At 39.2% G+C, this 144,179-nt stretch overlaps 7 protein-coding genes and 1 long non-coding RNA gene across 9 annotated transcripts; 4 read left to right on the top strand and 4 right to left on the bottom strand.

The window, feature by feature from the left end:
• Positions 1-23,764: 23,764 nt before the first annotated feature.
• On the top strand, positions 23,765-72,745 carry LOC108004773 (uncharacterized). 2 transcript variants are annotated; one of them, XM_017067821.4, is made up of 9 exons: positions 23,765-23,884; positions 24,590-24,718; positions 67,468-67,769; positions 67,947-68,220; positions 69,053-69,271; positions 69,335-69,562; positions 69,625-69,924; positions 69,983-72,488; positions 72,578-72,745. In XM_017067821.4, the coding sequence occupies exons 3-8, from the start codon at positions 67,509-67,511 to the stop codon at positions 72,484-72,486; spliced, it is 3,786 nt and encodes a 1,261-aa protein (XP_016923310.2). In that variant the 5' UTR covers positions 23,765-23,884; positions 24,590-24,718; positions 67,468-67,508; the 3' UTR covers positions 72,487-72,488; positions 72,578-72,745. The 2 variants fall into 2 exon arrangements, with proteins under 2 accessions (XP_016923310.2, XP_016923309.2); XM_017067820.4 differs by having other exon boundaries at positions 69,983-72,492.
• LOC108004774 (uncharacterized) lies at positions 37,273-39,268 on the top strand. Its single transcript, XM_017067823.4, has one exon. It carries the CDS (start codon positions 37,372-37,374, stop codon positions 38,365-38,367), a length of 996 nt encoding a protein of 331 aa, XP_016923312.2. The 5' UTR covers positions 37,273-37,371; the 3' UTR covers positions 38,368-39,268.
• On the bottom strand, positions 47,797-48,290 carry LOC108004775 (uncharacterized). Its single transcript, XM_017067824.3, has one exon. It carries the CDS (start codon positions 48,232-48,234, stop codon positions 47,887-47,889), a length of 348 nt encoding a protein of 115 aa, XP_016923313.2. The 5' UTR covers positions 48,235-48,290; the 3' UTR covers positions 47,797-47,886.
• Positions 72,746-86,915: 14,170 nt separating the features above from the next.
• Positions 86,916-87,841, bottom strand: LOC108004624 (uncharacterized). The gene is made up of 3 exons (XR_001767249.4): positions 87,515-87,841; positions 87,205-87,450; positions 86,916-87,140 (listed from the first exon to the last, which is right to left on the bottom strand). It is a non-coding gene; the product is annotated as an uncharacterized lncRNA (long non-coding RNA).
• A 1,940-nt stretch (positions 87,842-89,781) lies between these two features.
• LOC108004608 (probable serine/threonine-protein kinase kinX) lies at positions 89,782-95,281 on the top strand. The gene is made up of 3 exons (XM_017067548.4): positions 89,782-89,929; positions 93,691-93,866; positions 93,920-95,281. The coding sequence occupies exons 1-3, from the start codon at positions 89,899-89,901 to the stop codon at positions 94,958-94,960; spliced, it is 1,248 nt and encodes a 415-aa protein (XP_016923037.3). The 5' UTR covers positions 89,782-89,898; the 3' UTR covers positions 94,961-95,281.
• A 40,291-nt stretch (positions 95,282-135,572) lies between these two features.
• Positions 135,573-136,634, bottom strand: LOC108021803 (uncharacterized). Its single transcript, XM_036821210.3, has 3 exons — positions 136,528-136,634; positions 136,114-136,469; positions 135,573-136,052 (listed from the first exon to the last, which is right to left on the bottom strand). Exons 2-3 carry the CDS (start codon positions 136,378-136,380, stop codon positions 135,774-135,776), a joined length of 546 nt encoding a protein of 181 aa, XP_036677105.1. The 5' UTR covers positions 136,381-136,469; positions 136,528-136,634; the 3' UTR covers positions 135,573-135,773.
• Positions 136,635-138,440: 1,806 nt separating this feature from the next.
• On the top strand, positions 138,441-139,149 carry LOC108004611 (uncharacterized). The gene is made up of 3 exons (XM_017067551.4): positions 138,441-138,698; positions 138,758-138,893; positions 138,953-139,149. Exons 1-3 carry the CDS (start codon positions 138,480-138,482, stop codon positions 139,075-139,077), a joined length of 480 nt encoding a protein of 159 aa, XP_016923040.2. The 5' UTR covers positions 138,441-138,479; the 3' UTR covers positions 139,078-139,149.
• A 128-nt stretch (positions 139,150-139,277) lies between these two features.
• Positions 139,278-139,760, bottom strand: LOC108004612 (uncharacterized). The gene is made up of 2 exons (XM_017067552.3): positions 139,605-139,760; positions 139,278-139,545 (listed from the first exon to the last, which is right to left on the bottom strand). The coding sequence occupies exons 1-2, from the start codon at positions 139,665-139,667 to the stop codon at positions 139,417-139,419; spliced, it is 192 nt and encodes a 63-aa protein (XP_016923041.2). The 5' UTR covers positions 139,668-139,760; the 3' UTR covers positions 139,278-139,416.
• Positions 139,761-144,179: the final 4,419 nt, after the last annotated feature.

Raw genomic sequence — 144,179 nt, 5'->3', positions numbered from 1 at the left:
CGGGTGGCTGTTGGCCATATAGATTGGCGTTGTTTGGTTTGCTCGCATCGTGTAATGTGTGTGGTAAATAGCGGCAATTGGCACAACTCCTCACCTGAGTGTAAATATATGTATGGTGGTATTGAGGGAAAAGTAGGGGATCTTAAGGGTGGTGCCCTGATTTCTGGGGCATTGACTGATTGAATGGGTCGTCTAGAGGGGCTTTCCGCCTTTGTAAGCCCTTGCAGGTTGTAAAAAATATGGCTTAAGTTTTCCTTTGAATTAAAAACTGTTTTAAGTACATTGAAATAGGTTAAAGTCTGAATTTTTATATTAACCTTATACATTCTCAAAATTGTAATGCAACCAATTGAATACATTTAAATATTTCATTATTTTACTGTTCCGTTCTGTTTTAATTATTCCTTAAATTCTCTTTAGACCCTTTAGACCCATCTTATCCCAAATCGGCTTGGTAACGGTTCGTTATATCATTGTAAGCCCTGTTACTACGCAATGCCAATTTCTCATGGCGAACTCAATGCAAATCACCTCATTGCCCAACGGTGAGACGGAAATGAAGAGCAGTTCAGCTACTCCATTAATTAAAACCACTAAATATTACCAACTAAACCAAACCAAACCGAACCGAAGCCAAAAAATGGAAATTAAGTGCCAGGCTTTAGACAAAGTTCAGAAAAGCACAAAAGCCAAAGCCGTGACTCAGTTAACCAGTGGATACAAATAAAAATGGGGGTAATGCGGGGCCAAAGGGGTCTATAAGCGTAATCAGCGCATTGGCCGACTGATTTTTGCATAATAAAACACTTAATTTCCATGAGCATTTCCAAAAAAGAAAAAAAAAAAGCAGCGAAACTAAAATAATAGAAAACCCCAAACATCTTCGTATGTAATTTCAAATGGGAAATTTATACAGCGAGTTTGTAGAAAATCATTAAACAAATCGCACTTTAATAGGCAACAGCCAGACGAGGCCTACGGAAATTTACGACCCGCAGACTCCCCCCAAAAAACGGAAAACCAAAACCCCAGCCAAACCGAACGAGAAGTCCAACTTGAACCGAGCTTTGAGCCAAGTTGAACTGAACTGAGCGGAGCATCCAAGCGGTGCAAAATTGAAGTGAAGTGAAGTGCAAAAGACAAACAACAATAGCTGCCGAGTTCAAAATGAGACTCTTCAAATAGGGTAAAAAAACCCAAAACCCCAGACGCAAAGGCATAAAAACCAACAGCAGCAGCAACTTCGAAGCACCTGCGCCTGCGCGCAGCCAAAAGCGCAGTCGAAGGCGCTTGCGCATGTGTGGGCGGTGAAAAAGGGAGGGAACTTCAAGGGGGAGGGTGCAAAGTACACCTAGAGAAATTCTAGCTACAATTTGGTAAAATCTGGAAACTATAAACTCAGAGAAAAGTCTGAACAACATTTTATAAAAGGACTCTACAAAGAAGTAACATTTTTTTTATAATTAAAATGTTTTCTCTATTATATTACATTATAAAAATCCTACAATTTTATATATGATACATTTTACTAACAAAAATTTAACAAACATTTACTTAAAAACATTTTATAAATTTAATTTTTTTCTATTACAATAAACCTACAATTTTAATTATGATACATTTTACTAACAAATATTTCCATGCCACAGATAATATTAAATATAATATTTTTATTTGGAATATAACCATTAAATGTTATATATCATCTTAGTCAATAAATAGTATTTGTTTGTTAAAGAAATAAAATGAAGTTCATAAAAGGTTATTATCCAATTTTTATTTCATTAACAGTACAAATATTTAGTACTTTAATGGTCTAAAGGTTTATTATCAGATTGCTTTAGGTATACCCAACTGATCTATAAATATTTCTAACAGCAGGATGACTTTTTTTCCTTTGATTTTTTTCTATATTTTTTTTAATGGTCTAAAGATTTAATATCAGATTGCTTTAAATATACTTAACTGATCGATAAATATTTATTACAGCAGGAACTATATTTTTTACTATTCTTTGATTTTATCCCCTTTATTTTTCCCAGTGCACCGAGTGCAAGGTGTTTCTCATGCGTTTTTGGCTGCCTGACTAGTGAGAGCTACGCATCTCAGTCGCCGCCGTCGCAAGAAGTCGAGTCGCCCATTACGTTTCAGTGCGCCAGCCAACCAAGCAGCAAACCCCAAAAAAAATATAAAAAAAAACACTGAGGAGAAAAATATACATACATCCACGGCAATAAAGAAGCAACGGAGGCCGATATGTATGCGATTTTTATGTGTGAACGTAGACAAGTTCGGTAGTTAAATAGATGCACAAATACACGGTCGTCGAGTCACACAAAAGGCACTAACAATAACAACAACAACAACACCACCATTCCGTCAGTTAGTTAGACGAACGGACGGACAACAATAAAAACAAGCCAAAGAAAAACCCCAAAGTTAACCAACATTAACATTTAATCGAACCTCATGTTCAGTAGAGCATGTCTCCTGTTACATACGAGTTATCATCCAAAAGAGGGAGGGTGCCTGCCGTGGGTTAAGCCAGTGGCGGTGTCGGGGAGGGGGTTTTCGGCTACCCGGGGGTTAAGAGGGAGGGGCGGAGGAGGTTGGTGGGGGTGGGAGCGAGGCAGCGGGAACTACTGAAGCTCTGCAAAAAGACTTTGCCACACTTGAGCTCCAGTTAAGGGCTACACCGCTAAAATGGGTTCAAAACATTAAAAAAAATAAAAAAAAAATTATTTAGAAATTTAGAATCCTTGTTTAGCATTAATAAATGTGTGCAGCTCTGAAATCCTTAGGACTAGAATGAAAAACAACAAAATTTGAAACAATATTTTTTGAATTTCGAATTTTTTTTATTTTTGAGAAAAAATATATAAAAAAAATTTTGGAAAATATACAATATACCTATAGTTTATAATAAATTTATAGGATTTCTGAATTATATGTTCTATATTAATTGTTTAATATACGATTAATCATTGAAATAATGACCCAAACATAACATATTTTATTTTTTGTTTTATTAACATAAAACCCATATCGCATAGAATTTTTTTCAGTGCCCATATCCGTACATATGTATCGGTTCTATGTACTTGTGCTGCCTGTTGCCACTGATGATCGCTCAACGTCGTCGTCATCGTCGTTAACGTTGTCGTCTTTTGTTTTCGCATGCGATCGCTGCCTTTTCCACGCCAACCGATTTCCATTTCCATTTCCACCATTTTGCAGCAGCGTTTTAATTTAATTTTCGTTCGCATTTCATTTGTTTTGGGGTTGCGGCCCACCGTTCGCAATTCGCGATTCGCGATCATCATCGACTCGGGTGTGTAAAAAATCACATAAAACCTGCCCTCGATGGCGCCTTTTAGGGGCCCCCCGAGTTTATAGGGTCAGCATAGATCGGTAACCGATAGGCAAAGTAGCTCGCAAGATCTTCAGGCTTGAGAGGCCACCGAGATCTGATTTGGGGGGTTTTTTGGACTTCGGAAGGAGTTTACTGTGATCAGTGATCACAGTTTATGGTAGGTGCGTAGACATGAATTTTGGGGGTCTTTTAGTGATCATATCATGTATATTTTATATGTGGGATCTTCAAAAAGGGTACGTTCGGGAGAACTCATGATAATCATATTCATTCAATACTATAATTACAGGGATCATATTTATGATCACTTTGATGACTAAATATATAGCATTTTGGGGGTCTTATGGTGATTCACAGGTGATCATATCATATATCTTGGCTATTTGGGGTCTTCAAAAGGGTAACCTTCGGTAGAACCTGTGATAATAATTTTTTCAATACTATAATTACAGGGACCATATTTGTGATCACTAATTATTTGATTTCACGACTAATTATTTTATTATTTCCCTAATCAATAGCATAAGTTAAAACTATGTTTTCCCCTATTTTGCTTTCTAATTTTGGCAGTCTCAGTTCTAAGATCACTTCCAAAGTCACAGGTTATAAGTATTATCATGCGTTATAATATCTAGCTCTCAAATAGAAATTAGCAACAGAACTAAATAGACTACAAGGCGGTCCAACTAGCGGCAAAAGCAAGGCGATCTTTGAACCAACCAAAATTAAACCCAACCCCAAGAAATAAAACAAGACCGGTGGCAGTCATTATAAAGCTATGCTAAGCGATCCAACACTTGACCAAAGAAGATCACAGCTGCAAAACGCGGAAAAGACGAAGACAATTTAGGTAAACGAATATATAGATATGAGCATGTGGAGTATGGAATATGTATGCCGATATGGAGGAATGTCGGGCAATCACGATGGGATCTGCGGTTTGCGAATGCGGCTTCCGAAATGAGCCGGCCATGATCCCATGATCCCTTTGTGGGTCCATGGATCCAAAGATACACAGATCCCCGGCTCCACCTTAACCCATTAAAGGCGAACGTGCCACAATTATGTGTGCGTTGGCAAATTGCTCAATTGCCTGCCTGACCACCGAACCACCAACTGAAAAACCAAAAATAAAAGAATCTTAAAGCTTCAACTGAACCACTGGACCACCGCAAATGCGAGCACAAATATTTGCATTTCGCCTGGCACCGCTTATACAATTTATTTGCAATTTTCAATCAAGTCGTGGCCAGAACAAACATACAACGGAAAAATGCTGCATAAAAAGGAAACCAAAATTGATTACTTTGCAGCATTGCGGTTACAGAAACTTAGTGCTAAGATACAGTGGGGTTCAGTATGGTAAGGTCATTAAAAAATTGGTTAAAAAAGTATAAAACTAAAGAATGATATCAGAAAATAAATGTACTATTAGATGTAAATATTCTTTAAGGCACCTTTACTAATACTTAAATCTTATTGCTTCTAAAATTTAAAAATTAATATTTTTATAAAACATATACCCTATGAAACGCACTGTAAATCGCACTGGGGTGGCCCACACCGATTCGATCACGTTTCAATATTTTGAGGTTTTCCTTTATGCATTTGTCGGCCATAATTTATAGCGAAAATTTGATCAATTTCGATGGCGCTTAACTCACGGGTGGCATTCGAGTACTTGCATTACGAGTTTATATCCCCGTCTTTCCCAATGTTTCGTATCTCAGCTCTTTCTCCAGAGATCTCCAACTCTCGATACGTTTTCACGCATCAACTAAAATTGAACCCATGAAATGCAGGAAGCGCAACGTATTTTGAAGATCTTTGTGTCGGCTTTTAACAAATCTTTACGATATGTCATTAAAAAAAACACACACACACATACGAAAGAGAAATATATCTAGGTATATTGTATATATATAGATAGAGGCACATACAAGTGAAGTCGGGCGGCGTTTATCGCTGTCGGCAAATCGGAAGTTTAATGGGTTAATGATGGGCACACCGAGCACAGAGTGCGAAAGAGAGCGACCGATATCCATATACCATATCCCATATCCCATATCCCATAGATCCCCTCCTCAAGTTGGACTAAAACTAAGCATGGCAACAAATAAACATATAAAAATGAAAAAAGAGAAACAATCATAAAAAATTGCAGCCGACACGACCGCGTTGCACCACCCGGTGGTGCTGGTGGCAGCCGCTTGGACCACCTTGGTGGCCAAACCCATTCCAACCATCCCATCCACGAAATCCATCGAAACTTTGTATCTCTAGGGAGTTGGGGGCGGTTGCCCAAACACAATGATCTTTAGCGCCACACGGCTGATCTTTATTAGCGATCCCATGAACCTATCACAATCTAATGATATGATATGTGGCCTGACCTCACTTGATCTGAACTTACTCTAGATAAATTATCTTGGCCATAAAACGAAATGTTCTTAACTCTGAGATTTTTGATTGCCTTCTATGATCAGACGTTGAAATCTTGAGCTTTGAACATGATAATAAACTTGTCCAATTATTGCTAATCTAATCAAAAATATTATTATTTTGATGATCCTATGAACTTACTAGACATAAATTTTACTGGTTGAGACAATTTTTATTATTCCTGTGATTATATGAATATATCATCTTTTATATATCATAAGTTTACTAAAAGTTCTTATAAAAATATCCGATTAAAACTTCAAAAGTGTTCTTCTATAAAAACTCAATACAATTTATCTTAGACATCCGATCTCTAAAAAATAAATTTGATAAAATAAAACCCACATCTTTTAATCTGGACAATCGGAGCTATCCGTTTTGTGGGCCTCCATCAAACCTATCTAATCTAATTAACCGAAGATCATTGCTGTTGTCTTTCCGCCACACTAATTGATCCTCATGGCATAATCAAATATTCAGCATCCGCATGCGTATATATCCAAAGTGATCAAGTGATCACTTAACAAGTTGAACATGCCTCCTCTCGCCTCCTGTCGCCTAACGGAAACTCTCAAAGTGAATAAAAAAAAGCGAGAAACATTTTCAATTAAGTTAAATTTCTCCACACTCAATTGAATTGAAGCATTCACACGCCCTTTTGCCACACGATCGGCGATCCAACACGATCGCATTGACAAGAGAAATAAAAAAAAAATGTAAAAAAAAGGGAAAAAATTAAAACAGAGAAAAAAAGAACTGAACGCCAAGTTGAGATGCTGATGAGCTGCCGTTGATCATATTAACACCAGGCGGAGTGCGGAACGATCATCATTGGCATTAATGATCGGCGAGGAGATGAGATACTCATATTCATATTCATACTCATAAGCATAGTGCCCATACAGACTGCACTGGCGGCTTACCAATTTATTGAAATGTCACTTTCAATTAAAACTAACTGCTGAGCAAACATAATTCATGCGTCGATCACTGCGCCCTCGCCAGATCTTTGCATTAATTGATGATATCAAACTGAAGTGTCCGCATTGGCACATTATCGTTTTGTCTGCACTGGGAGAAATGATTATAAATAATATTAAATCTGAAATTGATATTTAAAAGATTTCTCAATGTCATGTTAAGGTTCAAGAGCTCTTGCTGTCAGAGAAGCAACACTAAGCTAATAGTAAATTGTTTAATGTGCCGATATTAAATAAAAGACTTAAAGCATAGATGTAACTATAACAAAATCAATATTTTTTAAATTCCATTATTTTCTTTCAGTGCCCAGCAGCTGCATCTTGACCCCGAAGACAATGCCCATCTCGGCACTCATTAAGCAAAGACCCGTGCCCAGTTCATCCCGCTCCTCGGCTCTCCTCTGTCTGATATTGACTTATGGCATTTTTATTACCAGTACCCCTTCTTTTTTTTCTCTTTTCCTTTTTTTTTGTTAAGCTTGCAGCAGCATTCCGGGAATTTTTCAGGCTTATACTCGTATTGCATCGCTTGGTGTGGGCCGCAAGGAGCCACCAAGGACATCATTATCATCATCAATAAAGCATAATTCCTGGCAAACAATTCTATTGAACAACAACAAGAACGAGGCACCGTCGTCGTCGTCGTTGGCCCACCAAAAGTGCCATTAAAAAAGCGAGACCCAGCTTCTGGCTCGTGTTACAACCGCTGGCCAAGAATCCCCTGGACTTCCCAGCTTCCCAGTTCCAAGTTCCAGGTCTATGATCAGCGATCGCTGGATTGCAGCTCGGTGGCGCGGCTACACAATAGGGGTCACAATGAATGGCAATTTTTTCAAACTGTCAAAAATTTATAGTTCGAGCTGACTGTCTGCCAGGCCAAGCACAAGTCGAAAATCAGGAGCGGTTCAGTTGGCTAAAAGTTTTACTAAATATTATTACCAGGTCTTACCCAAAAACTAGATAAATATATCCTTAAAAGCTCGATTAAAAAAAAATTATTTAATGTTTATTTAAAACCAATAATCACACATATCTAAGTTAATGTTTTATATTATTTTAATAAATATTATTAAAAACTGATGAGTAATGACTGAATTGTATTATTTTTACTTAATTTAAAATCTGGTTTTACTTGGATGTGAAATCCAGAATGCATTATAGGCCCGAAAACGTATTTGGAGAATCAGGTGCCCCACGTTGGGCGCCAAATGTTTTGGCCACCGCCTCTTTTCTTTATGCCCGTCCCGATCAGAGAGTGGCCATCAGTAGTCGCCCACCTACTGAGGGCGTTCCTCGCATAGCACAACCGAATCTGAATGTGAATCCGCATTCGCATCCGAATCCGAATCCGAACCCGAGCCCCAACCGATGGATCCCCACCCACAGTTCCACGAGAAGAGCACACTCCCACCACCTTTTCCTTGGACCGACCGGGCAATAGACAAATAGTTCCCGGGCGAGAGGCGCGCGCTGGTCGATTTATAAAGGTGGCTTATTATTGCAATTTAGCCACTGGTTTTGATTTTGCCAGGCATAAAAACACAGCGAGAGGTCCGCGAAAGAAAGAAGAGTGTGTGTGTGAGACGAGACAAATGTCATTTGGCAGCATTCGAGCGACTATATAGGCTGTCATGATCATTATCGCAATATATATTCCCCTACCGAGAAACGGCAAACGGCACGCACAGTCGATGTCTAGAGGTGCCTCAAGCTGCTGTGTAATCCCAGCTCATCTCGCCCAGATCGCTGTGGTTGGTCCCTCGAATCCGAATCGGAATCGGAATCAGAATCGGAATCCCTCTCTATGGATGAATTGTTGAGGCGAAAGTGAGTTATGCCTTCGGCGCGTGCACTGGGCCAATGTCCTGCTGCGTGTGACACCATGGCTTCGGATTTTGGATGGCTTCGATTCGATTCGAACGATCCGATTCGAACCAAGACGAGCCGAACCCAAACCAACCCATCCGATTTGATACTTCACCTGCCCTTGGACTTGGGGACCTCTTCCTGGGCCACTCATTTGTAATTTATACCCTCCAGCCAAGCAGTCAATAAATGTCATGTTTGTGTTGTTGATTGTCCACACCACACTATGCCAGCCAGAAAGCCAGAGAGAGACCCGTTTTTCCTTTGGAGGTGCTGCTCCAGTATTCGAAATCGCAGGCATTCCTCTTGCCACGGGCTCCACTGCTCTGCGATTTGCATACACAAGATCAATTGCAGGTGATTTGTTTAGCTGTCGAAATCGTCGTCTTATCGTAACTCATTACGAGATTTATTTTGTTCAACAAATGCAGAAGGTGTGATTTGTCTTTGTACCGATCACAGTCCTGCTCGCTCTCTTTCTTACCCTTCCTTCCGTCTTTTTTTTTTACCCATTTCGATTCCCCTGGCCTGACGATCTTGGCATTTATTTTTTATTGAGTGAATCATGCATCAGGAGGCAGTTCGATGCACAGAGAAAAATAGTTGACTAAGTAATACAATGTTTGTTTATAATGAATGGTAAATTCCCTGATGCTAGTATAAGTAACGCACTCATTTTAATTTCATAATTTTAAAATTTATTTAACAAAACAAAAATTTTATAAAAATATTTTTAAAAATTAAAATCAAGTATTTTTTTATAACTATAGAGTTGCAAGTAAATTTGTTTTTGATAAAATAAAAAAAAAGTTTTGGATTATGGGGTTTTTAAAAATTCTCATAGATTTTAAAAATTATCTTAGAAATCACAAAAAAAATTCCCCAATCGATAAATAATTTTTGTCCGTGGAACTTCGGTTCTGGCTTTTGGCTGGTGTCGGCTGAATGGACTTTTAGGCAATGGTTCAATAAATTCTCCTCGCTCCCAACGCACTTGGCAGCATCATTAACCGTCCGCGGACACAAGCACGGACACAAACGGACACGGACACGGACAAACGGACAGGCGGACAAACGGACAGGGACAGTGGGCCGCCCACAAAGGCCGCCCGGCCGCATGATGAGCAGCTTCTAAATGCGACCGCATCCAGTTGGTCCACAAGCGAAGCGATAATGTGATTTATGCCGTCCATTAATCTGGTAATTCATTTAAGCGCAGGAAACTGAGCCGCTATCCCAGCTAGTCAGTTCAGTTCAGTGCAGTTCAGTTCAGTTCAGTTCAGACCAAGTCCACAGTCGGTTTGGCATGCAAACGAGGAGGAGGAGTCGGATTCGAATCCAGAGTCGCCCGGTGAACATATTTTATGGCATTGTGCATATGAATCTCTTGGTCGGTTGCCGCTGCCTCACCGCATCGATTGCAATTCGACTGCTGTTCATCTTTGCCGGGCAGCAACAGGTGAGGAGCGGATTGAGGAGGATTATGGTGGAGTTGGAGTTGGGCCAGAGGACCAGGATCAGGACCAGGCCCCTTGCTGTCTCCCAGCGGAGGGCCAATGGAGTCCAAGTCGAAGCTGGCAGCGATCGCTTGTCGCTTGTATTAATAAAACATTAATTACACACTTGATACTCGCTCAAGTTGCTGGCTTCGATGTGGCAATGCACTGGGCGAAAGATAAAAATAATAATAATAATAACACAAAAATATGTATACAAGTTAGAAGAACCATTAGAAAATATACACAATATTAGTAATTCATAAGATCCTACATATCTTAGTTTTCATATTGTAAACAATTCGAAATACTTAAAAATAAAAAATTAAATTTTTGATATAAAGATAAAGATATACAAATAAATATTAATCAAATATATAATAAAGTATAACCCCATAATAATTAGTCTTAGTTTTGCTAACTTTAATATCGTTTTTAATAAGTAAGCATACCAACATGATTGTATTAATTCATTATTATACACTCAAAAAAAAAATCACCATAAATATTAGAAAATCGCCCGTGATTTCAAAACGCCATTGAATTAAGAAATATTTTCTTGATTATAGAAAAAATGCCTACAATTTAAGGAATTCGCCATAATTTCTTTTTTTTTTGTAATGAAGAAGAGGAAGAATCCCATTTTTTCCTTCAATTAATGGCGAATTTTTCTTGATTTTTTTTCTTGAAATAATGGTAAATTCTTACTTAAATTTAGGAAAGAAATACCCATATTTTAAGAGAAAGTGACTTTTTTTTATACATTTTGATGGTGGTCTAGCTGGTAAAGACGTCCGGTCAATAAACAATCGAACAAAAGTACCTGGCTCGAGCCCACGCCACGGCAAGTGTACCCTTTGATTATTTATTTTTCTTTTTTTTTTTAATTTATGTAATTTTTATTCTTATTAGTTTCACTTTTCTATTTACCAAATTGTTTAAACGGTTGTTAAAAAGGTTTAGATTAGAATAAACGTTATTGGTATGCGTAAAGCTGGACCAAAAGCACCTTAGCCCTCTTTAGTCATTGTATGACAAGAAGCACGCGTGGCCGAATGGTTAAGACGTCTGGCTATGGTGTGTGAGCAGTGGCGGGTTCGAGTTCACGCCGGGGTTGTCTGAGGTAAGGATTTTTTCCATTTGTTATATTTATTTATATGTTTATAAGAAGTATTTATATAAAATAAATCTTTAATAAATTCAGGTAAATATAAAAATTTTCAGACTGTAGTGTATTCCCATGTAATAATTGCCATTAAAATTAGAAACGGTTATATCCATTTAAAATTCAACATTGGTATACAAAACCAACCAAATTCCTCAAATGTAAGGTGTAAAATGTAAAATGATGTAATCTTACATCATAAATATTTTTTTTCTTATTTTAAAAAATTTTTCCTTAATTTTAAGGTTTTTTACCATACATTTAAGAAAAATTTGTCATTATTTCCAGAAATGGCAAACCATAAATTCAAGAAAATTACTTATTTAAAATAAAGGTGAGTCGCCGTTGGATGAAAATCATAGGCGATTTTCTTGATTTAAAGGCGAATTTCTTGATTTAAGGGCGATTTTTTTTTTGGGTGTAGATCAATTTCAAATTGTACGAATATAATAGGATCTGTTTCTAGAATAGATATATTATATTTTGGATTACGATAGTATTTAATTGGATACAATTCTATGTAGGCAATGTTGAGATTCTATGGGTTCTATTTCTATAAATTGATTTATTTTATAAATAAATTTCAAAAATTCCAAAATATTGGATAATATAAAGTATGTACTTATACCTCTCTTCTTTTTTTTAACCATCCCTTTTTGGTCTCTGTGTGCCGCCGTGCTTCAATGCTTTTCTGCTTTGGTGCTTTCTGCTGCGATGCCACGATGCTTCGATGCTGCGATGCTTCGATGGTCTATGAGGTGTCGTTGTAGGTGTTGCATGGGCTTGGCTGGTGGTCCACACGTTAGACGCGCCTGCTGATGCCGATGATGATGCGCAAAATTGATGGGCACACGGCCACCGAATGCTGTCAGTTCGTAGTTGTTGCTTTGGCTGATTTTTGGTCAAGGGGTTGGGGTCACCAGAGTGTGGTTTTCATTCACCTTTTGCAGGGAGTTCAGCTTTGGTTAAGTTGAGTTGAGGTGCCGATTGATGGGGGTCACCCGAGGTTGAGTGTTCCAAAGGGAGATACTTCAGCGAGCTGTGTGAAATTGGGTTCTACCTTGGGGTCACCAAAAGGGAAAAATACGATACAGGTTTTTAAGAGAGAATGATTAAGGTTAAAGATGTGAGACTGTGGGTCAATTGGCTTCACGCATTTATCAAATAACTTATATCCTTACAGATTATTTGCATTAATAAATATTCTATGATTTGTTTTCCGCCCAAGACTACCTGATTTTCTATAATTAATGCCCAATTTCACTAGCAAACCAATCAATTGCCATACCTGGCAATCGTCCAGGTTTATGAGCCAAACAAATTGATGGCCATGTCGTCATGCTAATTGTACGTGTGATTATTTTGACAGCGACGGCGAAGGAAGCCTTCAACTTCCGTCGATGTGGATGAGGATGGGGATGTGGATGTCGATGTTGTCGCTGTCAAATTGAAAATGCAATCATGCGTCCAAACGTCAAATTAAACAGCTCGGAACTGATTTCAGGCGGCAGATCGCACCGAAAAACGACGGTCCACGGCCGAAATCGTATGAGCGAACACCCACTTAACTAATCGCATGATTAATGATGTCAAACTGACACTTGAGGCGAACTCGGCTCGGTTCCCTGGCTGTTCCATCCACATCCACAGTCCTCCATCCTCGGTCCCCAGTTCTTAGCTGGCAGTTCCCAGTCACCAGTTGATATACCAATCCCATGGCGATTCCCCTTCCGATTTCCAGTAGGTGCATGTTGGGCCTGCCAATCGCAGCTGCGACGCTTGAATGACAGGTGCTGACAGGTGATAGATTATTGCTGGCGTGCTGCCGATGTTTCTGCCTCAGCCTTTGGACCTTGCGTGATTTATCCCAAAAAAAGAGGGAAAAAAAGAAAAAAATCAAGACGTTCAGGAGGCGAAAACACTCGCGCACACATTAAATTATATGTTCCTGATTATGCGCCACACGGGGAAAAAATTATGGTAGTTCGTATACCAATACCATCTAAAAATTTGTTAGGAGAAGTTTTTACGAGTTTGACCAAAAAAATACATTTTCTAATATTTTCTCTTTCGAGATACTTAAATAGAATACGCCTTTGTAGGTTAAAAGTCAAATTAACCAATAACTCTAAGTATCCAAGGGAACGATCGGAAAATAAAAGCTTTGCCTTTATAAGCACATGGGACATTTATATAGTAAGGACAAATCACAGTAGTCTTTTAAAAATAACTCAAAAGTATTCACAATTTTCTTTAAATTTTAAAGTTCATCTTCTCTATTACTCGAGAGTACCCGTTCTTGATATCAAGACGCTACTACTCTCAAGTTTATTTTTCTCTGTATTAAGCACAAACCTAATATACTCTTTCTTAATTTAAAATGGTCTAAGATTTTGCAGGACCAAGTACTGCGTGTGGACCCCTTTGCTTTTTGATAAATTGAAACTTTCATTGAAACTGATCCGCTTTTTCTCCCAGTGCATTGCATCATCGCCGCATAAAAGTATCGAAGCATCAAAGTATCGGGCAGACAGCCAAGGAGTCGGCGGGTAATTGATCTGTTCAATCCACCGATCGGCCACGCCAGAATGGGACTCCCCAGTCAGATTGCCCGGGTGGGTGAAAACCGGGGGAATCTGGGGAATCGGAATTGGAAGCGGAATTACTTGCCAGCACTTTGAGCGTTATTAATGATGGCAACGTGTCCGCTGGGTTTGCTGCCCTATTAGCCGATAACTCAATTCATTTCGACTAATTGAACGATGGAAAAACAGGACGAAAGGATTACGCCCCGGCACTTTTACTTCCGTTCCGGTTGACATTGGACAATGAAAGGGATAAACATTGCTGCGGGTTGAGTACTTAATGATTCTGCTTAGAGTTCTGAGGGGAGCTAAAAGGGTCAAAGGTCATTGATTGGCTTGCACTGAAGGCGGTTACTTTAGACTTTATTTTTTTTTTTGGTTACCATGTTGGATTATTTAAATATTTTAAGGCAACCATTAAAATAATCTTAAGAATTTATGTTGGAATTTTGCTTTTCTTGGGAGATAAAATTCCAAAAGCCCACATTTTTAGAACTGACCAAAAGCCATTAATGGCAGATTCAAATGCAATCCATGCCCCATCCATTCAAGCGATCTGAACCGATCCGATCCCACGTAGCGACCGCAGGCGCTGACAATTGATTTGTCATCACAATTGGACGTGGCCCGGCGATCTTGGCCAGAAATTTGCCATAGTCGAATCAATCAAAGGCCCCAACCATTATGAAACCCAGTGATTTGGCTCGAGGTTAGGGCAAATCAAATCGCACGGGCAAAGCAAATATAAGAGAGTACCAGTGATCGTGTCACGTACATGGAATTGGGTTGGCATCGGTTTTGGTTTTATTTTTTTTATTTTGAGTTCTGGTACCAGTTCTCCAACTCCAACTGCAACTCCATCTCCATTTCCATTTCCATCACCATCTACATCCAGGTCCAAGTCCGAAGTCTTTGGGGGCTTTGGCATGGCAAGGTGCCGTCGAAGCCGTTTACTAGAACGAATTTCGTTAATTTTTATTCTGATTTCCTAGAACCGAACGACAGTCAAAGTCTTTGGCCTGGTAAATCACGAAAAAGTGTCGGCGGACACGCGCCTCTAAAAGCCCAGCGAGCGTTCCAATCGAATCGAAATGCAAATTATGCAACGCCGCCAAATGAGGTGGACAGAAATCGGGGGAAAAGCGGGGCAACGAGGAGTGCTCTGCAGTTAATTTTTAACGACGCCAGATTTGTGCATTCAGGCGCTACAAATTGTTTATTGTGGGTGCCCCAAACCCGAACCCCATCCATTTTTTTTTACAGAGCAAAAGCGACTTGTCGTCCCAGAGTTTTTCCATCACCAAATCAAATTCGCTGTGGTCAGTCTGCTCTTCGTCGTCTTTTATCTTTTCCTGGAACATTCAATCACGTGTTTCGCGGCTGGACGGTCGAAATTCAGTTGGTGGTGACAGCTCTTTTGAAATTATTTTAATGACCACTCATAAGAACTCTTTAAGTTGAAACTGAGATGAAATGATTTTACTCTCAACCACTTTTAATATGATCCATGAAATAAATTCAAATAAATAAAAAATCTATAACTTAGAACTGGATAATCTTTTCGATATTTTAATAATTGCTCGGCACTTGATTATGATTATGTTCATGAACAGCATTATGCCTTTAAACATTATATTTTAAATAAGAATGTATGTTTATAAATTAAAGGTCATTAATGATTTTATACCCTTGGGGTCTAGTAGCTTATGAAATAGACCTTCTAGGTTTCTGACAAGCGAATCTGTCGCATCGCCTTTTGTTCGGTTAGGAACCTTCTTCTGGCCACTCCTTGGCCACAGCCCCCTCAGTCTTTTTAAGACCCCCTCTCGAGGTTCCAAGACCCCACCCCTTAAGGAGCATAACCAGCTTGTTTCAGTCGGCTGTTTAAGCATGCAAATCACGGTCTCAGCCAGCAGTCGTCGTCTCGTGTTGAAGAACGCGCGTCAGCATCATAAAAATGTCATTCCGTAAGAGGCCCTGTATCCCCGATGATTTCGGCCTAAACGGAGACCGATTTAAGCGGCCTTTTTACGGGCGAAAATCAGCGATTCGCTCCACTGTGCCCGGAGTGAAGATCGCCGAAGAAGCGGCAGGCAGAATGAACGATTTGTGTGTTTTAGATTGAAATCAAAATAAAGCTCAAAGAGCCAGCCGACAAGCGAGCAATATAGCCCCTTAACTCCCTGAACCCCCCTTCGAAATCCCCCCTTTCTGGGGACTACCTTTTTGTGGCAGTCACCTCTTACAATGGCCGCATGTGTGTGTGATTTGTCAAAACTGTTACGATCGCCAAATTGCAGATAAGTCCCAGGGCCCCCGCTCTCCAAATCCCCGAGAATACCCATTTGGAGACGCAGACGGCGGCAGGCCGTCTTTAATAATTATATTTTGTTGTTTCACTTTGTTCGGTGTCATAAACTTATTGAATATCTTGATATCGCCGAGGTTCTTCGACTCCCCGCTTTCCGTTTCGTGTGAATATGAATTAACTGGTCTTCGGCTAATTGGCAAGGGCACAAAGGATCCCCTCTCCAGGTTCCCATTGAAAGACCTACTTTGAAAACATTTAGTCGCTTGATCAACAACACCCAAATATGATATATTTCTTGAAAAGTTTTCTAACGTAAAAAACGCGTTTTGAAAGAATGTTTTAATTTTCGGAAAATATCGATGGGTTTTAGTTATGGTATTCCAGAAAATGATATTCTTCCTTCAAAGATAAGTTAGGTGTTTTGGTAGGAAAAAATATAAAGTAAGTATGTTTCAAGCAATTTTTGTGTATTTATCGAATTAATCGATATTTTTTATTTAAACGATAAGAAAAAGGTAGGCCTATGTGGTTAATAAAACTAATTCATGTGACTATTAAAAACATTCGACTAAACCTAGACCAAATTCTTAATGATAAATTTGTAAGTATCGAAAAAATCGACTCTTTGTTAATCGATTTTTAATTCCTTGTGATAAGAGTGCCCATATAATTTGGTGCACTTCATATTTTTCCCCACAACCACTTGGCTTGACTCGTGTGTCAATAATGTCAAACGGAATGTCAACAGGCCCATGGCCACGCGTCAGTCGCAGTTCATATCAGACATCGCGACCCGTCCGCGACCCCGACCCCGCCCCCTCTACCATTGGCCGCCCCCTTTGCGACCCGCCCCGCCGCCCACTTTTCCGACAAACGATCCGACCGACGGTTCGACTCTCATTAACATAACAAGTAAAGTCAACAATGGAAATTGTTGTCTAAACAAGACGCGAGCGGTCGCAACGTTTCAATAAACGATGCCGGTCTTCGGTCGTCTTTCTTTTTTTTTTTCCTCTTCTTTTTTTTGGGCGCTTTGCTGCAGAATTTATTGAGGCTGTGGTAAATATTCGGGGCTCGTTCAAAAGAAATCAAACAAGTAATTTGTTTATTTGGCCAGGGCAATAAAATGAGTAAGCGGCAGGAGAAAGCAACAATCAAAGGGAGAACGCTCGGGAGAATCGAGAGAAAGAGCCGGAGAATTGTGGGGGAGGATCGTTAAAAATTGGGAGCGACAAATGCGGGTAATCATCGTGGTCGTTATCATCCCAATAATATGACAAGATCACTCGGCTGAAAATCAGATAGTGCTTGCAAATACTTGCATAAATTAAAAGACTGCAGAAACGAACTTTCGAAAGAGAAATTTGGAAGAGAAGAAGAACAGGGGAACTCTTTTTTTGCATGAAAAACATCTTCTTGATGATATAAGCTCTAACTATTGGAACTAGCTCCCTCCTAACTCTTTTGACGATTATAATTTAAATGATCTTATTAATGCTAACCCTTTTTCGACCCTCTGGTAAATCAATTAACGAGATCCCATCGCAAGATCATTAATCCCCACTGGCCTTGCACTGTGGCGATCGTCAAAAAAAGTTTGCCCAACAACCGATCGACGATGTGTGTAGATTGCAGATTTCTGATTGATTTATGGCGATTACCAAACTAATTGCTTGTTCACGATCACTTTATTGCTTGCTTGGCCCGGTGATCACGAACCGAAACCGATTCTCAGACTCAAACTCAAATCGTATTACGGATGACAAACGATTCATTTCATATGCACATGTGTGTAGGAACCAATGCTGAAAGATCAGGCCCTGAGATTTATCTCCCGTTTTGTTTCTTTTTTTTGTTTTTAGATATTTTGGGGGGCAGTTCGGGGGGATAGGGATGGATCACGTCTGCAACGGAAACTTATTAGGAGAACTCTGGGCTGTTTCATAGAATTCGTATGGATGCACCAAAGATGGATGGAGATAGGCCATGTCCGATGCTGACAAATCACCTGTAATAAGTCAAAATGTTTTGCTACTCTCTGGGTCGATCGTTCCTTATTTTCCTGCCTCGCCGATCCTAAACTCTGTTTGTTCTTATTGATGGCCTTGCCTGCCTACCTTCTCCTTTGGGCGGCACTTTCACTTTTACCCGAGCATTTCTCCTTTCTAATGAGCATCCTTTACCTGTGCATCAGCACACTGGAAAAACAACATGTATTCTATAAGATAATATGAGTGTATTATAAACGAAAATTATATTTATTAACCTTTGAGATATAGCAAGTTATATTAATAAATATTTTTTACTTAATATTATTATTTATAAACTAGTACGAAAAAGAATTCTCGGATACAACTTTATATACATAAGAATTTTATTATATAATCGCTGCGATTCGATAACTTTTTTCCAAGTGTAAGACAAGACAAATTATTGGGAAATCTCAGGCAAATCGATTTGATATCGATGGCTAGCGGTTTGAGATTTGTTCGCTCTTCAAATCGGCCTAGTGGCTATGTTTTTGGTCCAACAAATGAGTTACGGGCTCGGAAATCGATCTAGGTTTTTGTGCTACCTAGCCACTAAATGTACCATACACGCTTATATCTTCCTGCCCCGAATTGTGGTCTCTCTTGTTTATCTGACGCTGGTGGTCCCCAGGTTTCGGTGTTTTGGCTGCATCAAATTTTGATTTATCTCATGGATGCACCTTTTTTTTGTCCGCATTGTTGGTTCTAAATTTAGACCGATGCTGCTGTGGTTGTTGGTGTTCACACCTTCTGGCCAACAGCAAAATAACTGGGCAAATGGACAGCGACAAATTCGTTACAAGTACCAGGGGAGGGGTAAAGTGTTGGATTCCCGAAGGAGGATCGGGACAAGTCCTCAAGGATGGCCACTTGTGGTGGCTTTGTTTAACAGCAAAATGCAATAATTGTAGGAGCGACTAGGCAACATTGCGGCTGCACCCACAGGTGCACTTAAAAAAAATTACATAGCTCATTGAATTTGAGATTTTAGGAAGGTAAACAAATTTTTTTTAGTTTTCAGAGATCCTAAATAAATGATATAGCCTTAAACAGGTTAAGAAAGTCACCCAATATCTTTAATAAATTGCATAACTAAGTTATGATTTTTTGTCTTTACATCTTTATAAATAGAATTTGGTACCTTTTAAGAATTATTTACTTATACAAATATTCTTAAATATATATTTTTAGTATCTTGTAGCTCATATTGAATATTTTTACCTGTGTATAAACACCTTTGCGACTGTTCCTTTTCACCTGACTAAGTTTAGGTGTTTTGTAAGCATTAATTTTGTTACATGATCAACAGAAGAAATCGAAGAAAAAGTATTATTTTATAGGTGCTATAGCTTCCCTTTCCAACTGACCTGTTCCATTCCCCCCGATTCGATACGATGTGAATTTCTTGGCATTTTCGGTGGTGACTCTGGGCTGCTTTTCCCAGGACATGGACCAATCCTTTGGGGGGTGGCGAAGCAAAAAAAACCCAATCCGAATGCTTTACGCTCCATATGCCACGTGCAGCGCACCAAAGTCGTTTTAAAATTTAAGAAGACAGCCAACGGAAAGAAGCCAAGTCAAATTCCTGGTATAAAATTCATTGAAAAATTTTATGCAACATAAATTTTGCGTGCAGGATTTGCCTGTCCATCGCCCAACAAAAAATCAGGGGGAAAAAGTGCGGGGGCGGAAAACTCAATCACAAGTGCAAGTGGACCGGCTGCGGGTGAGTGTGTGTGTATCATTTCAATTTTAAAACCAAACGAGCGACGACCCAGCGACCCTGACCCCCGCCCAACCACCCACCTCCTCCTCAAGGCAGTTGAGAAAAAGAAAACATAAGAACCAGCAGCCCAAAGGGATTTCGAACATGAATTTTGAAATACCCTGACCAAATTATTTTATAAAAACACCTCAATGTACCTGTAAAAAACTATATTTATTGACTCTTTTTTATTAATAATATTAACATAAATTTTTTATAAAAGCACCTCAATATACCTGTAAAAAACTATATTTATTGACTCTTTTTTATTAATAATATTAATATAAATATTATATTATATATTATGAATATAATGAATAAAGGTAGGGTAAGCAATATTAGTTATAGTATTGATAATATGTTTAATAATCGAGTATTAAGAATAGTATTATACTATTATTTTAATTTTATTATATTTGATATGATAAGTTCTTGGTGAATAACTTTTCTTTTAGGTAAAAAAGTTCATAAATAAAATGTTCTAAACACAAAACTATTATATTACTTTGGAAAATGTATTAAAATTGTAGTAGTTCTAGAACAAAGAATTTAAATAATCTAAAATATATAGCTCGACCTTGCCAACCTTCCCTTAAAGTGACAAAACTTTCTGGTGAGGGTAGTCGAAAACCGCCCTTGAAAACCGCTTAAGGAGCAAGGACTTCGACACACGGCAGGACGACAAAACGGGACACTCGCCTGGTCCGTTTTTGGTTTTTGGGTTCTACTTTCTTGTTTTTTTTTGTGTCGGTTTTGGTCGTTTGTCGGTTTTTATGGCTTTTTGATTTGCCATTTCTGGTAGCAAATGATCAAAAATTGAATGAAATTGTTATTTTCAAGTGGAACATGTCCTTTTTAACAACCCAGGAGAAAAGAGAGAGCCTTTCAAGATTGAGGGCTTCGACATGCCAGTTTTGTTGCGGGTTGTTAGCCTTAATAAGAGGCATCATCTGTCGGTGGGTGGACTTTTTTGATACCGCCGCTTCACTCCCTTACTTTTTACTTTTTCTTCTGCTTTCTTTTTTTTTCTTTTTTTTTTTGCCAGCAGAAAAGCCTGCATTTAAATCTTCATTTCCATATCCATAGTCGTTTCATTTGGAAATTGAAAAATTTCCAAGCGATAAAATTTTACCATGCCCATTGCCAAGACGCCCGAAAAGTCGTCAGCGATTCACATGTGAGCACTTTCAGGTGCCGTCTCTACGGCAATGACAATGAAATGCCCCGGGACCGAAAACAATTAAAATATTTGCTTAAATTACATTTACACATTTGTGTCCTTGCCTTTTTTGGGGCGGGTGGAATGGGTTAAATGGCAGGCTTAGTCTTTTGCGGATTCTAGGTTTTTCTTGGAGGATTGTCGAGACACATGTGTGTGTTTTGTGTGAGCTCTCCATGTTCCTAGCGAATACAATATTAATTATGAATTTATGATCCAATATTTATTAGCCATAAAGCCCAGCAGGCGCCCCGAAAATCAAGAACCACCCCCGCACCGGATGTGGTTTTTCCACTGGCGTAAGTAAGTAGTGTCCACTGCTTAACCCACTGAGGCGGCGCTAATGAACTTTTGTCATCGCCAGCACACATGGCCAACATGTGGGTTAATTCGCCTTGAGAGGGGATAGTGGAAAAGTAATGCTCTCGATACTAATGAAAATCAATTGGGAATCTGCACTGAAGAGGGGGTCTTTAATCGAACTTTATGATTAAACTTAATAAAAGACAAGTAGAGCTATGCTTGAAAATGATTTTGAGACTTAAAGGATTTATAAAATCATAAAACCTACAAAATTTTTAAGATAAATATTTAAAATGTAATCGACCTTTATGACTAATTTTTAAAGAAGATAAATGGAGCTCAGCATCAAAATAATATTACGTTTTTTAGGAATTTGTAAAATATAAATTATAAAAACTGTTGGTACTACAGGGTCCAGAAAATATAAAATATACATTAAATCTTTATTAATATTTTATGAATTTATTTTTTTATTCTCTTGTTCTGATTGCGTTAAAAAAATAAGTAAGCTTCTTGTTTTCAGGAACGATGCAGCACATTTTTAAGAACTTTCGTTCTAAATATGTTCGTTCCAATTTTTCTGGGTGTATAAGTACTAATATTTTAAATATATAACTTATAGGCAGTTCAAAAAAGGTCAATCGGAGAAAACTTTTAATTGCTGTGTTTGAGTGTTTGGCTTTTTATTATATTTTATTTTTTATGGCATTCCGGTCGCTTCGACTGTCATTCCGTCAGTCAGTCCATTTGTCCGCTCCTCCGTTTGTCCGGTCTTGTTTGGCCATGTTTTATGTGTTTCGTTTCCATTGAAAACCCCAAAGAGCCGAAAAAACGAGCAGCCACAAAAATTATTTGTAAACGGCGGCTGTGACAATTTTTTTTATTTCACTTCTTTTTTTTTTTGGTTCATCCCATTCCGTGGAAGTTGCTTGGCCACTAAAACAAACCAAAAAACAAGCCGGTGAAAAAATTAATTGGAAATTTTTATGTCTCAAACATGTTGTAAGCGCTGAGCGGCAGCGGCGGCAACAGCAAGTTCGAGGTTAATTGTTTGATTTTCTAACAAAAAATATAAATAATTTTTAAGGCCAATCTCATGAGAGCGCTACCTGAGACGACGAGACCACAGGAAATGTTTGGATTGTTTTCTGTTGATTTTTCGGTCTTTGTCCCGGGCCTGTTACAAATTTCTCGGACCGCGTTTCCGGAGAGTGTAAGTAAACAACAGCAAACATCGGCATGCAAATCACTGGAAAAAGGTTTGACCCGGGCCTGAAAAGGTGACCCAAAACGGATGGTGACCCCCGGCCATCTTCGGGGAATTATGCGAAGAATATATGGCCCCCAATTAGGTGTTGAGTAAGGGTTAATTGATCGCCTGGCTTTAATTTAATTTCGGTTATAACTCACATTCATCACAAACGTGTCTTACTTATTTTAACATTATATTCGGGACACCTGATATTATCTAAAATGTAGCAACAATATTCGCAATATGTTTAATTATTGCAATAATAATGGTTTGCCAAAATCACGCTTTCGACCATGAATTGAATTGTTTTATTAGGCAACTATGTTTAATACCTTACCTTTAAAATATTATATACGAATTATCCATTAGTTATCAATAAACAAATAAAACATAAAGGGGGCTTGCAAAATTTGACCTCATATGGGCATGGTTTGATTTTTTCATGTTTCTGGTATTTTTCAAAATGACCTAAAACGGAAGTTTAAGAACCTACAGAATGAGCATTTGTTGTCCGATTCCGAAGCGGTATGCAGCTAAAAGCTCGTGTTTTAAATATCTAAAAATCTGCGTACCAATTAAAAATTCAATTTTTTTTAAAAAATGTGTTCCATTTTTGACGACCTTTAAAAAAGTTAAGAAAAATGGATCAAAAAATGTGTATTTAGATATGAATACCATGTAAAAGTACTCACCAAGCTGAGAAGTGGAAGGTATAACATTCCTTAATCCGACTATTTTTGGCCAAGTTATGAAGTACCAAAGATGGGCATTGGTGACCCCAAATCATCAGAGTTGACCACGACCTTCTCTTATTGTAAATCAAAAATCGATAAATCAGTTTATCCAACTGAAAGCTTACTTACCGCTTTTCCAGTACGCAGCCCTGGCTGTCAATTGATAATAATATCGATAGTGCTCGATCAATCGGAAGTCGATTCCACCTTAGAGTTCAGTAAACTATATTCAGGCCCCATCAGCTGGAAGCTTTCATCAGTCGATGTTTGGATTCAACTAGAACAGCAAGTGTCCCATTTAAAATCGCGAATAGGAAACCGGAGTGCAAGTGTTTACAGCAAGTGCTCCAAAAACGATCCCTGGTGGGTGCCTGATAGACGCGCCACCGAAATCCGATACGATCAGGTCTCCTAGTGCAAAAATTCCAGTGAAAACTGTCGCCTAGGCAATCGGTTTCCAAGTGTTCAATTGGGTCGCAGCCCCACGATTCGGAGTTGGGGTGTTAGAAATGCCATCTATAAGATGGCGCCACAAGTGACACACACTCGTTTCTGTCTGAGATTTTGAGGCTCCTGCTCCTGGTTTTTCTGGTCCTGCAACAAGATCTTCCCTGAGTTCCCCAACTTCCCTGGCTTGTCCATTGTCAGTTTTTCAGACGCCACGTGCTTTGTTACTTGGTTTGTTTTTTTGGTGGGGATGGGAGAGGAAATTGTAAGGATAATGGGTTTGGAGAAGGCGTCTACGATTTCCTGTCCCTGGGGAATTGTTTTCCCCTCAAAAAAAAAGAGGCGACGAATACTCGATAGTTGAACAGGCCGATCAAACAGATTTATCTACTTTGCATAATGCCCAAGAACTACGCAGGCTTTTGAAGGCTATATGAGTTCATTAAAAATATATTTTATTTTAATTATAATAATTAATTATATAGATAAATATTACAGTGTAAGAAGTCGAGTAGTGAATTTTATTAAAAGCTTATAATAAATATATTTCCATCAATTTTAGGCGTTTTTATTATAAATATGAAGTTATAAAAAGTATCTAATTTATTTCAATATTTACAGATTCAAGGAGGAACTTCTACTCAACCGAAGTTGAAGCTATAATAAATATATCAAACATCCCAAGTAACTTAAGAAACTTAAAGTTTTTGCTGTTCCGATAAAATACCTTTAAGGCATTGCATTTTTAAGGTGAGTAAAATGTAAGACCCGAAAACCTAGTGCGTAGCGCATTAATTCCCCTGCAGCAGCTTCTTTTGTGAATGACTCTCGGTTAAATTTCGGTTTTGGTCAGCCAGCTTGCAAGTCCTCCAGCAAGTTGGTTGTTTCGGAATTGTTTATTTAACTCGCAGCTCTTCCGGCTGCTACTGGCTGGGCTTTATGGTTATGGATACAGTAGCCCAGAGCTTCGGAGGTTCAGAGCACCAGAGCCTCTGAGTTCCAGAGTTTCGGGCAACTGCGATCGCAGGGAGCAACAGTAGCAATGAATTTGCATGTACTACATGAAAACCGTGATCTCCAATTTGTTGTTGCCGAGGAGCGAGGAGCGAGGATAGTGGAACGGGGGGTTCGAGGATCGGAGATCGGGATCGGGCTTTTGGGTCTGGCATGGCGTTGCTTCGAATTGGTTACAGGGCCGTACTTAGCTACATGCCAAAAAAAGTTTTGTAACATTATTTTAAGGTGCCGGCTTTGCGACTGCATTTGCTACCTTGCTTCTTTGATTCGCTGCTTTCCTGCTTGCAAGATTGCCAGCTAGCGACACTGAGAAAAAAATCATTGTAAATAAAAAATGGGTACTTTGTTTTTGCAAATAATAAGAATCAACAAAATTCTGTTACTGATGCAATACCTATTTGCAAAGAGAAAGTGAAAGTTGCCACCTAGCTAATTGTGCAGATCTTTCACTGTGTGGCAACCACAAGAAAGATATTTTTTTAGGTATATAAAAAAATGTTTGTGCAAAACTATATTTTTTGTAAATTTAATAACCCTTGATTACAAGTTTTCTATCCCTACAGCCTTAACGAGAAAAGTCAGCCCTAATTAAGAGTTGCCAGACTTTGAATTCTGGTTACCAGGGCGATCTGGTAGCCCCAAGTCAAACTTCATTCAAGCTAGAATAAAAATGAGAGGTTATGTTTTATATATTACAGCACACTTTTACTGAATAACTATAAAGTTAAACTATTTTTTTTTGTTCGGCAAGTATAGTATATTTCTTCTCTGTGCACTTTGGCTGGCTCGTTGCAAGTTGTCAAGCTTGCCATGGCAAATTTGCGATCAAGCGACAACAACAGTGACAACAAGAGCCGGTGACGGGACGCCCAATGTCCCAGTGTCCCGCTGTCTTCCCTCCCCCCTCGTTTTAACCCACCCCCGGTGCCTTCTTAACCCCCCCGAGTACCCAGAATCTTAACCATTTCCATATGCAACACACACAGTGTGATCTGTGAGCCAGGCTTCTTGGGTTTCAGCGCTGTACATCACGTCGCCTTGTTTGCCATCGCAGCTCCAGGCGGACAAAAACTTCTCTCTGGGGTCCCAAAAGCTAAGGAAAAACCCCCCAAGCCCCGCTATCAGTAAAGCCCCCCACCCCAGAAAAGGGGCCTGAACTTTATTGACCATATTGATTGCTGCTGTATTGATCGCTTGTTCCTGATAACAAACAAATGGCCAGGGGGCACAGTGGGATCCAAAACTTGCAGATGCGAGATGCAAAGGTTTGACACACCATGCGAGACACATTTTTTTGCGCTCACTGTTTGCTTTATGATGATGAGCTGCTGCTGACTAACGATTGGGTTTATGCATCAATTCTGGAAATATGAGGGATTTGTTTGGAAAATATGAAACTAGATAGCAGTTCCAGAAAACTTCTTCTTCTTGTAATTTCAATCAAATCAACTTGAGACCTTTATTTCTTGTAATTTGAATACTTTATGTCAACAAACATATTCCATTGTCCATCAAAGAATAGTGCTTAATGCTCTTAGTAATTTTATTAAATATTTTTAATGAAAATATCATCTTCAAAATGTCTTGATTTTTATTAAATCAATAATCCTATAATTAAGTTCCCGATTTCTATCTTCGCATAAACGTAGACGGTGTCTAGTGAGGGCTACCGACCTGGTAAAAAAGCCAGCGGGTGGTTCCTCCTCAGGATCCTCTGGGACTGGGAATCCACTGTCTGAATAACTTGGAAGCTGGGAGCTTGGCACTGAGAAAGATTCACTCCGGCACGTTGCATATTCATAATTTCCAGTTGGGGATTTATCAATTGCACATCTCAGTCATGAAAACGCATAAACATTTCAAAATGCCTGGCGCGGGTCAATAATTTGACATGAACGAAACAATATGCAGACACGTTCGCCAAAACCGGCGTGGATGGGTTAAGGAGGGGCCTGTTGGGGGAGAGGAACCAGGGGAGTGTTAAGGTCGCCTGGCAGATGGCAGACAATGAAATGTGGCCAAGAAACGCTTTCAGCCAAGTCAGCTCTCAGTATATATATATATGTATGTGGGCATATTCTGCTTACATATTTATGCTTGGCCCATTGATGATGTGTGAATAATTGAAAGCGGCAGCAGGTTGAATTTTCGATGGGTATGGGGGCTTCAAGGGGTTAAAGGGGGAAGCCCAGCGAAGAGGAAGCACGAGCTTTTCCCCTCTTAAGCTGCTGCCTTAACTTAACTTTCAAGCCTAGTGGCTGAGTTGTCTGCCAACAACAGGCTAGCAAACACTCCATAAAAAACCCTCAAGTGCCTGCAAGATCATCAGCAAAGGGGGGTTTTCACAGGGGGAAAGGGGGAAGAAAGCCTAACTGCCCCCTGGTTTTACTATCACTAAAGATAGGACTCTTGTCCAGGCAAAAAAAGTAATACCAACTATAAAGATACACCTTTAAAATTGCATTTCCTTAACTATTTACAATATAAATGTAAAACAAACATTAACTTAATATAGAAATAGTATCTTAAGCATTTAGAATTGTATTATAATAATATAGAAGCATAAAACAAAATCATATAGATCTTACTAAGTCCATTATATTTGTTCTCTGTGCAGAAATTGAATTCCTGGGTTGTGTTAAAGACCCGAGAAAAGGGAATGGAAGATTTGGGGGATTGGGAAGACAGTGCGGGGAAGACTGAGAGACGCCCACACACAAGTTGGCAGTTTTTCTGATTTTTCAGAGTTTTTCGAGTGCACACACACGCCCACCTTTTTTGCAATTCGCGTAGAGCCATGGCCATAAAATCTAGAAATCTCCGAATGCAATTCAGTTCATCTTCAGGGCTTTCTTTTCCATCTTTCTCCCCACACCCCTCACTCTTTGGCAATTTTGTAATTAATTTATTGCCCCGATGGCGCGACTTTGCGATGTGTCAAAACTATTTTTAATTGGTGTTGCTAGTCAGTCAGACTGGAGAGAGACGAGACCCGGAGACCCCTTTTCCGATCCCGATCCCTATCCCAATTCCGAACCGATCCGCGATTCCCCGAAGATCGTAAACCAGGCAAGATCAAAGCGGGGCTGGCTGCTGAAAAGAATTCACTTTCTATTTTCTGCGATTTAATTGATATTTCGCGGCGTTGTGTCTGTCGCATTTTGCCACAAGCCCCCCACCATTCCGCTCTGCCCACGGCCAGCCACGTGACTAATGTCCTGCTCAATAGACACTAAAGATGCATTACCCACTACCCAAGGAAGTGCACTGCGAGAAATTTCGACAATTTTGACAAAAAGTTAGGATTGGAAAATCTAGTTTAAGCCTTGAGGTTATATATTTATAAATATAATAAAGAATTTTAAAGAATTTGATTTAACCTGTAGTGCCAAAAATTAAAAAATTCTATTAGATTATTTTCATAATATTAAAGTATTTATATTTGTATGTTTATTATAATAATACTTATTTTCAACTTAACCTGTTCTTAAAAATGATTGTTTCAATATCTACAATATCTTATTAGATAAGATTAATACGTGTGTTATTTTAAAGATACCTATAGTGTGTTGGAAGTTTTGGTTATATGGAAATCCATTATAACGCTATATCTAGTTCCTTGTCCATCTCTAAAATACATTATCTGGATTTTTACATGTGATTTAGTATATACAAATAATGATATATATTCTCGAAATTTAATTTTGGCTGAATAAAATAGTTCTTTTTGGTGGACCATGTGTAATACCGTTTCTCGCGGTGTTCCCTACCGAACCAAACCAAACCGATCCGATCCAAATGCGAGACGAGAGACGCGTCGCGAGAGCTGCGTTCACAATTGCATTTTAATGCAAATTTGGTGTCAACGCAATATCGACCATGACAGACGCAGTCGCAGTCTCTCTGGGTCTTCCGATCCTCAAACCCCATCCTCCAGCAGTCTTCTGCATATATCTGCGTATATGCCCCGTCTCTTTCACCACGCTCACGCACTTTTGCGGCCATCTCTTTCTGCCACCCATAAGGCCGTCTCTTTCTCTTGCGACGGTGTGTAAGTGGCGGCTGCTGGGTGTTAAAGTGACTGATTAAGTTTGCCTTGCTGTTTTTGTTGCCGTGGCTGCCTTTTGACGCTAAACGAATTATACGCTTACGTAGGTGGCAGACACTCTGGCAAAAATCGGAGAAAGAAGCAGATTGCCGAGCCAAAGGGGTGGGGGGGGGGGCTCGGATCGGAACCCAAATGAATTGAGACGCGCCAGAAAAGTTATAAATATTGTCCCTAGAGGGGCGTCATCGCCGCCTTGTTGTTGGCTCTTTTGCGATTTTGGCCCGATGTTTTTGCGAATTCAAAAACGTACGCTGATCCTTGTGTGGGCGTTGCGAAAAAAGCATGTCTCTTCAGGGAGAAGTGAACAAGAAGTTGGCTAAGAGGGGGATAATTGCCTCGAGGGCATTATGATTTACTGTCATAACAGAATGTTACTTTGAAATCGAAATAGTCATTAAATGGTATTCGATAGGTGATCATTCTAACTGGTATATTTATATTATTAGTATTATTACCTTTATATTTTATTCCAAATCAAAAGAAGATCTTTTACCTTTAACTACTTGACTTTTATTGCCCCCGGTAGCCATTTTAATTCGATTTGACATCTAAATCAGATAGCACTTACATTCCCATCGATATCCGAGTAGGCGTTACCTCTTTCTTTTCCAATTTCCCAATTCCCCTCTGGCATTTTCCCTATCCCATCCCATATTTACCATGACATCTAATAAAGTCGTAAAATATCGCACGCACTCGTAAAAGTTCTTCGGATTTATGATCGCCAGGGTTCCTAGTTTCGAAATTCTTTTTATGGCGCCGCGGCTACTGTCTAAGGATCGGTCCTACTTTCAAATATATATAACCCGCTCTCTCGATGGATCGAAGTACTCGTGCACTTGCGTAATTGAAACCTTTCCCTGCCTTTCGGATCGGTTTATGGCGATCGTAAAGCGATGGGCTACCTGTTGCCCTTGTTGTCCATTGAGGGAAATGGACGCCCATTGATGTTTATCGGGCTATCGGTGAAAGTTTTATGGCTTGTTACGCTCGTAACTGTCCTAGCTACATAAATACTCCCATCGGTACTCCCAAGCGGTAGCGATCGGTCTTTATTGCCCCGAGATGTTATCTAATCTTTAGAGGGTTTTTTTCGCCACACTCACCTGCCAAGGTTAAGGTTTAATAGGTGTTTTTTTTTGTAACTAAGACATCGATTGGTATTTATATACTTTGAATGATTGAACAGAAATTATGCTATGTTTTTATATAAATTTTATATGTTTATTAAAAATTACTGGTATTAATCCCTTATAATGATTCCATATAAGAATAGCTTACTGAATTGCTGGTTTCTTATAAGCCTCAATCCATTGATTAGCATTCTCAATTGCTTTTGGGTCCATTGTTATCAAACATCCTCGACTGCTTCAAAGGAAATTTGGATGGCCAAAACGATTTTCAATACGGCGGGCTGTCATTTCCTATAGCTCAATTTTTTATTACTTCCTGTCGTGCTTTTCCAACTTCCTGGGATAACCTGCCTCCCTCCCCCGATATTTGGTTTCTTTCTTTTTTTGTGTTTGCTGCCTCGAATCGCATTTCAAAAGGCAACTTAATCGAGCAAAATAAACCGTTTTCATATGCTCGAATTGAGGCAAACACGTCGCATTACAAGGGGGGAGTATTGTCATTTGGTTTGGTTCTTCGGTTCTTTGGTGCTTTGGTTCTTTGGCTCTTTGGGGAATTTCCAAACGGGCCAAGGGGTTGCCTCTTCTCTCCATTTCTTTCTTTTTTTTTGCACGGATTTTCTTGTTCACTTCACGCGCCGTTCGAAATGCGCGAAATCTCTCAGGTTTTTAAAGGAAGGGAATCGCGATGATGGGGAGTGGCTGCCTTTGTCAAAGGATTATCACTTCCTTTTTGGGGGATATTGTAAAGGAGCGAAAAGTAGATAGAGTTACTCTGCTAATGAGCTGTGCCCGTAACCAACTCTCTTTTCTGTACACAAATAAAATATATAGGCAAATTTAAGTGAAACAATTTTTTTGGTAAGCATATATTTATTTTAAATCTACTTAAAAAGTATCTTAAAAGTATGTTTCATATATTCATCAACCCTTCTAAACACCTTTACTAATTACTTAAATCTCTAGAGGTTTTCAAAACCACTTAAAAAAGTATCTTAAAAGTATGCTCCATATATTCATCAGACCCTTGGGCTACAAAAACAACGTACCATACTTCTGAACACCTTTATTAGTGACTTTAATCTCTAGGGGTTTTAAACCACTTTAAAAAGTCTCTTAAAAGTATGCCTCTTTTTATTCAGTAGACCTCTGAATTACAATAAAAACGTAGCATACTTTCAGACACCTATCTTAGAGACTTTAAACCACTAGTTTGAAGATTAAACAGGAAAATAGTTACTAAAATATATTGATATTTTCCTTTAACAACAATTGGAACATTACAAACCACCTACGTATTCTCTCGGTGTAGTGGGCCCCCAATCCCCATCCCGTTTTTCTCAGTACATGTGCCAGAGATGTTGGATTGACAGTGTGCAATATGCGTTGATTTTTTATGGCCTTCAATTTGCCGTGGCTGTGGGGCCAAATGCCGAACTCCGAGTCGAAGTATAAGTCGATGCCGATGCTCCGGAGTCGCGCTGTGCCGATCTCGAAATGCAGATAATAATTATTTCAATATGTGTGACTGACTTGCTTGAATGACTGACTGCCAGACGGACGAACTGACGGAGGGATGGACGGACGGAGATCGCAGGGCAATGCCAATGCCAAAACGTCGTCCCAGATCGTCATCGTCATGATCTTCATTATCATTATGCGAGTGGATCAAAACCGCGACGCCGCCAACAACATTTCAGTATCTTCGCCTGCTTCTTTTTTTCGGAACTCACATGGGGTATTTCGAGTTTTAGCAGAAGCTTGGATTGTTCTGGAGAGAGATAAAATATATGTATAAATAATCCTAGGTCAATTTGAGTTAAGGTAGATATAATTATGGTATATATTTATAAGATCTTAACCTACCTTTGAAACTGTATCTTAAAGTATTTAAAAAAAAATATTTTATTCTCTGATTTTCATTCACATCCTAAAAAAGAAGATACGTTTTTAAAGATAAGATACAAATAAATATTGAAAATTCTACATATGTTATATGTTTTGATTTTAAGGATCTAGGGAATATCTAAGGAATTTTGGTAGAGTATTTGCAATTTCGATCTTAACCATGAATATTTAATTTTTGTTTTTATTGCTCTTCTGTTTGTGTTTTTGTTTTTGCATGTGCTCTGTTCTTGTTGTTTTTGTTTTGGTTTTGGTTATTGTTCTTGTTGTTGGATTTCACTTAATCACTTGTTGAGAGCGAGACGGCAAGTGTTGGGTTTTTAAGTTGAAAATTGAATTTCTAAGAATTACAAAACAGCAACAAGAGAGCAACAATGTGCCGTTGGCGTCTCGCGGCCCCCAAAACCAAAACCGAAACCAAACTGAATCAACCCCAATCCGAATCGGAATCCCCCGTCGAATGTGTTGCATGCGATACGATACCATCTCACCACCATCTTATTCCGATCTGGCATTGCCTCAAGTCCCATATCAACCATATAAACCATGTCCCATATCCCATATCCCTTTTTTCTCCCCCACACTTTCCATATCCCGTATCATCGCGGCGGGCTTCGTTTCATTGCATTGCATTAATTTTGCCAATTAAAAAGTAAATAGAGCCTGCATCCTTTAGCTGGATATCTACCCAATTTCCCCCCACTACCTCTCATCAGAGAAAGAGAGGGGTATATTGCGGGTGAAAGAGATGGGGCATCTTTTTCGGTTGTGGGCGCGCAAAAGTTTTCAATACAATTTAATCCAATCTGCACACATATACATACCTATATGGTTTGAAGGATGCTGTACATATATATCTTTATATCTCAACTGATGAATTCCACAAGCAGTGCCACGCCCCCTGCCCGCTCCCCGCCCCTGGATTCATTTTTGGATTGCCTCAAGTGCCTGGGCTCAATTCAATCACTTTTTTTCGGGGGAAGCCGCACAGTGGTTGGAGATTTGGCCATGGCAACCGCGGTATTTTGCCCACTGTAAGCCCGCACAAATAAAATCGCCAAAAGGCAATAAAGTTCTTTTCTACCTTTTGAGATTTAATAACAGCAATCATTTTATATTATTTAGTTTGAAGTCAACAAAGAGGCCATACTTCAATATAACTGGAAAATAAATTTTATTATATTGATCAATTTAAAATTATAATATTAAAAGCAGCTTAAAATAAGCACACCATTATATATACAAAATAGAACAAATATATTTAGTTAAATTATAGAAGAGTTATTCTTTTTCACATTTCTTTTTCCTGTCATATTATAATTTAAAAACACCTGCTTGGTTTTATTTTCATTAAAAATAATTCGTAATTTTCTGATTATTAATGCTTTTCTCTGTTGTTTTTTCTATTTTCTCCCAATCATTTTACTTTTTCCCTTTGGTGACAAGTTCAGCGAAGAGTCCAAATTGCTTAGCATATGTGTGTATTTAAGGTGCTTTTTTTGGGCGTTCTTATTTTTTTTTGGGGGCGGTGGTTCCCCAACGTCTTCTGGTTGCGACTCAAGAGTGGGGCAGGCAATCTTCTGGGGCATCCAGTCGCAACCGTTTTGTGGCGCAATTGTCTCAACCGTCGACGCGTCGCTTGCGTATCGCATATCGCACCTGATGGGCTGGTCCAAAACAGCCGGCTAAAACCGAACCGCTCCACCCTTTTGCTACACCCTCCTCACCTTTCCATCTTTTTCTTGGCCGGATTGCTGCTCTGCTCGGAGCCCAAGCCCAAGCCCAAGCCAAAGCCAAAGCCAAAGACCCGGGCCCAAGTGGCAGCAGCCAACCATTCGTATAATTGTCGATGCGTTAAGGTAATTGTACACCCAGCCAACTGGCTGCCAACTGAGGCAGCAGTTTAGACCTGGCCAAAAGCAGAGCGGAGCAAGGCCGACCCAGCCACAGCACTGCGAAAAATTAGTTAGCGCTTCTGGCATTTTAAACAAATTTTTCAAGCTGTAACCCTAAGTTTGAAAGCTTAATATATCATCCTAAATTTATTTGTTTATTTTTGTGGAAATTTATTTTTTTAACCCTAAGACTGAGGGCTTCAATAAAACATTTTATTAATCGAATTAAAATTTTTGGCATAATACTAGGCCCAGCTTTAAATGAAAATAAATACAAAATAGGCATTTCATGTTTTAAAAACTATTAATATTTTTAAGCTGAAATTACTTTTAGAAGCATTTTTGTAAAGCAATAATTTTATCAGCCCAATTTCCAGAAAATATTTTTAAAATATCTCAAATTTTATCAAATCTGAAGTATTTTAAAATTATTTTAATTCTTATCAATTTGGAAAGGTACTTTGTTTTGTTTATACATTTTTTTCCTAAAAATGTTTAATTAAAATTTTCGATGTTTGTAATTTCTTAGTCCTAAGATTTTAAATGTATCGCACAGTGCATATGTGTATCTGTATCTTGAAGCACACCGTTTCCGAGGGGGGTTTTTGGTGGGTGTAAGGCAGAGATGGTAGGGGAGGGGGGTGTCACTGGGATAGATAGCTGTGGCTTCTGTTCAATGCCGTCGCCGTAGTAGTTGCCATCGTCGATTCACTCAGTCGTTTCTAAGTTTGCGTTTGTCGTCGTTTGCCATATTGATGGCACGCTCCGCCGCCTAGCTTTTCCTCTGCCCCAGCCCCGGCCCCACCCACTTTTCCGACCACCACCCACTTTTGCCGCCCCTGGAGAGCATTTAAAATTTTAGTTTTCTGCTGACAACTAGCATTTTGCCATAGACAGACATCGGTCTTAGTTTGGTTTTTGGTGTTTGGTTTTGGTCTGATTTGCTAGATTTGATTTCAGGAAATCTCTACCGTCTCTCTCCATATATATACACCCCCTTCTATCCATCTTTATCCACCTGCCTGAATGCATTCGGTTTTGGATTCCGATTTGGACACCGATTTCCATTTGGATACGCATTTGTCAAGCCCTTTTGTTTGGCTCATTGTCTCCATTTGCCTTTTGTTGCAATTGAAAAATTATAGCAATTAAATGCCGGTGAAGACGAAGACCGAACTGAATCGACCAAGGTCCAGTTGGTTTGGCAATGCGAAATGGTATTAGATTCACTGCGGTTTACCCTCTTAAATGGCGCATCAATGAAGGTGGTCATTCGATACTGCTTACCTACTAGATGTTCTGCTCATTGCTTTTTTCGGTTGAGTTCCCTGTGGTTAAAAAAATAACATAAAAAAATTGTGTACTTTTGACCAAAATCTGAATCTTAAAAAGAACCCCCTTATGAAAAATTCGAAAATGGGTCAAAAAATAAATTTTCCTTAAAGTGATGGGGGTCGATAGCATTTGTAGCAAGCTGCTCAAAACAGTCGGTCTTTTAGCTGTACGCCTTGATTTGGCTAAACTACGACTGAAAAACCACTAAAAAATGAGTATTTTTGACCAAAATCTGAATCCCAAAAAAAACCAAGCTACCCCCTTACAAAAAATGAAAAAAATTTTCAAAAAATAAATCTTCCTTAAATTGATAGGGATCGATAGCAACTGAAGCAAGCTCCTCAAAACTGTCGATCTGTTAGCTGTACGCCTTGACTTGACTAAACTGCGACTGAAAACCCACTAAAAAATGAGTATTTTTGACCAAAGTCTGAATCCCAAAAATAACTAATGTACCCCCTTATAAAAATTGCGAAAATGGGTCAAAAAATAAAAGTTCTTTAAAGTGATGGGGATCGATAGCATTTGTAGGAAGCTGCTCAAAACAGTCGGCCTTTTAGCTGTTGGCTACACAACGATTGAAAAACTGCAAGTAAAGGGAGTATTTTTGACTAAAATCTGAATCCCATTTTTCCGCCCTGAAAAAGTCTATTATAAATAACAATATAAATTATATGTTTTCCAAGACAAGAAATTAATAATTTTTTTTTTACGGTATTCACTGTAAATGACGAATAGAATTCTTCGTAACCCTTATTAGCCCTAATAATTTGAAATCCTCCACATTTTCGATCGTCGATCAGACATTTATTGGCGCTTGTTTTTTGGGAATCTTTTGGAGGACTGTTTCCGAATTCCTCGACAAGGGTACCGCAGTCAGCTGCATCTGCACACATATATCACATATATCACAGTACATCCAAGGGTTTGTTCGCTGGCAGTTTCGTATAATTTTTATATGCAGTCATCAACAGCTCATATATATTTTTATTGCCAGCGCGAACAGCGATATGCATCTGAGGCATCAGAAACAAGAAAAAGATCGGGCGGCAGATGAAGATGCGGCTGAATCCGAATCCGAATACGAATACGAATACGAATCCCAATCCGAAGATCATTATGATGATGATGATGGTGAGGATGGGGATGGTATGGTATGGGATGGGATGATGACTATTTCTGCGTACAGATTTCCAATAAAAATTCTGTCGACTTGAGTTCGGTTTTCGGCCGAGTCTCCGTATTTCATTTGGTGTGTGAGCGAGATTTACACGCTGATACAAGACTATATACACAAAAGTAACAATAAAGGCTGACTGAGGAGATGTACGTTAGTCACTCCGATTCCGATTCCGATTCGTTGGCTGTCTCTTTCTGGCCCTCTGGGCGTTAAGATTTATTTCTTTATTTTGGCAGCCAGTGGCCAGTTGTCTCTCTGTTTTATTACCAGGAAATTTGTATTTAATACGTTTTTTCCGCGTTTTTGTAGCGGGTTTCGGGTGCGCGACATTGTCGCCCGCTTGAGCTTAACCCACTAACCGTAAGGTTCTCCAACTAACCGTCGGTTATCTAGGCCCTCGATCGACACGCTTACAATGGGTTTCAATGGGCTTACCCATGATCTAGTTGGCCCAAATGGTGTGGTCGGTAGCCAATTTTCAATGGAAGCCACACACAATCAATCGGTTCGCAGAAGAGCTTCTAGCTTATAGGGCCTATAGCTTCTTTATGATCTTATCGACGACTTGTTGGCTCGCTCTAATCGATTTCGAGGTATTAGTAGGGCCCTGTTTTTGGGGAAAAGGTCTTACAGAACATGGAAAATAGATAGAACAACTAGCGAAATAGTTAGTAGATTTTATAAAAACAAACAGTAAAGATGGCTAGAGAAAACTGTCAGTTGATAAGGCTGCAGAAGCCTATGTGAAAAGTTCATTCCGAATTGGAACTTCCAACATTAACAGTGTCTAAATCCAAACCTCAGAAGTATATATATTTCCAAGAACATTTATCATGGGTCGCAGTAAGATAAGAAGGAAGGTGCATTTGTATCGTCCTTTTATGAATCGAAGAAATACAGAGGACTACTATTTGACGCCCGAGCAGGTAAGGCGTATAGTCCAGCGATGGTATTTCATATGGAACCCTCTTTCGGAATCGGAATCGAAGTGCAGTTCCATTAAAAAAAGCCCCTTAAAGGAGCCAAGTGCCTATGGCGATTGGCATTTGCTAGGGGGGAAATACGATTTCGAGACGACTGGCCGGCAAATCCTGATGAATCTGAGCAACCATCCCGCTCCGGAGGTAATCTATCCGCCCGTCTCGTTGGCCTCCATAGTGCCCAACACCCTGCGGATTAACAGTCCACCCTATATTACCCATACGATCTTCGAGCATGTTATGGAGGACATATGTGAACGGGCCAAGGCCTATATGAAACCACCCGAATGTGAGGGAGCCGTGGGCTATGATCGACGGTACTACGACAGCCCCATTCTGATAAAAGCCCTTGGCAATCGACCCAGTCGTCGTGGTCCCTTACCCACCCGAAGAAATATGGATGGGGAATCCTGGATGGATGGCCGCTACTGTGCCAAATTATTTGTAGAACTCAATGAACCTCTGGTGGACTATGCGAAAATTCGTCAATGCCGCAGGCGTAAGAGGCCACCATCGAAGCGAAGTAAACTCTTGGCGGGATTGAAAAAGAAAACGGTTGCCAAGAGGAATACCAAATGGACGCGTCCACGGGCCAGGCTTGTATTCCATTCGGAACCAGAGCGGATTGACCAACAGTGGGAGATTTTCGAGGAGGAGCCACTGCCCTCGGATGATTATTATGTGGAGTATGTGAATGACGAAGTCGATCTGGAGCCAGAGCAATCCGGGCACTCCTCGGTGGACGACGATTTGATACCAAAGGAAACCCGATCCCAATCGGATCTTGCACTGGACTACTTGAGGGCCTGTCCAAGGCCAAGGCGCTGCCACAGCCTAGGAAGTCTTTAATATATGGATGTATTTTTCACTACCACTTGATGCAACATTTTAAAAATTCCAATGTGTCAATATTAAGAATTCAAAATTCCAATACGTGTATCATCACTTTTCGAAAAGCCCTATTTAAGCAACAATAATATATAAATACTTTCAATTTCGAGAAGTCCATTCAAGAAAGCCCCCTTCTCGAGACCCCCTATTCCGATTTCACGCAATTAAAAAGACCAGCAGTTAAACGAGGAAAAAGAGCGGCAATTGTAACAGGAGGCAAGCTCATCGATCAGTTGAAATTAATAAAATACTCAATAAATGCGCTCACAAAAACGTGTGCAAACAATCGATCAATCAGCGATTTGACAGGCCCGCAAATCGCTGGCTGAGTTGGATTCGGATTTGGAATTGGGACTGAGACTTGGACTTGGTCATGGAATGGCGATTGGGTCTGGGGTATGGAGGCCGAGTTGGCTGACAGCCAGTCTGCTACCAATCTGCGAGTCGAGACTTCAAAACAATTACACAGCAACATTTCCGAGGGCCAAGCATCTGCATCTGTGTATCTGTGAGATACTCGACTTTCTTAGGGGGCTGAATATCCGAATTGGAATCATGGAATCATAATCGGAATCGGACAACTGCCACCGTACAAATGCGACGACTGTTGGCCTGTTGATTCAAGCGATTAATCGATAACAAATAAAAACATTTCGACAACTACTTCCAAAGAACGCGCTCCCAGCAGCCGCAAAACAGCGGTGCCAACTCCAGAACAAAACAGACCATGGGCCCCAACTCCCTTTCGCTACAGTGAGAGAAATGACTGGCAAACCAATATCACAAAATTTAAAGTATTATAATCTTGACATATGTATTTATAACAAATGTTAAAAAGTTACTTGGGCGGATATAACAATTAAAGTCCCATAACTCCAAAACGACTGCGTAATGTATTTATTTAAAAACGATAAAATTAAAAAAAATTCTGGGAATATAGTTACATAATTTTACATTCCAAATTCCTTTTTTGATATTATAGACAATTTATTTTTGTATTGTTTGAAAAATATTAGAGCATTGGATACCAGGAACCGATTTTTATTTTCTAAGAATATTTACAAAAAAAGTTTCGCCTTAAGTTTTTTTTAAATAATCATTAAGTGCAGCTTTTGTGTAGGCTTTTATATATATAAGGAACTTCTAGTTTTGAGAATTTTTTCTGTATTTAAATTTTTGGAATTTGACAGAGATTTTTCGCAGTGCACCCCGCCCCCTGGGGCAACTCCATCGGAGGCTGTCAACAACTCGACATTGTGTGTATGAGTGGCGTGGTACGCATAAATGCCATGGAAATTTTCTTTTTAATCAATTATGAGTATTAAGCCAAGGGGCCAACCGTCCATATGGGGATCGCTGGATGTGTGATCGCTGGGAACGGGGTGCTCCGCGGAGGGATTCGGCGGATTCGGGTGATTCGGGGGACCTCTCTGTGTATCTTGTATCTGGTATATGGTATCTGGTATCTCCGATCACCGATCGTTGGGGTGAGAGAGAAAAGAGCTCGAACGCAAGGCGCGCGCGGCGGCCGCAAGATAAAAATCGCAAACATTCTTTATTGAATGCTGTAGATGCCAACGCCAGACATCTCCCTGAACACACATATCCATGTGTGTGCGTGTTTACCATACAAGTGTAATCCCTAAGACCAAGTGGAGTGGCACTTCGAGTACTTCTCCAGCTGAAGTGGTGGCCTACGGTAGGCAAACTGCCAGTGCTCTCCCCATAAACGAACTTGGAACAGATCTGCAGGATCTTCTGGGGAAGAATTTCAAGTTCTACACCAAAACATGAAGTTTGCAGATCAATAGAGTTCTTTAAAATGTATTTCAGTTCTGAGAAAGGACTGGAATGTAGATTGACCTTCTTTTAAAGGAGATTTGTGCCCCAAGCAAGGACACAAAAACATTTCAATCCATGTAGAACCTTCACTTCTAAATCCCCGAAATGCTTACATATTTTAGATAGAACCCACATGCCCGGCGTCTCAAGAAGAAGCGCACAACGTCAAACAAATCATAATCGGTGGCTGGTAGACAGTAGCTGCATACGCTTCAAACGGTCGACAGTTTGTCTGTCAAATTGACATTACACGCAGCGACGCAACTGCGACGCCGGCAGAGGGTAAGTCAAGTGTCGGCAGAGGCAGTGGCAGAGTCACCAACAAGTTGCATTTACGTGGCACAGGCTGAAGGCTCTGCTTTTGTACACTGAGCGAAAAGGTGTCAATTAAAATTTCGCCGAAATTAACAGCTAAACAAATTATGGTATAAAAAAACCATTAAAACCGGAAAAATCCAAAGATGTTGCCAAAGTTGAAGAAAATGAACTGAAATCACACAACAAAATAGAGGGGAAGTGGAAAAAAAATATCTAGCAACCTGAAACCATTTAAAAAGATCATGAAAAGTATGGTGTGAGAAGTATTTTTAAACCTTACGCACCTTCATGGAACATTTCAAATCTCATAGCATACTTTTAGACACCTCTATGCTTGTTTTTAAAGCTCTTCCCATTTTTGTTAGAACACCTCTACAGTATCTTAATTTTTAGACAATTTGATGGTATATTTTAAACCTCTAACGATTTGATTTATATTTGTAGCATACTTTTAGACACCTTTATGGTTATTTTTAAAATTCTAGGAATTTTGGGTAAAGCACCTGTAAATGTTTCAAACTTGTAACTTAATTAGTTGTTTGAAGCCTCTTCCGATTTGTTAATTATTCCTAACATGCTTTTGGACACCTTGATTGGAATTTTTATTAGAACACCATAGTTTTCCATGGGGTTTCCAAATGAAAGAACATATTTCTAATAGCCGTAGTATTTTTCCCAGTGCACCTGGACTTGGACTTGGTTCGGGACTTGGTCTTGGACTCGGATTTGGAATCAGGGACTGGGGACCTGGCCTGAGTTTCATTCCGGGCGTAGGCCGCTTGACTGACTGACGGACTTGGCTGTTGGCTTCTGTTTGCGGCGCTGACTCAGCTGAATCTGGACCCGAATCCCCGAGTTCGAGTTCGAGTCCAGGCCTCAACCTGAACCTGAACTTGCAGCTGAAGCTGAAGCTGAAGATGATGAAGCCGAGGCGAAGGCCTCCAGCTGAAGCCGATGATTTTCCGCTTGGCTTGGCTTCGCCTGGCAACCTGTTGGCAACTCATTAAATAATGCCGATGACTGGACAAATTCGTATTATGGGTCTTTTTTTTATTTATTTTTTATTATTTCGTTTTATTTTTATTTTTTTTTTTATTGTGGTGATTAAACAAGCCCAGCATAATCCTTGCTGTGCAGTGGAATTGCATTTGACTGGGAGACCGGAACGTTGGCGTTATAATTCTACCAGCCCACCTCCATTCGGGGCTTCTCCTTTATAACCCCTCCCCCGGTTGTCCCGAAACCCCGATCTCCTCCAGCTGACAGTTCTCCTCCTGGCGATGTTGCTTCTGGTTCCTTCTGTTCCTGTGTGTTTGTGTGCCAAAGTGACACTTGTACAGATTTTCTTAATGCGCCAAAGTGCCACTTGTCGTCTGTTGACGCTCCTCGTCCTCAGCTCCATCGTCCCCATCCCCGCCAGAAATCCCCCAGAATCCACAGAAATCCCAGAATGCCAGAGATCGAAGCCGTTTTGTACGTGTCTCTTGGCAGTGAAATTTTGTGAAATCAGCGCTAAAACGAAGACAAGTTGTCCGGGGAACATGGAGGATTCGAATCCTCAAAACTTGTCCGTCTCTCTCTCTTTGGCCCAGGCACAATTCTAATTGCTGGCCAACGCACAATTTGTCACATGCCAAATTAATAAACGACTTTGGCCAAGAGATGCACCTTCGTTTTTGGGTCCGCAAAACAGTAGCAGCTGATTTTGGCCTCAAGTTGGCAGAATCGGTCCTTTGATTGAGTGGATGAGTTGTCTTTAGAGCTGTGTGGGTTTTCCTCTAGTAGTTTTCCAGTGCAAAGCAACTTTAACACTTCAGATGTGTGAGGTCTTAAGGCAACTGCAGTCCATATATCATTCTTAAGGCGGCCACTTTAAAAAGTGGGGCTGTGAAACTGGTACAGGGGACCTTAAAGAGACATTATTTTTATTAAATAAAAACCATATGACAGATACAATTTAATTTATAAGTCTGAGAAATATTATTGTTCCGAATTTTATGGTTTTAAAGATATAAGGAAGCTTAAAAGCAATTATTCGAAGCTAAAATCCATTGAACTTTTTCTGACCACTCCATTTAGAGGGCAACCATTTATATATTTCACCTTTTGAGTCGCCATTATGAGTAATTACCTTCCTCCAATCACCGAACATTTAATAAATCTCAAAGGGGCGTTCTTAGGCTCCAGCAAACCAGCGACTTACTCTTAATTGCACCTAGTTGTTGTGATTATTATAGGTGTGTATCTGTATAAAATAGGGGCTGGGTATGCTCAACTAAGTAGTTCATATGTGAGGCTTCAAATTCAGTTCCAAGTGTTTCATACTTATGGTATTTAATATGTTTACAAGACCTCGTGCACTGATTGTGAGTATATCGATGTTGGTTTATCAACATATTATACCACTGGGAGCACTCAATAATATTGTGATTTATTTATGGAGCTGGAAATATTTAAGCTGATGGCTTGAAATATTTCCTTAATTAATAAAAAAGGTTTTAATATAAATGGAGGGGCTTTATAAATTATGGAAAATTCAATTTAATGTTCCAATTTTTTTTAAATAACTATGGTATCTCCCAGTCGAGTCTCTCAAGATTCCAAGGATAGCCACTTGTTGCCGCTGGCTGGATGATTTTGTTGTAATACTGGGCAGGGCCCCGGGGCAGTCTTTATTTTCTTGGTTTTTGCCTCGGCTTTTTTTCATACCCCTCTCTGGTTGAGGCTGCCACTTAATTTATTTGTCACCGAACCGAAGCGCAAATGAAGTTCGAAAAAACCAACCGACATGCAAAGGCATCCGAGAAAAGTCAACACACAGCGACCACGGAATCGTTTGAAATAATACGAGAGGGGAGGAAAACCGAAGGCAGCGGCAAAAAAGCTGAAGAAATAATTACAAATTAAAATGAAACACGGAATGGGACAGACAGACAGACGAATACATATACTCGTATGAGGAAGCCGGGCTTTGAGATGATATGGGGGGGTTTTGAGGGGCCAGAGTTTTACCAAGTTTATAAATAGCTGCGTTGACGACGCCGCTGGCCACGCATGCGCAAAGATTTGTCATAATTGATAAACGACAACAGCAACATTCGAGACTCCTCCATTCGACCAAACAAAAAAAAAACTAAACAGAAAAATGACAAGACTGCCATCGAAGTGGCGACTTTTTAGGGGTGGACCACGGCTATCTCAAGACCCCCGGTCACAGTTCCCATCCCGGTGACAGTGATCACGCCTCGACGAGCACATAAATCGAAGCTACTGCATGTTTAACCCTAATGATTAAGGGGAAGTTCCTGCCCATTAATATATTAAAAAGGGGAATTCATAAATTAAACAAAATATTTTAAGTATTTCAAAAAGATCTAAGCAATTCTAATGAATTTTACTAGATATCGATTTAGGATATGTTCTGCCAGATCTAATTATTTTTTTAGTTCCTTATAATTTGCTTAAGCTCAAGCCTAATCCTGAATTTAGAATAACAACTAGGGTTAATTTAAGGTTCGGTTAGAATTCTTTTATGCCTAAAATGAGATATCTTTATAGCTGATGTCTTTATAATAAATATCGTATTATTTACTTTATCTTGGTGTGTACCATGATTCTTTTTTTTTTTTAATTACATTATCGAAATTTTATAAAAGACAATTTCTTATTCGGAATTGATGAATTACTCTAAATAATTTAACAAGAAATACACCAAATCTTATGAAGTAATCTGGTTAAATGTAAATACCAAATATAATAATTTCTACAACATTATTAAACAAATGTCCCTGTTTTTAGGTATTGCTAAACATATTCGACATTTTTAATATTATATATATATTTTTTTTTATATACCATGAGAAATCCCCCTAACTATATGCACAAATTACTGTGTAAATCCCGAAATCCCAATCGATCTTGGCACAGATGCACCACCAGATTTCCAGATATCCAGATACTTTCAGCAGCTGCCAGACATAAAATCCGAAACGCAGACACAGGTGACGATGACAATGACAATGACAACTTCAGCAGCCGATTCAGCTGGAATCGCAATCGCGGCTTTAACTGCAACTTCAACTTTAAGTTGAACGATGACGCCAAATTGGCAACGCGTTTCTGTTCTGTTCTTTTTTCCCCGTTTTTCTGTTTTTTTTTGTTTTTGTGGCCCGAACGTGAGAACCAATTGCTATGTATGGTCATTACAAGCCGTCCAGTCCATCTGAAGGCCCATCGGTCCATTGGTCCATTGGCCAGAGCGAGAGATATAACCCATAAATATTTTAATGATGATTACATTTTAAAAACAACGAGCGCTGAAGCACTGGCATCACGAAATCGAATGGGAGAAATCACAGGGTGCTGTGGTATTGCGATCGGGATTGGAATCGGGAATCCAGGATCCCGGTATCCCAGTATCCCAGCAGCCCAGCGATGATGAGCTACTACCCCGCCACTGGGCGACACTGACGACATTTTTGGAATTACATTGACAGGCGGGGACGGGACTAAAAGCGATAATTATTGCCAACTTGCGGCGCTGTAAGTGTTGGCGATCGTGTTTCGCGGCAGCGTTTGTTGCAGCTGTTGCAGCTAGCCTTACTGCACAGATTCACCTCCCCAGGATCCCCTCTGGATCTCACAATTCCAACCCCTGGCATTCCCGCGTACACCCCGATATCCCCAACATGGCCCTCTGCCTGATCGACGGCGTCTTGCCAATGTAATTTCAATAATTTTATCTGCCGCCGCTCGCGTCTGCCGTGATTCGATTGGCGAGCGGTGACAGATCAAAGCCGCTGCCTCATACAGGCAGAGAAAAATCTACAAGAAAGTTAGAGAAATTTACAAAATCGAAAAGGAGGAAAAAAGTGTACTTTTTAAGCCCTTGAAATCCTTTTTACCATCTTTGAAGACATATGAAACAAATATTTTAATATATTGGCTTAAATATCTTTATTTCTTTTACTATTAAAAAAAATAGTATATTGATTAATATTAACTTAGAAATCGGTTTACCTTTCAGACCTTAAAAAGCCTTGTAATATCCTTGAGGACGTATGAAAGAATTGATTATTTCTTTTAGTCCTTGAAAAGCCATTGTAACATATTTAAGGGCATATCAAACAAATATATTTTAAAATCTGTAAGTCCTCAGGTGATAAGGTTTATGGAAAAACTTAAATTTTAAATGATGACTTAAAAAAATCTTAGATTAATAATAAAATGCAGATGTTACTTAGAAAAAAAATATTTTTATTGGGCTACCATATTATGTATGTAGAATCAGTATATCTTCGATCATTAGCCTCTATTAATTTGAGATACAAGTCTTATATTTGTGTGTGCAGCTGGAGGATCAGTTTCTCAGCCATAAAAAGTGATAAAAATACATTTATACTATTTAAATACATATTTTTCAGAGCCTTAGTTAGTTTTCGCCCAGTGTTTTCGCGGCGGCAAAGATCAGTGATCGGCGTTCGCAAGTCGGGCGATGGGTGGAGCTGCTCGATTCGACTGCTTTTGGAGCTGCCTGCTCCAGATGTTTAGCTGCACTTTGGCGGCTCGATGAGGAGTTCCTGCGATCGCAATCACATCCAGGTTCAGGTTCAGGTTCATGTTCAGGTTCGGGTTAAGATGAGGTCCCAGTCGCAAGTCCCCGTATTCCTGGCGATGCGCAATCATCAACATCAGAGCGAGCGTCATCAGCCGACCACTGCCAATTACTCGGCAGCATTGTTGACATGCCTTTAACCATTTGCATCGTTTTCGTATTGATTTGTTTAACTCTCTGCTCCGCACACAAACACGGCACAATTTTCGGCTTCCAAACCGAACAGATTCGATGGGGATCACCACTGCATTTTTCTCCCACGGCCCAAAAAGCGTGTGAATGGTCCAAAGGCAACGCGACCAGTTCAATGTGCCGATCAAAAATATGTCAAAAATCTATCGAAGAGCGACGATCGATCAGGGTTCCGATCTGCCCTGAAATCGGTTGCATTCCCGAACGTTCTGTAGGTCAGTTATCGACCCAGTTTACGTGATCATCGCAGGTATTCTTGGGCCTTTCAAATGGGCGAAAGGAAGGGGTTTCCTTTTTAAGTTATCTATAACCTTATAATTGATTTCTGCTCTGAGAAGAGTATTTTTTAAATACTATTTTTAATAAATGCATTGTTTTTAAATATACAAAATACTAAAGATAAAATTGTAACTAACATTGCAGATAAACGATCATACTGGTTAAAAAACATTTTTAAGCTTATCCTGCTGGCAAGCAGAATGACTTAAAATGAAATGCAATAGCTTAATAATATTCATAAATAAAGGATTTTTTAGGAATTTAAAATCAGAAGTATACTATTTTAATTTGATCCTAGAAATATACAAAAACCGTTTTTACTGATTCAAATTTAGTCCCTCTGTGATTTTTACCTTTAGCATTAACTTTTCTCCCAGGCAAAAATATAAAAAAAAAACCCAAAAAACCGAAGCAATCTCTCCCCGATCGGATAGATCCACTTTCGGACAATTAAAATTCGATTGAAATCGCCACGAGGTGAACATGTTAATGGAAGATCGCCACGCCTGTTACCACAGTCGCATTTTTCCCACACCAATTGGCCATCGAAGGGGGTTCCCGGGTGAAGGGGGTGCTTCCAAACCCCGATATATCGGGTTCCCGAGTTCCCCCTTATAAGCAATACATAAAAAAAGCGCAGTCGCATTTCATTTGGGATTCCGTGAACGTTTCGGTTCAAACATAAAATAAATAAAAATCAGTACAAGTCGAAGAGCTGTTGTCGCCTTTGAGCTTTTGCGACAATCACTCACGTTGCCATTTGGCGGTTCCGTCTCAGGTCCCCTTAGATCCCCTCCCAAAAAAAACTCCACCTTAACCCCCTTGTGCCAACCCTTTCCGCGAGCGTTCAATCATCGGCGATCGTCTTTGAGGCCCGATTCGTTCGTTAAACGTTCTGCGTATTGAAATGAAATTTGTGTCGCTCGACACGATGACTTATTCAATTATTCGATACGATACCACGTGATTGAATTATTGAAATAAGTTAGAGTTCGAATCAGGTGGCCGTTGCCCATGTGGTTTATTTTAAGCTTAAAGAGAGCAAAGAACCAGTCCTAAATTAATGCTATCAGAAATACCCATCAAATATATGAATAGATATCTTTGAACCCTTAGATAAAGATTAAGTTGTCCTTTTTTTAATATAGTTTTTAAGAAGAAAACATTTACAATCTTAAGGATTTAAGAATAATAATACAATAATTTAAAAGTAAGTACACTAAAGTCTTGTATTATATCCAAATTTGTTCGGCGTACTGGGATATTATATGGGATTTGCCGGAATTCTTTAAGTCCGACTGCCTTTGCCTGTTGATTTCCTGGATCGCTTTCTTTTCCTTCTTTCTGGTTTCGAGAGTAATATCCCCATCGCCCTGCTCTTTGTCGGCACCTCGCATGATTTTTAGGTAATCCTCCAGAGTGAGGGTCTTGAGATCCTGAACCGATCCCAAAGTGGTATCATTAATATTGAGACTCGCCAGGAATTCCGCAATTGTGGCATAATGAACGCCATTACGGCGACATCGACTATATTCCAAATTTCGATCACTACTGCTTCTCCGGATTTGATCTCCGTCCATTGGGGGATTTAAAATAATAAAAGAATTTAGTTGTGTGTTTTTTTAATTTTTTAGGTCTTTGATTGGGGTGTCTAACACAAATAATGTAAAGCAAAGGCAACTTTGCTTTATACAGGGGTTTCAAAAAATAATTATAGGTATTTCGAATTTTAGTATTCATTTCCTAGGTTTCAATTAATTTTAACAAAGTTTTATTTTAATTTAAATACACGAAAAAATGTGAATAGTCCACTTATTAAATTTTTTATCAGGAAAAGTGATATAATTTGACTGTAGTTCATGCAAAATTATGAGTATTCATACAATATATGATTTAATTGCAACTAAATATATGTTTTTTAGGGCTTTCTTTCTTTTCAAAAAACCTTTTTGGACTAGTTTGATAAAAATTAACTAAACACGACTTCGAACAAGTAATAAACATGTGGCTTTTCCTCTACGGAGAATAAATTCCATGGGGCAGGGGGAATAAAGACTCACTCGTTTGACAGCTCATTTTGCATAATTGTGCGGCGCGATAGGCAACGCATACAAATCGATTATTGAACCGAATTCCTGATATATATTTTTTATGGTTTGATTTATGATCGCCGTACTGTTGTCAGTCAGTCAGCCGAAGGGTAAGTGGAGTGGTTCTTTAACGAGTGAGCATCAAAAATGCTAATTGAGCTGTTTATCGATTTGTCAACAACAATAACCCGCTAACAAAGTCGAACAATGGCCACATCAGCGGCGAAAATGTCATTTCATTGTTGTTCAGTTTGATGGGGCTTTTGGGACCCCCTTCCCGAAAGGCGACCCCCCTTATGGGAACCCCCCTTTTCACGCTCTCCATTGAGTTTTATTGACTATTAAAATTGTGTCAAAATGTGTTTGAAATTTTTTATTGTTAATTATACGCGGCGGGCGTAATGTGGAACCAATAAACAATATCGGCATCGCAATTGAAATTCGGTATTAATCGTTTGTTGTTTTCCTTCTTTCATTTGGCCTCTTATTTTTTTGTTTTTTTGGAAATACTGGGAATTAATTTGCCAAACTAATTAAAGTATAAGGCAGGCAAGCGTGAAACCGAAACCGAAACAGAAATCAAATCAAAATCGAATTCGAAAGAGATTCAAATGAATAGACAGGCGGATCGGACAAGCCGACAAGTTGTAGTCCCAGATCCCAAAGGAGGGCTTTACACTGAGAAAAATTAGAGAAGGGCCTTAAGAGAGTTACTAGATACAATATTTTTTTTTGTTGGAAATTTTCAGAGAATAAGAAAAGATTTTTAATAGCTTAAATTGAAATAAATCATTCAGATTCATAGGTAATATTTTCATAATTTTGATAGGTATACTTTGTTTTGTATAATGAAGTCAAGAGAATAATTGTATTACATTTTTATCTGAGCTCATTTATTTATATAAGCTATTTAAATAATTTTACCAAGTTTATGCTTGGGTAAAAAAATATTTTATATACATTATAGACTCCGAATATGCATCTTATTTTCTTGTATAATTTTTTTTTGAATTTTTATATTTTGTCAAAAGGATAAGTTTATTAAATTTTGATCTGAACTCAATTATTAATATGAAGTATTTTTATAAATTTAGCAAGCTTCTGCTTCGGTAAATAAATATTAATTAGACTTTATAGCATCAAAATTTGTATCTTATTTACTTAGTTATTTCTAACACTTTTCATTATTATTATAATGAAGTTAGAAATCATTTGAAAAATAACATTTTCCAGCAGTGCAATTCCAAACTTAAAAGGGAGCTTTGGTTGGCGTTTGAGTAATGAGCCCTGGAGTTAGAGCCATGGCTAAAACCGATTTCACTGACCGCCCTGAGTGAATGACGGAGTGAGAGACTGACTCACTGAGTGAATGACTGACTGAGCGAATGACTGACTGACTGACAGAACCCCAAAAGAGATCGCGGGGGGCTGGCCAGGCGGATCCTGACTGACATTTGATTATTGGCTTCCAATTTGTTGCAGATTTTTTTCGTATTTTTTTTGTATTTTCCATTCGAGCGCAAATTGCGTGCCTGGCAATTTGCAAGAATAAGAAAAAAATAAAGAAAATATATCCAGATATCTTCAGGTGAAGGAGCAAAAGAGAAGGAACGATCGGCGAACAGAAGTCAAATTGTGGCCAACATGGAAATTAATGGAGCAATGGAGCGACGGCGATCGAAAAAAAATAAGCTAAAAATCGGAGATGGAGATCACGGCTGCTGTTGTGGCTGCTACTTTGCTGCAGCAAAATCGGCGGCAGGAAAGGAGTTATTAAGACAGAAAGGGATGGCCAGAGGTTGCCCAGGTCTACCTTTATTTTTCCTTTTTTCCCCCTCATTTTTTTTTTGCTCTGTTTTCTGTTTAATGAAGGCAGTTCGATCGATTTGGCTGGCTGCGAATCGTGGCAGCCCCACCTCCGCCGCTCGAACCCAATTTCCAGTTCCAGTTGCAGATCCGATTTTTAGAGACGGCACTTCTACGGAGGAAGTTGGTCAAAATATGAGGCCTTAAAGAGTTAAAAACATAAAATTTAGCATGGAATATACCTCTAGTCTTAGCATTTAAAGGGATTTTTATAGTTTATATTCTTTGGGCTTCTACAGGGACTTCATTTTCCATACGTTTACTGAAATTTTATGAAATTAAGAGCATACGAACTTAGTCTTTCAATACAAAACTTATCATTAGCAAGGTAAAAATATTTAAAAACCAAAATAACCAAAAACCAAAGACGTATAAATACTTGAATCCTGTTATTGCATCTAAGACTTTTGCTTGTTTTCTCTGTGTATCCCAAAGATATTTTATGTTAATAGGTATATTATGTAATTCTGTAATTTTTGGATTTAGGGATTTTCATGGAATTTAAGAATTTAAAATTAAACATGTGGTAATGCTAAAGCTTATATATTTATATTTTTTATGGATTTCAAGTATTTCTTCGTGTCACGTTGCCCCCTCTAAAAACGGGCAATTCAGCGACCAGTCCTCGGCACAATTTCAGTCGGTAGTTGGTAGTTGTTGCTGCCGTGGCTGCTGTTGGCCAGGCCAAAAGAGCTAAATGAAAAAAAAAAGCAAAAAAAGCGCCCAGGGTCCAACCAAACTGAACCGAACTGAACCAGCGTTTTCGATCTGTCTGTCAGTCAGCTGCCATTTTTGCTTGGCTCGAGTCTCGAGATGCGAGATGCGAGTCTCAAGATTCAAGATACAAGATTCCAGATTCGAGATCGAGACTACTCTGCAGCTGAAGAAGCTGGCTAACTGAAACCGAAACTGGGGGGATCTGGCCAAGAAATCAGCCAACCAAGTCGGCGAACCAATTGATTGACATTGCCCACAACGCCCTTTTGCCAACTTGGGGCGGTCTTTCCAAATGGCCCGTTCGGTTTTATTCGGTTCGTTCACTTTTGTTGCCAACTGTACCGGAAATGTGTGAAAATGCGCAGAGCCATGAATGAATCGCTTAGTTGACCGGCACAGTCGGACAATTCTGTTGAATTATTATGCCCCCGACCAACTACTAATTATACAACAATAATTAATTAAGCCAAGAAGACAGGCTCTTGGCCAAGCCAAAAAAAAAAAACCAGTTGGCCCAAAGCCGAAGTTCATTCAAGAAAAGCTACGGCAGACAATGACAAAAACAGTTACCAACCGTCGTTGAGCGGTCAAAGCCGTGTAATTATGAAATTCAAAGAAATGAAGCATTAAACCGAACCATCTCGAAACAAACGAGAAATATGATATATGAAAAAAAAAGAAATAACAAGTGTTCATAACTAAATTAGCATGAAGCCACCGCCCATTGATAACTCCACTCTTGGCTTGGTTTTCATTTACTTTTTTTTCTGTTTCTGTTTTATTTTGTGGTTGACAAATTAATATACAAAACTAAACCCTTTTTGAAGTCAACCGACCACTTGGTTAGTGCTATAAAAACCAGGTCCATACTTTGATTGCCCCAGCTAAAAACTATGCTTTTCTCACACATTCGCTTTACGATTATTTGTACAACTATTATTATTATTAGTTAAGCAGCCTTTTTTTTACAATTTCCAACGAAAATTTCATACTCGGGAATGAATTTATAGTCATTAAACTGTGAGTTATGTCTTTATAAATTCATGTTAGCTGAGCTCAATGGAAAGTCACTACGAAAAGCGAGGGGAGATGGAAACTCAGGGGGAATATCAGAGTCCAAGTGTCCGGAAATTCTTAAGAATGTTTAAATACTTCGAGATTAAATCTATTCTTTCTCTTTATAAGCCTAGCTTTTAAAATATGGCGGCTAATGAAAGATATTTCCTGTAATAAATGGAGTAAATTTGAGATGGTTTTGTACATTATATATATCAAAAATGTTATAATCTGGGGAATATTTAATCATTTATGCTGTTTATCTCCTTCCTTAATTATTATAAAATCTTCTCAAATCGGTTCCAGCGATTTTCCTCGGACAGACCCCAACAATTAGTACATCTCCTGACACTTTCCTTGGATCTCTGCAATTCTTGCGTTCGGTTCTCATCGCTTCAATTGAGTAGATTTCCCATTTTCCCATGGCGTCCACAATGCCAGAGACGTGTACACATTTCTAATTAAATTTTCAAAGTTGCTTTTCCATTCTGTGCGATTTTTGATTGACATTTTACATTAAATGTTCTGCTGCCAGAGCTGGCGGAAAGTGGCCACGGCGAACGGGCAACGTTGAAATTGATCAATTTCACATAATTTCAAGGCAAGTCGGACGCGGTAATGCAAATCCGACAGATGCGACTCCAACTCGCTCTACTCGCGAATGTTAGAAGATCTTAGATCGCTTTCCTCTTCCCCTTCCCCTTCATTTGGGAATATGTGTGGATGTGGATGTGGCTGTGGCTGGGGATTCCTGAGGATGCCAAAGAAAGACTGGACCTGGCTTATGATTGACAACGGCTGGATTGAGCGGCGCTGTAAGTCCACGCAGGTCCAATCCCAGTCCCAATCCCAATCCCAAACCCAAACCTAAGCCCAAGTAAAACCGAACCCAAACCTAACCGAACAGATCTGAACTGAACTGAAAACCGAACCGTAGCAATCCGCGAATCCCTGACAGCTCGACGGCCTTTGGGCGATTTAAACGTTTCGGTTGCCTCCCTCACCGCTCCTCTCAAAAGCACTCAACAAATAAAAATCTAAAAAAATTAAAAAAAGAAAAATTAAAAAAAAAATTTTTTTTTTTAATTATAAAAAATATTTTACAAAAATAAGAAGAACATAATACTAAAAATATATATATAATATAAATATAGGAAAATATAGGAATTGTATCATTACAGTAACATATACTTATAAGAAAAATCATGGAACATCACTGGTATTTGAACTCGGACCCCTTTCAGTTTTGGTTGAAAAATCTTGGTAAATAACATTTTTAATCAGCGAATTTGATATTATTTTAATAAAGTGGCCTCACAACTTTGTTTACAGTGCACTGCAGCTCACCTGAGCTTTCCCCCTGCCCCTCGCCTTTTAATTGCTCGCCGTCTGCTGGATTTCTTCAGCTTCTTTCACAATTCTCATTGATCTTTTTTCGAATGTGCGCAACTGTCGGATTTTGTGAGCTGTCAGTGGCTCTCTGCCGTGGAGACTGTGCCCCTCCCCGCTCCTTAACCCCCCATGCCACCCGTTTAACCCCTCTGTGCCCCCTGTTTTGGATATGTGTCTGTGGCGTGGCATATCTTTGATTTGCTAATTAACGGTTTGTCGGTTCAGTTTGACATTTGAACATGAGTTCTTGACATTTCTCTTTCTCTCTCCGCCGATTTGTGTGGGGTGTCAAGGGGTTAAGTGGGCTGTGAGGGGGGTTAACAACTGGGCTTTGGTGGCAGCCTATTGATTTGATTTGACCTTGGATTAATTGGATCTGCCTGGGTGCCGAATTCTTCTTCAATTTAAAGGAAGCTTTCTTGAACCAAAAAAACATACGCACTAAAATAAGGGTCTGCAGAAAACAATAATATAGGTTCGGTAAGTAGTATTTATTCTAAAAAGTATGGAAAGCTAAATTTAATACATTAGGAGGTTAAAAATTTTAGTAACACAAGAAAGCTTTGATGATTTTCTTATGTTTTTCCTTAAAAATAAAACATCTATAATACTGTTTTGGAAACCAAGGATTTTCTGCCATTTTCCCACCGATTCCAAGTACAAACCCCAGTAACAGTCACAAATTGATGGTCAGTTGGGATTTCAGACACGGCATAACATTGTTAACACCTTGACTTTCCCCCCATACCGCTGGCCGGTTAATATTAATGATGATGTGGTGTTGATGTTAAGTGCAGTTTAATAAATGAATTGTCTCCCATTCCAGCCTCCGCAGCATTTGCAGCATGCAAAGAAGCCTTTCCAGAGGACGAGCATTTCCCGTTGCCCCGAAGGCAGCTCGTAATCCATCACCAGATTTCGTTTGGGTTTCGTTTTTGAATTGCATTTGCATGTGCCCAGAGCAGAAAAAGAATTCATGCCAATGCACTCAGAAAAATTTTAAGTCCCATTGAATGCTGAATCTTAGATAATTAGATTACCAATTTTAAGAGGCATGCCTTGTTTAAATCGAGCTACAAATGACCAAGTTATGGACTATAGAAACTCAGGTTTGGGTCACCTTTGTAGAATCTAGCGGTAAAAAAAGGAGACCTATTTAAAATGGATATATGTGCTTAGGGAACTGATTTACAAACTTTCAGGGTTTAACCCAAGGTTAACTCGCTCAATAAATAAATAGTAAAGATGTTATGATTGCTAATGGTGCCACATTTGGGTCACCTTTTTAATTTATATTAACAGGTTTTGTTCCACTGTGCCGGCGATCATTTGTCTATTTTGCCTCCCTTGACTCCCTTGAGCAGCGCATCGTCGTGGCAAGCCTATTTCTTACAACTTCTTCAAACAACTGCAACAACTGGCGTATCATAAACAACAACAGCAACAGCAACATCGCGATGTTGCTCTTGCACTTGCAACCTGCAACTTGCAACTTGCGACTTGCGACTACAGCGACTACAAGTTCCTCTGGGGAACCTTTGTGGCAAAGTGTTTTGGAATCTCTCCGTCGTTTCGGTTGCTAACGTCTAACAAGCCAAAGAAAAATGGGCCCAACGCCAACTTTTGGCTAAAGCGCAAACACATTAAAAATTGCTCCTTCTTCGTCTTCGTCTTATTTCTTTGCAATTGCCTCAGTTTGTTGCTGTTTCTGTTGCTATTGGTGTTTGGCAAAATACCCTAGGAAATTGGCCAAACAGGGAAGTATCTAAAACCTTGATAAGTTGGAATTTCGAAGAAAATTTCTGTTCTTATATGGCGAAAATGTGGATTGATATAAGAATTCCAATTGATTTTTGAATAGAATCTCTTCCTATGCGAATACTCTGAATAGAAAAACTCGGTCTTCGGAACCCCATCAGAATTTGTAGATAAGCATCAGAAACGTTTCAGTTAGGTTTATATAGTGTCTTATAAGAATAAACTGCTTTGATAGGCATGAATTTCTTATTTTATTGAACTGCTTTAATTGCTTGTTTAACTGCTTGCTATACTTTTCAGTTGGAAATTTGGGTTTTCAAATGTTGTTTTTCCATCTTCTCAGATATTTAGAAATCAACCAATTGCATTTTTCTATTTAAGTAGTGTATTTGATTTTCGAACCTTGTTAGCTAATTTTTCCATAACCATTGCATTTGGGCCTGAGGCCTCAAATGCACTTTGCGAAAAAAGCATTTCCTCCAAACTTGTCTCGATTTTTGCTGCCTGCCCCGCGGCGATTTTAGTGCGAAATAGCTCTCTTTGTGGGCTTGCAAGTTTGTGGCGTTGTTAGTTGCATGCACTGAAAAAAATGATATATTACATTATTAATAATAATATATTTTAAAAGGAAATGGTTCTTTTTTTTTCAAAATTAGTAAATGATTTTCAAAATCAAAAAATATTAACTACATGAATTACCTAAAATTGCATCTCAATGTTGAGCATCAATTTTTAAAAATATTTTTAAAACAAATATAATAATTAATAGAATTGTGACGAGGTCACCGGATCAAAGTAAATTCTTTATTTAAATATCTTAGAAATTTCTTGAGTGATTGTAAATATTGTTTTCAGTGCATTTTGGTAGTTTGCTGGCGCAGCAACAATTTGCAGCCTGGCCATGCGATTTATCTTTGGGCTGGCAAGTTAATGTGGCAATTGTATGCTAAGCAGCAAATGCAATGGTTTTTTTCTATTTTTTTTGGGGGGGGGGGGGGCTGGTCTTGAGAAAGGGGAGGGGTCTTCCAAAAAGGGGGCGGGGCTGGGCCAACGGTTTTCATGAATGAATTAGGCGGTGGGCAAAGTTTGGCTCTCGGTGGCGAAAGGGCAACAACTCAATTTACAGTTGTTATATTTGCTGGCGTTTTTCCTTGTTCCTGGTGATTTTTCTTCTTTTCTTATATTTTTTTTTCTAATTTTTTACTTTTTTCCTTTGGCTTTCCTTTGACCAAAACGGCATTCCATTGCCCACGGGTCGGCCATTTTTTCGCTGGAAAATTGCCGAAGAAAAATGCAGAAGAAGACGCATTCTAATTTTTTTTTTGGGACATCTCATGGGTGTGATTTTAATTTCATACACAAATGAACGCGAATCGAGAGATATACACCCAATCACCCAAAAAAAAACAGAAAACAGCAATAACTCCCACGAAGATTAATAACATAGAGGCACACTCACACACTCGCCCATAAATAAATAACAAAAAAGAAATACAAAATGCACAAAAAATGAACAATAAGCGCGGGCGAGGGGCGAAAATGAAATTTATGCATAATGCCAAAAAGCGCGCTGGCGAATGGCCCATCAAAAAAGCGGCAAATAAAAGGCAAAACTGAAGAGGAATACTCAACAGGAAAAAAAAAACGAAAGAAAATGCCAAACTAGGAAGAGCAATTGGATGAATTGATGGGTGGCTCTATGGGGTGGGGAATTTCTAATGGGGAGTACGGAGCACTTGACTTCGAGATGACGCTGGAAATTAAAAACGAATCATATATGCCCTGAATTGGGGGAAAAATATGGTATAGGGGTGGTATTTTACTGTATTAATACAGTACTGTATTATCATATAAGGTTACTTTTTTTAAGAACATTCAGGAAATTCCAAAAAATTAAAAATGATATAGGGGTTCCTAAAATATTATATATTATATTATACAAATATATATGTATATAGTATATTATAACATAAATAACATATTAATTTCTGCATATCTATTAAAAAGATTATAAAAAGAATATTAAAAATGATATAGGGGTTCCTAAAATATTATATATTATATTATACAATTATATATGTATATAGTATATTATAATATAATTAACATATTAATTCCTGCATATCTCTTAAAAAGAATTCAAGGAATTATATACTATTCCTCTATTTTATTAAGGATACATGATTTCTATAACTCCCTAGGTTCCTAAGATTTAAAACTCCGCCTTTGGGTTCCAAACATTCTCCCTGATCCCATGTACCCCAATGATATATGCCGAAACGGCAAAATGGGCCACATCCTTGCTCGTACATCAAGGATCAATGGCACGTACCAGCACTAAAGTTATTAAAGCCATAAGATACACAGCCAGGCGGACGGGCGCCCGCAATCCAATCTCCAATGCCCAACCAACCAGGCGTCCATATGCAAAAAAAAAAACAACAAAAAATCCTATATATATTCGTATATGAAGATATACATATTTTGCATATACGTACAGATAAATTTATTATATATGTGTGTGCGGCTGTGCGTTTGTGTTTTTTTGTGAGCGATACATTTTGACGCACCCCCTCTAGAAAATCCCCTCCCCAACTAAAACGAAGCTACACGACTTTAAACCCATCAAACCATTAACAACAACAACAATAGGACGGGGACAGTTCTACCATCTACTTTTACACAGAGAAAAAAATATTACCAAGTGTGGCAATATGTTTGATTTTGACCAAATATGTTTTATAAGTTTTTGAGGATCCCAACTCTATTTTATCATTAAACAAATAATTATAGTCATACGAGACTTCTGTGATATATCAAAATAATGTATGTTGTTCTGTTTTGTTGCGGTTCCTAACTCTATTTTACCATAAAGCAAAAGTTTCTAGTTATGACATATGTATAAAAATAAAATTATTAAAACCCCTAAGATATATGTTCGATATATATAATTGAAAATGTGATAAAATAAATTGGATGATTGGCCAAATTATTAGAATAAATTTTGAAATTCTGGTGGCTCCATAAAATTAACCGAAATATTTTTCAAAAAGAACCTGTTATACATTTTTGTCAGTGTTAAAATACCATCCCTACCCCATCATGTGAGTAAAAATTTGCGTATGAGTCAACGGCAACGACGTTTATCTTTCAACCACCACCCATCAGAAAACACAGGTATGCACCCCTGCCCCGCCTCCCGCACTGAACCGCCCCCTCCACCCACTCCGCCCACTTGATATGTATCGCCGTTGTCGTCTACAGTTATAAAATATATATGAGTAGGGGCGACAAACGACAAACGCTTGGCTCAAGAAAAATCGACATGGCAAACGTGTCGGAAACGTGTCGCAAATTTGTCCGTCGAGCGTCGAGCGGAATCGGAATGGCAACGCGTTCGCCCACTTCCCGGGATTACGGAGCGGTCCATTACGAACTCATATAATATATACCCACCTAAAGCAGGCCTCTAAAAAACCAACAAAGCAAAAAGTACCTGCATATTGTCAGGGCTTAGTTTTAAACTAATAGGGGAATATCCTATGGTTATGGTGCGGTTTTTCGGAACTAACTTACCAGATTTAGGGATAAGTTCCTTGAGATAGGCTCTTTTTTCTATTAAAAAGAACAATATCATTTTTTAAATACCTTTACAATAGTAATATATTATTATTTGCCGATTAACTTTAAAAAAAAACACTAAAGGATTAAAAACATCATCACCATTACCTATATCATCTAATACAAATAACTTTAAGATCTTTACCAAAGACGTGTTATTTAATTTAAAAATCGAAAACATCCCGTCTCCACTTTAGAAATTAATGTGGTTCTGGTAAAATTGTCTCGGGATTCGGGACTTAGGATTCAGGATTCCATTTTCAGGACTCTGGGTCCACACAACGATGAGAGCTGGTGCTATCCGCACATTAACGCCCGTAACGTAATTAAACAAAAATAATGGTCTCAATAATCAAGGCAGAGCCATTAAAGCCGGCTATGTAGCTACCCCTTTTTATTTGGGCTCTGGCTTTTTTCGGAGTCTAGTGATTATTTGCTGCGGTGCTCTTAAGTTCCAACCCCCTTTATTTAGATTTACACACATGGAGATTTATGGGCGGCACTGCGTTCTACATTCTGTATCAAAAATCAATTAATGGCAATAATTTTAAAATTAAAACAATTCTGCGTGGTGCCGCCAACATGTGTGAAATTTAATGACTTTGAAGATATTTATGGAAATAGACCAAGACTTGGGTGCCCAAGTTGAAAAGCCTTTCACCATTTCGTTTGCAATTATCGAGTATATTGCGTAGCCGCCCCCCTGGCCCAGGGAATCGTATCCGAAATGGTCGCCTTTTCGTTGTAATTAGATGAGCAGCAGCAGCGCAAGGGTTTAATTACATTTTGAATAGGAAATTTATGAAACAAGTTTCGGTTCGGCTCAGTTTTTGGGTTTAGTTCGGTTCGGTTCGGTTCGGTTTCTCGTTTTTTTGGTCCTGGCATTCAAGTTTTTCATGGGGCAAGTCATTGTCGGCATGTGTGCCCGGTTGTCTCCATCTCCATATATTTACATATATATATATTTAAATATATTTATTCCTCTTGCGGACTTCATCTTCATCTGTGTCGCCATCCATCTAACCCCTTTTGCCCCTGGATTTCGTCTGCTTTCGCTATAATGCCTGCCCTTGGGCGGAAAAATCTTTGTTTTATTTTTGGAGGAAGGTAACCGAAAGGGAAACTATTTATAATTAGTGCGGATAAATCGTTTGAGGTGGATGGTCCTTGAATTTCTGCCTTATATGTCATTGAATATTATATTTTAATTTTGTAGAAAAACATGTGGGGTGTGTTCTCATATTTGTTATTCTCCTGTCATTGTTAAAAATATTTAAATATTGTTTAATATTTTTAATGTTTGGTTAGTTTTAATATTAATATTTTGTATATGCTTTAATAATATAAATATTTTTAATATTGATTTGTTACTATTTTGAATACTTTTCCCTTATTAATATTACCATCTCAAAATGTTTTTATTTCCAATTATATTATTATCCCAAAATTATAGATAATTGTTACATTCTAAAGGCCTTTTACTGAAAAAACAAGCACCTTTTCCAATCAATTGTTTGCATTCATAATTTGATTTTGCACAAATAAACAAACAAATATTGAAAAACCCCCCGGCTGGATCGGTTTTCCGCAATATTTTCCAGCCGACTTCCTGCGTTTTCGCAACCCTAAACCGAAAGACAAAAGTTTATGGCAAACATATGCACATATATATATATATATTTTTGATAGATATAATTACAAGCAAATATGCCGCTAACGCTGAAAATTCGCCTCAAATTGAGTTTCGACATGGGTTTTCCAAAGGGGGCGAAGGGGGTACTTTGTGCAGATTCGGTTTCAGTTTTGCCCGTCGAATGTTGTTCAATTAACGTGGCTGGGTTGTTTTTGTTTTGGTTTGTCTGTCGGCGAAGCCCGCCCCTCGCAAAATTGGCAGCAAAATGACAACCGCGAGCGTTTTCCGCCGACTGCAATGTGGCGATGTGCGATGAGTGCGGCATCAACATGTTGCACAAATATAAACATAAATCAATTAACATTTTTCGGCCATGCCAGTGAACTACTGGGTTCTCGGTTCGGCGTCCTGGGAGTCCTGGCTTTTTGGTCCTGGCCGCGAAAATGCTGGGATGTGTGTGTGGTGGCCAAATTTTTCGCCGATTCGCCGGCGGCGGGCATTTTCCGAATCGACAATTTGCAAACAGCTTTTCAGCAGGGGGAATCCCCCAGAATTTCGGTGATGCCTACTTTCAGGCGCAGTAACTAAATGATGAGCCTATTTCAAACCAATGGATTTTCAATTCATATTTAAAAATCTGGTTTCGATTTGTGATGGCATCATAGCCTAAAAATAAGGCAAAGTAACTTAAAACTTAAAGTATTAATTTAATAATTGATATTAACTAGAGGCTGTTTTAAATTGATAAAGTCAGTTCGACTGGCGATTTTACAAGTCTCTTAGTAATATTTTATATTCAACATTTTACTGAGAAAAAATCAAAGGAAAGCTTAAATTTTGTAAAATAGAGAATTTCTTAAACTCAAAGCTTTACTTAATAGCCAATAGATGCTTATAACATTTGTCCATTATTATTTACTTAGAAAATACCAAATTAAATCTTTTAGATATTTCAATAGGCAGATATTTCATTTGATAGGTTGTATTTATTATTTGATCTTTATTAACTACTCAAAAAATATCCCAATTTAGCTTACAAATATTGTAATACAAAAAAGCCCTCAAAATCAAATCATCATTTGATACGCATTAGCTTTCCACAACTCTTTTCCATCTAAAACCTCTAGTCAGACTCAATTTAACTGGCAATTAATGTATGCTGCTACTTGCCACTTGGGTTCTTCAAGCCAAGTTCCAATCCCAGTCTCAAAAACCCATTTCGAAGGTCCAGTATTCTGGCATTCGATCCATTGCCGAAAGTGGCAATCAGCAAAAACAACAGCAGGACAAAAGGCCGCCACACGTTGGATGTTGCTGCTGCCACGCCCCCTTTATCCTGGTCAAAGGTGGGCGGAGGCGGTGAGTGGGTGTACGGGTGTTTGTGTGAGAAGGCCATGTCGACACCTATTACCATTCATTGACTTTTGTCATGTCCCTGGGGTGTCATCTATGCAGGTTGCTTTGGTTTATCCCTCCATGTTGCTGCCGTGCATGTTGCTGTTGCTGCTGGGTATGTTGCTGTTGCTGCTGTTGCTGTTGCTGTTGCCCCACGCGTTTGATTGCATTTGCAGGCGAAAACCCAACGACCGTTTGCTAATGTCCTTCGATAAAGCCGGCAAAATCAACACCACCAGCGACCAAAGGACACGAACCCACTCCCCTCCGAAATTTTCAGGGATATGGATATGGATATGGCAATGTGAGGATATGGGTGTATGGCCCAGCCAGCCAACTGGCCTCCGTTTTCATTTGGTGTTTGATTGGATTTTCAATTATTCATTATTATTGGTTGCAATTTACCTGGCCGCCGGCAAAGGACCCATCCTATCCAGCTGCATTGATTGCTTTCCATCATCAGCGTTAGCGGATGGTATGGATTCCATGGATGGTCGTCGCTTCACTTTTCCAACTCATCAAACTCCAATTGCATCATTAAACGGAATTTTTGATTTACTCCCCTTGTTTAGCACATCCCGGGATATTTGCCCCTTTTCATTTGCATTCGTGTATTTGTGTTTTGCAGTTTTGATTGAGTTTTCCCCTGCTATGGATGTGAATATCAATTGATGACTTTCGGGGACTTTTTCTTGGATGTGATTCGTCGCATTCAAGGTCACCGTGGAGTTCATTGATCAAGTCAAGCAAATCAAAGCTTGAAGAATTCCAACAAACTCTAGTGCCCCTCCCCAAAAGCGATTAACTGAGTGTTTAAATAATACTCTATCTTGGAGCATATGGATTAAAACTATCAACTTGATGATTATTTTTATTGATGAGTATTAAAAAATATGACATTTTGGAATAACAACATTTTTAAATACTTTATTTGTTAAGATAAAATGTGTTGGGGAAGACTTTCGTGGGAAAAAGAAAAATAATCTCTAATGACAAAATACCTTTAACACAGCCTTAAATATGTCTATGTTAATTCATTAACAATAAATGAATATTAAGGAATAATAATACTTAGATTATATTGATGTTAGGTCTTTGGAAAATCCATACTTTATCTTTTTTTCAGTTTTAAATGCTTATAATTAATATTATCTTTCTGAATAAACACTGATTTTAATATATTTCATTTTCAAAGAGTATTTCTTAGTCATTCCCCCTTGAATCTCTCAATATTTCCATATACATTATAGCATTTGTTTTTTTAGCAATACAGATTCCCGTTGCGACCCCCGTTTCCGCTTAAGGTGGACAATTATCTGCTCTACGAGAAGGCAATACCCAGAATTCCCGGGACGGAGAGGGTGAGGGAATGGAGAACACAAAACCGAGAGACTCCAGATCGAGCCATAAAGATAGCGACTACAAAACAAAACCAAACCAAAACCAAAGCCCCGAAAAACAAGCCAAGCCACCGACAAAGTGTTTCCGACTTTTTCGTAGATTTTTGCTGCCAGATTTTTATTGGCAGAAAGAGATAGCTCAGCTGGATAACTGGCTAACTGGCTAACAAGATAGAAAAAGAGAGACCGATTTGATTTTTACGAGCATTTCATTTCATTTCGTTTTGCATCGGTTATTTGGGATACCCTATACCATCGCATATACCCGTATATACTATAAGTATATGCGGCTACTTGTCTTGGAAACTGACCGAAAACTCTTGTCTGATTTCGCCGGCGACAATAAATTAAGTCAAGTGTAGCATTTAATTGATTTTAATCATAGATTAAATATCGTAAAACAACAAAAGCCGGGGCGTGGGGCTACATGGCAATATAGGCCAAAGAACAACACCCAAAAGGCCGCCGTTGCCTTGACCAATAAAGTCAACAATCAAATCAAACAATCCCAATCCAAAATCCCCTTCCATGGAAAACCCCCCACCCTTGAGAAAGGGGGCGGTGGGCAGGGCAAACAAACCAATTTGTAGCACAATAAGTTGTCGTTACTTGGTTGTTGTAATCGCTGTTTACCAATATGTAATCCTTAGGAACAACAAGAGACCGACTCCTTGCCATCCTGTGCGTATCCTGGCTTTTGGTGTCGGGTTTTCGGTTTTGGGCCTGGGATTTCGGATTTTAGATTTCAGATTTTAGGGTGCTGGCTGTTTGGTCTGCTTGCTTTGAATTTCAATTACCCTCGACTCGATTTTTTGTGGGGGAAGGGGATATGTCGGGGCATTGGCACTAGCTTTAAGGGCAGTGCGTTTCGCGGAGGTATGTTATGTTCAGTCCAAAAAAGAGCAAATAAATAAGTTAAAATCCTATTTTATTTCATTTTACCTACACAGAGAAAATTCTGACGTTCTCATCTGATTCGAAAATTTTCTTAAAAATAGTACGACATTTTTAAGCTGAAAATGTTTTTATTTTGCTCGAATCAAGTTGAGTTAGCGATATTTATGCACATTGTATGTCTCAACAAATAAAATATTAGTTCAGTACGTAGTGTATACCCAAAAGTTGTTAAATAAACTCAATTTAACTTTTCTCTTGTCACCATTTCGTTCTAATATTGAGAACATTGATACCCAAATGTACTTACACGGTTTTTAAGAACGAATGTTCTTAATTCAAGAATTGGATATTTTCTCTTTGTACCATTTACGATCCCAAAACATTAAAATTTTAAAGCTTACGTCTTTGAATATTTAAATCTATTATAATATACTTAAAATAATATCTTTAATAAAAAAAAAATGGTTTAAATCATTTTAATCGTATAACAACATAATCCTAAGATATACCTCCACTAATGAAACGCACTGTATGCATATGCAGATATAAATTTAAGCATAAGGGGGCTTATGGATTTTCCATGCTGGAGTGGGGGGGGTTTAACAGTGGGGTCAAAAGGTGAAAGCCAGGACAGTGGAAGAAAATATTCGCGTTGCTAACGAATCAAATAAATTTGTTGGTCAATTAAAAAACTGCAAAACGCGCACAATTTCCACATGTGTGGCAGCAACAACCACACAGCTCCCCATTTTTTTTCAGCCCCCCTTTTCTCGCCACCCTTTTTCCACCGCCCCTGGATGCTGCTGATTTTTGCTCTAATGGCTGCCAGCGCCAAATGAAAAGCTTCGCGTGAAAAAAATGCATTGCAAACCAATTTTTTACTCTCTCGCTTTTTCTTACCAATCTTTTTATTTCTTTTTTTTCGCCATGATTCCCTGCATGGTTTCTGACTAGCTTTTGACCAAAAATTCAACTCCCTTCCAAATTTCCCGTTTTTTTTTGCATACAATTTTTTATGATATTCTTTTTTGGTAATTTTTTCAGTACACGTTTTTTGTTCTTTTTTGATTATTTTCTTTTTTTTTTATGTTAAACTTTGGCCGTAAACTAACTTTGTCGGGTGGGGCTTGATAGTGTCTGGGGAGAATTGATGTTGCAAAGAGGGGCTGGTGGGCTTCAGGGGGTTAAGGGTACGGGGTAGCACCAGTTCGAGCTGAGCTGGCCACGTTAGTTATTAGTCGGTGGCCCTGTGGGTTGAGTGAACATGAGAGCGGCGATAAATGTCTAGTTCAGCACTCGAAAAAAAGATGCCCCGAAAGCGGTGGGAGCGGAAAACATTGATAAACCAAGGGGATGAGAGGGGCGGGGCAGTCGGAAAATGTGGCATCGGAAAAACTACAAGATAATCGCAAGCTTCATTTTCCTCAAAGGAAGGCATCAATTAAGCTGAAAATATTTGCAAATGGTATTCATAAGCAGTAAGCATATTTTATAAGTTATTAATACGCCATTAAAGAGCGAGTCTGATTAATGATGAATTTTTTAGATATTATTTAATTACTGATTCAAATAAAGAGAAAAATATTCGGAAAGTATATTTGACATACTTTTGAAGACCTCTTTCTTGGATTTTAATGACCTTTTAATTATATGCATATTTATAATAAATAATAATGCTTACCTATTAGTTATTACCAAAACAAAACCAAAAGATATGCAGAAATGTTATGAAATTATCAGTTTTTTGAGCTTAGTTACTTTCATTAAAACTTGATATATTAAAGAACATTTTTATATACCTATCCCTAACTTTTCATAGACTTTTTCCCAAGTTATGTAGAGAGGTTCAACTTCATCGCAGCGATTGCAGAGGGAAAATTGACATCGGCTGGCTGACCAGCGAAAACGAAAACTAAATAAAAATGCAGTGCAATTTACGGTTTGCCGAAGGGTGGGGCGCTGGGTGGTGGGCAGTGCACCTAGATGAAAGTCAATTGGGTGGGGGTGGTGGAGAAAGTGGGGGGTGGGGTAAAAGTGGGCGGATGGAAAACGACTGCCAATTTCATGCTATGCTCTCCCTCTTTTGTTCACATCGCTCTCATCTCTTGCAGCAATCTTCTGCTGCCGCGGCTCCTATTTCGCCCTTTTCCCCAATGAGTTGTTGTTTTCATACCCTCTATAAGAAAAATATTTCAAGGGATATTATATCTTACAATAGAATCTACGTATTCTGCTTAAGAACCCGAGGGCTTCTGTTCTAAAAAAATAAATAGAAACTATTATTTACAAGAGTCTTAAAAATAAATATAATATTAAAACGAATTTTAAAAGCTACAATGTTTTAATACCGAATGTGGGAACACAGAGAGAATCCTGACGTTCTCATCTGAGCTGAAAACGTTCTTAAAAATAAAAGGAAATTGTTCAACAACTAATCTATTAGTCCAGTCAGTAGTGTATACTTATTAAAAAGTTGTTAAATAAACGCAATTTAATTTTTCTCTTCTCACCATTTTGTTCTAATACTGAGAACATTGATAACCAAATGCACTTACACGGTTTTTAAGAACAAATGTTCTCGATTCAAGAACAATCTACTTGAATATTTCTCTCTGTGTAGCTTTTTTTTAATAATTTAAGGAACATGTCACAATAATCGTATTTAAGAGGTACCTCCTATTCGATTTTATGCCTCTATCATTTGATTTTTTCTGCATTTTCCGCTACTCTGTGCTGCGCATATTCTGATGTACTATATGCGCTCGTTGGGTGTTTGATTAAATTTACAACAACGGAGCAGACGTAGAATGAAGAAAGAAAAAAAAAAGTGCGGAACCGAGAGCTCTCTTTCTATAGGGAACCGCCTTCGGGTCTCTACTGCGCCTGTCCATCGAACCAATCGATAACCAATAACCAATACCACATGACCCATGGCCAATAACCAATACCGATGGCTATACAATTATATATGTGTATATTTTGTTGCAGGCGTGGCACCGAGTGGTTTTTTGCTATTTTGTAAGGGGAAGATGTCGAACACCGAGAGACCCCGAGCTAGACCAAAGCACCGAAATAGGAACAGGATTCTGGATAGGTCCTGCACCCCTGCGGATGATGCACTGGAGAATCACCTACAAAATCTTTTCGAGGAGCAGGAAATACTTCACAACCTGCTCATTAACCATCGTCCAGTGATCAAGTCCCAATTGGAGGATCTTGGAGGCGAGAGTAACTATGAGTTCGACACTCCGGATGAGGAGCCGGATGAGGAAAAGGTGCTTAGCTTGAAGGTATGTTAAAAAATATGTAGAAAATTCGTCAGAAAATATATTAAAGCACATTCCCTAATTCTAAAATAAATTGTCTTCATATAAAAGTACTTAATTTCTCTTTCTTAGATTATTTGAAACTTAGATACTTACATTTAAATTATAATGTATTCATTTCTTGTATTGTATCTGCCAAAGGAGCCCATTGAGGAGGAGCCAGATTTAAATAACAAACCAGAAAATGTAATCCTGGCCGAGGATGTGGTGGACGACTCGAGTCCTCCGAAATTTGAGGATATTCCATTCCTACCGCCGCGAATGTATCCGTATCGCAAGAAGCACATCTCAAGTGTGATTTCACAGCCCAATTCGGTGGGCAAGTGCACCCCACCGAAGCTCACCGGCCAGGGATTCGATCCGCCCTTTCTGTATCCTGAGTTCATTGCCAAAAATGAAGGAAGTCGTGTAAACTGTGAGTCATCTATAAATAATGCTGGGGGTATATCATATCGTATGATAGTGTTCTTATTTGTCACGTTTTTTCAGATTTTTGTCAAAAACACTCCTTTTCCTTGCGGTCTTTTAGTTAGTATTTTTTGCATTTTTTATAAGGGGGTAGATCAGCTATTTTTGAGACTCAGATTTTGGTCAAAAATACACATTTCTTAGTGGTTTTTCATTCGTAGTTTAGCCAAATCAAGGCGTACAGCTAAAAGACAGACTGTTTTGAGCAGCTTTCTACAAATGTTATCAATCCCCATCACTTTAAGGAACATTTATTTTTTGACCCATTTTCGAAATTTTTATAAGGGTACATCAATTATTTTTGGAATTCAGATTTCGGTTAAAAATACACATTTTTTAGTGGTTTTTCATTCGTAGTTTAGCCAAATAAAGGCGTACATCTGAAAGACCGACTGTTTTGAGCAGCTTGCTACAAATGCTATCGATCCCCATCACTTTAAGGAACATTTATTTTTTTACCCATATTCGCAATTTTTATAGGGGGGCACCTCGGGTTTTCAGATTTTTGCAAAAAATGATAATTTTTTAGTGGTTTTTTAGTCGTAGTTTAGCCAAGTCAAGGCGTACAGCAAAGGGGTTACACCATGCATTTTTAAAAAAAAAAGCAAAAATGAAAACATACTACACTCTGATCCTTACTTGCGTTATGCCAGCCAAAACACTGATTTTTGGAGCGAAAAAAAGGGTTTCCGATTCTAGTAAAATTTTCTTTTCTTTTTTCACCTGTTGGATTTATTTTTAATTAATAGTAACGTTACATAAATCCATCCATTTTATAGACATATTTACTTTAGTGGATAGTTTGGTACTGCAAATGGAGCGTTTTCTTAAATTGAGCGAACGTTCTGTTGGCGAAGGAGCCATAAAAAAGCGTTCCACAGGAACGGTCCCTAAATGTAAGTCTCAAAGCCAGTTTAAAATAGATCGAGTGGGTCATGCCAAATATACGATAACTGTCAATCCTCGTTCGAGGGAGCCAAAACAACACAGCCAGTCCAGTAAGTGAAATAAAAATATAGAAAAGTGGAAGTTCTATAAGCATAAATTGATCGATTCTGCAGAGAATCATCGCTTCAGCAAAAAATTGGAGCAATTACATAACAAAATGTCGAAAATAAATCCAGAAACGGAATTTGATTTGGATTGCGAATTCGGCATGGAGCACATCGAGAAATTTCGAGCCAACAAGGTTCGTGATGAGTTCCCTGGAGAATTCAAAGGTGAATTGGATCCAGAGAAACCACCTGAAATTGCCGATGCTGCTGAAAAGGAAGTGGGTCCAGAAGAAGGTAAATCATTTAAGTAAACTAAAAATATGTTACGTGTTATATGATCTATTTATATTGAGCAGGGGCAAGAGAGGAGGCCCAAGGTATTATACTTCCCTCAATGGAGAGTGAATTTTCGCTGCTTGCGATTTACCAAGCGGCTAATGCCAAGGCCCGCAAAAAGCAGAGGAAACGTCAGAGAAGGGATGGCAATATCACCCCACGACCTGGTACGCCCATCACACGACCTTGTTCGCCCATCGAGGAAGAGCCTCCCAAAGCCTCGGGCCAGGGTTCGTTTTATGAAATATTTGCGGGTCAGAGGGATCCCGATCAGTCCGAAACAAACATCCTATCGCCCTGGCGTCTTCTCAAAGCAAGAGGTAAGTTACCAATAAGTTAATAGACCTTTTCCATGAGAAGACAATCCCATGATCACAGGACCTCCACCATTGGAGGACTGGCAAAGGGAAATTATTAAGTTTATGAGAAAGTTTAATAAAGAAAAAAAGCGTAGGCAAAAGTTAGCAGAAAAGGACAAAGATGAGAAAATACCGCCTAAGGAACCGAAACCTTTGGCTGAAATAAGAAAAAAATTAGAAGCTCATATTAAGAAAATTGAACGAAAATACCCGAAATCGCCTATAGATAGGATGAAGTCGAAGAAGCGACCAAAGTTTTATAAAGCCTATCAGAGGCAAAAGGAGTGGCTTAAGTTGTCACGACAATACAAGCGAGTTCAGTACTTGTACCTCTTTAAACGCGAAGATCTCTTTAAGAGCGATCATAAAGTGACGAAGAAGCAAGAACGTCAATTAGACAATATACGGCCCCAAAAACCCGTAAAACCCAGACCCATGCCCAAAGTAATAGTACCCGATTTTCCGGATGATGGATGGCTGGGTGATGAAGATACCAACGCGGACCCAAACGCCCCCGAGCAAGTGGACAGGGGCCAGAGGTTGAAGAATCTCCTCATGGATGGTATTCGCCTGAAGCGGCAAGAGAAGTTGCTTCACTTGGTACCACCCGAAGATCCTCTAAAAGCCGTCTATTTACCCCTGCTCCAGAGACGAAAGAACTTGTTATATTTACAGCGTTCCAGGACTCCGGAAAGGAAGCCCGAACCGGAATTGGATATAGATCTGGATAGTCCCAGAAGCTTTTATTCCACTTCCATGGGTCTCAGTGCCCGGACCATTTGTAGTGTCCAGAGCAGTAGTAGTACCCTCACCAATTCCAGTTGTTCCAAGTCGATAGCCTCTGTCAGCACGCTTTTCTATGATGCTAAACTACCACCACAAGATTTACAAACGGTAGATGTATCCCTCAAAAAGGGGGACATAAAACGAGATAAGAAGAAAACAACTGGTTTACGTCTCTGTGAAGCTGGAAGTCTAAAAGTTAACGAAGAGAAGAAACGCAGAGCAACAAGAGGCTATAAGGAGGATATTATTAATGAGCTAGAAGAGCAGGATACGGAAATACAGCCGGAACAGACTTCGGATTTCCGGAGATATTACGATATAGATGCTGTTTCCCTGCAGATTCTGCAGTGGATGTCCAAAATGAAACCGAAGGAGAACAAGAAACCCATCGAGGGTCATGCTAGGATCACGAAATATCTGGACCATTTCTATTGGGATCGTTTGCTGCGCGATGAGCTATTCTTCCATTGGTTCGTCAACGAGGGCTTCTTTGCCGCTCACTATCTCACCCAGGTGAAGGAGGCCAAGGAGCTGGAGGATCTGACCAATGACCAGCTGGATGAGCAGGTTTGCCAGTACATAGAACAGGTGAACAAGCCGGATGGGAAGAAAATCACACTGACCTGGCAGATGGGCCACGTGATGGTGACCTCCTATTTTCGTGTGCTCCACTATAGAGCCAGCTCGGAGAAGAGACAAGTTGAGGATCGATTTTTACTCCGATCCCGCATGGCAATTGCGGTGGTGGAGCACTTTCAGGGGGAGCAGGGTCGAGAGGTCATGGTGGATCCGGTCAACTGCCGGCGATTGATGGAGTGGGCCTTTCGGCACGAGAGTAGAATTCTACAGGTCTGTGATGAGCCCCTAGTCTACGCTGAGGAACGGGCCGGCATTGACACCTGCCTGGTGATGCGTACCCCCAACCTGGAGTCCTTCAATGAGTTCTACTATCGTCGTGTGATGCCCAGACCCGATGCCCTGGCCATCAATCCGCTGGTCAACAAAATCCGACGTTATCCAAACCGGGGACGCCTCCAGCCCCACGAGTTCGATTGCCCCATTCAGGGTTGTCGCACGGGTCTGAACTCTAAGATTCTTATGTCCCACTTCATCACCGATCACTGTCGCCGTTTGGAGGAACTTTGGCTCTCGGATCGTATGGTACTGATGTTCTATCCCAGTTCCTATCCACCCACACCGATCTACTGCATTTGTGTGATCGCCTTGCTTGTCAAAATGCCAAGCAAATCGGCACCGGTACCCAGGATTGTATTGAACGAGGAGTTACCCTCGAAATATCTGTATTTCGCTGAGCATGCACCCTGTTTCCTGATGTATGCCCAGGTTCAAAGGGCAACGGTTGAGGGCACGGCGGTGCAGAAGCTTCCGCCAACAGCAGGTCAATTGGATGACAGCGATGGGGAAAAGAACACTCTCTTTATATTTTGGCTGGCCATCCCCGATCTTAATCTCAAGCATGTCGCCTGTCGAGTATACATTTATTGCCAAGATCGCAGTCTCAAGGGAAGGTCCCTCTTGAAGTTCACTAAAATGTCGAAGTTCAAGAGCGTGGCCGATTTGTTCATCAACCATCCGAAAAAGTATCTGGCCATCGATTATCCTACAATGGCAACGCTCACGAAGGATTTCAAGGAGATACTCTTTATCGAAGTGCGCTATGTCAACAAATTGGTTGACGAACCCGATGATTCTGGGGATGATATATTTGATGTTTAAAAGTGGGTGAGGGTTAGAATTTAGATATATCTATTTATTTTTTAATTGGGTAAAAAATTCTAATGAATTTCTATTTGTTATTTCATTGCAGAACATCATTGAAGAAAGTTTTGACGAATATTTGCAGCTAAAGCGGTTGACTTTTGAAAGTCCATACATATATATATTTTTATACGCTCTTGTGTCTGCCAAATTTAAAAAATTGTTATGTCATTTTTAATAAACAAGCATGTGGTTGTGGGTAATAAATTGATAACTATTAAGTTTGTCTAAAAAATTAAGGGAACCTACCATGATGGTTTGATATTATATTTATAAATAAGTTAACCAGAACCTTTATTTTTGTATTCCCATTTTAATATCTAGCCACCGCCAGAAAAGCAATCAAGTCAAAAAATGGGAAACTTAAAATAAGCAAAGCGAAGCAGCAAATCAAAAAACAATTACGCGGCAAATGACATTATCAAATGTCAAATGTCATGTTCGGTGAGGCCCCTCTTTCACTTTTTTTGTTCTTCTTGAACTCTCCCTCCCCAATTTTCTTGTATCTTGTATCTGGAACATCTCTTGTATCTCAAATACTGAAATGCAAAGCAGCAAAAAAAAACACAGAGAGCGCATCAAATTTGTTCGAGGCAATTTTTCAATTCATTGAAGTGGAATTCATAGGAAGCCCCGGACTTGGGAGACTCCGGACTTTGGATACTAAGCGCCACTTGACTTGTGACCCGACCCCGACCCCCTCGCTGACCTCCGCCCCTGGCAGCGAAAACCCCCTTGGGGGTGGGAGTATCTGAAATCAAAATCAAGATTTTTGATTCTTTTATACACGCGCATTACACCCCTCCGATATAATTTTTGGGGCAGGGGTTGTTTGGCGTTCACTTTGTTTGCTGGGGTTTCTTTTATTCTCTTGAAATTGGCTTTAAGCCCGTTGTTTGTAAATAACTCTCTGATGCTTTTGTATTGCTATTTTATTCTTACATTATTGGTTGGCCATCGCAGCGAGCAAAAGTAAGTAGAAAACGTGGAGGTACTTGAAAAATTAACAAATGTCCAAGGATACCACAAAATCTTAAATAAATTTCAATTTATTTAGAACTTAGTGTAGATTTAAATTGTTACACTTTCCCAAATATTTGATTATGAATAATTTTAATTTGATCTCCAGTTCCTTCACACAGCATATTATTTTCTGGAAAACAAAATATAGAATAAAAAGTTTGTATATCTAAATGATTTATAGAATATACCACGCTTTTAAATAGAGTTTTCTGAGAACAAGGTTTATTATAGGGAATTTTTCCAAGTACAGCTGATTTATTGCGGTTAGTTAAAGACATCGTTTATGATGAGTTCCTGGACGATCCAATGTCCCACCTGGATCTGCGATTCCATATGCATTCGGCGACTTATTCCGCCTGATATTGATGACCTCGCATTTATCTCGGGGAGGTTGAAAAATCGCCCTGACAATGACCCTGGGCCATGGCTTCTATGAAAGTCAACACGCAGGACCCCGAACTAATGACCTGCAGGGGAGGTGGCCACCCAGTGGGTGGTTTCGTCTTTCATCAATCGAAATAAAAGCACAGACGAGACCTTTAGGTCACTTTTGAATATGTCGATTACGAGAGACGTTTATTGATAGTGAACTCGACCCACGCCGGAATACCAAAATACCGAATAAAGAAAAACTATTAGCAGTGAAAACAGGCCTTTCTGCAAAGACAACGTACATATGTCACAACCCCAGAGGCAAATACAGGGGAAAAAATGAAAAATGATCTCATGGCAGAAATGGCATGACTGGCCACCGGAGGGTTAACGCTGCTGGGCACTGGAGGGTTAAGGGCGAGGGTGGACTACCTAGGGATGTATATCGTCTGAAAATAATGATATCATATATCGATACTTATATCTATGGTTTGTAAATATTGTATTTGATATAAATAATATAATATCACCCATTACACTATGATAACTATTATACCTATGGACTTACATTTTAACAATATATAATTCGATAGTTAAATTCGATTAACATCGATATACTATCAATCTTTAAAAAGTATAATATTTAAAACATGAATTTATTTATAAATATACGTCGTGCGATAAATATAATAATATAAAATATATGATATAAAACAAAGATCCTTGTATATCGAATTTTAAATCAAATAATCTATAGATAAATCGATTGATATCGATAAGTTATCAATCACTGATATTTGTACTTCGAAGTTGGATTTTTTGTGAATATGTTCTTTTGAACATATATTATGATGTGGAATATATCATTAATGATCTATTGTCATCAAACATATTGGCTTATTTTACCATCTCTAAATGTAGGTGTGTCGGCATTCGTCCAATTGCCATAATTTATCTGTCACATGTCGAATGTGTGTCAACGTCAACGCAGAGTAGCAAAAGTAGTAGGATCAGCCACCGAACCACCCATCACCCATCACCCATTACCCATTAACCACCACTGAATCACCCACCTCCTGCAGCACCACACATCATCATCAGTGAGCCACCACCCACTGGGCGGTGTTTTTGGATCTCCTAGCCGGTCGGTCAGCTGTCATTAATATTTATTATGTCACATGCATGCTCGGGCCCAAAACATCGACTTTGACTCCCGGTTACGGATACGGATCCGGTTTCCAGGTTTCCAGCTTTCGTTTCGGATTCCCAGCCAAAATACGTGCCAGAGCAGCTGGCCAAGAAGTTTCGGGTCAAGGGTTTTCAATATTTTAATAAGCAGCATGAATATGCCAGCCAATTGGCGACTAGGGCCAAAATGAGCCTGGGTACTAACCCACTTCTTACCACTCATATATCAAATATCAAATACATAATGTTATATATATATCTGATAGATATTTTCCCAATAATTTCTTTTGATCTCTTTGGCACCTGAATCGCATCCTGCCCAAGATGTCCAGAAGCACAATGGGCTCATTAGCCGTTTAATGGAATATGTAATGTGCCTGGGTTGAGTTGATAAAGTGACGATGAGAGTGGAGTGGCTAGTTTTTGGGTGATTTTCGGTACTGGTTCGATGCGTTGGTGGTTGATGATGGCCAACGGTTGTCTCTCTGCCCCCCGAAAAACTAACAAACTAATCCAATATTTTTATTACGAAATGCCATTAAGGGTCATTGAATATTGTGGCATAATAAATAAATGGCCTGACTATAAGGCAGATATATGCCATAGATATATATATATATATATAGTACATGTGGGCCTGAGTATAATCCCAGCTATCAACGGCATCATTATTCAAAGACGGATTTAGCGGGGCGATACATATGGGAATGGTATTACGAAGTAGGGGAGGGGGTTCTACGGAAAAACTCTGACACACATACATCAAAGCGTCTTAAGTCCAGAGAAAAGCAGACGTTTTATTCCTACGAGTTGACTACTCAAAAAGCGATTTTTCTGCCTGTCTTGAATGTGCCACCGAAGCCATTTTCATTAATAGGAAAATTCTGGGGAAAAGTCGGTGAGTGTGTGTGTGTGTGGGTGTGTGAGAGGGGATTTTATGGCAAATCCTTTAGCCACTTGCCAATTGAAAATAAGCCAAGTGCCTGTATGTGCAATATCTCTCGTTCTTGTTCCTTTTCAAGGCGGCTACCCATTAATAAGCCAGTTCACACCCAAACACCTGACGCCCTTGGCTCACCTTCGGCACCACCCACCAGCCACCCACATTCCAACCACCCACCACCCACTCCTCCTCCATTTTCCTGGTTAGCCACTCAAGGACCAACACGGCCAACGTGCGCTTAATTAGTCCGTTTTGTTTAAAACGATTCTGATGACCATGGAGCTGATGATGATTCTCATGTTCCCCATATACGTAGGTCCATATGTGTGAAACGTGTGTGCATATTCAGATAAATGCATGTACACATGCTTATATATGTTTGGCCGTTCCTTTTCTGTACTCTTTATAGAGGTATTGCGATTTTGGGTCCTTTAAAAATGTCTTGTATCATTTCTGTTTTTACTGTATTTATTAGTATAAAGTTGGTTTTTATATATATTATTTTTAAAATATATATAAAAATGTATATGTATCATTTCAATTCAAATTAGGGATAATACTAAAAACAGATTTAAATGTATGTCTACAATTACAACGAAAACAAACATCAGTTCCTGAAGAAACCTGTATTTTAGTAGAATTAAATGATAATGATGATATGATATGATGATTTTCTCTTATATTTACCATTACAATTATTAAAAGCAATAGCTCCAATAAAATAACCTTTATTTTATCACTATAAAATATTTTTAAACTTTTTTCAATGTATCTTTTGAATTTGGAAACAATTTCAAAGGGTATTTGTAGATTGTTGGCTTCACTTAAGATTCCCTTAGACATTTTTTTACCTATCGCACTTCCTGCAGGAGCCGCTTGTTTGCCAGCAATTCAATTTGCCGGCTTTCTATACTCGTACACCCACTGTTTTATGTATATTTCTTGGTTTTTTTTTGCATTTTCCACGCCGGTCACTTCTCCCACTTTTCACTTTTCCGCCGCGCTTTTCTTTCAGCCCATGTTTGCGTATGTTAATCGAAATGTTTGGCGGCCTGAATGGGGGGCGTTGTGTATATATGCACATGCGAATATACCATTTTTTTCATCGCACATGTGTAACGCGGCTTTGTTTAACATTAAATGGAGGTTAATACCTGGCAGCACGTCCATTTTGCGCGGAAAGGGTCAAGTGCAGCATCAGAACGGAAGGGTTGTATGCGATATGTCCGACATATATTGTGGGGTTGGCATCTGCAGTTCGCAGGATATCGGGGGAATCGGGGGAATCGGGGTCCAGCGGGGGCTAATGTTATTGCCACCACATTTGATTGTTGTCCATTTTCCCGGCGCCTGCGGTACTTTTTGGCCTCCTCGCATATGGCCCCCCATCATTTTCGATTGTTGTTGCAAATAGCCGAGTGATTTTACGGTTAATTGATTTTAAAGCGATTTCGCTTAAATGTTATCTCTGCATTGTTGTTATTGCGGCTCCATCACGAGTGGATCATTTGGGATTGGCAGGGGTTTTGGTTCTATTTTTTTTAAATGTCTGATTACATTCAGGGGATTTTCTTTGTTGTCGGGGTAATTAAAATGCTAGATGTGGTTTGAAGGCATGGAGAACGTTTATTCCATTAAATACATTAAAGCTGTCGTTTTCATAATGTTTAAGACATTTTTAAGACCGTATCAGCTGCTCTTTATGCGTATTCCCCGCCTTATTTGCCTTGGTCAACCAATTTAGCAACTGTTATTGTTTCATATCGACAGCGAGACAATCGGTACAACGTCAATTATGGTTTAGCTTGGGGAAGTATTTACCATGTCACCCCCCCCTCTTTGGAAATTAGAAACCATCCACCCAAGTGACCAACAAAGGTCCTGGCCAAGATTGTACTCGTGTGTTCATTAAAACAATAAAAAGAACACACGCTCAGATACAGATACAAATACAGATACAGATGCGGATGCGTATAAGGAACCGAAGGCCTAATTATGATTTCTCCAACTGACAGCGGTCAAAACAGCCTTGGGAGGTTATTATCGAGGGGTGGCCTGCCCCCGAAAAAACCTTTCCTTTCCGTTCCGAAGGTCTATCTGTGCGTAACGCAACGTAATTACACAACATTCTTAGCTGGGCATTTCGCCAGTGGCTATTTGCCCATTGGTTTTACGAGCGTGCTGCACTTTTGCGGCCATCATCAAGGATCAGGAGCCAGGACAGCCACGACATACAGGACATCAGCACATCAGAGCATCATCAGCAACCCCGAAACGAAAAACTATCCCACAATAACCGAACCGAACGGCCGACTAACCGAAGCGGTAACTGTGACTGTTTACTGGAGGCTGTGCCACCTGTCCGCCCACCGATTGTGTGGGCGTGCACTGGCAGAAAATAGTAGTAAGTTTAGCTGAAATAAGAAGAAAACAAGGAAGAACGCTATAGTCGAGTACCTCGACTATCAGATACCCGTTACTCAGCTAAATGGAGATATGCAAGCAGCAAAGCGAGATTAAAATGCGCCACCTACCGGCGGTAGACAGATTTAAGCGTTATGGGCGTTAGAGTGGGCGTGGCAAATTTATTTTTGGATAAATCGATAGGTATTGACGACACCAATACATTTCAGTTAAAATTTTTTATGTAGCATGCAAATTGTGGGCGTCACAGGTTTTCGCGGTTTGTGGGCGTTTAAGTGGGCGTGGCAAACTTTTTTTTAGGTCAATCGATAGGTATTGATGAGAACAATACATTTCAGTTAAAATTTTTTATCTAGCATCAAAACTGTTGGAGTTACAGTTTTGGGCGGTTTGTGGGCGTTAGAGTGGGCGTGGCGGTCTACTGAAACAAACTTGCGCTGCGTAAGAAGCTCAGGAATCTGTACGCCAAATCTCAATAGCCTAGCTCTCATAGTTTCCGAGATCTCAGCGTTCATCCGGACAGACAGACGGACAGACGGACAGACGGACAGACGGACATGGCTAGATCGACTCGGCTAGTGATCCTGATCAAGAATATATATACTTTATGGGGTCGGAAACGCTTCCTTCTGCCTGTTACATACTTTCCGACGAATCTAGTATACCCTTTTACTCTACGAGTAACGGGTATAAATATTTATTTAAATAGTATTTTTATACCTGATATATCTTTGTTTTTAAGACACTACACTCTTGAAGACCTTTAGTATTTAGGTTTTTAAGACATTATTTCATAGTCCTTTTCACTCAGGATCTGTGTTATACTTGTAATTTCTTTAATAACATTTCTTATACCAATTAAAGGTATTTTTTCCAGTGCACTCTCAGTCCCAGGAATGTTATTAGCAGCTTGCGTGCAAAAACATTTATGAAATTCCCAACCCCATGGAGGACATCCTGGCCTCACCACTCTCTCATTCTCTGTCTTTATGTGACGACGCAGAATGATACGAAAACGTTTCGTCATAAACTTCAATAATCGTAAATATAGATTTCTCCATTTCCCCCAATCCCCGTAGGTTGAAATTAATAGTTTTAGGCTTTCGTCCCAGCATCATCGCATCGCATTTCATTTTCCCGTTGCCTGGTCAGTTATATTGCCACCCCCTTTTGGCCGCCCAATTCCGTAGACCTCGTACTTCCCGTAACCCCCACCGAAAAAAACCCCTCTATTGGCCGCTTGTGTGTAATGCACATTTATGTCGCCGGACAGTGGCTAACAGTTTTATCGTTTCGTCAATGTCATAAATTCTGATCTAGTAGCCGAAATTGAACTTAATGCGACATAGACACAGCAGACGGGCAATATGTGGAGGAAGTCGCATCACAAGATGCTGTTTTCGGAGGTACAGTTGTGCTTGAACAAGAAGAAGCTTAACTTGTAGGTTTAAAACCGCTTTAAAAGGTGTCTAGAAGTATGCAGTCAAAAATACATTGCATCGGACTCTCTCTAAAATAAGTTGTTGCATTCTTTTGGGCAGACTTATAAGCTATATCAAAACCAAAGTGATATGAGTATTGTAAATATTAAGATTTGTTTTAGATTTTTTTTAGAACTTTAAGAAGTTTTTAAAAACATTTTAAAAATCCCATTACTCAAAATACCCAATCTTAACTTTCTATCGTATGCACAGTGGTGGATAAGTAACTAACGTAACCCCTAATTTAAGATCCCGGACCTTTGGAAGATATCGAGATGTACTTACTGTCCCTGCCAATAATTACCCATTTGCCTACCCCTAACAAATGATATATGCCCGGGCACATCGATAATCGCGTCTGGATAAATTATAATGGTCCCCCGCTGCAAAACCCACTTTCGATTGGTAAGCCCAAACCCCAGTGGAGTTTCGGCTGGTCTCTGATTCAGATCCTGGTTTGGGCTTATTATTTATGTGGCAATTAGCGGTGCATGCTTTTAGGAACTGGCCAAAGGCGAGCGATTTTAATGACCGTTTGAAGCGCATTTCGTTGTTGGCACTTTATTTTTATTTATTTACGTACGAATGCGAATCGAGGTTTCGGTTTGGGTCGGGGGTTAGGGAATTCCTTATCAAGATGTTCGGTCGCCAGTTCTAATTGATAGGGCGGGCACGCCCACCGCCACCCAAGCCGTTCGATATATAGTCGCGTGTTCATAATTTGAGCAAAAGTGGAGCGGGGATTTGGGTTTTATAGGGGCAGAACCCAGAACCCAGAACCGGAGCCCCAAAATGCCACGGAAAATCCACAAACACATTGTGTGCTAAATTACTAAATCAAAGGGTGGTTCGACCTGGGATTTTCAACGGGTGCGGGTCAGTTTTACCAGGGATTTGCACAATTTCTTGGTACTCGTAGTCGCTGTGTTGGCGTGTCGATCGCTCATAATTCGCTTTCGGCCAAAACGACATGCAAGCAAACAAAATCGAAAATTCAGCACGAACATTATCGATAAAATTGCCATTAAAGCACCGCCCGGCGAACCTTATCGATAGTTTGCATCGCTCTCCGTCGGAACGGAATGGAACGGAAGTCGATTTGGATGATGAATGAAGCCCGATGAAAAGGGGCAGATAACCCCGGGCCAACTTTCCCCCCCATCCAATCTGGCCAATCGACTCGACAAGGGTTAACCAAATGCCAAGGGGCGGGCTATATGGATTTTGGGGGGACAGCGAGCCAAAACAAGCGGTTAAAAACAAAGAAAATGCTTCGGCTGTGCTATAAATTAGATCGATAGATTAGAAATATATTAAATTTATGGTCATACTAATCGCCTAAGTATTAATTTATAATATGCATAAGAATAATCCAATCCATGTTAAATCACATGAGTAACATTATATATGCCTTTATTCCTTTTAAGGTTAGTCGAAGCATTTGGTGACACTAAATTGCTCTGCTTAAACTTATAACTTGACTTAAAACGTGATATTTTTATTCGATTTAAATAAAATTTTTTTTAAAATCTACGCTTAAATTGTTTCCTGAACGTATAATATTCCAAGATGATACTGTCTTAATCGAAGTTATTATATGCTGAAAATGGAATTAGTGACCTCAGACTATCACTTTTGGTTAGTAAGTTATATTTTAATAGGTCTTTTGTGTCATATCTCCAAAAGTTGTTTGTTAAAATATTTATTGAACTGCTTTGGCTGTCAAGGGAACATGTTTCTGGCTCAAAATCGTACAAATATGTGTTACTGAATGGCTTATTCAATTACCAGGCCTGCTTTAATCTTTCATTTCTTAGCTTGGCCTCTTTTCCCTCTCGATTCACAAACACACACATCTTCATCCATTGCAAATAATACAATTAAATAAATTTACGTGCGCCACGCAATCTGCATACATAACTTGGTCATAGGAGGAACCACTTCACCCGCTAGAAACCACCCAAAAACCACCCCTCCCCCGAAAACCACCCACTCAAGGACGGGGGCAGCGCCTGAAAGTATGCAAGAATTCATAAAAAACCCCAAGCCAGCGGCTGTAAAGAAATCAAATGAGTTCGACTGGAATGGAATGGGGGGCTAAAGCCCGAGAACTCAGTTCAATCATGCAAAGTGGCGACCAACTAAAAAAGAAAAGCGGAACGGCCATGGGGAAATGGAGGAAAATCGAGGGGGAAAATCTTTGGGAAAGGGGATAGTAGCGAGAGCATGACGAAAGTATTGCCAACAAATGAAGTCATTTGCATGCATGACAATTGTTATTGCATATTTTTTGGCGCACGCGCTAATATCGAAATTGTCAAAATGCCCCAAAAACCAAAAACCCCCCTCATCAATTGAACTACCCTTTTATGCCTTTTATGCTGGATGTGCTGCTCTCCCTTGTCGACAAAGAAATTTATGCCACATAAAGAACTATAAACGTCTATAAAAAATGAAAAAGAAGAACTGACAGGCAGGGCAATAAAAATGAATTGGCGACAACTCCGGATATATGAGAATATGCTATCTTTATAAAGACGGAAATTGTCGAAAAGTGCGAGAGATTTAACAGCATTTTGCGGCTTGTCTGGATTTTTTTGTTCGCCCCTTATATTTTGAGGGGGGCTATTGAATCGGAAAGGGTTTAATATACAGCAATCTGCTCTAAATTGATCTCTTATTCGAGATGTAGTCATCTCTTGGGAGGTTATGATGGTTATTAAGTTTCGGGGGTGTTTAAAATGAAGTGGAAATATATGGAGTGTAAGTTTACAACAATGATGGTTGTTAAAAATGCCTACAACATTTATTTACAATTATATAGTACATATAATAGATATTTGAAATCACCTATATAAGTGCCTAAAAGTATGCAGTACAAAAGAGCGCCTCCAGTTCTTGAACTCCAAAAATATATCATTGCATACTTTTAGACACCCATATAAATTATTTTGTACGTTTAATAGCACACTCGATATAAGTATTTTTTTTCAGTTTTGGCTTCATTTTAAGAGGGAAAAAATATTCAAATGAGAGTTCGTTTTTTAGGGGTATATCGCATAATAAAACAACACGCCCAAAAGGTGCAGTCGATGTCAGTTGGCTTTTGGCTTTGACATTTGATGAATTACACGCATGGTAGAGCAAAAAAAAGGAAAATAAAACAACAACTAGAATCAACTACACATCTAATTAGACTGGGGACACCATTTTATTGCACACTCACTTAGAGTTCGTGGGTCGAGGGTCGGGGGTCGGAGGTCGCGGAGTGTGTGCCTTTCGAGGTGTGTCCCGGCGATTTTTCACACCACTTGCGGTGGCTGTTGTTGCTGCTTCTAATTAATTAATTAGCTTGATGACAAAACAAACGCGCTGCTGATGAGCTCGAAAAAAAGAAAATATCGTAATGGAATTGGAAAATGTAAATTTAAACGCGGCGACAAGGTTACAACTGATGTAAAAATTGGCATGTAAGGAAATTCTCAAGAAATTGGGGGTTTTAATAAAACAAAATAGTTGTTTACCATCTAAAAAGATATTCTTTTAAATTCTATACTCCCTGAAATATTGATAAATACTTGTGTAAAATATAAAAATCAATAACTCCCCCCTCAAACATTTTAACTCCCACTTGGGAAAGCAGGAAAACTCTCAAGGCCGTTTATCATTTGCGGCTCATAACTTTGTGCAATATGCAGAAGGCGCCCAAGTCCACCCCCCGGGAAAACCCACCTCCACCCTACCCCCACCACGCCCCCCGTGGTGAGGGCGGCATGTGAAAATGCAAAGCTGTCAATGAGTTATGTTTGGCGCTATCATAAAATTTGACAGGCCTCCTACCCCTATAAAAATTCGCCCTCCCATTGGCAAACTTATCGAATCGCTCGCTCTGAAGTATGCAAATATTTCCCGGCGGAAACGGAAGCTCACATTTAAGAAAGTCGATGAAAAGGATTGCGGCTCCCCGTCTTCATCTCACTCTTTACTTGTCTGCGTCTGTGTTTATTGATTGCACTTGACAGAAAACATTTAAAGTATCAAAATAAACTCCTTAAAAAATTTATGTAAGAAAAACAAGACTTATTTTGAATATTAAAATACTTATATTTACTTATACACAAAAAAAAGTACCTCATGTCTACCAAATGGAATTATATACTAAATATTAAAATTCGCTTAAATTTTCATTTAATTATTTAAAAAGTGTATTTATTTTGTTTTCCAAAAGTATCTTTACATTTTTATTTCATTTTTTTAAACAATTTTTCCCAGATTTTAAATTAAACCAATATATAATTTCGCCCCCATTTGTGCCTGTGTATCAAGTGAAAGTGCTGAAGGATTATTGGTTGAACACAAGTAGACAACTTGGAATCCTTATTGAAAATCAATGACGTCATGTGGCGCATCTCTCTGCCAAAACTTTTTGGCAAGGCAAAAGATAAAGGTTTCAAGTGGATTTACAGAACACTAATATATGTATGCACTTTACTTAAAAATTGCAACAAGTTTCTCAAGCCTTAAAACCTATTTAAATTTCCCCCCGTCCTAAAAAGTGTGTGCCACAATAATATCTAATGCACAATGTTAGTGTGCGTCTGTGTTTATTACTCTGTCAATTGTTTGTGTATTTTGCATGTGCAATATTCCACAATTTTCACACTTATTTTTGAGTATTATCGAAAAAGTTTTCCCATCATCGAAGCGCAAAAGGCAATTGGCCAAAACAGGCACGTCCTTGCCACCCTTTTCCCCCCATTTTTGCAAACATTTTCCACACACGTTTTACGTGTCCAATTGTGAATGCGAATATTCATTAGGAAACTCTATATGTTTGCATCTGTGCAAAAGTTTATTGGCAATTTTTGGCCATTTTGTGAAGCGTTTTGCAAGCGCTGAAACGTGCCAGCATATATAGTTATTATATGATGATATGTGGAAAGGTTTTTAAAGGATTTAGCTAGAACTAATTTAATAGTTTTTGGATACTATTTTTGAGTGTTGTAAAAGGGTGACGAGATTTTAAACGCTAATTATTTAATTTACTCAACTAACATATACCAATGTTTTAAGCATTAGATTGTTTACTTTTTCAAGACATTAACTTATTTGCATTTTACTCCCTGAATATGTAATCTTCTTTATTGTTTCCTTACTTTATTATTATTAATTATTCCATCGATACTCGGTTCCTAGAGGCCAAAGTAGAGTTATTCAAATTGGCTCTGGAGATTTTTGGATTTGAATAATCAGTTCTGGTGGCCCACCCCCCCGATTTCCCACCCCACGCCCACCTGCCATCCGCCCAATCACTCAGCCAACTGTTCATTTTACAGCTTCCCCTTTTTTTTTGCTGGCCGCCTGGAGTCGGTTTAACGCTTAAATTAGCCCAAAAAACACTAAGGATCAGAAGATATAGCCCAACCCACCACCAAACTACCTATGGAAATATTTTAGACATTTTCCCCGGCGTTCTTGACAGCCGCAAACTGAGGATAAAAATGGTAGAGAAATTACCAGGAAAAAAATATTCATTTCGCTTTTCCTTTTTTTATGCCGTTTTTCTGATCATTTTTTCGCTGCTGCTTCTTCGTTTGTTAATTTATAAAAAACGCTTGAGGCTTCTTGATGGCGAGGGGGAGGGGGTTTCGGGATGTGGGGGGGTGCAAGGTGAGGCCAAGTGTCGCCTGGTGGGCGGAGAAAAGTGGGTGGGGATGGTGGAAAGTGGGTGGTGGGGGGTGGCGAAGGTGCGAGGTACGATTTTCGGTGGTGGAACGAGAAAAACTTCAAACGAGATAAATACAATTTCCATTAGGCCTCGCGGAAAATCCCCTCGAAGCACATTCATACTTTTCCTTATCCACATATATGCACAGAAGAAAATAATATATTTTTCAATATAACTATGCACTTTAAAACTAGTTTTCAAAAAATATTTTTAAAGATGGAAAACCGGTCGGTTCAAATATTACTTTATGCATTTTTCAAAGCATTCTAAAGTAGATATTTTTAACTTTGATTAAAGTTGCTTGGATTAATTTGGTTTTTTTTATTGTTATATATTTATAAGATACACATTTTATAGCTAAGACGGAGAATTAAATATTTTCTTATTTCAAGCAATAAATTTTTTAATAAAAACTTCTTTATATTCTGTTATTTCTCCCAGTGCATATGTGCAGAACTTAAACATTGTCAGTTATTTCTTGGCCCACTCCACTTGAGGTTTTTTCCTATTGATTTTAGGGCTTTTTCACAGTTTTTTCCAGGGCATTTTCCCCCAATTTCTGTTTTCAAGAAACCCCTGTAGCCACAACCCCCCGCTTTTTGGCCCTTCTTCGGTCTGTTTTACGTTAATTTTTTAATTGTAAATATTGCCTAGGGTCGAATTTTTCATCTGGGCCCGCAGTTGTCCCTGTACTTTTTCGCCTTCCAATCCAAAAATATATATATGTATTTAACAGAAAAAATTCCCTTCAATCTGCCTAAAGGTTCATAATTTTTCACCCCCTCGACCCCACGATGTTTACATAATTTGTACGTTACAACGCGCACACGAAACTCACTTTTTGGGCCACTTTCGCCCGAATTTTTTAATAGATTTCTGCGGTGGGAAATGTGCGCAGTTGTTGTTGATAATAAGTACATAGAAGGCGTGGCATGTTCAATTATTTGCTCTGGTCAAAGGGAAACAAAATACTAGACACCAAATAACCATTGTACGATTTTTCTCGATTATTTTTATGTTGATGGGCATTTTTATTGCCCGCCTGCTAATTGCAAACTATTGGCGAAAACACACACGCAGTGCGTCTTATGATGCCAATAAAGTAGGGTTATGGAGCTGCTATGCCATCTTTGGGGGTTCGGGTATTAGAAATTATGACAGTAAAGGGCAATTTGCGCCTTCCCCGTAAATCCCGGAATTTATATAGAGACCAAAAGACGAAAGGGAGTTTGTTTTGTTTTGCAAGTGTATTTTTGTTAGTGTCTTTTTCCAAATAGTTGGCCATAAAGTTTACTATATAATAGTGCCGGACAAGGACGAATGGAGCGACTGGGTGGTTGGTTCTTGTGGTGGTGCAGCTAGGTAGTTCACTTCCGTATATTCCCAATCTTTAGTGGGCCGGAGAGATGGCCATCTCCTCCTAATGGGTCATCTCCGGCCTTCAAACGATCGTCTGATATATATATGGATATTCTATAGAGAAGATATATTAAGAACATGGATTTTTCACAACTCACCACTGCCAATTCCGAATCCATCGATCAAAGAGTGAGAATTCAGCTGCATTGCACTGCACAATCCAAAGCAAGTCTTCGTTGAGAACTCTTCCATTCTCACACGATATCGGGGTTACGGGGAATTTTGGATACAGCAAATTTTTAACTTCAGATTTTTCGTATGCCTTTGTTGTCCAAGTCTGTTTATGTATGTGTAGCGCATCTGGGAAGTTCATATGACCGGCCTGCTTGAGGGTTCCTAGTTAGCTAGGGATTAAATAGTGATTTTTAAGATATTAAAAAAGCCACAATAAAAGTTTGTAATACTTACTTCAGTGTAGATTTCTTTGCTTTCATGGTAGTTCTTCCCATTAGAGTATTTGCATTCAACACCGTGTAATTCAAGTGTACGTCAAGTGTGCGTTAAGTGTGACATCAGTACAGTAAAACGTGAGGCCGCCCACATTTCTCTATAACACTTTATGCTTAAGCCTAATAAGAACTCTTAACAAAACAATTAACAAAACGAGTAACGAAACAAATATCAAAATATATTTTTTAAAAAAGATGTTCACCGAAAATAGACCGAAAATATTTGTAGTTTTTTTGGAATTTTGTACTTGTTACCTCGACAAGATGTGTTGGTTGACTGAATTTTTTGGGGTCTCGACGAGCTTAGGTACTATTTTGGAATGACATTTAAAAGCATGGATAGTTTGATCAAAAAAATGTGACTAAATTTAAAAACATACACTTAGAATATGTACATTGTACATAATATGTATTACATCAATAATAAAATAAGTATTAAAATCATTTATTTAAATAATGTTTTTAATTATTTTAAAAAATCTTCGGCATATATAAACACTAGTTGTGACATTATTCAGTAAACCTATATAAAATAATAAATAAAATGACAGAAGGAATACTTCTTTACTTTTTAATAAATATATATTTACTATAACTATTTAAAAAAATCTTTGGCTTAAGTAAAAACTAGTTGTGGCATTATTCAGTTAACTTATAAAAAAAAATATATATATAATATAAAAAGACTAGTTTTGGTAGTGTTATATAAATTTTTAAATATTTTTATATATATTATAATCAATTAATTAATTTTAAAAAGTCTTGGGCTTATATAAAAACAAGTTGTGGCTGTATGCAGTAAACATATATAAAATAATATTTATAATATAAATAAAAACTAGTTGTGACGCAATTAAATAAACTTAGATAATCTAAGATAGATTAAGTATTTATATAAATTAATACTGGGTGAAGTAGGTTTTAAAGTATATTGTGACTGCCTTGAGGTCTGATTATTTCCAGATATTGGTTGTGTGCTGGGCTCACTGTTTTCCAGCCCCTTTTGTTTTCCCTTTTGGGGTGGCGGTGGGCGTGGCGGGACACACATGTGAAGGTCACGACCCAGAAAGTGGCAGGAGATGGAGTCGCCAAAGGCCAAGAAAGAAGAAGGCAAGGAGGAAAGTCGCTTTTTGGCTAATGAAAAAGAAATAAAAGTGTCGAGTGCATTATTGCCAAAGGCACACACACATACCCACAGAAATACATATGCTCACACAAACACAGGCACATATCATTTTCCTTGGTAATTGTTGAAACATTTTTAGTACTAGTCTGCGTGCTACGTGTCTGTGTCCTTTTCGCCACCCCAACCCCCGATTTCCCAGCCCCCTTTCTGGCACTCCACCCCCCTAATTTCGACCGCCGGCTATTATTTTGCACTTACTATAACATGCACATAAATATTTTTCCTTCGGCCCCTCATTTTCCGACCCACGTGTGTGAGTGTGTGTGTGGCTATTTTATTGATACTAACACAGAAAGCCCACGCATCCTCGTAAAAGGACATGTGAGCACGGACTTTTCCTTTTCCCCGGCTCGTTTTTATTGTCGCCTTGGCGAATCTCTGTCAAAAAGCAATAATCATCAATTCTGATTCCTTTTCTTTTTTTTTTTTGCTGCTTTTCGGCAAGGACATTGTCGTCTGTTGGTGGCTCGATTTGATATCAAATTGATTATTATTTATGTCGGACGGGGACCAATTGCCTCTGCCACTCATTCTTGGCTAATTGGCAGAAGATTCCGTCTAGAAATGAGGCCTATTTATGCGTTTTCCTAAGCTCAAGAGTAAATAATACTATAATAATAAGCTAATGATATAAAATTTTTATATAAGTACATTATTACTAATACATTTTATGGATATATTATAGTTACTTAAATAATTTTATCTTTATATTATATTTTATTATAAAACATATTTAATAATATAATTGTCACAGACTTCTAAGCTATTTAAATATTTGTATACAAAATTTCCTTAGTATGGAATATATATTATTACCAATATATTATAGGCATTATTATTGGTTATTTAAATATTTGTGTTAAGAATTTTCTTAGAATGGAATGATCTAATAATATAATAACATTATATATATATTATATTACCACTATAATTTATGCATGTTTAATAGTAGCTTAAATATTAATAGTTCCCCAGTATGGCGATTATTTTCAAATTTTCTTATCAACTTAGCCTTGGAGCCCGAATTGTCAAGGGCCTTAGAGCTCGAACGGCATAAGTTCAGTTATAGAGAGACGGTCCTACGAAACATACCTATATTTCTCCCCTAAAACCAAATATATTATTTTGTCTAAATTTTCACGAAAAAATATATAGAAATGGGACTGTTTGCCTCAGGAGGAAGTTTCGGTAAGTTTTACTCCAGTTACAAGTTATTCAACCGGTTTTAGTTTTCGTCTTTGAATTCTTTGGTCGGCAACCAAGTACGTGGGTCTAAATTACTTAATTTTAATTTCCCGTAGGCGCTCCTTAATCAGCAACTATTAATGCTGCACTTTGCTTATTTACGAGCTCCAAATGACTTCCATTGAGTGTCGTCCGTTTTTTTTGCGTGGGCAGCTACTGTTCCTCGTCCTCGGTTTCTTTTTCCGTGGCCTTTCATACTTTTTGTCCTCCCCTCGCTCCTCAATTGGCATCTTGTGCTTTTGGGTTATTTATTGCGATACTCAAGGCCCGCGATGAGTCAGCGAGGGGAGATGGTAAGGTTAGGCGGACTTATTTATTCAAAAAGGAATTGTATTTATTTATTTATTTAACGTCAAGCTTCTCAAAGCCTACTTGTAAATAAATAACTTTACAAAGTATTTGCTAAATAGTTTTTAATTTAAAAATAAATTATAATATGCCAACTTCTACTACTAATATTCTCTTACCATATATTTGTGGCCCTCCACAACTCTTATTTAGCTCTTATTTAATTTTCAAACGTCAAGTTTCTCAAAGCCTACTTGTGAATAAAATGACGCCTATTCCTTATTTATATAACACTAACAACTTTTTAAAAAGTTCTATAGTTTTTAATTCTACCATAAATATTCCCTTACCATATATTTTAAGCCCTCCCCAACCATTTGTCCTTGTACTTTTAGTCGCTCGTTGCTTATTTTGCCCACAGTTTGTCACACTTAATTAAAGAAAATTTTAAGCACTTTAGATGTCAATTTGTGCCCACTTCTCGCAGTGCCCAATACGTTGACAGTTGCCAGTTTAGACCCCCCTTTTCACCAGCTTTCCCCCCACATTTTCAATTGCGTCAAAAGGGGCAAAAATAAAAGTATACGAAAAAAGAAGAAACGGTTTAATTAAGTTGAAACCCTTTCGTGCGTGCCGGGGCCAGTTGGCAGTGCCATCCGAGAAGGAGAATCCCGGACCGAACCGAACCGAACCCACTTTCCAGACCCCCGAGATTCCGATCCAAGTGGCTCAAGTGGCCAAGTCACCAAGAGTCGACTTGAGTCGAGTCGGCCCAACTCGGGGCGTGTTAATTTCCAAGGTGTTTGCTATTCCAAGCTGTTTCCGTTCTAATATAAAAAATCAGCGTAATTAAAAATCAAATGATTTTTTCCTTGGTCCTCAAAAGTCGTCGTCCCCCATCTTTACCATCCGACGACAGCGAAATATCTTCATTAATTTTGCTCTTTTGCTGCGGGACAGCGGGAAATCCTTCGCCTCTATCCTTTCCAATTCATTCAATGCTGCACAATTTTTAACTCATTAATTGGTGTGGGCAACCCTTTTTTTTACCCTTTGGGCTTCACCCTTGCTTTTGATGAAAAATCTAGACGAAAATGTCCTGAAAACGGAGCCAAGTGATTTATTTGTTTAATCCCTTTCATTTTCGACCGATTTCTTTTTATTTATTTTCTTGCCCAGCCACTTGAAATGTTGCTGATTAGAGAAAAGAACAGAAGACACCAACTGAAGTGGAAGGGGAATTGGGATTCATTTCTTGGCATTTATTAAAAGTCTGCATTAAGATGGGATTGTATTCGAAGAAGTTTAGCATAGAGAATATACTCCTCGTTGAGCAAATAATTAATATGCCCACTTAATGCCCTATCTAAAGTCGCAATACTCTTCCACGAACACCGCTTAATTGATTCGTTATCGATTCGCTTTGACCCTCTTCATGGCCCATCAATATGGCTAAGAGTGAGAAAAAAGGGGAAGAGGGGCTCAGAGCGGAGGATCGACAGACATTGAGCGACCAATGCGACTGGCAACTTGTTTAGCTGATTTTAATCCGCATTCGATACGGTAACAATTTTTACTTCATCACTCTCCCGGCAACCGAATGGCCATCTCTTCATCGGCCGCAGCTGAATCTCGTGGCTTCCACACCAATCAAGGAACCTCGGGAGGCGGGACGAGCGGGACGAGACGAGCTTTTGACATTCGCATAACTTCCGATTTAATCCCAGCGCGTGAACGTCGTCGTCGTAGTCGTCGATCCCCATGTCCCAATCGCTTGAGCGGTTTCAGCATCAGTAGTACACCGAGAGAAATATATAGTCTTAAAGATTTATAATGGAATAACCTTAGGAACAGTTATATTATTATTACCTAAGTATTAGGTATTAGGTTAGCCTTCAGCTTATTTAAATTGATTTCTTACAATCTAAAATCATAACTTAACCCTAATTAAAGATCCTTTAAAATGAATTGTTGAGAAAATGATTTTCTACTTCATTATAATTAATAACATAAAAAGGCCCCACGTTGGGCGCCACAATATTGTTCAGCCATTGCCCAATGTTGATTAGTTGCATTTTTAGCCAGTAACATCTTAATTCAGGACTAATACCAATTAGTTTTTCTTAGTGCACCACAACTTCTCGGTTCGCATCGCCTCTTGCTCCATCTGCTGAGTTATGCGCTTCTGTGCGTTGTCGTATTTTGTAAGCTTTTACGCGCCGGCTACCAAGAGCCCAACTAAACCGAACCAATCCGATCCCATAGGAGCAGAACCATCCCCCCTCCCCTTCATTCCTTTCCGATCTGATACGATACGATCCCCGATCCTCGATTCCCCGAGACATAGCAGCATCGTTGAAGCGATAAAAGATCAATTTAGTTGCGCCACAGTCGCCGCTGATTTAAATCCGATCATTGCGCGACGATTTGATGCGAACTGAAACATGCACAAGGAATTTGCAATTATCGAACTTCAAAGGCCCTCTTGCCATACAACCCGTTTTTTTTATCTTTTTTGTGCTGATCTTACAAATTTGATCGCGGCTTGGGAATCACTGGGCTGATGATTAGGTGTGAGGTGATATTAGAGATCAGTTAATTGGCAGACCAGTAGTACTAGATATTCAGCATTTTTAAATGATTTAAAATCGGTTTCGTGATAAAGGGCTGAAATACTTTGTTTTGGGGGGGTTAAGCTCAAAGCTCGAAAAATCAAATAGCAAAGAACTACAAATTACATGCCGAAATGCACTTCAATGCAAAGCACTTGGGTAAACACCAGCAGACAGACAGCGGGGGCGATGGGGAAAAGGGGGCTGGGCACACCTGTGGGCCACTCTGAATTTTCCTGTTTTCCCCCCAACTTTCCCAGCTTTTCCCGCCACTTCCACATTGTCGATGTAAACCTTAAGGTATTTTGCGATAATTGCACATTGCTGTTGTTGCTCCCGCCGCCAAAAAGAGTTTGCAAGGGTAGTCCAACCACCCCAACTCCCACTTTCACCCACTTCCGCCCACTTTTCGTATGTCTGTGCGCAAGATAAACAAAAGACAACTGTTCCATGTGTTTGTGCGTGAATCGTCTGGCACATGTCTTCGCTTTCCCCACTACTTTCCAGCTATTAATAAAGCGAAACTTCGAGCCTGGGGTTTCCATATCAACTTGTTTGCCGTAGCCGGTGACGACTGTACTTACTACTTAATTAATTCAAATCTTGCTAATTGCATTTTATTTGCTTTCGCTGCGCAGATTTCAAGTTTTTAATTGCAAATCTCTTTTTCCCCATTGAGAACACACGCGCACATCCTTTATAAACACATGATAAGTTTTCTATATTGACATACCCTACCTGTGTTTTACTTCTCAACGATTTAAATATATATACTTTGAGCTGATCTTGTATTATATTTTGCAGAGGGTGGAATTGAAGTTATTAATACGATCGTGTTGAAGGCGTATCAGCTCGTTGATTTAGTGTTTAATCGTACCGAGACCCATTACGATACTGGTTTGGTGGCCGGACTGGTCGGCATTGCCGTTGCCATTGGCGGATGCGTAATATATACGATTATGAAACGTCAGATGTATTATGTGAGTTTAGAAATCGATTCTTCTCGAGCCTTGTCTAAAAGTCCTCTTTATAGAGCATCCTTTTCGGTGCACCCAACGAGGAAGCTGATCAAGTTGAGGAAGAGGAAGCCGAGGACAGTGAGGTGGCCGATGAGGAGGGTGAGGCCGATGTGGTGGGTGAGGCCGATGTGGAGGGTGAGGCCGATGTGGAGGGTGAGGCCGATGTGGAGGGTGAGGCCGATGAGGAGGGTGAGGCCGATACCCTGGTGGATGAGGACTATTTGGAAGACTCGATGTCGAATGACGCCACTGACAACTCTGAGGAGCTGGAACCGATTGTCCAGCAAGACACACAGACTGAAGAGGTGCCACCGCTCAATTTGGATGAACCCACTGAGGTTGCAGCCGCTGTCCCGGAGCCGAGGACCAAGAGTCCTCCCAAGAGTCCTCCCAAGAAGAAGTTTGCCATCAAGCCCGTTGCCACCATGTATAGTAAGGAAGAGAGCTACAAGGTGATCCAGGCCAGGGAGGCTGGACCCATGGAGCTGGAATCGATTGTCCAGCAAGACACACAGACTGAAGAGGTGCTCAATTTTGATGAACCCACTGAGGTTGCAGCCGCTGTCCCGGAGCCGAGGACCAAGAGTCCTCCCAAGAGTCCTCCCAAGAAGAAGTCGGGCATCAAGCCCGTTGCCACCATGTATAGTAAGGAAGAGAGCTACAAGGTGATCCAGGCCAGGGAGGCTGGACCCATGGAGCTGGAATCGATTGTCGTCCAGCAAGGCACACAGACTGAAGAGGTGCTCAATTTGGATGAACCCACTGAGGTTGCAGCCGCTGTCCCGGAGCCGAGGACCAAGAGTCCTCCCAAGAGTCCTCCCAAGAAGAAGTCGGGCATCAAGCCCGTTGCCACCATGTATAGTAAGGAAGAGAGCTACAAGGTGATCCAGACCAGGGAGGCTGCATCCATGGAGCCGCTCAACAAGCTGCTGACACCCCGCACCGTGGCTACCCGGCACCGCACCTCGGTTGCCGTTCAGTTCCCGGCTCAGGCTCCGGTTCCGCCCCCAAAGCCCGAGGACCGTACCGGTTCTTCCAGGCGTGGACGAAACTAAGCCGTGCATCCCTCTTGATGGCGTTACGTTTTCTTTTTTGGTTTTAGTTACTTATATATTTTTTAAATTTCTACAATTGTACCACACGTCGTTCACAAGAAACATGGAGGGTATTTATCCTAGTCCTAGCCAAGATATTCCGTCAACTCTAAAAACTCTCCACACGCTTTTCGAGATGGCTCGCCAGTTTTAGGGTCTTCTCGACACAAACACCTACAAATGTTAGACGAGCTATCAAACCAAAATTGTTACCGTCGAGTATTCGAAAGTAGAGGGGCCTTCCAAATTGCCAAACCATTAAATGTTTCGATCAAAAATGCAGTTACTATTGTATTTTTTATTTATAAGGGGGACACAGATTTATACATGGTTACATCATAGACCGAAATGGTACTTATAGGAGTAGAGCCTATCTATAAGTGGGAACACAGAGCTATACGATCTGAAATTGTGTTTTTGATAGACATATTTTCTAAGCTCTGTTATTTAATTGCCCAAATGGGTTTGTCATGGGCTTAACTTGTATGAAATGGAGCCTAAAACCTATAGCCTAAGACCGAGTGCTATCCAAGGACACGTTCCTGCCATCATCATGTTCAATGGCCGCTCAATAGACTCTCCTCGTATCCGCTGTTGTAATTTGCTGGCCCTGCCAGCTGTCGCTGCGGTTGGCCGCCTAATGGTCGTCAAAGGGTCGGAATATGGGGCCGAAGGACCCCCATTTCAGCACCCCCCCTCCGGTAGAGCCATGGCCGCAGTCATATGGTGCTGACACCCCTGCGAAGGGAGAGAGATACATCCCAATGGCCCGGGCGCCTTTGGATTTCATTAAACGCAAATTTATGCCTTTACTTGAATGTCAAATATTGCAAATGTCAAACGATGAGGCGGCCAGTGGAAGAGCATGGGGATATGGGATAAGGCACTGGAAAAAATTCTACAAGGCCTAAATTATCAAAATAGAATTTTAAAAATTGTAATATGGGTTGGTAAGCTTGATTTATAAATCTTTAATCAATTGCCCTACTTAAATGCGTTTCTAAATTATTATAAGTCATCTAGAAATGTGAAATATTAAAAAATTATATGTTAAATCTATTTGAAAGACTTTTAAAATAAATTTCAAAATATCTTCAATCCTTACAATCCAAATACAAATTTGGAATATAGATTAAATTATCTCTAAAAATATTTTTCATCTTCACTAAACACTTGTAAAGAAAGAAAAATAAAATAAACATATACGATTATTATATCTTTCAAATTATCTCGCATCTTCATAAAGTTCTTCTTTTTTATATAAAGTTGGTCTTATTTTCTAGCAGTGCATGGCATGGTATGGCATTGAGTCCCGTTAGACAATAGTGTCCTTCCTTGGGGGTAAAGTAGGAGGTGGCCCATCGACGAACCCTGTCTCTGTTGGTTTTTATGCGTTGTTCGTTTTGTAATTAAGCGACGCACTTGGTTGGATTTGGGTTGGAAATGGGAATGGGAATGTTATAGGCAATGGGGAATGGGATGTGGAATCGGAATTGGAATGGCAGAGCGGGATGTGCTTTAAATGGAATGGGTATGTATATAGATATTTAAGTTTCGGTCTGGCAACTGATGGACTTGCGGAAGGTCCTGTCTCGAAAATCGTCATGAATATATTTGTCCTGCTGCTACTGCTGGTCATCCGCCGTGTCCCTTTTGCCGATGCATTGACCCAACATCCAACCATCTAGATTTGCGGTCAAAGTTGGCGTTTGACATTTATGCCGGATGTCAAGTCGTCCCAAGGAGCAGAAGGTCCTTCTCCAACTGGGTCCATTGTCATCATCATCATCAGCAGTGTCCATTTTGTGCTTGTTATTGTCACTTGCCTTGGCCTTAACTCTTCTTTGTCCACTTTTTTGTCTCCGGTTTACCCCCAAAAACAAACTACACAGCTATCAATACCAGAATGATATACATTGGGGGGTTTGGGGAGGGTTTGGAGTGTTAACCTTTTCCGGGTCCAAGTTATTGTTTGTCCCGTTATAGTTTCTATTCAATCGGGTCGTATATAGGGTCGGGTCACTTGGTTTGGCTGGCAAATGCACCCCGGAGGGCGTTTTCATTTTCATTGCCATTGCCACTGCCATTTTCCATTTCCATTCGCATTTCGGATATTTGTGTATTTGACATTTGGCTCAAGTGTTGCTGACTTTTCGGTTAGTTCTTTCTTTGGGCCCACTCCATTGTGGGCTTTGTTTGCCTGTTTTCGTTGTGCTCTTAATTAAAGTTTGGTCAACTGTTTAATGCTCAATGGATCGGTCAGCCTTGGGTCTAAATGAGAGTTTGAACATTGGTTTGGGGGCCATATTCCAAAGGGAATCTTAACAAAGAACACTAGTTGTGTTCGCAATTCAATTTAATCAGGCAGGGCTTACAGATACCCATATTAATGAAATGTAATTCTCAAAAACAAGACAACAAATCGTTTGATCTTTTTGGTAATTAAAAATATTTTAGGAAATAAATGTATATTTTTTTGATTACCTTACTGATGTTAGTATAATTTATAATATTATTTTAAGAATAGTTTTTCGTATATCTTGGCTTGCCTGCCCTTTAGACACTCCTGGGAGTGCTCTCTGCTTTTTTTTGTCCACCTCCACTTTTTTGCCAGAACCTTTTTACGATGCTTGGCCCCAAAAGAGCATCACGTAGCGAATCACTTAACTTGATTCCATGACCACCCCCCATTTTGCCATTTTGCCGCCTGATGAGGCTGATGGCACAATGGGGAATCCCCGCACAACAAAAGAATACGAGCGACTGAAAATAATTTGCAGTTATTTGAGGCAAGCACGCAAATGCGTTCGAATCAATTGTCCGATTGCGCCGATTGTTCAGATTGCTCAGATGATGGCTAGCCTTCTGCTTTCCTTGTTTTGGCCGCAAAAAAATGCGTTCAAATTGAAATGAAAAGCTCAGCGTGCAACGCATCCCAAATGAGGCAGTTTCCAGAGGGGTGTGGTGAAATTTTCCCGCTTGTTTTCCTTTTTTTTCTCTTTTTTTCTCAGTACCAGCAAGGGTATACTGGTTTTGGGTGCTAGTGTAAAAGTATATTACTATTTAAATTTGAATAAACTAAATACAAATGGAGAAGATTATAATATAGGGATCTTTTATAATAACCAAGTGCATTTAACACATTTTAAGATTTAACGAATTAATCAAAATGTATTCCTATTAAATCCATATCGTTTTTATTTTGACATAAAGTAAGTATCTTTAAGCCTAAAAACACAGTTTTTTTATATCTCCTTAAAACTATATTTCAAAGACAGTCCAGTTTAAAACATCCATAGTATCCTGAAGTTATCTCTATTAATACAGGATATCTAAAGGTTGGGACAATCGATCTTATAAGGTTGTTCTTTTTCTGGGTGCGTGCCGTGTGCGGTTAGAGGGTTTTTACTTTCACTTTCACTTGGCCAGTGCAACTTTCACCCGGGCTGAAAAGGGGGCGTGGCCAAGAGGCTGGTCAACCGGCGGCACGTGTCCTAATTTTTTGGGGTATCTTGTTGTTTTTTTGTTGTGCTCTTGGCCTATAAATAATTTGTGGCAGGCGCTCAATGAGTTTGCTTTTTTTCCAGTGATGTCATTTGTAAATGGCATGTTATCAATTTTCGAGATGATTGAATCAAGTGATTTGTGTGCGTGTCAAAAGGGAGTTGTCCGAGAATTCTGGGGATTGGGGATATATAATATCTGGAATCTGTAGCACACACACACACGTGTCTGGGGAAACTCCTTTTGAAGTCGCCTGCTTGTTGGTTTTTCGGCTAAGGAAAAATATCCTTAGACTGTTTGCCTCTCGGCTTATTAAGAGATTATCAATTTCTTTTGATGCAAGACGCGTATACCATCTATGTGGATGAGAATATGGTAGGTAATGAGAAAATTGAGCTGGGGATAACGAGGCTAATGGCTGCTGGGCGACAGGACAGCCAACTAATGGCAGTTGGGAAAGCTGGAAAAATTGTGAGTTGGGGGGGATAATATCAGGACAACAACCCACACACACATCCATCACATTCTTGCTTTTTTCGGCTAGTTTAGCTTTCTGAAATTGACTTGCAGTTTCGACTGGCAACAGATGCGACGACCGTTGTCTCATTGCGAATGCACAAAGACAAAGTTGTCCGGCGGTGCTTAACCCTTTGCTGGCCCCACTCCGCGGAATTCGCCCAGCCACCACACTTAACCCCCTCGGCGTGCCCTTTCTGCATTAAGAAATTAAAATCTGCCCTAGAAAAATGCACGGAAAAGTGTGTGTTTGGCTTGGTGCACATGTGCTGCCAGCTTTTCCCAAACCATTTTCCCAGCCACCAAACTCCCTTCTTCACCCCTTCGACATTCAGCGGTGTTTTCCACCCGAGTGTTTTGTTATTTTTGCGGAAGTTTTGTAATTGCGGAAACGGCAACTGCTTCAGTTTCGGTTTCAGTTTTAGTCCCAAGTCCCCATCTTCAGGTTGTGCACTCTCAAAAAAGGAACAAAGATTAAAAAAATAAATATAACTCTTTTTCTGGAAACATTAAACTGAAATAAAGGGGAAGTAAGTGGACTTAAATTAGTGATTAATACGTAACAAAAGTTAAGCAATCTATTCATTTAATTAAAGCACTTCTTGATATTTATTACATTTTTATTTAATATACAAAGCTCTATTTTTCAACTAACTGAAAAATTAAAAAAAACGCGAATTCTCCATTTTTTTTTAATTAGAAGGGCTTGCACTATTTATACTTTTCAAAAAAAATTATAATATACATAATGCTACTTTACATTCATATCATTTCTATATTTTTTATACAAAGTCGACCAAACTAGCCCAAATATGTAAAAGAACAAAACGCGAATTCTTCAGATTCTTTAAGGGAGGAAGTCATTTTCAATGTTTTTAGGTGACCTTTTCCCCCAGTGCAGATTTGTCTTTGGCACAGCCTTAGTCTTAGCTCCGATTTCAGCTGCAACACTATAACTCTGCAGTAGTATTCGTATGCACGTGTGTGTGAAGTATCTGTGTGCCTATCCGTGTGTGGCTGCTGCTCAAGTGTTCGATATGCGGCCCGTCGACAACTTGTTCCTTCGGGTGTTGCTCGGTAGGTAAACTTGCAGAACTTGAAGTTATGGACGCGTAAATTGAAAATACACATGAGAATGCACACACACACGTGTATACACACGGTCGCTTTTCCGACTCACCCCACACTTTCCCCGCTTTTCCGCGACCCACCAACAATGCAACGGTTCGTGGAACGCGGTCGCCACATTATTGAAACTATAAATTTCTAAAAGCAATCTTTTGCGGGCAGACAACAACGATGCACTGCGAAAAAGTGGGGGTAAATTGGAGAAGGGGGCGTGGCAGGAGCTGGGTTTTTGGCGCTTTTCCACGAGCATTGGTGTTTGTATTTGCGTTGTAGTTGTGTGGGCCGCCGGCTGTTAACGCTTGCCACCACGTCGATGTTGTGGTCGAAAAGTTTTCTCATTTCGCATGTGCAGGCGCGTGTACTTGGCCCAGACTCAAGTTGCCAATCCTCCGCCGACCCGCGACCCCTGACCCCTGACCCCTGAACCCACGCCCATGACCCACCCCCTTTTTAGGCGTAACGCCTGGAATTAGGCAACTCAAATTTACACACAAAAATGGGGATAGGGGAGGAGAAATGCCAAGGAAAAGAGGGGGTAATTGGCATTTGGAATTGGCCAAAAGGCATTACTTCAATTGGCTTAAGATTGATGGAAAATTATAAAAAAAAAGTTCAGAGTATTTGTATCTTTACAAGTTGTTTTTACTGTATCTACAAATTTTAAGGATACATTATAAATGCAAATTTCTGAACATTAATATTGGTAAAATAGGAACCAAATTAAGCAGTTAATATATTTTTAAGTGGTCTTATTTATCTTTCATTTTAAAAGAACCCCAGCAGAGTTAAAATGTTGTATAAAATGTTAAACTTCAAAAATAGTATTGTTTTCATTACTTACATTTTAGAAAATATAGAAATTACGGCATTATTACTTGGAAGCCTAAAACTACATTCAAATTATATAGTAAATTTTTAATCCAGAGTTTTTATTAAAAAGGAAGGCATATAAATATTTTACTGTCCTAAGAGATTGATAAACCAATGTTTAATATTTCCAAAAATGGTTTCCAGTATATTTGTATTATTATTGATACCCATTTTTCTTCAAGTGCCCTCAACTTTTCAGTAAAATTCCAAGCAACTTGCCATTGATTTGCCTGCCCAATTCATTTCCAATTTGCAATTAATCAAATCTCGAGCAATTTCCCATCTTCAATCTGCCCGGGTCCTTGAAGGACGACGGAGCATCTTCTTCTCGGTCTGTGGAATCAAATTATAGCAAATTTCCCATTAGTTTTAATGGAGGTGCGCATCCCGCCCATCCGCCGGGCTATCAAAACGCTGCAGGTGAAATGCGGCGAGCGTTTCGATAGACGATTTTCCTTTTGCCGAGCTGTTTTTCACTCCCCCCCCAACCAATTTTCCAGGGCCCCATCGCCACCCCCCGGCGATTTTACTGGTCTCTCTGCTGACTGCTGCCTTGGTCATTTTTATGTTCGAGCTGCGTTTTCTCATTTTCCATTTATTTATTTTTTATTATTATGAGGGAAACAGGAAATATCTTTGGGTCCTTTTCTTCCATATAAATGACAACGCCTCATCGCGCAATTTGTTTACCTTACATCTGGCTATCTCGCTTCTTTTTTTTCATCAATTTCAAAATTGCTACATTAGTGTTGCCCACTTAACAAGTTTTGGGGGGCGAGGTTTTCCTTCGGTTTTTCTCTGCTTTTCCTTCTCTTTTTTTCCTTTAGGTTTTTTCACTCTGTTTCGGCCTCGTTGCGTATTAAAATTAGTGATTAATTTTTACGCCCGAAATATGCAAATGTGTTGCATTGATGAATACATTCACTGGCCCACTGAGAGGTGGTTGTTCGGTGGGCGGGAGGAAATTGGGGGGTAAAGTGGGCGTGGCGCTACTTCATTTTCTACTTCATTGCCAAAGTTCGTCGTCCGTTGGGAATAGAGCTTGAAAAATCCACCAGGCGACGCTCTGCTTGTCGATTTTTACGCTTTTCTTTTTTTTTGTGCCACGGTTTTTCTCCTCAAGGAAATGAAAAATTTTTATGTCATATTTTGTGCTTTTCTTTCCGTTTTTTCTTCGTTTTTTTGGGTGTCTATGGGGCCAGCGGCTAAAATTGATTATGGATGAACGCAGTCGGGGCGCAATTAACATTACTTTTAATTCGCAGAGCTCCGTGGACCCCGCTAATGAAGCATGCAAATGGGAAAGCCGGCCAAACTGGGTGGATAAGATAAGTAGATGTCGTCCTTAACTTGATTTTCCCTATTAGTGTATAATTCTTAATGTATTTTCTTCGCGGCAATTGATATGCAAATGCTGACAAATTTTTACGAGCCTTGCAGTGATTGTGAGTTTGGGTATTTCGGTGTTCTTTGTTTGCTGGGAAAATAATTAATAATGTATTTTATTAGGGCACAAGTAAGGTCAGAACTCGCTAGGTATTAAGTGCATCATATTTTTTCCAAAAAAAACACACCAAAGACTGACATTTTATGGCTAAAATATGGGATTCAGATTTTGGTCAAAAACACACATTTTTTAATGCTTTTTCAGTCGTAGTTTAGCCAAATCAAGGCGTACAGCTAAGAGACGAACTGTTTTGAGCAGCTACAAATGCTATCGATCCCCATCATTTTAAGGAACATTTATTTTTTGACCCATTCTTGCATTTTTAATGCATCAGTTATTTTTTTAATTCAGATTTTGGTCAAAAAAAAACACATGTTTTAGTGGTTTTTCAGTCGTAGGTTGTAAGTTATTTTTGGGATTCAGATTTTTGTCAAAAATAGGAATTTTTTAGTGGTTTTTCAGTCGCAGTTTAGCCAAATCAAGGCGTACAGCCAAAAGACCGACAGTTTTGAGCAGCTTGCTTCAATTGTTATCGATCCGCACCAATTTACCCATTTTTCCATTTTTTATAAGGGGATGGTAATTTTTTTTGCAAAAAATGAAAAAAATAAAAAATTTGCAGGTTTGAATGTCTATTGGAAATTAAACTACGAGCTTAACAAGGTATGACATTCCGCATTCTGACCTTTATTTTCATTACGGCAGCCAAGACACTGACTCTTTATGACTGAAAGATGGGAATCAGATTTTTGTCAAAAATACTCCTTTTCCTTGCGGTTTTTCAATCATAGTTTAGCAAAGTTCTTTTGCCAAATGAATTTTAATAATCGTTTAGTTTACCAAAGAATTTTAAAGTGAAACACAATGTGACTCCCCAAGAACCCAGACATGTAAGTAAGCTATGATCCCTATACCAGATTCCGTTTCACCGAAGGTGATTTGAATACTCAAGCAGACGGATTCACAGCCCAGCCATGCCTTTCGCATTTAATACACATGCCATTATCACACAGGCACACATGGATGGCCTGGCAGACTGGGGATATTTATTATGTTATCGAAATAAATCACAAATAAACATAAATAAACAAACCGAAAGCGGAGAAATGCCTAAGTAGATTTGTCAAAAAGTAGTTGGCAACGAGACGTGCTCGAGATGCGCCGCAGAAGTATGCAAAAATGTTACACAAATGAAAATAGCTTGGGCAAAGATGATATGTCTCTGCCCCGCTGACAGGAATTTATGGGCCTCGTCGGCTGCAAAATGTCAATGCCTCACACTCGCATTTTCTCATATTTATTTGGTCACATATCAAAATAAGTCTGATGATCCAATAAAGTGCTTATATCGCAACGGTGGCTTATGGCCAGGACCCTTTTTCCTTTTCTTTCCTTTTTTTTCCTGGCTGTCACATTAGCGACGCATCGCAGCCTAATATTTTTGCATAGCATACTTTTGCGGGCTGGGGCTGTTGTAATGAAAATAAATGCGTTACATTTCAATACTTTCGCCTCAATCCCTTCGTTTTTTGATTTATGTGTGCGAGAGTGTCTGTCTGCGTTTATTTTGGCGTGTGTGTGTGTGCTTTTGACATTTGTTCGAGACACGTGAAAATATTTCGAGTGCCACTGAAACCGAAACTACTTCAGACAGTCATCCCGATCTGAATCAAAAGCCCATTTGCCCCCTAACTCATAGAACTCACACAATGGGGGTCGAAATAACAGTGGCACAATAAAGTATTAACCTTTTTTATGTTATAAATATATGATATTTATAATAATATTTTGAAAAATAGAAAGTAGCCTAAACTGAAAAAAATAATGCAATAGTAAAACTAAATATCTTTTACATCACAAGAAAAAAAGAATTTTAAATTAAAATCAAATTTAAAATGAACTACAACTGTTATATTAAATATTTTCATATTTAATGTAAATAAAAACAGCAACAGATAAAAATATATAACTTTATTTTTCTATCAGTTTATCTTAAAAAATATAAACATAATATTTTGTTATATTTCAGAATTTCTGTCTTAGTACTTGAACCTCGTCTGTATTTAGATACTCCCCGCTATCTGCACCCACACACATCTCAAGATGGCAAAAAGAAATGATTTATTTGTGGCATTTCTAGGACTTCCACGCAGGACTCGCAGCTGCTTTTAATACATTTTTCTACTTTCGGCATATTTGGCGCTCCATGCATGACAAATTGTTAAGAAAGCGCAGTGGAAAGGCCCCTTTGCCGTCTTTGCCCGCTTTTCCATCCTACCACCACCCTCACATGTGGTCCTTTGGCTCTTTCAGCCTGTTCCTTATCATCGAAATGTACTCGAGGAAATTCCACAAATAACGCGATGCCAGCTCCACTTGCACTCACTTTGTTGGATTTTCCAGGGATTCGGGATACGGATTGGGACTCGGATTCGGGGAAAGGGTCCTTGCATGCATGAGCAGTTCATTGAGTTGACATTGAGTGCTTGTGATTTATGTTGGATTTTTGCCACTTCTTTTAGCCATTGCCTGCCAAAGACAAGAGCGCGGGTTTGTTGAAATAATATAAAATATTTGAGGGTTAAGGGGGTATTTTAGGGTACCAGGGGTTTGCCAGGCTGTTGGTGGGGGGAAAAAAGCATGCCAAAAGGGTGTCTTAGTACACAAATCCGAATTAAACAGGTGCACAAATCGTTTGTCAATGTCACTTCAAAATTAAGTTATATTTTTAGGTATGGCATTATTTATATTTAATATATTTTTTTTATATTTATATTATTGGAAATACTCTAAAAAATAGTTTAAACATTTTTGGAATCATGAATGTTTTGAATGAATTAGCACTTAACTAAGCCCTTATTAATATGGTTTCAAAAGGAAACCAATGAGAAGCATAAAATCCCTGGTTTGTTCCAGATAAAATGGAGAATGCAATTGAAAATTAAATGATTAAAGCCCCCTAATTAACCCATTTACATGAATCCATAAGATCCAGAACAAGTTTCACAGTTTGTTTATAAATAAAACTTGACTGACCGCACCTGCAGTTGGATAAAAACCATCGACGTCTTCGGTTTGTGACAGCTTCTTGCTGTTTTGTAAACCAAATTTCGTTTACGTCATCAGCAGTCGTCAGTCAACCCCAGCCCCCTTTTTTTGTCCAGCCACCACCCCTGGCATTTACCCCCTCGCAAAGGCAAAACCATCTACGTTCCGATGCTCGTCTGACTGACGACTGAGTTGCCATATATTCAAACTAAATGTGTCACGTCCAAACAACAAAAATTTCATTTATATTCGCATATATACGTAAAAATAAAGAACAAAAAAATAAAAAATAAGAGAAATGAAGAATATTCGGAAGAAGAAGCAGCTAGCTGGCTAGAAGAAGAATGAGCCAGAAATGTTATAAAGTTTGAAGGGAGCAGCGGAGTGATATTTTTTGGGGAGTCGCCTTTGGTTTATTTTAAATTTGAAGCAATTTGAAGAGATGCACCTCACACTCTAGCCCCTAAAAAAAGTAGAAAAATCCACCTATTTTAGAGGAAGGGTGTGAAATGGTTACAAATTATGTGCAGCATAAGCTGACGCTGCTTCTTCTTGCCTTACACTCGGTTTTTCTTCCTTTTCTAGCACTTTTTTTACTCCTTTTTCTGCGTGCGGCGTTTTAAGCAGCCACTTCCTGCCACGCCCCTCTTCTCCCCTTTTTTTTTAGGGGCGCCAGCAACAAATCAACGGAAGCGGAAGTGGCAATGGAAATGGAAATGCGACGGCGAATGAAGCGAAGCCGCAAAAGGTGTGAAAAAACGAGCGAAAAGAGATGAAGATGAAAAATCACAAAAATGTTAGCGTTAGTCACACACAGAACGACATAAGGTGGAAAAGCGGACGCGGACTTTTGAGGTTTTCCGACGCAAAGTCCTCGAGGTTTTCCATCGGAAAGGAGATAAGAACAATCCATGGGAAACCGAAAAAAGATAGTTCTTGAAATTCAAGCTGGGATATTGTTATAAACTCAGAAATATTATAAATATAATGAAAAGGAAATCTAAAAATAGTATTTAAAATATAAAATTGTTCTATATATAGAGACAAGACTTTTATTTTTTCAAAATCCATACTGTATAATTTACCTTTATCCTACAAAGCTCATTCCAAGTCGGTTAGTTTCGTTTGTTATATGATATTTCGGCACCCTGGATTCTGAAATTATTTTACCCCGTTTTCCACACCATTCCACATCTTTTTCAGCTTTCTCTCACATTTCTCTGCACTGGAAATTCTTTTGATTTATGTTAATTTGAATAAGTGCGCACCATCTATTTTTTTCTTCAACGCTCTTTTTTTCGTTTTTTTTTTGTTCACTTTTGTCACTAGCTAGGGGTCCAGTCCCCTTTTTTTTACCTTTCTCTGGTGTGTTTCCGTCATGCGTTTCAGCCTCAACTGCTTTTCCACCTATTCCTTAGGTTTTTTTCAACCAATCACTACATTCTTCTAAGGCAAATTTAACGAAGAAAACTTTGAGGTAAAACATTGGATAGCTTGGCTTGTAACTGATATAACTAATTGCAAACCCCTGAATTTTATATATATCTCATTCAATATATATGAAACCTCTTATAGATTCGACTTCCTGAAAGTATAGTTTTCAGAAATGTTGGATTATGTTTTACAAGTTTTATAGGGTGTGCGGTTTTAAGATCAGGTAGTAATTTAATTTTCCCAGAAAGCGCGAAACTTAAACCATCTTTCAAATTTTATAAACTGTAATATTATTTCATTGTATTTCCCTGTATTTTCTTTTCCCAAAACGTAATCCCCCTGCCAATTATTGAGGAGTGTTGTGGCTAAAACTTGTTTAGCATACGGAAGTCCTGCTTGAGGAACCCCAGATGGAACCCTTTTCCGAAAGCCCATAAGCCAGCCACTTTGCCACCCAAAAGAACTGGGGTTTGCCAGGGGTTAAGGTATGCAGATGTGAGGGGTTAAACGGGAGGGCCGTCAAACGGAAATCAGATTTGTGTCTGGCATTTCTTGCGCTTGATTTGTTTGCATAACAAAAAGACGTCCAAGGATGGCGAAAAGGACATGCGTGCAAGTCTATCAAAACTAATGTTACAATGCCCGCCGAACGCCACCCGCATTTTCCACATTTTCTTATCCTTGGGGCGGGGAAAAAGGAAAGAAAATCTGAAGCCCCCGGCGGGCAAAGCGAAGTGGACTCTGCTGTTTTATTTATTTTATTATTATTTTTGTTTCTTCTTTTTTTCTGGGTAGACCGCAACTCGACCTTAAAGTGTGTCATTTTACGGTGCGCCTGCAACAACACCCCTTTTTCCTACTTTTTTCCTTCAGTTTTCCTCTCACTTTTCGGGCCTGCGAAATGTAAAATTTTTATTGTTCGTGTTTTTCTTTTATTGCCAGCGGGCGGCGGCGGCGCATCTTCAGCCGTCGATCTGCCACACCCCCTTGCCCACTTTACGCCCCCTTTTCTGTCTATATTTTGGTACCCCTTACACTTTGATTTAAAGGGTATATTGATGTACTAAAGGTATCATATTTATCATATTTTCATATCATATCATATATTATATTTTTAATCATTATAAATAGATAAATCAACTATATTTTAGAACCTATACAATAGATAAGAAAATGGTATTCAAAATATAGACTATTATAATTCCCAATCAGGAATATTTTTAAGAATTTTATTTTTCAAAACAAGGTTCCATATGATTTTAGTTCATAACTTAGACTCAAAAAATATAAAATATTTTTGTAACAGATCACATAGGGTATTTAAAAACCTTTCATTATATATTTCCTCCTTATCCTGACTGCCTGATTTTTACCAGTGACTTTTCGACTTTTCCCACATGTCGTATCAGCGGCTTTTCCCGCGTGGCTTTTTGCCCGCTGTCCTGCCACCAGCCGCTTTTTCCACATTTTCCACCCCATCTTCTTGTATTCTTATTCACTCCCCCTTTCACTGGCTTTTCCCACATCCATTGGCATTTTTTTTCGGCCTTTTTCTACTTGGTTTTTCGGGTTTTTCGCGATTTTCAACGCATGAACCTCAGGGGTTGTCTTCTGCTTCTTCTTCCCGCCACCCCCAACCACTTTTATTTCGGGTTTCCGTATTATTTCGCATTTAAAAATAGATTTGCATTTGTTTGTTTGTCTGGGTGTGTTTGGCGTGTCCAATTGATTTATGGTTTTTGTAAATAACGAAGAAAAAAAAATGCCCGAAAAGGTTGCGCCACGGGGGCAGTTGAAAACCGGAGTGGGATATCTATATATATATATATAGATATAGTGGGTTATACGGGGGGCCTTGCGGAAGGGTAAAGTATAATTAAGCTCTCCGCCGTTGTTTACTTTTTGCGGTTATTTTGCGGTTTCGCGTTTTCCCTTCAACCATTTTCCCAATTTCCAATACCCTGTGTCCGCGGGAGTTTATTGACTTTTCAACTGATCCTTTGGGTGTAATTGTTGTTATTGTTTGCATTTTAAAACTCAAAGATGCCACAAATGGGAAAGCAAAAAGTCAGAATGGTGAAAAAAAGATACAGGAAATGGGTAAACTCAAAGGACTAATAGATAATAAAAGCAAGATTTAATGCATATTAAAATGTAAACAATAAACTGAAACTTAACTAATCTTAAATTTAAAAACATTAAATATACACAACTATTTTTACTTCTGTGATATTTATTATAAAACATCCCTAGGCAACATAATCCAAATGTAAATAATGAATTATCAAATATATTTACCATCCATTTTCATTGAGTTTCCCTCGACAAAAGTATAGCCAGCAAAAAAAGGAGGAAACACAATTAACTGACTTTGGCAAACAATTGGCAATGTACCCTCTTTTATTTTTATCCAACGCCCCCTCAAGATATTGTCACCAAGAAATGAAAAGCCGAGGGCGGTCCCGGCCAATGAAAGGCGTTGGGAAAAGCCGGAAAAGCGGGGGAAATACGAGGAGGAACAAGTAAACAACAATACACAAATAAATTGATGTCATTTTCGTTTTCGTTACGTCTCAAATGGAATTAGAGGCACGCTAAAAAATAAACGAAGGCGGCAAGACCTGTGCAGAAAGGACAAATCCAAATGAAAACCCCAAGCGAAAGCTCCATACAATACAAAAAAAAACCGAAAAAGACGCGGGAAAATCAGGAGGCGAAGGAAAATCGGCAGACGGCAAAGGAAACGCAAAGAAAAACAGACGGCAATGAAAACGCAGATAAACATATTCGCGAATTTGTTATTATCAGAAAAATATTGCGCAAATAAGGCCAGGGGTGTCGTCGAACGGGGGTGGGATTGCCACCAGCTAAAATCGAAAGAAAAGGATACAGAGCGAAAAAATTAAGGAACTTAAGTGCTTAACATTTAAATATTTTGTATAATGCTCGCCTGTATTAATACAATTTTTGTTAAAACTGAAATAAAATTTCAATTGATTTTATAGGAATAAGGAATATAAGGAATCTCTTTCTATCTCAACCTAATTTGTTAAGATTTAAAATAAATAGGTTAAACAGAGTTCTCTAAAGATCTAAATAGGCAAGTCTATTATTGTATTCATTTTGAAGTACTTAAATCCCCTTCAAATAGGAAACGACATACCTTTATAGTTGTTTTCATTATTCTTATTCATTATTTTTTATGTAATTATACGAAAATATCAGGTATATACCTTTTTAAGTATTAGAGTAACTTTCTTTTTTAACCAATAAAATGTATTTATTTTAAAAAAATTTTCTCAGTGTATGCAAAATATGTAAGGAGTGTAGGGTGAGTGTGAGTGTGTGTGGGGCATTAATTCCCCAGTGACTGCATGTGACGCGTTTTGCATGCGGTTTTCTCGCGTTTTCCAAGCGTTTGAGTCTTTGTGGGGCGAAATTAGCGTGTGGGGGTGACTGAGGGTTAAGGTGACTGCCCGGGGTTGGGTGGTAAATTCAAATGGGCCACGAGTTCTCAGTGTCGCAAATTAGTTAAAAAGCCCAGCCAGACAATCAAAGATCAAAACTTTTTGATAGGCAAATGCGAGTGTGACATGTGTGTGGCTTGATACTTTTATATTCCTTGGCTGTCTTGTGTGTGTTTGTTTTTTTAAGACCCTTTTACTGTCAGGAGTTAAATGGCAGCTGACTTGTACGATTTTGAATTTGATTCGAAACGAAATTGATCGCTTTATCCGCTGGGAAATGGCTGGTGTGGGTTAATTGATGGGTTAAGAGTGTCTAATCGGATGTTATACACGATGAGGGGAACTGATGCCTTAAAATGTGGGATAAATGGGCATTTGTATACAATAGGAAGAGTGGGAAATACAAAAAAATATGCTTAAAAATAACTCAGGTTATAAACATTAACAGGTACATGAAAGTTATTGTACAAGATTTTAAATACTTATATTCTTTATTTTTCGGTGAATATTTTTTTAATATCTGAAAAATACATAGAATGAAGCTATACTAAAATAAGTTAAAAATCCTAAAACCAATCCAATGTATCATTTTTTTTCCAAAACTTGAGCTGGGAAAAACAGCTAGCTGCGAATTCAATTAGTACAAATTCTTAATTGCTACGATCCATTTCAGAGCCATCACCCAGTACCATCCCCCCCTCCTTGATTATCAAAGCTGTCAGTTCAGCACCCACACCCCAAAATTCGCCGCGTGTTGTTTGTCAAAAATATTTAACGCTTAAGTGGAAAAATGGTAAAAACAACGAAAAACGTAAATTTTCCAAAAATTATCAAAGGAAAGTGTAGACAAAACCACCCAAAACATTGATAAGGCCTGGAAAATTGCTGCCAACCCCTCCCAAAAATTAAAAAAAAATAGCCTTCACCTTTCCCAGCGAAACGTGTAAATGGACTTTTTTTTGGTGTGCGTTGACTGACTGACTTACCACCACTCAAATGCAAAATGGCGATTATTCATAAATCATTAAACACCATTTGGCGGGGGGCCTCTAAAATTTTTATCGCTTTTCCAACAAACTGGCGAAGAAAAATTCCTAATGAGCCAGGCGAAGAGCAGCGGCCAAAAAATAAGAAAAAAAGTTAAAAACTTCGGAAAAAATCAAAGACCGTTTCCCGAAGAGGGTGGGAATTTTGGGCTGTAGAATTTCGCGGGCTTTTTAACAAGGCGCCCAGGCAGAAGACACCAAAAAAAAAAAGAAAACCCAGCGAGACTCGGACGAAGACATTAAAAATTTTGTTTGATACTTTGGTCGCTGCTGCCACACCCCCCGCCCACCTAAAAAAAAACGGGAAAAACCCAGCCCACACCCCCCAAAAATCGTATGCCACCACTTACATCACTTCTTCAGCTTTTTTTTTATTCCTGGCTTTAGCTTTTTCGGCCGCTGTTCTGGTCGTTTGATTTCCGCTTCCGTTTGCCGTTGAGATTAAAAAACATTTTCGTGCGTTTTTTCCCTCATTTCCCTGATGTTTTTCATCGTTCCTCTTTTACCACGGATACGGATACGGATGGCCATGGCCAACGGTTGCGTCTCTATCTGTGAGATACATTAAATTAAAAATTCATCTTTAATCAAAAATTATTGTTGGCATGCCCAAGACAAAGTAGCGACGTCGATTCGGGGGTATATATACCATATACACGGATATTTTTTTGGGGGAGTTGGACGATGTCCTAAGCGCTGGGCAAACATAGTTGACAATATATCAAAGTTTCTGGCATCTTTGGGGGAGTGGGAGTGAAGGCGGCCTTATGGTAATTGCTCTGGTTGGGGGATTGGATTTTGAGTCCTGGATAAGATAATTCAGCAACAGAAAGTACAGTGCGGTCAAAAATATAATGGAAAATATTTGTCGAAGAATTTGTATGATTTAAACTATACAAAAAATATTTAGGCAGTAATAATCATATTTATACCATTCAATTCCAAGTCAAGTAAAGTAAAGTAAACCAATAAAGCTCCTATAAATCCAACCCATATCACTTTCTTATTTTATCAATATTCCGAAAATCAGATAATCTGCGTCACAAAGATTACCTGGCCAACAACTTGACTGATTGTTTAACCAGCCAAAACCTCAACCAACAATTTCAACTTAATTAAATGCGTCTTTAATACTTTTGGCTTGATGGCAAACAGAGAAGGGAAAGGGGCAAATCCCGCCTTCGTCGCACATTTACATTAATGTTCATATGTGTTTGTTTGGCCAAGAAAAAAGGAGCCGGCAAACTTTCCAGTTTGAAGGGGTTGGGACGTGCGTCTGGGCCAAAAATAAAGTTGATTAAAATTTGAAAGATTTTTGACAGTTATTATGCGCCGCCGGGTGGATAAACTGAAACTGAAGCGAGCAAACTTGTGCGAAGTGTCAATATTGAAAGTTAAGCTCGCTGTCTTTCCAGCTCTTTCTATTTAATTTTACTTTGGCATAAACCAGTTGGGAATTATAGGCAAGTTTCGCATATGCAGAGATCAAGTCATAAATTAATCGGATTTGTATATTCCAGCGTGTGTGAAATAAACTGATTGGTTGGGGTCACCTTTATACATATTCAACATTATCTTAAAAACTTACTCATGAAAGGGGTCACTAAAATCAATGGAACATGTTAAAAAAAACTGTTAACAAATATGCTGACTTTTAGATAGTTAAACCACAAACTTTTAGAGGTATTCCACTTCAAACTCAGAGTCCGAATAGTAAAGTTATATGATCTAGAAGAAAATGTTGGGTCACCTTTATGTCAGTTATTGGAAACACAGAAGTATTTAGCATAAAAATCGTACGAAACTAACTATACATATTAATATTTTTTTGAGATTTTTAGAGATATGATATTATACTTAAGATATGCTAAGTGGAAGTCAAGTTTTGGGTCACCTTTTACTGGTTATTTTTAAATAATATCTGAATAAAATTGAGTAACTCTAAAAAAGCATAGTGTACTTAAGATTTTAGAGTGTTATGGTATATAATGTTAAAATGGATCTCCAACCAGATAAAGAAACGCCAAGTTTTGGGTCACCTTTCGTCAACCTATAGAAAACCTAGAAATGCAGGGTAATTTTCTCTGTGCTCTGGACTGTACTTGATCGCTTTGAGGCCATAAAAACCGCACACGGCCAACTGCAGATGAAGTAGCTGGGCTCAATATAAAATTACATTTTATAGCAGCCACCAGGGGGACGGAGTGGGCGGCGAATGGGGCGGCAAGGACATTCAAACTAATAAGGCTGGTTCAATTTAATGAGCAGACGTCGCAACTTTCCGCTACGTTGGCCGCGTTAAACTAATCAACGCAGTGCCACCCACTTTTAGTTCTACCCCACGGCAACAGTTGTTTGTTTGTCTGCTCAATTGCTTGTTAACATTTTGCGCAATTTGGCCAAAAAGGTGGGGTGGCCTAAACTACCTGCAAACATGGAAAAAACCAGAAACCAATTGAGCGCGAGTGTATGGTATGTGTGTGTTTGTGGGGGCGGTGGGCGGTGGGCGGAGGACAGTGGCCTGTAGAAAGTCATAAAATTTTATAGTTCCGAGGGGCGGGGCGGGTTGGCCAAATAGGAATCGGCCGTGTGTTATGACTGTGAACTAATCGCCGCAGCGTTTTCGGTTCGCCTTGGGCCAGTTAATGAAATGGCCATGGCCCAACTGAATTGGGGGTACCAATTTTGGGGGGCGCGAGTGGCTGGGATGACCTGGCCCGGGGTCACTGGGCAATTAAGGGCCATCCGGCTCTCTGGACATAAAGATGTCTTCAAGATGTTCGACCAGAGGTCGCAGAAGTCCAGCTCCAGCCACCCCAAAGACATTGTAATTACCTTGTCTTTAATTCGGAACCGAAAATAGTTTTTGAGCGGCAAGAAAGTGGCAAGTTTAACCTTTTAAAGTTCTGTAAAGGGTTTCATTAAGTAAAAAATCAATGGTATATAAGTTCTTACTGAACTTATTATTATTTTCTAAGAACAGAATACAACAGCTAGTGGCTAACAGTCCTTTAGCTCACCCAATAAATTAAATTTAATGCATGGTACAAATGGAGTACAATGGAGTATCTCACCAAATAACCGACTGATATTTATTATATTCCAAAAAAATATCCTCCCATTACCAAATCGTCCATACCGCGACCATTCATAAATGGTTGCCCATCAATAATTTCCTGATTGATTCAGATTGATGGCGCACTTTGATCCCGAAAGCTCAATGGACAGCCTAATTGGGACCCAAACCCAGACAAAACCGTCGGAAATCCAAACAATTCCACTCGTATTACATTACACACAATCAAATGAAATCAAATCACACAAATCAGGCCAAATCGCTGTCGCAATTTGCCGTTGGCAAACATCGGACCCAAGTCGTCTCTATATGCATATATAGGGCTATAAACATGGGCCAACAACCCCGAGCACACACGGAGATCTGACAAATCTCGGGCATAAAGCATAACTCACGCTTATGATTTTTAAGGGCACATCAAAGACCCCGGGCCGAACCCCTTTCTTATTTGGTATCTTTTGGATACCCCGAAGAACACTATAACCAATAAACATTGTTGCAGGATGGCTTGTTTTTGCAGCTAATAAAATCATAAAAAATAAGCAAATAGCCAGGCATAAGTGGCCAGAGGGTTAAGGTCCAGGGGGGGGGGTTAAGGTCTGGGATGGCAATGACAAGTGGATTTTTTATCACTAACCTCGGTAAGAAGGCGCCGGCCTCGATAGCCCAAGGAAAATGGATGTATGGATGAATGGCTTTCTCTCTTTTTGTTTCGGTTTCCAGGGAAGGGGGATGGATTTGGGGATTGGCATGCACTGAGGGAAAATTATACTTTGTAATATATTGGGCATAGCATTTTGGGATCTTCTTAAAACCAAGATATCACTATGATATGATATGATATTTAGATTATCTTTTCTTTGATGTATACTTTGGATTTTAAATGAGTGATAATGATATATCTTCGAAAAATATATTTTAATTATATTAAATTTTTTATATTTTCATAGATTTTAAAAGAGTTTAAGTTATGATGATATTAAGAAGAACATTTTGTGTGTCATTGGGTTTTTTTTCCACGTGTATTAAAATGGGGTTGTGGGTGTAACTTTGCCGAATGGCACCACAATGCATGCAAATTGTAACAAGGATAATGGCAAACTCTCAAAAGACCACCGCAAACAAGACGGCAGGACGACTATGACGACAAAGTAGAGCGCGGCAACCCCAAAAAAAGAAGAAAAATATACCCGAAAAAATGAGACGCACACGCTTTAGTGCCACTTGACAAATTGGTCAAGTGATTTTGCACAAAAAATGGACCGAGACATGCGGGTACCAAGGGGGATCTGAAGGGGAGGCTATAGGCCATGTGGATAAAATTGAGAGGGGGTCAGCAGGTCAAGCGATAAAGGAAACTCGTGGCGGGGGTGGAAAACAAGACTTCCGGATCGAAAATGGGACAGAAAATATGTTATATTGTAATATTATACTGATAACTCAGTTAATATTTAATTTCTGATCTTAACTTAAGGATCTTATAGAAATAGAGGTTTGTAACTTAACCAATATTATAATATTATATAAAGAAAATGATATCAAACTAAATTCCAACATTCAACCACTTAAATTGACATAAGCTTGGCCCAATTTCCAACAACTCCCCTTCGATAAATTGCAACTCTTTGGTCGTTTTTTATTGCCGCCCCATCGCGAGGGTTTCCGGGGATTCCGGGGATTGTGAATTTTGGATTGCGGATGCGAATGTTAAGCTCATCAAATCGAGCGATTGACAAATTGCTTGTCTACGTGTGTGTTCCTCGGTTTCTTGCCATCGTAATGCGATTCTTCCTGGTTTGTTCGTGTGTGGACTACTGACAACTCTATGTAGAAAGTACGAAAAAACCCGCTGAGAGGGTGGAACATCCCCTTCCCCCCATCCATACCATATATACTATATATGGCAAGCCCGAACCCGTATTGTTGCCAATTCTCTGGGATGTTCGGCAGAATGTATTGCTTGTAATTGTCTGTTTGATGGACCAAACAATTTTGATTGAATTCAATTACAACGCCAACCCCTTTCGGCAATTTTTTTTTATTTTTCATTGGGGTGATGCCGCTTGTTTGCAATTTCACTGGCTTTTTCGTTGTTGGTTTTAGTGATTTGCAATAATTTCGATGCCCGCCTTGGCTCATATGTGAAATATGCCGTTGTCATGGTTTGTTTACTCAGTGCGGATGTCCTTCGGCTAACCCCAGGCCCCTTATCCTTAACCCACTCAAAAGGAACCCAGTCAATCACTGGAAAAAGCAGGAAATATCTTTTTCCTATTTTTATTTAAGTTTACACAATTTTAAAATTACATTTCTGTTAAAATAATAAGTTAGTGTTTTTTTTTGTATAGTTAAAGTATTTCTATACGAAAAAGGTTCTCTTTTTTATGTTTCAAGGTCTCTAGATTATTTAAAGCTATAAAAACTTACCAAAAATCTAAATAGTCTTGATTAAGTCTCTACTTAATTAAAAAAAATTTTTTTTTACCTATAAAAACATCCCAAAAATCAAAATAAGCTCCCCTGACTCTCCAATTAATTCATCATATATGTCTTTCAAATATTTCTCCCAGTGCACCCACTCTGCAGCCCGCATGTGCTTCCTTTTTGTCCTTTTTTCTTGGCCTTTTCTTTTCTTGGTGGGGGACCCTCAAGTCGAAAGGGTTTCGGTTTCGGTTTCGCTTTCGGTTTCTTTGTTTGTCCCCCGGCCCCATTTCTCCGCTTTCTTTGCCGGCCAAGTAGATTAAGTGATTTTCAAGTCATGTCCTTTTTTTCCCCCTTGGTGTTTGGTGTTTGCACCCTGATGGACTGCTGCCAAAAAGAAAGTCATGTCATGTCGGCCCGTGTGTGGGTATTTATATATGTGGGTTTTGTGTTTATATTACAAGGGTTATTGAGCAAATCACCGGGCGACAAAAAGGCAACGAACGGCAGCAATAAAATCTAGTTTGTTAGCATAATTTGTTTGATTTTTATTAGATAGACAATATGTATACATATGTGTGTGTGAGAGCACTAACCGGACCTTCCTGGCCTGCAAAATCCAGCCCCTTTTTCTATTATTATTATTGTATTTTTTCGTTTGTGCCAAGTCATATTAGTGGCACATAGCAACTCAACTTTTTGGCCCGACACGTTTTCGTTATTAATTTTTATTACGAGTCCGAATAAATTGCATTACCTACATATACACACACACGCGCACTAATTTTGTAAATTGAATTTATTTACAGGAAAAAACAAAAACCCTTTTTACTGACCAGAGCCGGAAAATCCCTGGGTGAAGGCGAAAATAAAAAGTATCAAAAATTACTGTCAGCCTAACAAGGCCATTAATGAAATGGGAATGGGTAAGTGGGCTGGGTATTTTTGTTTGCCCGGCCTGTGATGACTGCGTAAAGTCTTTGAACAATAATATATATCGAGCCACGGGTCTCCAAGGACCTCTCACGAAGAAGACGCATAAATATCAGAATGCTCATAAATTCCGCCAAGTGCCATTAATTTCTTGACATTCTATATGCATATGCACCCCTCACCAATTCCCAGGACCAGGACCTCAGCCCCATCTCAATTCTCTCAAAATAATGATTTACTCGAAGCAAAAAGTTTTGCTGGCATACATTTTTAATATCAAACAATTTGTAATAAATAAAATGGCAATGGCATAAATGTCAGCCACGACAGGATGCTAAACCTGAGACATGGTACAGTGCTTATTTGTTGAGGAAGAATTTACAATTATTTGGGCATTACGAAGAATAATAGAACTCCAAAATAAATAATATTTCTATTGGTTTTTAATATAATACTTAATATGTACACATTACAAAATGGTTTAAGTCAACATATATTCCATTTTATTCCTCAATAACATTTCAAAAGCTTGATAATTCAATTTAAGTAAATAAAAGAGTGACCAGACATTTTCAGACTGTATTTTTTCATTAGGCTGGTCACTCTAAATATGCACTTTGAAGTCAGTTACTGGTCTTAAACTTGTTTTTTTTCCCGTTTTCTTTAAATGATATGAGGTACAGTTGTGCTCGCCAAGATTTAGCCATATTGTTATTTTAATTTCGAAAATTGCAACAATCACAATGCAGTGCTCCTAACAATAACAAACACACGCACACATATGCATATGCATCTCGGCTATTGCATATGTATGGGGCAGTGTGTGAAAGAGACGGGCGAGGCAGAGGAGGAAAGAGAGAGGGAGTAAGAAAGCGCTGAATGTGTATTTGTCTACATGACAAGTAGGCAATATTTGCATACTCAATTGCATTGTAAATTTTTCTATGCAACACACACCCACACGTGTGCAAAAAACACACACACACACAAGCGAAAAAGTCGCGCCTAAGTGTATGCAATGCAAAAAGATGCAGAAAACTGAAACAGAGAGAAGGAATTGTGAGCAAAAAAGCAAAAAAATGTGCTGAACAAAGCAATCAGAGCAGGTGTAACTGTGTGGGTGTGTGTTAGGATTGTGTGTGTGTGTGTGGGTGTGATGTATGTGTGTGTGTTGAGCTGTTGATGATGACTGTGACGACAAAGAATCTGAGAACGATGACGACAACGTATGTACAGTTTTCATTTGAATGACAAAAAGTCAGGTGGGCCACCACTCAAGCACCTGTATATGTGTATATACATATATAAAAATAAATATATTTGTGTGTGTGTGTGCTAGGGAGTGGGCGTGGCTTGGCTCACTGCCTGTATATAAATATACAATATGCGGTGCATATTTCGCCCAACACCACCCACCAAACACTTAACATATTCTAATTATTCATGCTTATTTTATATTGTGTATGGGCGCTGCTTTGTCGGCGGAAAGGGGTAGCAACGGGCGGGGAAAAGGAGGTCCAAAAAATGGGGGAACGGGGATGCTAGCAGGACCCCGGCTGTCTTATTAAAAATTACAAATAGTCAACGCTTAATTATGTGTGTGTGTGAGGGCATTAGGAAGGACCGGAGATTAATGTTGAGCTCCAGGGATAACTATTAAACATTTACTATTTGGACAATAAAAATCCTTTTTTTCTTAAAACTAAAAAAAAAGCATTGGCACAGTGCCCACTTTTGCATATATAAACTTTTACAGGGACAAACATTGTTACATGATTATACAGATATTATTAACCTATATATTTTTTATGTTTACTTAAGTTGTTTGTATATTTAAATTTTCAATTACACTTTTATTTGTAACTTAAGATTAATGTATGTATATCAAAGTAATTTTTTTATTATCCCTTATCCTTAAGCGGTCCACCCCAATGTACAACAATGTTTGCGATTTCCGTGTGTGTAAGTAGCCTACTTTCGGCGGCTACCAATAAATAGTGCAAAGACGAAAGGCGGCTAGCCAAGGATAAATGATGCACACTGCAAACAAAACTTATAAGCTTATATATACATATTATTAAAATGTAAAAAATATTATTCCAAATATAAAATAATAAAGCCTTACAATATTGTTACAACAGGAGCTCTAAATAAATTGATAGTAACTAGTTTTAGTAAATTTGGCAGTCCAATATTAACAGTTTTTGCCTCTAAAAATCTAAAATAATTATTTACAGTGCACTCAAAGGCACTGTGAACATAACTGAAGCATTTTGCACCAATTTTCGTGACGATGTCAACAGCAAAAGCAAGCTAAAACACAAGAAAATGCTGAGGGAAGGGCAGAACGCCACCTAGTGGCCATTCCACGCACTCCAACGCACACACACACACGCGTGCATATAACATACACACACACATACATGGTTGGAAAACTAATGTTGATGACAATGTTATGGGCGTCATGACAGCCATAAGCGCACTCAACAATCCAAACTGGGCGTGACACCTGCACCACGTAGATGATGCAACCACCTTGCACCACCCAGCACCACCCACTCACCGCCTCTTTTTCCACCTCATTCAAACCCCCCACCCCCCATTCCTTTTACCCTTTTTCGCGCCAAGTGCTAAGCCAGGCGAACGAAGCATTTTTATTATAAAACAAGGAAGAACGCTATAGTCGAGTACCTCGACTATCAGATACCCGTTACTCAGCTATATGGAGATATGCAAGCAGCAAAGCGAGATTAAAATGCGGCACCTACCGGCGGTATACAGATTCAAGCGTTATGGGCGTTAGAGTGGGCGTGGCAAATTTTTTTTTGGATCAATCGATAGGTATCGACGAGACCAATACATTTCAGTTAAAATTTTTTATCTAGCATGAAAATTGTGGGCGTCACAGGTTTTCGCGGTTTGTGGGCGTTAAAGTGGGCGTGGCAAACTTTTTTTTGGGTCAATCGATAGGTATTGATGAGAACAATACATTTCAGTTTCTTTTTATTCTAGCATCAAAACTGTAGGAGCCACAGTTTTGGGCGGTTTGTGGGCGTTAGAGTGGGCGTGGCACTGTGCCGAAACAAACTTGCGCTGCGTAAAAAGCTCAGGAATCTGCACGCCAAATCTCAATAGCCTAGCTCCCATAGTTTCCGAGATCTCAGCGTTCATCCGGACGGACAGACAGACGGACAGACGGACAGACGGACAGACGGACAGACGGACAGACGGACAGACGGACAGACGGACATGGCTAGATCGACTCGGCTAGTGATCCTGATCAAGAATATATATACTTTGTGGGGTCGGAAACGCTTCCTTCTGCCTGTTACATACTTTCCGACGAATCTAGTATACCCTTTTACTCTACGAGTAACGGGTATAAATATTGCAGAAAATATAAAGAAATTAGAAATGGTAAAAGAAAGAAAGTTAAAAAAAGGATAAACAGGCAATAGAATATAGAGACTGAGTGGAGAAAAGTTTAAGACATTTATAGAGCAAGTTAATGAGCTAGTTAAAATAACAAAGAAGACAAGATTCTCAAGGTATGCAAAAGATTGATTTATAAGACTAGTATGGAAAAAAAAGGAGGATAAATAAATGGCAAAGAAAAATCGCAATCAAGACTGATATTATGATTTTTATTACTATTAAGCTAATGATTTTAGGGATGTAATCAATAATTAGGGTGGACCAAGTTTGCTAAATTAAATAGGATAATTCGTATACCATCTGACTTTCGCTGCAGATTCAAACAGACGATACCCCCAAAAATATGCAACGCCAAATGCAGACCGAAACACACCTGAGCAGATGGAAAATGGGAAATTCTGGCCATGGCTGTGTGATATCAAGCGTTGAAGTAGCGTTAGGAAAATGGTTGGGTGGTCTGTAAAAAAGGGCGCCCATCTTTGGTGGCTGTTGTTGTTTTATTTCACTATGTGTGTGTGTTGTGTGTGTGCAAGAGATTTGCAAACTAAAGCCTCATCACAATGTCCTCAAAATTCAAATAGCAACAACGCAGCATCTGTAGTTGGGCACGAAAAGCAGTCCCCTGCCCCGTTTTTCCTTCTTGCTTTTTTTTCCTCTTTCCCAGAAAGTCCTAGGCTCAAGATCCAAAAAGGGGGCGGCTAACATTGGGGGCGGGGCTCGGCAATTGTCACACGACGCTACTTTTGCAAATTATTTTTTTCACTGCGTGTGTGTGCAATGTCTGCTGTATATGAATTGCAAATAACCCAAGCCCACCAGCCCAACACAAAACCCCAAAACCCATTCCAAAAACAAAAAAAATAGAACCCAACCCAGCCTCTTTTTAGGGTCTACACTGGGATAAAATATATGGGATTTTAAACATATAATATGCTATTTATATTTATAATATATGTATTTTTTATTATTGAACCATTAAATAAATGCGATTTTAAAAATGTAATATGTTATTAAAATTTATTATATATGTATTATTTATTATAGAACCATTAAATAAATGCGATTTTAAAAATATAATATATTATTAATATTAATAGTATATATATTATTTATCATTAATAAGTATAAGTATAAGTCTCTAGTATAAAGGTATATAATAAAATGGAACAGTTAAACATTTTATTAGAGTAGAATATATAAATAAAAAGATACTAAACCATATATAATATATATCTCTAAATAAACTTAAGATGAAAATTGAACTTCAAATTTTTATCCCAATTTCTAGCAGTGCATTCCGAGTTGCTTCTTAACAGGCGGCACCTGTGAGCTGGCACCTAACCCCCTACCTGCCCTCCCCTCTTAACCCCACAGAGCCCCCAAACCCCTGCTGTTCTATGTGTGTGTGTGTGCAAGTGGAATATGTTTTATTTAGCATTTTTAAGTGTTTGCTGGCTCTGCCCAGTAAGCATCTCCGACACCACCCTAAAAAACCCCCCCTCTCGCAGAGAGCATTCTGATTGTTTGGGCTGACTGCTGGCCCCCCTTTTCCGCCCATCCACCCGACACCCCTGCTTTTTTCCTTGGTCGTTGCTCGTTGTAGCTGTAGCTGATGCTTGAAGCAAAATAATAATTATTGTTATAGAAAGGACAAAGTATAATTTCAGATATGTGTAGTAGCGCCCAAGAGGAGGAGCTTGCCCTTAAAACGAAGGGGTTACAAGGAGGGGCTTCGCAGGGAACAGGGGCGTAGAAGGGGGTCGCTCTGGAGGGGCCAGAGCTCGTTGCACTCTCTGGGGCCCAAGACAAACAGAAATAGAAATTAATGAGTTGATACAAGGTGCTGCAGTTGAAGATGATGAGTGAGAGAAATGTTTGCAGGCGAAAAAAAATGTTTAGGATTAGGTGTTAAGTCAGTCAATATTATAGTATTTTTTGACACAATTAAAAGTTGATTCAGATAATTAAAGGTGGATAGAACTATTTTAGGTTCTTTCTCGAATATATAAATAAACCACATACCAACTAAAAATACCTTACCATCCATCCACTTATTTATTACATAGAACAATATATTTATTTAATTTCCCCACTCACTGCCAATTAAGTGACCCCTTAATTTTCGCACACTCACTCGCAGAGACATCTTCATTTAGCAAACCCCCGCCCCGAAATCGACTAATTAAAGCCTGGGAGTAGGGCTCCCGGGGTCCTGACAAATGGTTCAGCTGTCAGCTGTGACGTTTGGCTGTCAAAATATCAGCCAATCACCAGCGGAATGGGTGGTTCTCGAGGGGGTTGGGGGTTTTCTCGGGTGGTATGGGCAGGGAAACGGAAGAGCGCCAAGAACTCCGTAACCCCAAAAATTGTGTCAAATTCGGAGAGAGGGCAAAAACAGGTTTATTCAACTGGAGAGGAAGAAAGCTTAAATTAAAATATTTCCGTAGCTGATGGGAACGATATGTGAGTTCTAACAGCTCGGGTAAAGTATATACCTCTAAAAAATATTTATAAAATAATATCTTGTTCTATAAAGCATTTAAATTATAGCTATCATCTGTAAGTGTCTTGAAAAATACATATTATTATACAAGTTATAAGGGAAATTTAAGTAATTAAATATTTTCTAGACATTTTAATAACATAATAACATTCTTGACTTATAAAAAGTATTTTTATTAAGCTCTTACGAAGTAATTTAAAAGTCCCCTATCATTTTGACTGCAACTGTGCGAACAGGACTTTCTGGATACGGTGGCTCAAGTGTCAAGCTGTCAAAGTTGCCATTTTTCATAGGCACTGTGGACTGTAAATGAAACACTGCACCACCGAATGTTTGTCAAATATTGAAAAATGCCTAGGAGCTTACCACGGCCACATGTGTGTCAGCAACCCCCCTCTCCCAACGCCCATGTGTGCCTGACACTTAAGCCTTCATGGGCTTTCGTTTCATCATTTCGGCTAAATCATAAAAATGATGACACAACGTCGCTGATGAGTTTCAGTTATCAAAAATAGTGGTTGGGTAGGTAACCCCTGGCTAATAACCCCAGCCCCCCCAACAAAGTAACCCACCTCCAACCCAAGGAATTCCACTCCAATCCCCGCACAGCTGCAGCTACTTTAAATTCCATGTGTGACATTTGATCATTTGTCATTGGACTTGAGACAGTGCTTGGAATAGGAATAGGAATAGGAATCGGAATCAGGGGCTTTGTCTATATGGGTGGGTCATGTGGTGGTGGCTCAATTTTGGGTTTCGCTCATTACTAATGATGATGATGACCAATGCCCAAAAAACAGGGAGAAAAAAAGGATACAGCTCTGCCAGCCACTGATATGTCACTTAATGGCCTTGGAGATAGGCGCATATATAAATCGGTGGAAAAGGTTTCCCTTTTCTGGGGTTCAGGGGTGACAGTTGGGCTTCTGCTCATTGGGTTATGCGAAAGGGTTCTCCCAGCATTTATAAACTTTGATTACTTTTTGATTATTTAAATATAGGATTTCATGTTCTTTACCCTATCTATCACCTGATTATTACCTAGCTCTAAGTTTCCAGGTGTACTTTTCGATGCCCAACTCATCGGTTTTTCGCCAGAGGCTTTTCCATTTCCACCGTTCGGGGCCCGCTTAAAACCATTTACAGTTGTAAATTAAATTTCCAACTCAAACAAATCAGCCAAAATACCTTTCAATATCTCCGCCCCCGGCATTTTTTGTTTTCCACTGTGTTTTTGCTGTCGTCGAAGGTGCTCGCCAACCCCACCCCGCATCTAAATTCTCATTGAGGGAAATGCCCTGCGGGTCCCAAGGAACCAATGTACATATATATATGCGGGGATAAAGCACGGGATATATATACAAATACACTGGCGACTGGGGTAACATTTTTTAAGCTCGGTAATAAATTTTTAATAAGCTTGCTTGTTGTTTTGCCTGGCTGCCGCCGCCGTGCCAAAGATATTTTTTAATAAATCGTTTTCGAGTACATCGAGAAATGCTAAGACGCCTCCCCCATCACCATTTCCCGATCCATATGAAATATACATACGACAGAATGAATGGACGGATAGGTGGATGGATGGATGGATGGATGGGTGGGTGGATGGATGGATGGGTGGCTGATGTCGGTAATGGTTACCCCCGGTGACTTTGGTGACTCCGTGTCTAAGGGTGTCTTCCGATTGTCGTCAACGTTGTCGTTGTCGTGTCTTTTCCAGAACCCCACCTATATTTTCTAGCTAACTGAACCAATTCAAACCCAAGGTTGGCCTTATTACAGGGTATTATCCTCGGTTTGCCAAATATTGATCACAAATATTTTAATATTTTTAATTTTAATTTTAAAGATCTCAAAACGTATTTTACAGTTCAATTTTCATATATTTTTGGATAATACGTTTTTTTGGTAAGGTGATATTAGATGGGGATGTATTTCTTACATCAGCAGTACCTATGTACATCATTACATACTTATTTCTAGGCTAAGGTCAACAAGCGGGATATATAAAAGTATGAATTAAAAATAAACATAACATACGTTGTAGTGGTGGGGCAAAAAGTAACTTTTTTAAAAGTATCTACCTATTTTAAAATTCATATATCAACCTTTGAAGAGGTAATTTTAAAGCATTTTATTATGTTTATACCTGCTGATTCTTTAAAGAATAATGATTTTAAAATAAGCAAAAGAATAGTGCCCAAAAACTAAAAATCCCCTTTAAAAGGTATCTCCTTATTCGATCCCCATTTAAATAATTCATTTATTCCCGCTTTCATTGACTTGCTTTTTGTCTTTGCTCCGCGATGTGCACATTAGCAGAGCGACATCAATGATATTGAAATGATATGAAAATACCTGACAGGGGGTGTATTTTTGTATTTTTCAATTTTAAATATTGACAAACGAGCGAGTGGGTGGACGTGGGCGTGGAGGAAAAAGCCCGCCCGGCGGCTTGCTCAAGGTAATTTGACAAGTTGTCGAAGCTTTAGCAATGTCACGACCAGGGTGCAAGTCAACAGGACTCGCAGGACTCGCAGGATTCAGGGGACTCTCTTCCTTTCGGGGTGATGTCTCACTCTCGGTAAACGCCAAGATTTTCCGGCTGGCCTCGAGGCAATATCCGTGTTGTTCGGCGTCATTGGATGCACTTTGATAGGAGTCATGTCACTCAAATGGATGCTAGAATGCCCCCACCCGAAAGCCCCCCTCCCGGAAAATGCGAATGTCAACATTCCAATTACGCGAACATTTTCCGCACACCAATAATATGCCCTGACAGCTGGACAGGCAGGCAGGTCAGGGGATGGGCGGAAAATGGGGGACTGGGTGCTGGGGAAAATGGGTGGAAAACGGTGGGAAATTTGGGGGAGAGGAGGGGGGGAAACTGCGACAACAATGGGACAACAACCGGCAAAGGTGAGCCAAGCCAAACCCAACAATGCCAGGCTCAATGCACTTGGAAAAACTATTATAACATAGAGCAAAATATCACATAAATCACTATAGTTTTGAAATACCTTTTCTTTGTGCCTAAAAGTATGCAGTGAATAAAGGTTAGTCGTCATTTTTAATGAGTTCATTGTATATCTGACTTAAAAATATATTGTTGCATACTTTTAGGCACTTAAATCAATAATTTAAAGTGATTTGCCTTGAAAATGTATCTTAAAGATACAGGAATTAGCTTCAAGTGCATGGATAACCACCAAATTTAAAGATATATTTTAGCGATAATATTTCTCCACGTGCAGACGATCCACAAAACGCAAACAGAAGATGCCAACGAATGGGAACGAGAGCAACGATGACGTTGATAATGGCGTAAAATGGTTGAAGGCAGACAGAAAACCCGGAAAAATACAAGTCGAAAGTAGTGGAAGTGTGTGTGTGTGGATATCCAAAGGGGGTCGGGTCGCTCCTTCCTTGCACAGGAGCCAAATAAAAAACGACAGAGCCGAGGAAAATGCGAAAAGACCAGAAGACCAGGTACGAACAAACAAATTGGATGCGAATGCAAATAAACGAAAATTATAAATAACAGCAGCAACGACCAAACTGGCAATGGAAAATGGAAAACTCCGAGGCAATGGAGGCTACCTGCCTGCCACTCGGATGGGCCAAAGAATGGCCATGGAAAACCCAGACGAGGGAGGAGAGGGGATGGTCTCCTTTCCCAGCCGAAAGATGATGAGCCGCAATAACAAACAGGTGGAGCCGGAAAATGGTGAGCAGACCAGATGATGACTCTATATAGGGCGAGAAAGCGGCAGAACGAGAAGAAAGCCAGTGCAATATGTAGACGGAGCGACTGATGAGTTGCAATGAATAGAAATTGCCAAAGCAAATGGTCCACAACAATGCAATGGCTGGGAAAAAAGAAGAGGTAAATCTGCCCTAAGCCAAAACTATGGCTCTGACTTTTTGGGAAAAACCAAATACGATTTTCCGCAAGGTGCTCTGGTGTTTTATAGTCCAGGAAATGGAATATAGGAGGTTCCAATATCATATATCATGTAATTGAAATGAAACCCTTAAATACCCCCTTTGAAAATAATAAACTTCGATCGTTGAATAATGATATACCATTGATTTCCATTCCCAATTATACCCTTTTTTTATAGGTTCTCATATAATAGAAAGATCCTGATACGCAGCTTTCTTCAACCAATAAATCCCTTAAAAGCCCCCTTTGAAAATAAAGAACTTTGGCCTTTAAATAATGATATACCATTGATTTCCACTCCCAATTAGACCCCCTTTATATAGGTTCTAATATAATATATCATATAATCGAATAATTCTGATAATGCGGCTTTCTTCAACCAATAAATCCTTTAAAAGCCCCCTTTGAAAATAAAGAACTTCGGTCCTTGAATAATGATATACCATTGATTTCCATTCCCAATTAGACCCCCTTTTTATAGGTTCTCAAGAGTTGGCCTTCGAGGACTTTGAGTTTCGAGAGCGTGAAATAATCGGGGGATTCGGAATTAGACCCATAGAGCATAACAGTTCTTGAGTTCTTGGGGACTCGAGTGAAGTGAACCGGAGCTCTGGGTTCCATGGGGTTCCATGGGCTTGTGTTCCTGCAGATGGATGCTTGGTTGCCTAGAGACAAAGCCGCCGAGATGCAAATGCAAATGACGAGGACGGTGTGCGAATTGATTAAAATTCGATTGTTTCTTTTATTCCTAGGGGTTGGTGGCTGGGTGCCCCCGGAAAAAGGGTTGCTGCCATCCAGTTCCGCATCCTGTCTTTCCTTTCTTGTTGCTATTTATTGGCTGTGCCTGCCTTGGCATTTATTACACGGCGCTGCGAGTTTTAATTATGCTTTCCCGCCCCCCAACCCCCTCGATTTTTCCCCCGGAGCTCTGCCTAATCAGCGGCGGTGTATCAGGGAAAACCACCCAACCACCCACCAGCCCTTTGGCCTAATCACATTTCACCCCTTTCGGTTCACTTCTCTTTATTTCCACCTTTTGTTGTCGTCTCGTTGTCGTCGTTGCCTTTCGATTTTTAATTTTTTAATTCGTTATCCTTGCGCCTCTGTCGTTTTTTTTTCAACTTTTTCCGAAGCGTGTGTCGGCAAGGGTTAAGCATTAAACGCTAAATCAGATAATGTTAGACAATTGAGCAGCGACGTCGCTGACATTAAAACAAAAGTCGCTGGTGGGTGGGAAAACGGCGGTTTTCGGGGTCGTCTGTGCCGCGACATGCAAATGGAGAAAAGGGTTAACTTTTCATAAAATACTGCATATATTGACTCAAGTCATGTACACCAAAGTAAACTTAGTGGGAAACAGGCAGGAGTAAGGGCTTTTAACAAGTCGAAATTGAAATACCCTTTAAATGTACAAACCAAAGGGAAGAAATGGTTAATAAAGGAATGATTAAATATAACTTCTAAAGAAAAGAAATGTATTTTCCAAATTGATTTAAGAATGTTGCGGAGTTCTAAAATATTAATATTATCTTTTTTACTTCTCTAAGACCAAGTAAATTCCTATGAAATAATATTTCTAGTATTAATAACTGCCTAATGAAATCACCAAAAATAAGATACCCCCTGTAAGGGCACCCAAATGCAAAGAAGGAACATTCAGGGAGGAAAAAGGAGTAAGCTCAACTACAAGGACTCGACAAACTTCGATTACAAAAATTCGCATTATCCGATTAAGCGGCGGGACAGCAACAGAAAAGAAAATTTTAATTTTAAATTATTACCATTCGGTCGGCTTTTGTGACCCTCCAGCTAACCGCACCGGAAAGTATGCAACATAAAAATAGCTGGGAGGACAACTGGAAAAAAAAGGATTGAAAACCTCAAGCCACCTGACCAAAATAATGAGAAAAACGCGCCAAGTAAATAAAAACGCGTGAGACAAAACGGAAGCGACCGGCGACCCTTTTTTTCTTGTATTTTCCACGCTTTTCCCCCGCAGTAGTAGCCTTTTGTCTATTTTCTTGTTGTTTGCCAGTGCTTTATGCCGTGGAAATTAACGCAAGTAACTGCGTGGAAAATATGCCGTGTCCTTTTCCGTGTTTGCGCTCGCTTCCGTTTTGCTGGCCCACCTCGATTGTTTTTTGGGCCACCTCAACGGAAAGCCGTCGATGTCCGCCTTCGATTAGATTAGCCGGAAAAAGGAGGCGGAAGAGTTATGGAAAAATTCTAAAGGTGACCGCAGTAAAGGGGGTATTAGGGAAGCTATTTTTACTGAAGGTTAACCCCAAAGCATAACAAAATTTAACTTTCCAAAAGGGAGTTTTGGAATCACCAATAAATATGTCTAAAAGTATGCAACAAAATATTCTAAGTCCACTAGAACAAGTTTTCTATAGCATACTTTTATACAGTCTGAGGGATTTTACTTAAAGTGATTTGAAACCTTTAGGGATTGCTTAAAATCAATTTGAAACTTTAAAAATGGGCATTGAAATGCCATTTAAAGTTTTCAGAGTACTTGTTGAGAATTTTCGAACTCCCCAGCTAAGCCAACAAATGAGTTTACTTTGGTCTCTTTGCAATCCAGTTGACTGCCTTCAATTTCCCTTTCTCCAAGTTCTTCGAAATATCTTAGTCCTTCTTTTTTGAAGGGCAGTGTTCACTTTTGGTTTTGTGCATTTTTAATTATTGGCTTTTTCTTAGACGCTTTAATTGTATTTGCTTAGCATTTTACCACACACACACACACATAGGGCAAAAGGGGTTAAAGACACGCCCCTGCCATTCCGAATTTAAATTGCATGGAATTTGCAAACTGAAATTAAAATAGTTAATGATTTTTTGGTCAGGCGACTTAAGTGGCGACTCAATTGGCCAAGGGGGCGGGTTTTCCAAGGGGCCAGACCTGAGTAATTGAAAAAGCATCGTCTGTGGAAAAGTGGGCGGAAAATTGCCGGGAAAATGTGGGATGGTGGTGGCTAAAACTGGAGGAAAAAGACAAATAGAGAGCGCAACTGTAGTGCAAACTTTTGCGGCGACAACTCTGGCACACAGGGCAACCCTGCCGCCCCTCCTCAACACTATTCCCCCCACCCCTAAATTTCGCCTTGCATGTAAATGTTGTAAAAGTTTTTACGATTTGCCAAACTATAAAAGAGGGAAGGGCCTTTCAAGCGGGGGGGGTACCAAAAAAAAAATAGTTAGAAGGGGGGCTTACAGTGGCGTAGTTGGCTGGTCCACTTGGATACTTGCAATATAATAAACTAAGTAATTACATATGTGTGTGCGTGTGGGCGTGGCCCAAAGAACTATTTGAATTCGCCCATAAAACGAGGCGAGTGCAAAAAGTGCGCCCAAATTACCTTGACATGTGAAAACCACCCACAATCGCCCCCCGAAACCCCACCTCCCCCCAAGTTCCCCAGTTGCCTTTCACTTTTTATGACAATTTCACTTTCACCAGAGCCGGCGAAAGCAAAAGGCGTGGAAGGGGAAGGTCCTTGCGTGTGTGACCATTTCATATAGGCATTTGTCATTAGGACTGCTCCACCCCCTAAACACCACCCCAACCCCCCTTTTCGTACGCCCTTTACAGCCCAACGCAGAATGACACTAAAACGTCAGGGAAGCCACATCCATAAACTTCCATAATCGTAAATATAGATTTGTGCAGACACGTAGGTAACTAAGGTCCGATGTCACGCCCACTGGCTATATACGCCCATTACTACAATGTATGCTAAGCTTTTATGATCTGAATAACTATGTATATTCATATATAAGTTAATATTTGTTTGTATTTATTAAAACAACTATATATATTTAGTTTGTTTTAGCTATTTTATTATGCCTTCAACAGAAAGTAGAAATTTTATAATATTATTTATAAATCATTACCTAATATTCCCAGCTAATGTAAATGATGAATATATATTAAGTATTTCTTTAAAAGAATTTTAGAGATATATGAACTTTCAATAGGAAGTACTTTCCTTATAAAGTTCTTCCAAGGCCCAAGGCCTTATATTCTCTGATAATCAATAAAACTGGGGATATTGCAAAAAGAAATATTTGTTGGGGCCTAGTAAAATATTTATATTAGATTTATTTTTTAAAATGTCTTTTTGAAATATCTAAATCCTTTAAATATCTAAACCTGCAATATAAAGTTATATATTTAAAATATTCTTTGTAATTCCTTGGCCTATTGTATTCCCTGCTAATCAAATGGAAACAATAAAGATTGAGGAGGACCTCAGATAAGTATATGTATATCCTTACTTACAATTCTCATTTTCCGAGGAGATGAAATTTAAAGATGGGGCCACATCGCGGGCATATTTCGCTCTAATGACACTTTGAACAGCTGTTAGATTTCCCTTGCTCTTTGGCCCCGCGATAAAAAGAGAAACAACGACTCCTCGCACATATTTGAAGACATAAATAAATGTCAAAAAATGCAGATTACTTATTAACCCCTGTGGCGTGCCACAAAAAAAAATGAAAAAGAGAGGAACGCGTTTTGCCTTCGCCTTAGCCGCGATATTATTCATTAATACAAAACCCGGGGTAAGGAAAAACCCACCCAAGCCACCCAACCACCCACCACCCCCTGGCGGCCCCCACGCGGCGCTTTTGCCACCTTTTCGGGAACGATGGATGGAGAAAATTATTAGCTCTTTGGTAATATTTTCTTGCATAAATTTTTGAATAATTTCCCCACTCCGCCGTTCACATTTTTTGGTATCCGTGTCTTCTCCTCTTCGGGTAACGCTTTATTTTCAATTTAACCCTCATTGTTCTCGCCCAGGTTTTCCATTTCACCTTCTCGCGTGTGGCATAAAAATTGAATCCTAATCCATGAATATAGATGATTATTATATGCCCCACTCTCCGAGGCGAAGAAAATATAAAAAGAACGAACCCAGCGGGATGGCGGCCATTAGAATACGCCGCTTCTTCTGGTGTTTCGGTAATTTTCCCTTTGTTTTGCATTTTGCATCCAGTTCAGTCCATCTATATCCATCCGTATCCCGAATCCCGAATCTCGTATCCCCCAAAAAACCCATCTCCATCTCCATTCCATTTTTTTTCTTTAGGCGGACCAACAGCGAAATGAAAACGCCGCCAAAGTTGTCGTAAAATTTTGTTATGACTTTTTTCTTATTGCCATTCGAAATGTTGCTCTAGGGGAGCTGATCCTGAATTCCTAAGTTACTTCCTGCTGGTATTTAAAGTTGTAAAAATTGATGGCTCGCCTTGTCCGGGATTGCTGCCTAGGATATTTCTGTTTTCTTACAAGATATGTATTTTGCACTTCTCTATGACCGAGTTTTAAAACATAATTCATCTTTATAGATCTTAATAAGTTGACAAAAGTTTCCAAGTCCTTAAAAATCAATCCTATGTGTACTATATTCACATAAAATACTAAACAGTTTACTATCATAAGAAGTTAATGAATGTTCTGTATAGAACTTAAAGCTCAAGACCCCGCACAAAATTTTCCAATTTATCCAATTGTATTCCGCGGCTAAACATAAATAAATGCATAAATAAATTATCAGAAAATTAACAATTTTTGCAATTAAAACTACAAAACTAAATTACAAATGCATTGCATTTGAACAAAGGGGGTGCTGCCGAGGTGCGCTTAACGAGCAAATAATAATGACCGCGGCATTTGTAATAACAATAATGAAAAGCCATTTGGCCATTTGGTCATTTGGCCATTTTGAACCGGGCCAAAAACTGTGAACTCTCGGCCAGGCCAACCAAACAAAAGCACAAACAGCAACAACACCCGGCCATAACAATTAATTAACAAATAAAATGTCAATTAATTTTACAAACATTGCAGCGATGCTGGAAAAATACACGGGAAAAAAGTGCACATATGTGGGCATAAATATATACATATAACAATAAAATTTACAGCGAATGCGAATCGCACTTGCACACATTACGCATACGCGGCAAAAATAAACAAACCGCCCACAATTTTCCACCAAACCCCCCCACCCCACCGCATTTTCCCGTGGAAAACTCGGGTTGGCCAACCAACGCAAATTTTCTCATTTATTTATGATTTCAATTTCAATATTAAAGGTGTGCGGTGTGTGTGTGTGTGGGCGTGGAAATTTAAATAAGTTGGCCGGCGGTGAAAGCATTTTTTGGTATTTTAAATATTTAATTGAATGATAAATAAATTTAAGCCTTTTCCCATACACGAAAGCCGGCAATTGATGCACACAATCAGCGCCACTGATGGCCATAATATTGTAAATTACGAGGAATGGAATCTGGAGAAAGAAATAAGGACAGAGTGAAAAATCAGAAGGAAAAAAATAAATGCACACTCGTGTTGGTTTGTTTATATGAACCAATGATTGCGGCCAAGGCATATAAATATTTATACTGGGCATCAGGGGAATTTTGGATGGACTAACTAAGGAGCATAAGAGCATAAATACACCATTATTGTCTTATTTTTGTCACTGTTATAATATTTAAAAAATATTTTGTACCTTATCTTATTGTATTTCAAAGCAGACCTCCCATTTTCATGCCAATTTTGGCATTTCGACTCCCTTTTTTGATTCCTATGGCTTAGTAAAATTCACAAATAATAAATATATATTTTTATAGGGTATTTAGGAGGTCCTGACTTATATCCCTACATTTATGACCGCACATACACTCAGTTATTCGAACGTTGGCCGCCATTTTGTTTGGCCGCAGACGCAAAATGCAATTTAATTATTACATTTGGACTTTTTGGCCCCCTCAGTCCCTTTTGGCCAGCATTTCTGTGCCCGATTCCTGTTGCCGACTGTCCACATATTTATTTACTTATTTATTTAAACATTTATTTATCGTATTTACTTGCGTTTCATTTGCCATTCATTCCCCAAGAGGGAATTGGGCTGGAGATTGGTGGGTGGCATTTTCCGCTTCCGTTTGCAATCATTGAAACGGAACTTTCCATTCGGACGAAATTTACATTTCAACTTCATCTGCATCTTCATTTGTGTTTGTGTGTGTTGCATATTTTCTTTTATTACTTTTATTATATCTCGCCTCGCCCCACCCCTCACAATCCACGCCCATTTTCACCGCACAACTAATAAAACTTTATCTTTTTTAATATCGACTGGCGGGTGCTTCGGCGGGGGTGGTGTAATATTTTACAGTCTCGAAAAGTCTGCGAAATTTTACTTTTACTCATTGTACAAGCAACTAGCCAAAGTTCGGAAAATATGCAAAATAGATGAGCGGGCTGGGTCGGAAAATGGGAGGATGGATGGCGGAAAGCCAGGCGAATTCCTCATCAGCCAGTTGCATATTGACTGGGGAATACCAAAGCTCCAGCGGGAAAATTGCGACGCAGAGCGGAAAAATTGATGCAGACGAAAAATGGTGACATACTTGGAGCTGAAAATATATGGATTAAATCAAAATTCCCTTCCTGAACATATGGACTACTGTGTATATATTTTAAAATATATGTGGGCAAGGTATGTCGACTTTGATTCAGGGACATTATAGCTTCCATATGTTCCAACACACAGATTTTTTAAGGCGAAAAGTAGGACTTAGACTTAAATTAAAAATTAAATTTTATCTTGCGGTTATTTAAGCGTGGTTTGGCCAAATCAAGCCTAACGAGCGACTGTTTTGAGTAGCTTGATACCAAAGCTAACGATCCCCATCACTTTGGGGAACATTTGTATTCTAACCAATTTACCCATTTTTTGTAGATATCAATTAGTTGTTCCGAGCAATCATTATGTACTTAATTGGTTTGTTATGATGTATGTTTATTTATATTAAAGACAAATATCTAACTCAATGAATTAAGTTTAGAATTGTCCGCATTGTAGTGTTTTTGTAACGTAACGTGAGTAGTAGGCATAGTTTAAGTTTGAGAGCGAGCTACATCTTTGGCAGGGTAAGCAGGAGCCGCGTAGTGACGTAATGACCTGGTTTGGAGAATAGTTTTAGATCTCCTGGTCCACGTCTTGTGTTTTCAAAAGATTTGGCTTCTTAGCCTGTGGAGCGAACGTATCATCTACCGTATCCTGGGAACCGCGCTTTAGCAAGGAATTTGCTTTAGACTGTTTCTGTTCCTCCTCGGATTGGCGAAGAGCTTCGGGTGAAGCTTCTTCCTCCAGGCCCATGACTCCGCCCAGCTGACGGACGTTAATCTGATCCCCGGATTGGCGAAAAGATTCAGATGGTGATTCTTCCCTCTGCTCACGGCCCACCGCCGACTGTCCCTGTTCGGAGGACACCTGGTCGTCAGAGTTGCATTGTTTTAATGACAGGCGTAACACTAACCTGCTGATCTGCGTCGATTTTCTTGGGGGATTCCTCACCCTTGGAGTCCTTCTGCAGGCCCTTCACATAGGTGTTCGAAGGCGGTTCCGCCTCGATCTCCGGCTTTTCACCCTTGCCGGAGGTAGCCGCCGACTCTGGAGCTGCAGTTCCGCGCTTCTCGGACCCGGTGGCTATGGTCGTTATTGGAATCCCGGCCTCCATTGGTGCATCATTTTCCCCCTTCTGGTTGAAGGAGATATCATTCTCTAAGTCGGGCATGTCGGCCATATTGTTCACGTGTGCAAAGTTTTTGCTGGCTGATTTTTTTTAAAACGTCGTCTCGGTGATCCTTACCGCTGCTGAAAACCACTTAGCACCTTGATCCAACACCCCAAATAGGTTAATTAGGGTTTATTATAGTTTTAATGCGCTTACTTTCAGTGGAAACCAATTTTCAGTTCCGAGAAAATAGTTTTGGCATTCAATATCTTGACCGATTTTTGACAGACACTTAGTGTGGACGCACACCATTAGGATTTGCCAGAATCAGTGTTGCCAGATTACTGCGAGTTGATAATCCCTTAGCTAGTCTGGGCACACTTATTATATCTGTTACGATTCTCCAAAGTAATCCCTTAAGTGACTTTTCTAATCTAATCTTCTACCTGGTTTGATAACTTGATGGATGGTTTTCAGTGACTTCAAGGATTATTGCTGACCGATGGTAGATATCCGAAAAGTGTTCGATTCCAATGGCATCTTCGCAAGGGGGTTTCTGGTGTTGCTGTTGCTAATCAGCCCGATTGAATTTGGTTTAAGTCTAATTATCTTAAGAATTGAAGTTTTGGTTGACCCTTGCAGGTCGTTCTCGTGGGAACATTGTATGTACAGAGCTTTCCGATTTTCAGAAAACTAAAAACTAATAAAAGAAATTTCAATTTACTAGCGTGTGTTTACCGAAAACGAAAAATAACGGTTTTTGTATTATTTTGATTTTAATTAATTATCTGGTCGTTCCTATGGCAGCTACATATATGATAAAGTCTTCCGTTTTTAATCAATTTTGTTTGAAATTCTGAAATATTAAAGTAATTATATTAGGAAATATATATAAATATGTCGAATAACACAGAACTTATAATTTTTTCATTTTTTGTAAGGGGGTAGCTCGGTTTTTTTTGGGATTCAGATTTTGGTCAAAAATACTCATTTTTTAGTGGTTTTTCAGTCGTAGTTTAGCCAAATCAAGGCGTACAGCTAAGAGACCGACAGATTTGAGCAGCTTGCTTCAATTGCTATCGATCCATATCATTTTAAGGAAGATTTATTTTTTGACAAATTTTTTCATTTTTTGTAAGGGGGTAGCTCGGTTTTTTTTGGGATTCAGATTTTGGTCAAAAATACTCATTTTTTAGTGGTTTTTCAGTCGTAGTTTAGCCAAATCAAGGCGTACAGCTAAAAGACCGACAGATTTGAGCAGCTTGCTTCAATTGCTATCGATCCCCATCATTTTAAGGAAGATTTATTTTTTGACACATTTTTTCAATTTTTGTAAGGGGGTAGCTCGGGTTTTTTTGGGATTCAGATTTTGGTCAAAAATACCCATGTTTTAGTGGTTTTTCCGTTGTAGTTCAGTCAAATCAAGGCGTACAGCTAAAGGACCGACAGTTTTGAGAAGCTTGGTTCAATTGCTATCGATCCTTATCATTTTAAGGAAGATTTATTTTTTGACAAATTTTTTCTTTTTTTGGAGGGGCTCGGTTTTTTTTGGAATTCAGATTTTGGTCAAAAACTCCATTTTTAGTGGTTTTTCCATCGTAGTTCAGTCAAATCAAGGCGTACAGCTAAAAGACCGACAGTTTTGAGCAGCTTTCTTCAATTGCTATGGATCCCCATAATTTTAGGGAAGATTTATTTTTTGAAAAATTTTATCATTTTTTGTAAGGGGGTAGCTCGGGTTTTTTTGGGATTCAGATTTTGGTCAAAAATACCCATTTTTTAGTGGTTTTTCCGTTGTAGTTCAGTCAAATCAAGGCGTACAGCTAAAAGACCGACAGTTCACTTTTAGGAAAATTTATTATTTGACCAATTTTCTCATTCTTGTAGACGTGTATGCAATTAATTTGCCAACCAAAACACGGATTTCTTGTGCGGAAAAATGGGATTCATGCATATATATACTTTTTAAGATCAAGAATAATAAGAGAATTTGGGTTTGATTTATATTCTTAAATTTCATTACTTTGCTCTGCAAGTTTTATATTGATTAAAAGCTAGTTACATACTATATCATAAAATTTATTATACATAAAAAGCCTTTTTAAAATACTTTCGCGCCTTTTAAGCCAAACAATCCTTGCTTTAAATGTCAAACAAAATCAAAAACCATGAGGTGCCGTTTAAAAAAGTGCTGCTTCATGATTTCCCTACGAGTCGGTTGTATGATCAGTGCGCTGATATTGGTGTTCTTCGAACTTCTTGCCGTCCCCCTGAGAAGCGGTGAACCCTGCTGCGATTCCTTCGAAGGAATCCTCGTAGTTGTATATAGAGTTATTGAAATAATGCACTTCGTGGGCTGTCTAATGCTGTTCGTTGCCTCTTTTTTGGTAAGATTTAGATTTTTCATTAATTTTATTCTGGTTAGTTATGCCTTTTTAATCCCCAGAAAACATCCGCTCTGGTATTTATTTTTCTTGTCATGAGCTGTATACACATTTTGCTTTCTCCAGCTTTTTTGGTGGCCGAAATTATGGTTTGGAATGCAGATATCATTGATATAGTCCTGACCATCTGTGGTCTTCGTAAGTCAAAGCAACTTAGTCTGGATATATTTGTTATCCTTTTACATCTTTATTTATAGTTATAAGCATTTACTTCTGGATAGTGGCGTACGCTTTTTATCACAAATGCAAGGAGGAGATTGTCGCTGATGTGAACCTCGTACCCACTTTCCGGAAAAAAGGATCCATAATATCAATAGTTTAGTTTACTTAAAAATACTTTGAGATGGAACTTTAACAAAATTTAAAGCAAATAATGTATACAGCTACTTTTTGGATTACTGGATGATTTAAATAAATTGATTCAAAGAAAGTATAATATTTTTATGAGGAAGCCCATCTATAAAATGTAAAATAAAATATTTGATCTCTTAAATCAAAACCCCCCAGGAAAAGCACTTGAAATTTAGCAATTTATACACACATATATATATTATTGAATTGATTGTCAAAAAAAAGAGACTTAGCTAAGGAATTTTTCTATGTGACGCGTCGTAGCCTTATGAAGCGGGATCGGAGTCGGAAATCGGATATCAGGACCCATTTAACCGGAAGAAGCCGTGGTCGAAGGCGGAGGTCCACAGGGGCCACCAGGTCCACGACCCGATGGTGGAGGACCCGAAGGAGGCGTGCCACTTGGTGGTGGACCACAAGGACCCTGGGGGAAGGCCACCTGAAGGGATACCACTTAAATATTAGTTACAAATTAGAGAGAAATCAAATCCAACTCACCGCAAAAGTGCTGCAAAGCAGCACCATCAGCAGACCAATGAAATATTTCAGGTTCAGATGCATCTTCTCAAATGTTCAGATATTAACTGTTGTCCATTTGAGTTTCACCAGCCGCTTTTATAGCTACCCGATTAGATCAACCGAGCGTGTCAAATTGTCATTACGAAACACCGCGATCCACTCGCAATTAATACGAATTGAGTTTTTAGCCATGGTGTGAAATTGGGGGAAATTGTTTTCCATGTGCGATGGACGTCAATTAAATTTGGATCCACAAAACAATCAGACATTGTATATTAAATCATTATAGATCAATTTCTGAGTGGGCGCGAGATTTGCGTATATTAGTGAAGCTCTCATAACTCGCGTAACAGGGCTCTTCATTAAATGATTATAATTACCCGACAGCTGGTACGTGGCGTATGAGTTATATTCATTTTCACCCCCCCACTGTATTTGGCGTAAGACAACGCGGCGTATGCGTAATTTTCACTTGGCTGGCTAAAAAGTTTTCTGCCGCGAGCAAAAAGTCGAAACCCGGTCTGGAATTTCACACCTTATTGCCTCCGCATCTGGAGCGAAGGTCCTAAAACAATTAGCGATTGTTTCACCTCTTGCGCCATAGAATTCTATACCAGAAACTGTGTTGCTAACTTGGCAATATTCTGGCTTTCGAGGTTCCAGAAGTTATTTATAGATTATATAGAGTACGTAGATTTAAAATAAAATATTCCATAATTTTAAGGCAAATAATTTATAGAATTATTATTGATTTAGGATTAGTCGTTATTGAATTGTACAAGCCCTTAAAACAAATCTGTACATTTTTTAGATATATCATATAATAGATTTCATGGATTTATAAAAGTTAAGAACTCTCTTGAACCGAAATAACTTCTTTATTAGCTTTTCAACCATTGCTTTCACTACACCATCACTGAAAACCCCTAAGCTGATCCTTTCGTGGGTCTAATTGGCGCCGTCTGTTCAATGGTTTAGGTGTATCTTGGCTGAATTTATCCATGGAGGTGGCGACGGCTAAGAGGTGGTTCAGGTGGCCAAGCCGAGGGGGTTTTGCCTTTGTTGCATTTTGGCTCGGATTGCATATTCATGTACGAGCCGCCACTTTGGTGGCCTGCCATGTTCATGTTCCGTCTGAGGCTTAAGCTCAGTTAGCCGGGTTCGCCTGTTGGCTTGTTGGCTTCTTGGTTGGCCGTAAAACTAAAATAATAGCCGCATAACATTTTATCTACCGCAGTAATAAATATTCAGTTAATTATAGTAACCAGCGAGGAGCGGCGAGAGCAGTCTTGTATGCAAATGTTTACAGTAATAAAACACCAAAAACTTGCCGGCTATCTAATACCGAAAAATAGTTACAGGGCAAAAACAAGTGAATCAAGGGTTAAGTGGCAGCAACATTGTTTATTTCACTAGTTGGATTAGTCGAACTTGAACTCCATTCCTACGATTTCGGCTCATCTGCGGGTTAAGTTCATGGATGCGACCACAATGACGAGTAGGATGACCAGGGCGATTATAACGTAGAAACAAACGCACATCGCTTCAATCCTTCAGAATGTTCCAGGTAGGAGCTTCAGTTCGGAAAAGATGTTTGGAACGTGTATTGTATAGTTGTTTTGACTTTGAAAACAATGAAGCCTTATTTGTAAAGCCTAATCAGTTGTTTTCCTAGCATGTATCACTTTTTTGGCGCCCAACGTGGGGCTTTTCTTAGGAACTTAAGCTTTTACTTTAGTCACTTGTTTTTAGGGTATTTCGTCTATATTTTTATCTAAAGGAACTGCATAAGACTTACATTTTCTTTCCTTAAATATATTTTCCCTGCTGTATATCTTTATGCCCACTTTCCCTTTCGTACTTTTAGCTACAAGACAGTTTATCTTTAGTCTGGTGGTTCTGGGGAAGACGTCTTCGGGGACGTCACCGCAAAATGGCCCCGCCCACTGAACGATCGCCCCCAAATCACCAGCAACAGCAACAACAACAACAACAGGAACCACAAGAAGGGGCCAAAGGACTCCTCTCGTTTCGTCGACCCTTTTTCGCCGTGGCATAACCGTTAAAATTTGTGTTTTTGCGGCACTTGCAAATAGGGGGCGGGCTACCCAAACCAACCCAACCACCCACTCACAATGGCATTGTTCCATTGTTGTTGCTGGGCTGTATTTGGCGGTTATAATAATTAAAATGAGCAAAATAATTTCAGCTGAAAGCATCGATGAAAGGCTAAAATGCTCAATAAATGGCATGCCCCATTCCGTTGACAGAACAGTAACTCAGCGCTTGTTTTAGCACCACCCACCGTTCAAATCCCCCCTCTGGGGGCAATTAAAATATATACAAAAAAGCGGGCCAAGAAAAAGTTGCCAAAAGTTTTCCCATCGATGACTTGCTGGCAGGAAGACAAAGGGGTTAAGACTGCCATGTGATATCGATGGTGGGGATGGAGGGAGGAGTAACCTCCACCACAGTTGGCAATGCGTAAAAGTGTTAACCAAAAGCAGTTAAAATTACAAAAGGCAGAGTGCCATGGCAATGGCAGTCGGGCCACCGAAAAATAAAGGGGGGCTAATAAAATGGATGGGGTTCCGAAAAGCGCCGAGGGGTGTGAGTTTTGGATGGCGTACAATGTCGTTGGCTCTTTGAAAAATTAACACCTAATATCCGCAAAATCGCATCAAAGTATTGTTCAAGTTGCCTTTGTTACGAAAACTTTGCAATTTCTTAAAAGTGTCGCTCAACCATGGCACCCCCGCACCCCCTCTAAGGCACCCCCTTTTTGGAACCCCCCAACCCCCATCCCTTTTGACCCCGCAGCTGTTTTCCGTTTTAGTTGTAGGCGTTATTAGCAACACTTAAGACGCCGGCAATTGGGAATTGTTGGACGGGGGTTCCTTTTTTCCATCGCCTCGAAATTTGAGACAAAGGAGCGAAAGTGGTTGGTGGAAAGTAATGTTGCCATATTTCAGCCTTTGTTTTGGTGTCGTGTAAATTGACACCACAGCAATGAGTTAATAAGGCGATCTGGCGGAGGAGAGCGGCCCGGAAAATGGATGTGCCTCCCAGGAAAATCGGACTTACTCCCTTCTTTCCTAACCCTTTTGCAAATCGAACATTTTTTCAGTTAATAATTCATTTAATTTAACGTGTTCCCTCATTATATTCTTCAAGGTAATTTACACATGGTCACATATGAGTTACAAAAGGGGTAAAGGTATGACACTAGATTGATACCCTGCCCAATAAAGCAATAATATGTTAGGGTTAAGATAAATATTTAGCTATAAAATACGAATTTAAACCAGACACTTTCTTCAACATAATTTTTAAGGGGTGTAACTATTTTTATAAAAATGTTATATTGTATTTTAGGTGTTCTATTATAATCTTTCGAACTTTAAAAGCCATCTTTACTAATTTTCTTAATTTACTATGGCTCTTATAAGTCTTATCTAATTCACCTCGCCTGATATACCCTATGAAATTTATAAACATATATTTTCAATGGCAATCTGGTCCAATGAGAACCTGTTCGACAGCCATATCTTGTGTGCCCATAGATACTAAATTTCCTATAAAAGCGTTTATGCATCTGTGTGTGGGCTGAATACAAGGCACACACATATCGCACATATGCAGATGTGTGTTTTTTATACATATTTTTAATTATTTTCATTTCATGTCTTTTAATTAACATGCCTAATAAAACACATGCCCGAAAAAGCGAACCATTGGAGGGGTTGCTGGCTGCCAAAGCATAAAAAGATATTGTCAGTCAGTCAGTCAGCCATTCAGGCAGTCAGATGTATGCAAATACCATCCCTAACATGCGAGCCAAGAGTTGCCTCTTGGAAGTCCTTTGAATGCCTACTGCCAACTGCCTAAAAATCCCCAAATATAAATAATTAAAAAGAAAATGTTGCTGGCAAATCAAGCGAGCATAATTACGAGGCTGCATATATCCCAGAGTACAGAGTACACTTTCCACCCCCGTGGGTGGAAAACTCTTTTGCGGTTTCTGGTTTTTTTTATTTTGTTTGTTTCCAAATGCATAATGTTGATTATGGCAATAATTTTATGAATTTATGTAAACATTCCTCGCCGGGGCAGACTGATGGCGCAGCCAAGGTGGGCACTACGATAAGAACCTGTCTCGGGCCTCGTGGCCCACTTAGCACACCACCTCCAGCTGGAAACCCTTTCGATGGATGGGTCCTTAGCCGGGCCAAGACGCTCGAGGATTCTGGTCACGGGATTTTAATTATACTACCCTCTTGTGCTTAAACTCTCTGAATTAAAATGGTATTTTATTAGGTGTTGAAAGAATAGTTAATTCTCCAAAAAAATATAATGCTTCTTATGGATGGTCCTAGTAAATAATTTTAATATTATCAGGCATAGGACTTAAGTTTATTATCTCTTAGTTCAGAGTCTTAAGGCAGGACTCTGAACTAAAATGGTTATTAAATAAATATTAAAAGAATAGTTAGTTCCTTAAAAAATATAATATTTTACCATCTTATAGATGTTTCTATCATCCATTAAACTACT

The sequence above is a fragment of the Drosophila suzukii genome, chromosome X (assembly GCF_043229965.1).
Source record: "Drosophila suzukii chromosome X, CBGP_Dsuzu_IsoJpt1.0, whole genome shotgun sequence".
Classification (NCBI taxonomy): domain Eukaryota; kingdom Metazoa; phylum Arthropoda; class Insecta; order Diptera; family Drosophilidae; genus Drosophila; species Drosophila suzukii.
Note: the sequence above shows the minus strand (reverse complement) of the source record. Positions and strands in the feature narration are given on the sequence as shown.

Excerpts from the sequence above, each read along its gene's own strand:
- LOC108004608 (XM_017067548.4), top strand. The coding sequence starts at position 89,899 with ATGGGACTGTTTGCCTCAGGAGGAAGTTTCG. Across the intron at positions 89,930-93,690 it reads TGCCTCAGGAGGAAGTTTCG|AGGGTGGAATTGAAGTTATT; the intron begins GTAAGTTTTACT and ends TATATTTTGCAG. Across the intron at positions 93,867-93,919 it reads TGAAACGTCAGATGTATTAT|AGCATCCTTTTCGGTGCACC; the intron begins GTGAGTTTAGAA and ends TCCTCTTTATAG.
- LOC108004775 (XM_017067824.3), bottom strand. The coding sequence starts at position 48,234 with ATGGACGGAGATCAAATCCGGAGAAGCAGTAGTGATCGAAATTTGGAA.
- LOC108004611 (XM_017067551.4), top strand. The coding sequence starts at position 138,480 with ATGAGGTGCCGTTTAAAAAAGTGCTGCTTCATGATTTCCCTACGAGTC. Across the intron at positions 138,699-138,757 it reads TGTTCGTTGCCTCTTTTTTG|AAAACATCCGCTCTGGTATT; the intron begins GTAAGATTTAGA and ends TTTAATCCCCAG. Across the intron at positions 138,894-138,952 it reads CCTGACCATCTGTGGTCTTC|TTATAAGCATTTACTTCTGG; the intron begins GTAAGTCAAAGC and ends CTTTATTTATAG.
- LOC108004612 (XM_017067552.3), bottom strand. The coding sequence starts at position 139,667 with ATGCATCTGAACCTGAAATATTTCATTGGTCTGCTGATGGTGCTGCTT. Across the intron at positions 139,546-139,604 it reads TGCTTTGCAGCACTTTTGCG|GTGGCCTTCCCCCAGGGTCC; the intron begins GTGAGTTGGATT and ends GTATCCCTTCAG.
- LOC108021803 (XM_036821210.3), bottom strand. The coding sequence starts at position 136,380 with ATGGCCGACATGCCCGACTTAGAGAATGATATCTCCTTCAACCAGAAG. Across the intron at positions 136,053-136,113 it reads AAATCGACGCAGATCAGCAG|GGACAGTCGGCGGTGGGCCG; the intron begins GTTAGTGTTACG and ends TCCTCCGAACAG.
- LOC108004774 (XM_017067823.4), top strand. The coding sequence starts at position 37,372 with ATGGGTCGCAGTAAGATAAGAAGGAAGGTGCATTTGTATCGTCCTTTT.
- LOC108004773 (XM_017067821.4), top strand. The coding sequence starts at position 67,509 with ATGTCGAACACCGAGAGACCCCGAGCTAGACCAAAGCACCGAAATAGG. Across the intron at positions 68,221-69,052 it reads TGAAGGAAGTCGTGTAAACT|ACATATTTACTTTAGTGGAT; the intron begins GTGAGTCATCTA and ends TCCATTTTATAG. Across the intron at positions 69,925-69,982 it reads GCGTCTTCTCAAAGCAAGAG|GACCTCCACCATTGGAGGAC; the intron begins GTAAGTTACCAA and ends CCATGATCACAG.